This window comes from Balaenoptera acutorostrata, chromosome 9 (genome assembly GCF_949987535.1).
Source record: "Balaenoptera acutorostrata chromosome 9, mBalAcu1.1, whole genome shotgun sequence".
Lineage (NCBI taxonomy): Eukaryota > Metazoa > Chordata > Mammalia > Artiodactyla > Balaenopteridae > Balaenoptera > Balaenoptera acutorostrata.
In genome coordinates, this window is record NC_080072.1 from 99,559,279 (window position 1) to 99,688,501 (window position 129,223).

A 129,223-nucleotide genomic window follows, 5' to 3' on the forward strand; every position below is an offset into this window, starting at 1 on the left:
TTCCTCACCATCTGCACTGCTACTTCCTTTGTTTGGGTCACCATTATCTCTCACCAAGACTCTGTAACAGCCTCAGAACTATCAGGACTTCTCTGCTTCACTTTGTTTTCTACCCCATGGCCAGAGCACCTTCTTTCTAAAATGCAGACGAAAAATATCACTTCCCAGCTTAAAACCATGGCTTAATGGTTTTTCATGGCTTATTTTTTTTTAAACTGACACATAATTCACATACCAAAAAATTCAATATTTTCAAGTATACAATTCAGTGATTTTTAGTAACTTCGCAGAATTGCTGAGCCATCACCACAATCAATTTTAGAACATTTTTATCACCCCAAAAAGAAGGAAACCTGGTACCCATTGGCAGTCACTCTCTATATCCCCTCAACACCTCTATTCCTAGGCAATCACTAATCAACTTTCCATTTCTGTAGATTTGCCTATTCTGCCTATTTTATTTAAATGGAATCATATAACATGTGGCCTTTTGCATGGCTTCTTTCACTTAGCATCGTGTTTTCAAGGTTCATCTGTGTTGTACCATGTGTCAGTACTTCATTCCTTTTTATGGCTGAATAATATTCCATTGTATGAATAAACCAGATTTGTTTTTTTGGCACAGAGCAGGCATTCAACATTGTTAGTTCCCTTCTCCTTGCATTAGAAAATTCTGTCTCAGACTGACCCTTAATTTGTTTCTCTGTGAATTTCAAATATCCGGTCTTGCAGCCACAGGAAATACATCTTTCTTATCCACGATGTCTGTCTCATATTTGGAGTCTCTGCCCTTAAAAGCCTCTCCTCTGCAAACTCCACATCTTCACTTCCTTCAGCAGCTCTGCTCCAGTCACCCACGCTGATGGGAGCATCACCTAGACTTCCTTGTAAGGCAGATCCACCCCTGGGTACTGGCTGAATTATCTGTGGTTTTAGGTCATTTCTGTCAGCATGGGAGCCCTGTCTGATTCACTATACCTTGTAGAGCCTTTGCACATGGTAAGTACTCAATTAAGATGTGTTGACTAAGCCTGCCTCCCTTGGTCAGAATGGGTCCTCTAGCCCTGAGTCCCTCTTCCCTCCCTTGGCTGCTCCTTGAGACCAGGGAGTGAGGCAGATAGTAGTACTGTAGGATCATTCATTCATTCATTCATTCTTTCAACATTTACTGACCACATACTGGTGAACCAAACACCATGCTAGGGACCTTAATAAGAAATCTGTTATTTCCCTAGGGCCGCAGTAACAAAGTACCACCAACTAGGTGGCTTAAAACAATAGAAATGCACTCTTTCACAGTTCTGGAGGCTAGGAACCCAAAATCGAGGTGATAGCAGGGTCATGTTCCCTCTGAGGTTCAAGAGAAAAATCTGTTCCATGCCTCTCTCCTAGCTTCTGGTGGCTTCTGACAATGCATGGTACTCCTTGGTTTGTAGAGTCGTCACTCCAGTCTGTCTCTGCCTTCACATGGCATTCTCTTGGGTGTCTGTTTCCAAATTTCCCTCTTCTTAAAAGGACACCAGTCACATTGCATTTAGAATCCATCCTACTCCAGTATGACCTCATCTTAACTAATTGCATCTGCAAAGACCCTATTTCCAAATAATGTCGTGTTCACAGGTTCCGGGTGGGCATGAATTTTGGGGGGAGACTATTTAACGTAGTACAAGAAATGATTCCAGCTGTCAAGGAGTTCATTGTCTAGTGGAAGGGGGAGCAGACACACTAACAGGAGTGATGGAGTGAAGGGCATGTTGGAGCAGAGAGCTCATGACAGGGGGAGGGAGAGTAGGAGGAGGGGAAAGGAGGACATTTGAACCAAGTCTCTGAGGGGGATAGGAGTTGGTAAGGGAAAGGATGTAAGATAGGTATTCCAGGCAGAGGAAACATCATGAGTAAAGGCCTGGAGAAATGCCCTGGGATGAGTAGAGAACTACTAGGAGTTCGTGATGCTGGAGCATAAGGTGGGGATCAGGAAGTGATGATGAGAGAGGAGGATGGGGAACTGAGCAGGGCTGTGGAGTGCCTTGAACATCACTGGCCTTATCCTATAGGTGATTGGAAGCCATCAAAAAGTTTTAGGCAGGAAAATGATAAAGCCAAATATATTTAGAAAGTGACTCTGGTGTCTGTGTGAGATGAGCTGGAGGGGTGAGACTGGAGGTCACTGCAATGGACTGAATGTTTGTGTCCCCCTTGAATCCATATTTGAAATTCTAACACCCAATGTGATGGTGTTAGAAGGCTAGGCCTTTGGGAGGTAATTAGGTCATGAGGATGGAGCCCTCATGAATGGGATTAGTGCCTATATAAAGGAGACCCCAAGGGAGTGCTTTCACTCTCTTTTCCACTATTTGAAGATACAATAAGAAGTCTGCAACCTGGAAGAGGGTCTCATCAGAACCCGACCCTGCTAGTACCCTGATCTCTGACTTCTAGCTTCCTGAATAGTAAGAAATAAATTCTGTTGTTTGTAAGCCACCCAGTCTGTGATACACCATTGTAACAGCCTGAGCTGACTAAGCTAACAGCCTGAGCTAACCAGCAAACTGGTTATAGGCTGTTGCTAGTCCAGGCTAGAGATGTAAGGCTGTCAACTGCTGTTGTGGACCTTGTCCAGTTTGCATGGACTATTCTAGTGATAAACACCATGGACTTGCACCACAAATTCCATTTTGCAGATAGAACTTGACCTTTGTAAAAGGAAGGCAGAGAAAGGAATCAGAAATTGTTTTCCCAGAGCAAAGGTTGGATTTCCAGAGGCTCTGAAGCCAAGGCTGAATTTCTCAATGAGCTAGCTGGGCTCCACTTGGCATTTAGACATCCCAGGGTTTGCTTTCCATTGATTTTCCAGCGGAAGCCTTCTCCACATCCCTGGCCTTTTCTTACATTCTCAGTACTCTGTCAGGTGCTGTTTCTGGCAAAGACCTGAAACCTCTCAAAGTGCCCAGCTGGTAAGGGAGCCCTTGGGGCCTGAGTGACCTGGGGATGCCCCTGTCCTGTACGACTGTGTAATGCACCTCTTTCCTGGGCTATGGAGATCTTCCATGGGCCAATGCAAATGTGAGTGGCTAGGAAATCCAAGCATTGCAGGACCCTCATCTCCCCAGCCCACCTGTGCCCTTGATGTTGGCTGTTTGATGTGAGAGGCCCTCTGCCTTTTAGTACATTGTGATGCAACCTACTTTCTCCAGTCTAGACAAAGGAGATATTCCACAGGCAGCTGTAGTTGTGAGTCTGGGATGTTAGTGTCACTGTGAGTGGGAGTTGACTGGCAGTTGAAAGGCTTAGGGGACAGGCTGTGGGACCACCCCTTGTCTGGTGGAAATAGGGTGATAAAAGACGTGTGCAAAAATGCAATCCAAGAGAGACAGAATAAGGGGATGGTTGGGGGAGTGGACAATTCCTGTGGCAGCCCAGACAACTGCTTTTATTGATTCATTCTGCAGGGAAACACTGTGAAAGGCTGAAATGGACCAAAAAGATAATTAGGTGTCCTGACTAACATATTCTTGTTTTTTTTTTTCAACTTTTCATTGTCTTTGAGCTATTTTACAACTCTGCAAGTGGTAGAAAACCAATAATAATGCAAAGGCTTGTTGTCTTTAAAAATGTAATTGAATTGTGTTCAGTGGAATGCAATTGGTTATTGCCTGTGGATAGACCCATTTTACATCTATTTGTAAATTCATGTCAGCATTCCTTATTTGCATGTTGTTATGCACTGAATGTTTGTGGCCCCCCCCACCCCACCCCAAATTCATATGTTGAAGCCCAACCTCCAATGTAGCTGTATTTGGAGATGCAGACTCTAAAGAAGTAATTAAGGCTAAGTAAGGTCATAGGGTGGGGCTCTGATCTATAGGATTAGTGTCCTTATAAGAAGAGATACCAGAGACCTCACTCTCTCTCCCCCTTCCCTGCACAGGCACATACCAAGGAAAGGCCACTTGAAGGCATAGTGAGAAGGCAGCCGCCTACAAGACAGAAAGAGAGCTCTCACCAGAAAGGACCCTGCTGGCATCCTGATTTTGGACTTCCAGCCTCCAAACTACGGGAAATAAATTTCTGTTGTTTAAGCCACCCAGCCTGTGGTATTTTGTTATGACAGCCCGAGGAGACAAAGACATACCTATTTGAGGTTCTTTGAGTTTTCCTTTGAACGAGTGGTAACATCTCAGTGGTTCCCTCATTAATTAATGAGTGAAATAAGATTTTCGATACATTTTATATTTGTATGTGAGAGTCATGATTTTATCTTTAGGACAGAAATTATTCTTTGACCATTAACCATTCAGCTTCCGTGGCCCAGGCAAACTGTGCTGATGGTTGGGAATACGAAGATGAATTTAACACAGTCCGTGTCCTTACAGGGCTGGTTGTCTGGTACAGGGCAGGCAGGGAGGCAAATCAGTGATTGTCCTAGAGTGGCATTGCTGAGGCTGCATTGGAGGAGGTGGCTTCAGCAGGGATTTCAGGCAGGATTGGGTTTTTCTCAGTGGGAAAAGCATGAATTTGGGAATCAGACAGGTCTAGGTCCAAGTCCTAAATCCACCACTTCAAAGCTTTGCAATTTCAGATAAATTAATTTCCTTCTCTGTAAAGTAAAAATAGTATTTTAGTCTTAAGGGGTTGTGAGAAATAAACAAAGGTGCTGTGGACAAAGTGCTTAGCCCAGAGCCTGGCAGGTAATAAATACTTGATACATGTTTGTCTTTTCATCCCTCCTTGGCTGGGATCTCAGAAGTGTAAGGAAGGCCCCCACTTCCTTTTGCTCCCTGTTAGATGACACCTGAAATTCCTTCAGAAGAGGAAAACCCTTTCATTACACAGCTAGCGAAGGGCTTGCAGTGTAAACAGCCTGGGACAGGAAATACAGTGACTGCAATGCACGTTAACAAGTAATTTGCTGATCCCAGGGCTTCCGCTTAGAGAAAGTTTTGATAAGAATAACCCCTTGCCTGTGAGTGCCTTGGAAAGCACTTTCACGTCTCTGACCCCATTTAATCCCCCCAGCGCCTTCTGGAGAGGGTAGGGCCGGGATAATCATGCTCTTTTCGGGGAGGAGGGGATGTGGGCCCCGAGCAGTGAAACTAACAACTTGCTAGCTCCAGGTTCGCCAGCTAGACCTGGGACTCTGGACTCAAACAACTCACCCTTTCCTCCAAAGAGCAAGAGAAGGGAGAGAAGGAAGGAGGGAGGAAATGGAAGGAGGGGAAAGAGTCGCTCTAAAGAAGGGAACTGGGAGACCCCAAACGCAGAGAAGCTTGGGATCAGCTCTGCTTGGAGGAGACAGAGCCTCTGAGGGTGGTAGATCAAGGTTCTTCAATTACGAGCTGCCTGATTTTTAACCACATTGGGCCTCAGTTTCTTCTTCTTTTTTGGTAAAATGGAGGTAGTAATGTCTATTTCACAGGGTTGCTATAAGAATAAATAGGATAAAGGAAGCCAAGTGTCAGGCACAACACTAGGGGAGAGGGCTGCAAGCTGCACAAGGGCAGGGACGAATCTGCCTGCTCGCCGTTGGATCCCCAGCAATCCGTAACGCGCGGGGTACACGGGGGTGCTCCATAAGTGTTCATTAAACGGATGAATAAATGAGTAGCATGTGCTCAATAAAGGGCCACCATTGGAATTGTGCCGGAGAAATGGGGTTGCCTGTGGAACTAACCAAGTCTGGGGACATGGAGGGGAGGCTGGAGGAGCTGGGTCTGCAGGCATCTCCAGGTGGCTGTGAGGAGGACAGGCTCAAGGAAGGACTTGAGTTCTTGGGCACCAAGGCTCTGGGACACCTCAGCTGTGAATCAAGGGGCCAGGAGCCAGCTTACTCTGCACCCAGGCACACAGTAAGCCCCAGAGTGCAGAGGGATACTGAAGCCCAAGTCCATGCAGACAGGCAGGGGCAGCTCAAGTGGGTGGTCCAAGGGCCATGCACACAGCCCCTGGGGGGTGGGCAGAGAGAGCTTTGCTGGGGCCCCTGTGCTCAGGGTTGGGGGCGTTGGTCACCGATGGCCAGAAGGACCCAAAGTGCAACTGCATTTCCTGAACACTGCCTCTCCTCTGCCAGCCTGGCCTCACAAGGGGTTAGAATGTTCCTTCAGGAGCATCTCCGTTCCTCCTATGACCCTCCTGGGACCATGGATTCATGCCCAGATCTCTAGTGGATTTCTGTGGATTCAGATGTTTTTGACAGAGCCTGTCTTTAGGAGAGGCCAGTGGGACCCTCCGTCCCTGAGCCTCAGAAGTCTCTGGTCGGCCTCCATCTGCATCTTCATTTCTGCTGTCTACAGCCTTCTCCACCCACTGTCTGGCTCCTTCCCACCATCATTTACCCTTGCTCAACTCTCCTTACGCAAAACAAAACCAAACCCTCTCTCCCTCACCCCTACCTGTCTCGTCTCATAACATCTTATCCTTTTTCCTCCATATCTTGCTGTCTTATGTTCTCATCTCTCCTTTACTTCTCAGGTGATATTCCTCTGAAGGGAATCGCCAGTGGTCTCTGAAGTCCCCCCTGCCCCACTGCAACACCCCACACCCTGTTTCTAAATCCATCCAATGGTCATTCTCAGGATGTTTCTGGAGCAGCATTGGACAACGTGGACCTCTGCCTCCTGCCCACCCCCCCGCCCCTCCTGCGCCCCCGGATTCCCTGACATGAGTCCTCCCCGCTCCCTCTGACCGCCTGGCCTCTCCTCTCTTGGTTTCCTTGCTGGTTATTCTCCCTGGGCCCCTCCCTTTCCTGGGGATGCTCCTGGGGTTCTGTCCAAGGTCCTCGCCTCCTCTCTCTCACACCTTCTCCCAGCCTGAGCTCATCCTCCCATGGCTTTAATTACCATCTGTAGGCCCATGACCACCTCTCCAGTGTGGGCTTGTCTCAGGAGCAGCAAACCCATACGCAGAGCAGCGTGTGAACATCTCTGCGTGGAAGCCTCAGAGGCACCTCCATCTCCACATGCGCACGCTTGACCGAACGCATTGTAAACGCCCCTCCCTGCCTTCCCACCATGGTCACCCCCTCAGTGAACATCCGTCAGAGATCTGGGCGTGATGCTTGGAGCCATTCTCTCTTTCACCCTCCAAGTTCAGTCCTGTTTGATTTGATCCAGTTTTCCATGAGGTTTTCCCCTCCTAATTAGCTTCCCAATCCACTCCCTTATCTCCTTTCCAGTGGCTCCCACCCTGGCATGGAGGCCTCCTTCTGTTCCAGCCTCCGCCCGGGCTCCCTGCCTCCGGGCTCGCCTCTGCTCACTCCCCTCAGCTCAGCCGGTCTCAGGCTCTGCCTCATGCCTTTTGCTTTCTGTCAGGCACGTTCCCTTCCTTCAAGGTTCCCTCAAGGCTCGCCTCTTTGAAGATTACTGCCAGAGTTAGAAGGAGTGGTTCTGGAGCCGACGGACCTGGTTCAAACCAGAGATCCCCATCATTTGTGACTTTGGACAAATTTCATAACCACTCTAATCTCGGTTTCTCCCTGTGTAACTGTGGTCACTGTATCGCAGACTGTTGCCGATCGAGTGTGTGTCTCTAACTGGTTTGTGTTCTAGAGAAAGGTCCCAGTTGCTGGCAGAGAGACAGGAATCTTTGTTTTGGAAAATGACACACTTTGGAGTGTGACAGGTAAAGCTCTCCAGTGAGCCCTCTCACCCACCCCCGCAGAGTGAAATCCGGGAAGAGGGGGCCTAAGTGGCGCAGGTGAGGGGAGGGTCTAGCAGTGGGACTGGATGGAGGGCAGAGGCTGAAGAGAGGACTCAGAGGATGTGCCCGGGGGAGGTGGAACTTGCAAGAACAGGTCTGGGTTTTAAATTTCCAGCTGTTTGCTGGGCTTAGAGAAGCACCCATCTTTTCCCCAGCTACTCTCAACTTTCGGTAAAGTTTTAAGTCCCTCCTTACGTTAGTAATGTTTGGGGGAAAATTAAGGAAAAAGCAGAGCCACCCCACCTGTCATTTCTTTTAGGAAGCCTTCCTTCCTGGATTCTCCCTGCACCCACCCCACCGCTGGTTAAGTACCCCCCTTCTGTAGATCAACAAGAAGACAAAAAAGGCATGAACTCCAGAACTGAGGCAGAACAGGATTGAGAGAGAAGAGGACATCAGAATGAGAGGGAATCATGAAAATGCCAGGTCCTGGCAATTCTCGGGAATCTTGGAGAGAGCATGGGGAGGGGAACCATATTTATCTGAAGACTAAAGGAAAGGGTGACTCTCAAAGCCTTAAAGGGGCTTCAAGAGAGCATTTGGATCATTGAGAATTAAATTAGATGATGTACTTAAATCTCCTAGCACTGAGCCCAACACCTAGGATACTCTTCAAAATTTGGGAGTTGCTATTTTTCAAACACATGATAATGTCCTATTTTGTATTTGGCAAGGGTACAAAAATCTCATCAGAAGTGAGATGGGCACACATCTGCAGGAGCAGGTGTGGACCTCTCCTGTATCTTCCCTGGCACCCGGTCTCCCTGGTGGGGATGCACGGCCGCTGGTCACGGTCTCCAGGCAAGGGACGGTCTTACCATATTTGGAAATGTCCAATGTTGTTGTTATCGTCAGCTACTATTATTTTTAATAACACTGTTCTTCATCCTCTGTGTTCCCAGAGCATTTACTGTCTGTCTCCATCCTCTGTCGCTGAGTACTAATCTTAGATGACTATTTTTCTCTTTAGATATAAGAAACCTGGCTGGTTTTCACGTGTGGTTTATGAAAATAGAATGACTATTTTTTGGTTGCGTCGTGTATTCTGTCCCCTGCCTCCAATTATACTGCAAGCTCTTTGAGTCAGAAATCGAACGGACAGTTTTCCTTTGGTTCCTTTTGTCTTACACACAATACTGGCTCCACAGATGTGTTGCTACTGTGGGTGTTAATTCCCTCCCTGGCTGGACCCCGAGAGCCCACACCTGGGCGGGAGGCTGGGATCGGCCCCTGTTCTGTTTTTGTCTGTTTCTTTACTCCAGTCTCTTGAGATATTCTGAGGTGCCCAGATGTGGTCATGGAGAGAAGGAGACAAAGAAGGGGGTCTTTGAGAGAGAAGGGTGAGCAGTGAGAAGTGAGGGACACCCCTAGAGCGTGGAGATTGCCTTCAGTCACAAAGTCTACTTCATGAGATCTCAACCAGAGACATGGTCCTTGGCTGAGGAAGTGTGTACACTTGTGAGCCATGTATAATTATTGAATTATAGAAGACTGACATCTTCTAGGCTGGAAAGGACCTCAAGGTCATCACATCCAACTCCGACCCACTACCAGAATCTCCTCTTATATCTCGCTAGGTTTTATTCAGTCTCGAACATTTCTAATGATAGAAAGTTCGCTGCCATCAGAGCAGGAACTTTTGGTTACCTAATCGTATCTCTTCTCTCTGTCACCCCATTTCCCTTCCCAATGAATGATTTTGACAAGGGCATGGGTACGTGACATAATTCTAGCTAATGAGGTGGAGGAGAAGCCTGCTAGAGGCTTCTGGGAAAGGTTTCCTCCCTTTTTAAAAAGACACAAGAAGAGCTGGTCTCTTCTTCTAGTAGAAAATTGAGCCTAGATGTGATGCCTGGAACTGTGGCCGCTATCTTGTGACTGTGAGGGAAGATATGTTGAAGGCAGGTGGAAAGACTGAGGCTAACAGAGCAAAAACATTTAAAAATAAAACAAATAAACAAGCAAGCAAGTGAAAAAACAAACAATGGGGGAATTGGTGTAGTCATTGAACAGCTAAGTTAAACAATATTGGGTTGTATCTACCAATTTAAGCAAACCTCAGAAGGTGCTAACTCATTTTAAACATGTAGTCAATGAAGTTTACATGAACTGCAAATAAACCAGGACTCTCTCAACCTAAATGTATGTGACTGAATTCTGAACCTAAATAAAGGACTTTACATTTGTCTCTGTTAAAAATTTTTTTCATTTCTGTTAAATTTTATTTTTTGGTTTTGATATAATTGATCTAAGCTCTTATCTTTTACAGACCTTTTCAATGACGAATTTAATGATACAGAATATTCCTAATTCCTTTCGACTCTACCTCTTTTACCCATAAGTTTTCAATAAGCACACTTTCTTCATCCAAAGAAATGATGAGAGCTGAAGCAAAGCAAAAGAGAGAGTCTGTAAAACTACACTGGAACCTCAGGGCACCAATGTACAGACATTTTGAACCTACCTTGCTGTACCAGGTAGCCCATATTTCTCTATCTTGTCCACATTTGGAAAAATGCCTTGCTGAAATCAGGGTGTAGTGACTATGATATACGGATTCACCCCGCTTTATAAAAATGGAACTCAAATTAGCAGACCTACGCTGGGTAAGTGTGCTCCCGGGGTTATGACCTTCTCTGTACAAGTTTGTATGTGGTGAGGGGATGGTCAGTCTTCTCTGCAAACATAGCTGGGTCCACAGTCCTGGTTTGGGGATGAGGACTGAGGTCAGGGTGGGGGGGCGGGCGGGGCTAGAGGCTGGGCACCTGGCTGGAAATGTAGAATGATAGCATAAGTTTTTTCTTGTCAAAGTCCAGATAGGTTATCTCAGGCCTCTCAGACAAGCTACACACACTTCGGCTGCCTTCCGCTGGACCTTTCTCCTCCTGAGCTTCCTGACCTGCTGCCAGGGTAGGGCTCAATATGATTGATCCCAGAAATAGATCGCCAGGGGGCTCTTGAGAAGGGAAGACTTGGTGGGGGAGATGGAGGCCCCCTGAAGCCTCTTCAGCCCATGGGGGGCCTAGATGAAACTGGGAATTCTGGGAGAAAAGATTTATCCTATCCAGGAGATAGGGACATTCCTGAGCTGCCCTGGCAGTGACCCGCTCTTGGTCTCCATCCATGACTGTGTACAAGAGCCAGCCTGGTCCCCTCCTTGCATTCTTTGGCCCAGGAGCAAGAAGAGGGCTGACTGAAATGACCACGTCCCGGTCCAGTGATCTGGGGACTGGGACCGCCAGGCCCCGCTGCCCCCTCCCAGCTCTCCAGGGCCTGCTAGCTTGTGGGCAGATGTGAGTATGGGGGGACAGATGGCACCTTTATAAGGCCCAGCCCAGATGCCCCCAGGGCCCTCTCAATCAATGGCACTTGACACTCTGGAGATGCACTCTGCTCCAGGCCCGAGGGTTGGAGGTTGCTGGAAGATGGGAGCCTCTCCATGGCCTCCTGGGTCGGCTCTTTCCCAGTCAGAGGAGAGCCTGGTTGGAACAGAAGCTGTGTAGCTCCTGCAGGAGGAGGATCTCATAATTTGGGGCCCCCCAGGTTTCCTGGATCTCTTCCCCTGATTGTGAGAAGGGGACCTGGCCTGATAGATATCCCAAGCTCTGAGTGGCCAGCAGAGTGCATGGCTTGACCTTTATTGGCGACCCGCCTACAATGCCTGAGCTGGTGGGGAGTGGGAAGAAGGAACTTGCTATTTGAGTTTGGGGGTGATTTGTGGGGTGCTGGAGACCTGGGGGAGCCACCTCATGGGGTCAGCTCTATTGTCCTCTTCCTGTGACCCTAACGGTCAGCTCTGCAGCAGGAGAGGAGAGGCAGCAGTCTCGGGCCTGGCTTCAGGGAGGTGGGGGGTGGAGAGCAGTCAGGGCTGGGGCTCTGTCTGGAAGCATCAGAGAGAGGGTGGGGAGTGTGAGTTTCGGGGGAGAGGTACACACTCAGGGCGTGCCCGCTCACTCTCACCCAGATTCCATGCACTCAACCAACTATCGACTCACAAAAGCAAAGCCCCGTGTGTGCCGGAGGGAAGTGGAGCCTGCGGGTTCTGTAGGTCTGGGTGGAGGGGACTGGCATACAGGATGATGCTCCTGTCCCGGGCTGGCCCAGAGCAGCAGCTGGGAGCTGGGGTGAGCGTGGGAGAGGGGACAGTGTCTTCTACATGGATGGCCATTAGAGGCAGGTACAGAGTCCAGGGAGGTCAGTGAAAAGAGGCTTGGGGAAGTGGTCAGATGGGCGGCCAGCTCCAGGTAGTGGTCTTCCCAGAGGAAAGGGTAGCTCTGGAGGGCCAGGGGCCTGGCAGGTCTCATCCTGGAGCTCCAGGGAAAGACAGGAGGGGAAGAGGGAGGGCAGGGAAAAGAACTGGTGGTAACGGGGTCTGCCGCCCACTGGGCACCTCCCAGTCCGTCCCCTCCTCCCTGCAGTGTGAGAGGGGGTCGTTATTCTCCCTACTCCAGCGTTGGGTGGGGGGGAGTTAACCTGCTCACCCATGGCCACACGAAAATAAGTGGCAGAGCGGGGTCTGAACTCAGGTCTGTCCAGGGCTGACCTCCCCCTGCTGCAGAGGAGGGTTTAGAGGAATGGAGGGGAGGAAGGAGGAGAAGGGGGTTCTCTCTGGGGCGAGAAGTGAGTAGCAATGGGGTGGCTGGGATCCTGAACTGATCTGCACTTGGCTCCCCACGACCCTGAGCCCTGGCCAGTATGTCTCGGGGTCCCCAGTCACTCCATCCTGTTCCCACTCCCACCTGAAGTCCTCCAGTGGCTTCCCTGGGGGAGCTCACCTTGGGGCTGAGGACTCCCTGGCTGCAGGGCCTGGGGGCAGGGGCACGCTTCCAGGGCTGCCCAGCAGGGGGAGCTCTGCCCCACCAGCCCACATCCTAGGGTCTGACTGGGCTGGAGGGGCCGAGGCAGCAGCTTCCATTCTGCCCTCTGAAGACAGCTGAGGCCAATGAGTGGAGGAGCCTGGCCGGCTCTGGGGGAGGCTCCCCGGCCCTCTTCTCCCTGGCCTGCCTGGCCTGCACAACTCCTGGCCTCCCAAGAGGTTGGACATAAGACTTGGGCCGGGCTTCCCTGGTGGCGCAGTGGTTAAGAATCTACCTGCCAATGCAGGGGACACGGGTTCGAGCCCTGGTCAAGGAAGATCCCACGTGCCACGGAGCAACTAAGCCCGTGCGCCACAACTACTGAGCCTGCGCTCTAGAGCCCACAAGCCACAACTACTGAGCCCACGTGCCACAGCTACTGAAGCCCGGGCGCCTAGAGCCTGTGCTCCCCAACAAGAGAAGCCATCGCAATGAGAAGCCTGCGCACCGCAATGAAGAGTGGCCCCCGCTCGCCACAACTAGAGAAAGCCCGCGCGCAGCAGCCAGGACCCAATGCAGCCAATAATAAATAAATAAATTTATAAAAAAAAAAAAAAAAAAAGACTGGCTATTCGGCTCCCAAGCCGCTTCCAGGGGTGAGCCTGGGCCTCCCACCTCCTCCAGGCCTAGAGGGGAGGAAGAACATGTGAGATTGTGAGGGGTCTTGGGAGAAAAGGCCGTCCTCAGGAAGGGGAGGAAAGACCAACCAGGGCCTGGGAGGTTGCTCAGGCTGCACACCCCCTGCAGGGATTTGCGGGGGGGGGTGTGTCTGGGGGTAGCGGGTAAGGTGGCCACTTGCTCCCCGGGCATCGCTCCACCTTCCACCTCCCACCGTGCCCCGTGCCTGGCCGCATCTGGGCCATGGCCACTCGGGGCTCAACCGAGGAGGCTGGCCTGGTGTGGGGAGCCCGGGGGCAGGAACTTCCCTTGCCCACCTCACCACCCCAAACATTCCACAGACACACTTCAAAAGTCTCCACTGCCGAATGTGCCTGCGGAGGAGAGGGGCAGAGGCCAGGCATTTTGGTGGCACCTCTACCTGTGCCGTCCAGTATGGCAGCCCCTAGCCATGTGTGTCTGTTTAAATTAAAATGAAAAATAAGATTACACTGACATCCAAGTCCGTGGCTAGTGGCTGTGTACTGGAGAGCTTAGACACAGAGCACCTGCATCAGCGCGGACAGTCCTATGGGGGCCCTGGGGTGTGTGGGGGGCGCTGAGCCAGGAAGCAGGTAGGAGCAGGTTCCTTTCCTCACAGTGTGTTCAGGGGGGGCAGGTGATCTGGAGGGTGGGGTGCTGCCATCTGAAGCCCTGGGACTAGGGAGTCAGGGACGGGCTTTGTTGGAAGGGGGGCAGACATCCAAGGGAGGGTCCAGTGGGTCCCAGCGGGTGGGGCAGGCCAGCAACGTTGAGCCCGGCCTGTGTACCTAGGCTCTGAGCTCCCATGTGCGCATTTACAACCTGAGAAGAATAATTCCCATCAGATGGTGTAGGGATGGGGGCCTGAGAGAGGCCAGGGCTGGCCGTGTGGCCTGGGGGCAGGTCCCGTCCCCTCCAGAGCCTCAGTCACTCCCTGGAAAAGCAGGACCAGTGGAGGCTCCGGTGAGCTGAGCGCTCAGGGCTGTTGGCTGTGGGAAGCAGTGCAGACGGAAGATCTGTGCTGTGTCTCCCGTCCGGAGGGGCCTCAGAGGGCCTTGAGTTCTACTTCCTAGGTTCTTTAAAATTATAATGCATGCAGAGCCTGCTGCCAAAGGAGGATTTGAGGCCGCTAACCCCTTATTTTACAAATGAGAAAACAAGCTTCGGGAGGTTTAGGGACTTACTCAAGTCACGTCTTCCTGAAGTTCTCTGATGTTTGGAGCCAAGAAAAGTTTCATAAATGCAGCCTCGGCCTTCCAGCTCCACCTCCCACCCCATCTAGACGCCACCATCCCCTTGAGGGATGTGGGGCTGGGCCGAAGCTGAGGGTGAGGACTCGGGCCAGAGGCTTGGCGAGAAGCGGCCGCCGGGGCAGGAGAGCCCAGTCTGGAGACAGAGCTGAGTGTCTGGTGGGGGTGATGGGAGGGGGCTTTCAAGTGGCCACTGCATCCTGGTGAGGATGAGGCCCAGAGGTCTGGGTCCAGGTGGAGCCTGTGTGCCGAGTGACCCCTTGGGGGTGTTAGGACTCCTGTCCTACAGGGCAGCAGTAGGCCTTACTCCCTGGACACCTCTGCCCTGGTCTCTACACACTTCCAGCCCTGGGAGTGCTACTGTAGTAGCAGTAGTATTAAGAGCAACAACTTACTGACCGCCAGCTGTAAGACAGGCATCGTACTAGGTATTTCACCTGCATTCTCTCCTTTAATCCACTCAACAATCCTATAAAGTAGGTTAGAGTCCCGTTTAACACATAATGTAGCTATGTGTCAGAGAGGTTCAGTGACTCGCCCAAGGTCACACAGCCAGTAAGGGGTTGGCTGTTATAGTTTTCCAGCTTATTGTTTGAATCCCAAGTGCTGGGAGCTTTCCATCAAACACAATGGCCTTACCAGCACCAGGCTCTGGCTGAGAATGTGCTTCCCGGGGTGCTGGGATGCAGGACTTTGGCCTGTCAGGGAGAGTTACAGTCTATGGGGGGGGGTGGTGCGCTCCTGGAGAGTCTGGTCTTTGATGGGGGAGCCCAGCTTTGATCTCCTTTTGAAGTTCCGGCCTCTGGAACCGGCAACTTCAGTGGGGAGGGCCCAGGGAAGGGGGAGATGAAAGGGCAGAGGCAGCCGGGGTGGGAGAGAGAAGGGAGGGCGTGGGGGGCCGTGAAGAGACATGAGAGAGAAACAGATGTGAACCGAGAAAGGGGGCGAGGCAGCTGGTGAAAGGGAGAGTGTGAGGCCGGTGGGGAAGAGGGACTGGGGGCAGGAAATGCTGCGGGCAGACAGAGGGACTGGCCAGGCCCAGGGTGGAGAAAGGAGACAGGGCCGAGTGGGCTGCGTGGGGCAGGAAGGAGGCGTGGGAGGGGGTGGCCTGGGGGCAGAGGCGGATCCCGGGGCCCCAGCTTCCAGCCTCTTCTGCCCGGGAATCTGGGCTGTGGGGTGAGCCTGTGCTATGGGGCCCACCGGTCCCTCACCTGCCAGCCTCCCTCTCCTTCCAGGCGAGGCACCTCTCTCTCAGGCTAGTTCGCCAGTTGTCGGTGTCTAATGGTCTGGAGGTTCCAACAAGTTTCTGGCCAAGGCCTCATTGATGGCATCAGATGGCCCAAGGGATGGGGTGAGGGGGAAGGGAGGAGCTCCCATCCTGGATTTCCCTGGGGTTTATGGCTCAGGCCTGTGCCCAGGCAAGGGGGTGGGGAGAGATTGGGGGGCGGTTTCTGCCCGCGGCCCGTGCACCTGTTCCTGTCTGACATCTTCCTTTCTCCTGCCGGGAGGGGAAGTGAGAACACGTGGTGGGAAGGGGCCAGTGGCGGGAAGCCAGCTAATTCCCGGCTCGGCAGCCTCCTTCCGCTCCACCAAGCCGCCAGCTCGGAGCCCCCTGCCCACCCCGACCCTGTCCCTAGCTCTGTGCTCCCTCCCCTCCACACTGCCCAGCCTCCCTGGAAGCTGTCAATTCGTCACAGCTTCTCCCCTGTCCTGGGCACCCTGGTCCAGCACCTTTCAGACCCTGGACCCAAACAGAGGGCCTCTCCGGGGCCCAGGATGGCACCCTTAGCTCTGCCGACGGTGGGAATGTGGGTGAGGTGGGGTGGGCCGTGGGGGAGGGGAAAGGCAGCAGAACCCCTCCCTTTCCTGGGTTTCCGCCAGCCGCGCCCAGGATTATATCCACCCCAACTCCCTGTACTTCAGAGGGGCCGGGAGGGCTTCCAAATTAGGATTTATGGGATTAATGGCTTTTTTCTGCCTCCCCCTGCCTGTCTCCCTCACTGCAAACCTCACGCTCTCCCCGCCCCGGGCGGTGGTGTGGGCCCTCCCTGGGGCCCAGACCTCACAAGAAGGCTCTGCAATAGCTGAGCTGCTTCCCTTGGTTAGTGGGGGCGGGGGGGGGGGGAGGCCAGAAACCCCGCCTGGCGCCCAGCCCCTTCCTCACGCCAGCCCGCAGCACCCTTTCCTTGGCGAGGGGGAGGACCTGTCAGAGTAGGTAGACAGCCGATCCCAGTGGCAGGTTCTCCGAACGTGGCTGTGCAGGGGCCTGGGGGAGGTCCCTGCATCCCTTTGGGTCTTCACTCCTCCATACCCGCTGCAGGGGTTTGAGGCTCAAGGCAATCGATCTGCAGAGGAGGCTGGGGGATGACGTGTTGCAGGAGCACAGAGCTTGAGAGGCAGTGGGGTGGAGATGGGTGGCATGTGTGGGAGCAGAGTCCTGGCCCTTCTTGGGTCCCAGGACCCAACTGGCTCCTAGTTGGTGGGGAACGGTCTGCAGGGGCCACCAGTGAGTCCCTCCTGGGTCCTCCCCCCATGCCAGCCCTCACAGGTCTTGTGGGACTTTTCTCACACTCAGCACTGCCATGTCGCTCCTGGCTGATCCTTCCCTTCTCCATCCTGCCCCTTTCTTTATCCTCTTCCACCCTGCTCATCCCGAAACCATCTCAAGTACAGGGCCCCGAGGTCAGCTTTCCTCATCTGTAGCTGGAGGGGGGAGGGGGGGCAGGGTGGACCCTTTGACCCAAGTCTCCAGCCCTATGATTCTACTGTCGCAGCTTGAGGGGCCTTCAGCTTACTTTAATCCCTCAAGAAGGCTCACGTGTTTGCTGAAACCCCTCTGACCTCACCATCTCCCCAAGTCAATATCTGAGTTCTCAACCCTGTGGCCTCCAGGTGACTCAGGATCCATGCTGCGGAGGGAAGCCTGCTCACCACACCCTGCAGAGCCCAGCTGGTCCCTTTTCAGCTCAGGGGCCCTCGGTTGTCACTTTGCTGGGAGCCCCTCAGGGGATAGGAACTTTGCCTTGAACTGTTCAGCTGAGCCAAGAGAGGTCAAGGTCAGGAGGAAATGTGGGTGTGCAGCCTTGAGCCATGGTAAGAAAATAAAATGTGGCACCCAGGTGCCCATGATGGCTAAGGGGCGTCAGTGTTGCAGGGAGTGAGGCCACTTCTGGGAGAGGCATGTGCCCATTGGACCCATAGAAGGATAAATGGGGGCCGCTGGAACAAGAAGGAGCCCTAGAGATTATTTCCAACCTCTCTGTTTCACAGGTGGAGAAACTGAGGCTCCAAAAGGGGAAATGAAGGTAACACAGTACATTGGTGGCAGAAGGGGACTACATTCCAGACCTCTGGGCTCCTGGTCCAGGTTCCTTCTCCTGCACCTGTCTGGCTCCACCCCCCCAACCCCCCTTTATCCATTGCTGAAGCCCCCAGCTCTGCATCACTCCAGCCCTCTGTGCAGCTGGGCATTTGCACTGCTGGGAAGTGTGGTGGGCAGAGTGTACCTGTGGTCCAGAGGCAGGGTGGGCCGCTAGGGGTCATGTGCTAGGGTGGGCTCAGCTGGACGGTGGCATATTCCACAACCTCTTCAGACCCTAGCATGGTGCTCCGTGGCCCTGGCATGAGTTCCAGGGCTGATGTGTCCAGCTCTGCATAGTGGATGTCAGTGTTCTTTGGACCAGAGCCCTAGGAATGAGGCAGAAGGGAGAGATGGCAGGAGGGGGTGGGGGAGGGGAGTAAGGACCAGATGAAGTGCCCCAGGGCCAGGAGTTGGGATGAGATGGGGAGGTGTGGGAGTGAGGTGGGTGCGTGAGGAGAAAAGGGAACCAGGGAGGATTGTACAGTATGGAGGGAAGGAGAGAGAACCAGAAAAACAATCAATCACCACAAGCATTTGTATGCTCCGCTACGCTGTGTCCCCTTGGACTGATGTGGGGATGGGCAGAGGAGGGTGGGTCCCGCTCCTGGTCCCACTGCACTTGCCTCCCAGAGACTATTTGGGCCACCCCTCTCATTTTGCAGAGGGAAGAGAGTGAGGCCAAGAGAGGGGAAGTGATGTGACCTTCCAAGGTCACATGGAAGTAGCTGGCAGAGCAGTGGTGGCATAAAGTCAAACTTGGAGTCAGAAGACCTGGCTTTGAATTTTAGCTGGACCACTTGCTGTGGCTGGTCAGATTATTCAAGCCACCTGAGCCTAGTTTTTCATCTGTAAAACGGGGGAATAAAACTATTCATTACATGAATCACTGTTAGAACCCAGAGCTCCAACTTCCACCCTGAGCTCTTCAGTGGCTCTGTATTACTTGACTCTTGACTTGGAAATTACTAGATAAGAGGGCTCGGAGGGCAGGGGCTGCCATGAAGTTGAAAGGGCAGAGACCCTCCCGGCCTCGCATGGGCATTAGCTCTACTGATGGCCCCAGGCTGTGCCTGGCCCCTCTCCCTCACAGGGCCTCGGTTTCCCCTTTGGCAAAAGGATCCGTGATCTCCGAGGAGCTTCCAGCTCTTAGCCCTGGACCGTTCCTCACAAGCTCCTCTTCCTCAGCTCACTGCCGACGTTTAGGCAGGCAGATGGATGGACCTGTCTGCAGAGCAGGGGCCGAGGGAGAGAGGGCTCTCCCCAGGTCGGAGGGCAGGGAGGAGGGCTCCCCGTCATGCGAGGCAGGCCCCTGTGACCCAGGCTGGTGCCCACTCTCTGCCTCTTGGTGGAGCTGCCTGCATGGCAGGAAGGACGAGTGTCCTGATTTCAGCAGCGCCTGTCTGGTGCCCATCAGTGACTGCAGTCAGGAACACGTGGCTGGGCTAAGATTAGAGCAATTAGCTCCTGATTTCTCAGAAGTGAAAGTCTCGCCCTGATGCCTTTCCTTCCTCAGCCCCCTGTGCTTCCAGAGCCTGCCTGGAGGTGAGGGTGGAGGAAACACCTCTTTTCCAGGAGGAAGGGGTCTGGGGGAGGAGGCTGGAGGTACAAGAGGCCAGAGGTAGAAGGAGGGGGAAGGGGGCTGAACAGATGGGAGGTCTGGCTCCCAAGCCATGAATTGGAGGGCCGGTGAGGGTGGCCCAGGGCTGGGAACGTGGGCTCAAGGCAAGCAGGGCGGCATGTGAGTAGGAGTTGCTGAGGGCAAAAGCCCTGACCCCCTTTGTCCCCGCGGGGTCCTGGAGGCAGGCGGAGCGTGGACACCACAAGTCGGGACTCCCATAAGGTGGGAGGGTGGTTGGCACTCTGGATTGTGTGAAGACCATCCTGCGGAGGCTGGGGACGGATGCACTAACTCTGTCCTCGTTCCACACACCCAAGGTGTGGCAGGATGAACGGACCCCACCTCTTGACCTTCCCATCATCATGAGGATGCCTGCGGACAGGTGCTTCAGGGGGATGTGAGGCCGGGGGTGTCCTGGGGCTGCCAGACTCAGGCAGGGACCCCTCAGTGGGATTCCCACTGAGGCTGTCTGCTGAGGGACCACCAGCAGTGGGCCCAGTAACTTCTCTACGTGGGCCCTTCCCAACGGAGGGCCATCTGTATGGCGCAGGCTTGGCTCTGATCCCCACAGAGGCCTGGGAGATTATGGGGGTGATGGCAAAGGTGGTTTGGGACCATCTCATGCAGGTGGGTGGAGGGGAGTTCTCCAAGGCAGGTGGGGCTGCCCTGGAAGCCCTGGCACTTTGCCTTCTGCCTTAACAGAATCCATCTCCAAGAGGCAAGGGAGGAGTGCCCTGAGACTTCTGCTTGGACTGGGGGAAACTTTGGCGACAGGTCAGGGAGTCAGCACCCTGTAGGCCAGGCGTGTCCCTGGCCCCAGGCACCAGCCTTTCTCAGGCTCCGCTCCCCATCTCATCCCAGAAGGTACACACCTCTTGGTAGAAGTTTGGGGAACTGGTAGAAGTCTCACCCTGAGTTGGCCCCTGGAAAACTCAACCATCAGTTCCATCCAAAGGTCATTCCTGCCCTGGAGTTCCCACACTCCCTGCTTGGTCGTTGGAGCAGCCGTGGAAATGCAACGCTCGGATCTGCTGCGGGGAGCGTGGCTGAACGACAACCCAGCCGCCGCCTGGCTGGATCTACCACGGCATTTGCAGAGGCCACATGTCCCCTGGCTGCCCCCTCCAGTGACTGAGCACGGCCGGTACTAGTGGAGACCCATTCCTGAGGGGCAGGACTACTCTAAGGCTGGCCTGAACGCTCCCCTTTGGCCCCGGGCAAGCTTCCCAGAGCTGAGCTGAAAACTGAGGCTCCTCCTTCCTTCCCCTCTCCTTTCTCAGGGCCAGACCTGTGTGGAGGTCAGAAGCCTGCCCCGCCTTCTCCTGTCCCCTCCCCTTTATCTGTCACAGGCGTTTCCCCCAATGAAGCTCTTGTACATCAAATCTTGTCTTGCTGTCTCTTCTTGGAGGCCTGGGATGATCAAAAGTGGTACCAGGAGTGGTCTGAGAAAATAGATGCAAAAGGGAAAGTGGAGATTTGGTTCTGGCTCACTCACTGCCTGGCAGCAAGGAGGCCCCACCTTGAGTGGACCCAGAGAGTGCCTGGCACAGTGTGGCAGCCCAGGGGTGAAGCTTCCACCAGCGGGGGCCTGGGAGGACATCATGGTGGAGGGGAATGCTCTCTCAGGCACAGTGATTCAGGCTTTGAGATGCGCGGGAAGCGACGCCAAAGGGGCAGCAGAGTTGGCTGGTTATTATTTAGTGATGTTGGCACTTACAGAGGGTTCATGAGAAACTGAGGGCCATTGACAGTTAAAGACTCAATGTGAGAGCTAGATACCCTCTCAGGGAGCTTACACAGAGGCCCCATCTCCTCCAGCCGTGGGCAGTGGACACAGCAGAGAAGCAGATGTAGGACGTGAGAGCGGGAATCACGGGGTTCCAGAGATGCTCAGCCAGGCCAGCTTTGTTATGCCAAGTGCGAGCTCAGGCTGGAAAAATCTGCAACTCTGAAACTGTGTTGAGGATAAATGGATAGAAGCCCCCCACCCTGCCGGAGGATGTGTCCCTCAGAGCACATGGAGGTGCCCAGCCTTCCCCTATAAGAGCTAACACCATTCCAGGCTTGCCCTGCAAGGCGAGAGGTGCCCCCCACCCCGAGAGCTGCCTCCACCTGTGTTCCTGGCTGCCAGGCTAATAACTAAGCTGGGGGACAGCGGGACCTGGTGAGGGAGGAGAGATGACACCCAAGGAGCAAGGACTGGCACACACTTCTAGCACGTTCCAGCAGAAGCCAGGCGAGCATTCCTGGGTGGGATTTGGGGGGATAAGCAAGACTGCGTTGACCTGCAGGGCCCTTTCTCAGGACATGGGATTCAACAGCCTGGCAAGGACCGCTGAGAACAGGGCAAATTCACTGCTAGGGGATATGGCATTCCCCAGTGCAGAACTGGAATTGACATGCTGACACCACAATAAGCCCATGGTCTGCGGGACAAGGGCCAAGTGGAGACGTCTGAGACTGCCCCCACCAGCCAAGAGAGTAAATCAAAAGTGATAGGGTACCCGAGGTCGGGGAGAGATTGGTGTCGTCGTAGAGCCCTAAAGGACGCAGGGATGGGGGTCCCTGTCTTATGTCCATTTAATTGCTCATTCTGGCCGCACAGGATGCTAGAGGATCACTGTCGACCACCAAAGGCTCCATCAAGCGGCAGCCCCACTGTAGCTCCCAATGCCAGCTGAAATGCCAGCTCGGTGGCAATACTCTGAAAGGCCTCTACATGGCGCTGTGGCCCGAGCAGGAAGAATACAAGGGATGAAAACAGGTGTGACCCCACTCACTATCACTCCCAGTGACCCAGTGTGGGGACCGTGTGCTTCCCATCCCTGCCCCTCTGGGCTCTGCTGGGCACCCTTGGACTCCTCGTGTTCCAGGCCAGCAGGCAAGGAGTCACATCTTGGCAGGTGTAACTGGCCCTGACCGGCAGGAGGAGGTCAGGCTGCTGTCACACATGAGGCGGGGAGGGCTATGTGACAGGCACGGGTGACGACTTGGGCCTCTTCTGCTTTAGCTGTGAACGGACACATGCAACAGCCCTGGCCTGCAAAGGGTGTCATTACCAAGGGCTCAGATGCCTCAGGAAAGAAGGCAGGTGACAGCTGAGCGAGGGGAATTTAGAACGGTTTTGGGACGGAGAGGATGTGCACAGTTGTGGCCCTGAGATCTCCTGGAGCAATAGGGGCTACACCCTCAGGAAGAGAGGCCCCCGAATCATGGAGGTGGAGATCCCTGGGGTGCCAGGGTGACCCGTGGCAGCTGTGGACACACACGACTTACATTTCTGCTGTGGGCAGCGAGCTGCCACCCCTCGGGATCCACCTCAGCGTTTCTGCCGCACCCACACTTCCCCAGGCTGCTCCCGCCGATGACCGAATGTGATGGGGACCTTGTGCAGCTCACCCCTGCACGATGCGGGGCTCCTCTAATGGCAGCTGTGGCTCGAGGGCTCTCTGTGGCCTGCCCAGAGCTTTTGTAGAGTGTGTGGCCGTTCGAGACTCTTCCTACTCAACCTTCCTTCCTTCCCCCTCTCCCCATCTACTTCTCCTCCCTCCTTGATCCTTCACCGGTGTCCCCTCCCCAATGACTCTGTGTGTCTGATTCCATCTTGGCGTCTCCTTCTTCGGGGACCTGAACCAACACAAAAGCTTCAGAACTCCATCCCTCCAAATGTCGTTGCATCCAGTCTTCCGCTTCTAGCCTGGGCTGTCCATCCTCACAGGACTGAGGAGACGGAAGCCCCTCTCCTTAAAGGTAAGGCAGTGCTTCTTCCTCCCACCTCTTCGAGGCATCTACTTTGGAGCCTCTGGAAGTCCTCCCTGAGATCTAGTCCTGAGCCAGCCAGCTCTTCAAATGGTACCTGCCACCTGAGTGGACTCTTAGCCCAGAAATCTCGACAGAAATTGAGGGGAGGGTCACGCCTTGCTTAGTGCCGTGGAGTGTGTAGGAAGCATGGGGCCTGGGCCACCCAGGCTGGGGCCACTGGGCTTGGACGAGCCTCTAGTTGCCGGCCCCCCAGACCCCTGCAGCCTCCCCTCTGGAGCCCTGCCTCGGTGAATGGTGCATGCTCTCTGCCCAGCTCCCTCTCACTGTTTGTTGGGAAGGAGAATTGATGACAACATCAATAATGCGACTTGTATACAAGCTGCACTGCCAACAAACCTGAGCGCTGGGGATAAATCCTCTCCTGGCCCAGTGATTGCTCTGTAAGCCAAAAGGAATTACACTTCTCTTGGCAGCAACACCAGCGCCTCCCCAGGATGCCGGCGTTGACCTCCGTACACCACCCCACAGGCCATTCTCCCAAGCGTCCATCCACCTTGATGCCCTAATCCCGTGGCCTCTGGGTTCAGGACACAGAGTGCGCCCATCCCCCAGCCCCTCCTGCCCGTGGCGAGGTGGGTGGACATTAGCTTACTCTGCCCTTCGTCCCAAGTAGTCACCTTGTGTCCTGAATGCTTCAACTCATTTGGGGTTTCTGTCAATCCAATATGGCAGAATCTGGGGAGGCAAGGCTATCAGGGAGGGGACAGGGTCAGAGCCGTGTGCTGGGGTCTGGGGCTTGTATGAAAGAGAAGAGGGGGAGGAGGGGTCATGGTGCTGGGTGGGGGCTGTCCTGGAGCTGGAGCTGCCAGGCTTGGCCTGGTTCCTGCCGTGCCCCCAGGGAGGGCTGTGCCTGCCAGGCTGAGAGGGCAGCAGTCAGAGAGCAGGGCCGAGAAGTCGTTAGTGGGGATTAGGGCCAGCTGCAGCTGCCCCATTACATCACAGCGATTTTTATGCCGAGCCTGGGCCCACTCCTCAGGAGATCCCGCTGGAGTCTTCCATGACTTTCCAAATCACTCCCTTCCATCATCTTCCCTCTCCCCCAGGCCTCAGGCCCCCTGCCTGCCCTTTCCTGTTTCTTTCTCCTCTCCCCCGCTTTCTCCTTTCACCCAGGCCTCTGACAAGGTTACTGACCCCGAACTCGGGGCTGAGCTGAGGAAGGGGAAGGCTGATTTGGAGAGTCCTGAGGGGGAATGGCTTTCTCTTTTCTGGAAACACTGGGGTCTCCGCACTCCCTCCTACCTTACCCACTTTCAGGCCTGGGGATAATGTGCTTTCTCACTGTCCTGAGGCAGGGGTGGGTAAGATGAGGCTCTCCAGGTGGGAGATTCCACCCTGCCAGGTGCTGGTTGTGTGGCCCAAAGTGACACCTGATCTCCCACTCAGGACTCTAAACCCAAGCTCTCAGGGCTGCCTTGCGGCTCTCAAGGCCCCTAGAGCTGAGGGGCAACCAGGCAGCAGAGCTGGGTGTTCTGCTGTGCGCAGGAAGCCTGGGGCCTTGGAGGGCCCTGCATGAGCTGGCGCCCACTCTGAGGCTCTTCAAGCCTCTCCAGGTAAACTCCCCACAGGTCTGGCCATCACCATGACTGCTGTGTGGTAGGGCCTGGACTTGGGAGCCAGAGGACCAGGGGTTTGAATGATGCTTTCCCCAATTACTTGCTGGATGATCTTGGGCAAACCTCTTCACTTCACTGAGCCTCAGTTTCCTCATCTATAAAATGGGGGCAATAATAGGATTTATCACACTGATTGCTGTGAGGGCTAAACAGAGTCGTGTTTGAAAAGTCTCAGCAAAGTGTCTGGCACGCAGTCCGTGCTCAGAACTGTCACTAGACTCCCTTTGCTGGAACTGGCAGGACCAGGCAGTACAGGCGGGGACACAGGGGTGTGGGCACCCTCACAGGGGAAGGGGTTGTCCAGCCGCTGTCTGAGGAATGGACTTTGTGTCCACTGTGAGTTCTAACTCACTTCCCAGCCTCGAGGTTGATTGAGGAATAACAAACGGCTGGTAGTCTTCTTACCCCCTGCGTAGAATCATAAGGGGGGGCTGAGTTGGTCCTCTGGGCTTGGCACCCTGGGATAGGAATGCTACCTCCCTGGAGGCACGATTTGGCATCTCAAGACGGGCTCACTTTGGCACCTCCAACAGAGGGGGGAGGATGGCTAAGCTGTGGAGACCATGACCTGGCTCTCCCCCTAGTGCCAGGAGAGAATGTGTTATCTTCGGGCCCAGGCGGTCTGGCCTGGGTCTCTGGGCTGGCACCGTATGTATGGGTACTGCCCTGGCCCCAAGTCTGCTGAAAGGAGTGGGCTCTGGGTGGAGGTGGCAGCCATTCAAGTGGACGCCGGCCCTCCGAGCGGCTGGGAGTGGGACCAGGAGGAGGGGCTGGGGCTGGCTTTCTGGTGGTCATTGGCAGGTCCAGGGACTGGGGTGCAGGGTACAGAGCCAGGGGGCGGGGCTGGGGGAGGGAGAGCTGGGCATCAGGTTGGGGCTCTGCCCTCACTGGAAACCCCACCCTCCTGCCCTGGTCATCACGGTGCCTGTGGTGGTGCAACAAGGAGGGGCCTCCCCCTCCCTGGGGGCGCTGTCCTGTGCCCTCCCTGCCCAGTCTCCTCAGCTTCCTCTGTCCCCCTTCTCTCTCAGGCAGCTGGGCTTGTGGCCAGGCCGGGTGGAGCTGGGTTGGGGACAACATCCTCAAGGTTCAGGGGTCCTTACCAAGGGGCAGTAGGGAGGGGAGGCCCCCAGATCATAGTAGGGGGGCTGGGCGGGCAGCTTCTGCAGTTCTTCCTCTTCCTGCTGTGGATGCTGCTTCCCAGGCTCCAGGCGAAGGATCTGGAAGAGAAGGGGCTGAGCGGCTGCACGGACTCTTGCACGGGCCTGCTCCAGGCGGCCCTCTTGGAGGGACGTGGATTCCCCTCCTAGGTTCCCATGCGCCCCCATCCTGCATTCACCACTTTGGCGGCATCTGGGAGGCACAGGGCAGCCTGAGCTTTTGGCTTTGCAGGCTCTCTCTGACCAGCCCGGGGCCACACATCAATGGTTATTTTTAAACGAATGATCTGAGAGGTGGAGAAAGAGGTTCCCCTCGGGGGGCCCTGGGTAGGAAGGGTCCTAGTTTGTCATTTCTCAGGGTAGAGGAGGGGAAAGCCCCGACCACGGTCTCTAGCCTGGACTTGGCCTTGTTGGAACTGGCCAGGGCTAGTGGTGCGCTGGGGACTGTCCAGGAGTTCATGGAGTTGGGAGCGCTCTGCCTTCAGGTTGGGCCCCCGCCCTGAGCCCATCTCCCATTTTTTCGACCCCCTCCCTCACTCGAGCGACCCAGGCCCACCTGGATGTCCTCAGGTGCAAGGTGGCTCTGCCTGTTGGGAGAAGGTTCCAGCTTCTGGGCGAAGGGCGGGGTAGTCCTGGGGGAACAGAATGAGGCTCACATGGGGGTCTCTGCCCCAGTCAGGCCACCTGACAGTTACTGGTCCCGGAGGCCCCCTTGCAAGGATGGCCCCGGGCTCAGGAGGCCCAGGTGGCCTCCTGAGTGGCCAGAGCTTGGGAGATGGTTACTCAGCATAGTGGGATGGAGGCTGAGAGAGCCTCTGCCATCTTCCCAGCCTGTCCCTCCCTCCAGCCTGGGCCCAGGAACCAAGTAAGTCAGGTGTCCTAGCTTGAAGGACAGTGGGAAATCCACATGGGCCCTCAGCGGGGGCCAGGACCAAGGCGGGAGGACTGAGGCCTCAGGTGCAAAGCCTATGGGGGCACTGTAAGTCTCAGTCATCGCGATAAAGAATGTTTTAGTGCAATATTTAAAAAACCACAATGAATGCAAAAATCCGTGATGAACAAAATATCAAAATTTTAAGTAAAGACAAGGTAAGTAATAGGGCCATGCCAAGCCATATCAGAGCCTGAGGCAAAAAGAAAGATCAGTATTACTGATCCTGTCTTTATTTAAAGTGTTGATATTTTGTTCATTGTGTATTTTGGGCATTCATTTTGATTTTTTAAAAATATTGCATTAGAGTATTATTTCTCGCAATGATGGAGGTTTTTGGTGCCCCATTGAACTTGGTGTCAGAGGCGAGTGCGCCACTCAGCTCACCCTGGTCCAGCTGGGAGAAGGTGAGCTTGTGTGAGGCATCTCACCTCTATGCCTCAGTTTCCTCACCATAAACCGTGGATTATAATCACGCACGTACTTCTCAGAGTTGCTGAGAGGATAGAATGCATCTTCGTAAGCCAGCGTAAACGCTGGGAGGTGCCTGCGCACAGTGAGCTCTCTGAAGGCTTTAGCTCTACTGCAGGAGGGGTAGGGTCCCCCTCCCGCCTCGCAGGTGGCAGGAGGAGGAGACGGGGCCTTGGTGGGCAGGGTAGCCCTGAGCCCCTCACAAGTCCGGGTGCTTCAGCAGGAGCCCATGGGGGTGGGCAGTGGGGGTGGTGGGGGAGGTTTGGGGGGGACAGAGGATGGGCTGGTTCGCACTCACCCGCCCCCGTCGACCTCCAGCCTGCTCTTCTGCTGCCGGTGATACAGAAAGAAGACGGTAAGAGCCACACCAAGGATGAAGACCACGGCCACGGTGCACCCCAGGAACCCGGCCATACTCCCTGGGCCCCCCTGGGGGAGGGGCTTTTCTGGAACCAAGAGGCCAAGGCAGAGAATGAGAGAGTAGGACAGAGGGAGACATAGACAGAAGAGAGGGAGAGAAAGCAAACTTTTGGAGTCAGAGAGGTGGGCAAAAAGTAAGAATCAGAGCCTGAGGCAGTGTCCTGCCCTAACCCCTTCACCTGCAGCTCCCCTCCCCCATCATGCTCCAGTTCTCGGGGGGGGGGGGCTGTCCCAGTTAGGGCAGGACAGACCTCATATGCTGGCTCCCCAGGGCCCTGTAATCCCAGCCTCTGCTCTGATCTTGGGATCTGGGGCATGGAGGTGGGAAAGGGGGATGGGGAGCACAGGCCAGGCTCAGGGGTGCTCAGGGGTGGGGGTCCCCACGCCTTCATTCCATCTCTAGCCCTGCAGGGAAGATCTCTATTGAGGAATTTAATTTCCTTCCCCTTCCTACCCAATTAAACAGGCAAATGAACTAACTGGTGCTTTGCCCTCCCAGCTCTGGAGAAAGTGTGAGGATCTGGAGAGGGGAAGATGGGAGCTTGAGGATGAAAGGGGATCCTTGGGGGGAAACCTAGTCTGTCCAACGCCCGAGAAGCTGAAAAACCCACAGGGCCGGAGTCTAAGGGGAGGCGACTAAGCCTCCCGCCCGCTGTCTGGACCCGCCCGGCCGTTGCCCCGGGAGTCCTGGCCCCATGGGTGGGAAGTGGGGCTGGGGTAGGTGGCAGCCCCTCTCAGCTTGCTCTCTGATGACCTGGGCAAGTCACCCAGTCTCTCTGGGCCTTGGAAAGAAAAGGGCCTGGGAAGTTGTGAAGTTTTGTCGAATGATTTCTCAGCCTGAGGGGCGGCCACTGTGGGGGTGGTCCCTGAAGACAAGGACACCAGAGCTGTTGGAACTGAATCTGTGGCCAGGGGAACGTGCTGTTTTCTGGCCAGCCCTGCCGGCCCAGGCTTGGTGTGGGAAGCTGTGGATGTCGCCAGGCCTTTCCCTTCCCTCCCTCTGCTGGGCTCCATTTCTCACCTCTGACCTTCCCAACACCCAGGGAGGAAGGGACTGAGGAGAAAATCATATACACTCCCTTCCCTCCTTCCTCCCCACACCGTATACGTAATTAAACAGGAGAGCACCCGAATAGAGATGCTAAATTGCAGTTTGCAATAAACATCATGGAGCCAATTTCCTAAAGCGGGGTTGACAAGCACCTGCCTCTCTCTGTCTCTGTCTCTCCGCTCCATTCCAATGCCCTGAAGGCGGGGGTGTCTGGCAGAGTCCTCCGTAACAGATTGGTTCCCAGTGAATCTGCCGCCCCCCTGGCCGGGCTCCTGACCTTGACCGGAAGGAGGACTCTTTGCAAAGGCTCTGGGCCCAGCATCTATCCATCCACAGCTGGTGGGCTGTGGTCCCGCTGGGAGGGCGGTGTCTGCGGGTGTGTATCACAGGGACTTAGGAACCTCAGACTCCTCCATGGACTCTTACCCTCCCCCATCTCTCCTCTCCTTTCACAGACCTCTTGGGCTGGGATACTGCAGTCAATTGAACAAACCTCGTCCTCTTTTCTCTGAACCTTAGCTTCTTAGCACCCACCATCATCTCCTTCCTGGTCCCTCTTCTTTATCCTCAAGCCTTCCTGCTTCCACTCCTGCAGCCACTGACTCTGCCTCTCCTTTGGTTTAGTGAGCATTTACTGAGGATCTACTGTATTCCAAGGCACTATTCTGACCCTGAGCAGCAGAGATGCATAAGTGCACATACCCTGCCTGGCTCATGAAGTTCAGGTTTTTCTCCTGCCATAGCCAGCTCAGCTGGGTGGGCCAGCCCTGTGTGGGATCCAGGCGGGAGGGAGAGACTGCTTCATGTCAGCCCTTGCCCTCAGCTCCCTGCTTCCGGGTGCCCTCTCCCACGCCCTCTCACCTATCGCCCCCTCAGTGACTCTGGGGCCACTTCAGCAAGACAGGGAGGCAGCCGTCCTTCTAAGGGGCCTTAGAGCATGCTTACAGTGCAAACAATAATATACGCTAATGAGTTTGTAAAGGTACTAACGTGGTCATTAAAGAACTCAAGGGCCAGAAAGGGTGGGATGCTGCGGGCAGGGCCTCAAAGGTACCAGGGCCAGAGTGGATAACTCTGATTTTGTTCCCTCAAATTGCCCTCTCTCCATGTCCCACCCTCTCAAAATATAAGTGCAAATTCCCTTGGAGCCCCAGGGCCCTGCCTGCTCCACACGGAAGGCCCCACCCTGGTGGAAGAAATATTAGTGGAGGGAAAATGAGAGATGGGGAAGAGAAAAGGGGAAGGCAAAGAGGAGAATCAGTCTGAAGTCTCCAACGTGTCAGGCACTGCCCGGCGCCTTGGCTGATTTGGGGTTAGATGCTCACATCAAGCCTGCAAAATTAGATAATGCTATTCCCAGTGAGCAAAATGAGGTTTAGAGAGGTTAAGCGCTTCGCCCGAGGTCACCCAGCTGGTCAGTGGCTGAGCGGCCCTGGAACCTGCATCTGCGTAACATTCCCCAATCAGGCCATGGGGTCCCTCACACGCATGGAGCTGCCACTCCCCTCTCCCTTACCAGACACAGCCCTACCTATCCCCTCACCCCCAGTTGCTTTGTCTCCAGGCCTCCTCCCCTTGACAGCTGTGAGGTGCGGGCCTGGCACTGACCCCAGCTGGAGCCCTGGCACTGAGCCCCCAGACGCTCTCTGGTTACACCGGGACAAATCCGTTCCCCTAGCCCCAGCTCCACAGGCTTTAGGGCAGGACCAGTCACCTGCAGGCAGCCGGGCTGGCCAGGGCTGGAGCATAGGGCCTGGGAGAGCTGGGAATCAGGGTGTGAGGGAGAGGGGGGCAAGGGGCCTCACGGGAGCATCTCCTGTGAGCCAGGCTGGGTGCTGGGCTGAGGTTGGTCACATTGGCTTTATTCTACTAAAAAGGCTCAGAGGGCTTCCCTGGTGGCGCAGTGGTTGAGAATCTGCCTGCCAATGCGGGGAACACAGGTTCGAGCCCTGGTCTGGGAAGATCCCACGTGCTGCGGAGCAACTGGGCCTGTGAGCCATAATTACTGAGCCTGCGCGTCTGGAACTTGTGCTCCACAACAAGAGAGGCCGCGATAGTGAGAGGCCCATGCACCACGATGAAGAGTGGCCCCCACTTGCTGCAACTAGAGAAAGCCCTCGCACAGAAACGAAGACCCAACACAGCCATAAATAAATAAATAAATAATAATAATAATAAAAAAAAAAGGCTCAGAGAGGTTAAGTTAGTTGTCTGGAGTCCCACAGCCAGGAACTTCACAGCTGGAATTGGATCCAGGTCGACTTCTGAAGTCCCTTTTTTCCCTACTCTGTCAGCAGGGGCTTGTCGCTTTGCATCCCAGATGCAGAGTCTGCATCTGTCCTGGCTCAGGCTTCAAGGATGGCCCCCAACCAATTCCTTCTTACCTGTCTCTGGGGTCACACCAGTGATATCCCCTATGCCTCAGTGCTCTCGCCTGTCACTTGGGGACAGCGTGCCTGGTTTTTGGGTCCCTCAGACTGAGAAACTGAAATCCCCAGTTGGGAAGTAAACACAGACCTGGGTTTTGTCAAGGAGGCTGCAGGCCAGTGGCAGTCAGGAGCTTCTTGGCTCTTCCTGGAACCAGACTGGCCCGCTGCACTGAGGCCCCATGGTGGGGGGTAGGAGGAGCTTTAGATCCCACACAGGGGTCCAACAATCTCAGTCTGCTTCTCCCTACCACCCCCCTTCTCAGCCATACCTCGTTGGTCCTGAGTCCCAGCCTTTGCTCAGTGATGGAAAGCGGACCCAGACATCCTGCTTCACAGCCTGCTCACTTGCCTACCTGTTGCCCCCCTCTCAGTTCCATAAACACATCCCAACACCTTCCATTTGCCGCGCACTGTGCCAGCTGCTGGGGGTTCTACCCCCTGGCTAATGGGGGAATCTGACATGTATACAAGTAAACACTCTATTTTATGATTCATGCCTCAAGAGAAGTCTGTCCAAGGTCCAGCACAGGTGTAGGGAAGAGAGTGATTAGTTTTGGGAGTTCTTGGCTTCACAGATGAGGGGCCTTCTGAACAGGGTTTTGAAAGCATAATAGGAGTTCTCCAGGAGAATAAATGGAGAAGAACATTGTAGGCAGGATAAGGAGTGTTGCAGGGACACGTGTGTGAGATGTGGGGTGTATAAGGGAAATTCCAAGCATTGGCTATGTCTTGGAAATTGGGTTCAAAAGAGGATAGACAGGGCATGAATCTGGGGAGAGGTATGTAGGGAGTGGACCTGGCCCAGAGGTTAGGTTTTATCCATAGGTAATGTAACCCCTCTCTCCTGCTGCCCCTGCCTGGGGACAGAGATGCTGCTTTCTCAGGAGCTGGACTGACCCAGGCTCTCCTGTGGGCTGACCTTCCAGGGCTCCTTGGGGAGCACTTGGCCCTCCTGCCCACGAAGCTGTCCTGGGTCGGTCCGCCGTCTGCTTGCCTTCTGTGGCACAGGCCGAAGAGGTGTTTCTGGGGGACCAGGAGCTCAGAGGAAGCTGGGTGTCTGGACTTGGCGGGATGCTGGTAGGGAGGGTTGGCTGGGGGTGGGGCTGATTTCACTGCCAAGGGCCCGCCCACCCCTCGGGTCAGAGTCCCTCTGGCTGTTTCTCCAGCCCAGGGGTGCAGGAGTGGCTCCTTCCTGCTGGCCAGGGGTGGGCAGCCAGGACTCGAGTCCTTGTGTTCAGCTTGCTCCAGCTCCCTGTCTCCCTGTCTCTCTCTCATTTCAACGTTTTCTTCCCATGACTCCAAGTGGGGCGGCTGCTGCACCCTCACACTGGGGGATTGTGGGAGTATCCTCTCTCCTTGCCCAGGAGGAGATATATCCCTCTCCTCCCCTGCTCAGTCCATACAGAAGAGCACCCTTTCACGTGCTTTCTTGTGACCCAGGTGGTGAGGGATCCCACTCAGAGGCCTGGAACTGAGTGAGTCACAGAGCCCTTTCCTCAGCCCGATGCAACCAGCGCAACTACCTGGCCAGCACGACTCAGATTCAGCCAGGCCTCTGCCTTCTCCTTGTCTTGGGCTACAGGCCAAAGAGGCTGACCTTAGTTGCTGCTGGGAGACCCTGCCTCCCTCTTCCCTGAGGTGGGCTCCTGGTCATTCCCCCTGCCCTGGGCTGGGGTGCCCTTCGGCTTTGCATCTGCCCTGGTGGGTTAGTATTAGTGCAGAAAGCCTTTGGCCACAGAATTTTCTCTGGTTCTGCACTCAGGTGGAGGTCAGTTTGTAATCCCCTTCTTCGGCCCCTCTGGATGGAGGCTGAGGGCTCTGGGCTCTGCAGCCCCGCCCTCGTTTCTCCCTCACCTCTGACTTCCATGTCATCTGTCTGGAGCACACATGAATTACGGAAAGTGTTTAGCACTGTGCCTGGCACATAGTCAATATGTAATAAATGGCTGCTATTTTTGTTGATAGCTACTCCATAAATGCATATTGACAGTGGTGATGATGTTGGTGATGGTGATGTTGATGGTGGTGATGATGGTGGTGCTGGTGATGGTGATGTTGATGGCGGTGATGATGTTGGTGGTGCTGGTGATGACGAGGATGGTGGTGGTGATGATGTTGGTGGTGCTGGTGATGACGAGGATGGTGGTGATGATGTTGGTGGTGCTGGTGATGACGAGGATGGTGGTGATGATGTTGGTGGTGGTGCTTCTCCCCTCCCTGGAGTCCTGGCTTCTCCCCTAAGCTAGCCTGCTGGGCCAAATTACACCTGTGGCCACCTTAGCTTACTATCATATATAATATGATACCATACATGTATTCCATGTGCTTTTACTTAAATTACCTCATTTGATGCCCCCCACCCCATTGCCTCTGTTGACAGATGGCTAACTGGAGGCTCAGAGAAATTTAATAAAATGCTCAAGGTCACGCGTCTCACTGATGATGGAAGTGAGATAGGGACCCAGGTGTCCAGGTCCTCAGTGCAGAGCTCCGAGCGGCCTTGATGAGGATCTTCTCCCTGTTCATCTGCAGGGGAAGACAGGCCAGCTCCTTCTTGAGTTTGCCACTTACTTAGCTGCAGAATCTTGGGCAAGTCACTCAAATTCTCTGAGCCTCAGTATCCTCACCTGTAAAATGGGAATCACAACAGGGTTGCTGTCGGATGTAAATGAGCTAGTGCATGTCAGAGCCCTCAGCACAGTGCCTGCGCCCACTCAGTGCTTAATGAGCATTGGTTCAAGGAAGGCAGGGGACGTGTCTGCTCCTTGGGCAACTTCCAGGCAGCTGGGGCTGGGACCCCTGCTCTAATCTCGCCTGTGGCCCTCTCTCATCCCTGCCCTCAGCTTTCCCTAGTCCCTTGCTGGTCACAATCTGCAAAGCCAACTTGTCTAGGTCTGTGCGGGCCTTAGGACATCCAAGCGTGTGTGAGTGTATGTGTGTGTGAGTCTATGTGAGTATGGGTGTATGTGTGTATATGTGTATGGGTGTATACGTGTGTGTGTGGGTGTATGTGTATGTGTACATGTGCGTGTGTGTGACACAGAGAGAGAGACTGTGACACTCCTTGGGGAGGGCTGAGGGCAGTCACTTCCCACTCTGCACGCAGCATTCCCGCCATCTGGAATGCTCTACCCAGTGTCACCAGGGTCCCAGCCCCTCCCACCCAGCCCTTCACACCTTGAGTTGTCATTAGGAGGAAAAATGAACATGAGGAAGGCTAACTTTCCCAGAAGCCCGCCCCTCGCCACAGGGTTTGCTCCCAGAGCCCTCTGCAAAGTTGGGCCCAGCTGGAGAGAGTTACTGGGATTTCACGCACATTCCTGGGGGGAGAGGGACTATCTCCCTGTTGGGGACCCTGCCAGGCAGGACCCTGAGCCCCAGCCCTCTCAGAGGGAGGAAGATGAGCGAGGCTATTGCCCAGCCAGCTGGGGAGGGCCGGGGGTCACAGGGAAGCCATTTGTCTGTCATGCACCCTGTGGGCTGGGCTGGGCACTCCCTCCCGCCCCCCCCGGGTGCCCTCTCCCCTCACCTGCCAGCTCCTAACTCCTTCCTCCCTCTCTCACAAAGGGCTGTTTTGAAGGGGAAAGAAGGACCAAATCTGAGAAGGCGCACAGAGCAGTGGGGAAAATAATGGCCTGGACGCTCCAGTATTTCTAGTGCTGTGACCTTAGCTGTTCTGAGCCTCAGTTTTCTCCTCTGTAAAGTGGAGAAATGGCAGAAATAAGTGAGATAACGCACACGGAGCTCCTGGGGTATAGCGGCCTCTATGAATCGTAGCAGCAGCGATAGCAGTGTTCTAACATCAGTGGTGTTCTCGGCGATTCCGACATTGAAGCACAATGTTGGTTCCCTCCTTTGCCTGGATTGCGGGGGAGGGACTGAGCACCTCTGGTGAGCTCCAGATTCTTCCAGCCCCAGCAGGTGTTCCTTCATTACCCCTCACTGCTGCCCTTGGGAGCCACGGTCCAGCACCCAGCAGTAGGAAGCCTGGGCAGAGCAAGGGGCCCCGGGCTCTGTCCTCACAGAAACCAAACCTCACTGGGCTGGGGTCGGTGTCACCTGACGTCTCAGGCAGGCTCCCCAGCCCCCTTCCCACTCTCAGCTGCTGGGCACTGCACAGCGACTTCCTGCACTGTTGGAGCCTCCACTGTCCCCTGCGGAGGGGGAGAGACCAGGGGGTCAGGGTGGCCCTGCGGGAGCCTCCTCTCTCTTCTAGTCTGGTTGGAGCTCTTACAGCCGTGGACTGCCTCCCTGGGGCTGGGATGAGACGTCGTGAGTGACAGCATTAAAGCAGTCACGTCTGACCCTGCCCCACTGTGGCGTGATGGTATCAGCTCTGTGTGCGGAGCAGGAAGATGTGAGGTCCAGGGCAGCTGAGACGATTCCTAGGCATGGTCTGGGGGTTGGACTGAAGGCTACGATAGCCGGTGGTTTCCAGAGCAGGCTCAGCCACAGGGCACGGTCTGGAGCTGGTTCAGGGTGCCAGTGGTGGGTGGGAGGAGGGGGCAGCAGACTGATTGCCCCTCCCCTGCCCCGACAGGCACGCTGCCTGGGGTCTCGGAGACAGCCTGTCGTCCAAGCCCCTGCTCCCTGCTTTGGGGACCCATCACTCGTCCCAGTCTTGGTGGGTGCCCAGGGGGACCCTCACCACCCACAAAGCCCAGGACTTCCCCTGCACGGTTTGAGGGCTGGCCGGGGAAGGGGCTGCATCTCCCGCTCTTTCAGGCTCTTCCCCCCCTGCTTCCCCTCTGAACAGGCTCTGGCTTTTGGGGAGGGGTCCCATGGGTCCCATTATGGACCCATAATGGTCCCCACACCCCCCCCCCTCACCCACTGCCTAAACTTCCTGCTACAACAGTCACTGCCTATGAGGATAAACTTCTTCCATTTTATTTTATCTGGGACAAGATGAGCCATTTCCAAAAGGAGTGTTACTAGGAAAATAAGAAGAATAGGAAATAAAAACATACAGGGGTGGTCAAGTTCATGGAGGACCTACTTCTTCTCCTAAGGTAATTTACCATCTAGCCACAGACTCACTAGAAATCTCTGAAGGTCAGTGCTGCTGGCAGAAAGCTTGGGCAGAAAGCCCTGGGAGGAAGTGAGGTCTGTCATTGGAGGTATTCTAGCAGGGCCTTGATGCTTCCTTGGTGGGGAATGACCTTGACAGCTCACTACATAATGATGGTCCTTCACTTCCGCATAGAACTTCACGGTTTACTAAAGGGCTTTCGCTGGCGTTCTCGAGTCTTTGGTGCAATCCTAGGAATTAGGCAGAGCAAGGATTAACATCCCTGTTTTGCAGACGAGAAAACTGAGGGACAAGAGAGAAGTGACTTTTCCCAAAGTCACAGGGAGGTGGTGGCCACACTTGCTGGGATCCACATGTTGAGCCACCAAGGCAAAGCGGCTCCACCCTCAGGGCGCCCGTGGTTCTTTCCTGACCCAGTCTCTCGTGGACGCCCATCCCACCTACCTGCCCCTTCCTCCAGGGTTGGACCACATTTGCAGGGTACTTAGCAGGTGGCTGGAGGTGATTCTGGAGTTAATGGGGCCTCAGCAAGGAGAGTGGAAACATCTCTACAGGGACACATTAGCCAGATAAACTGGGGGTCTTGAGGCTTCTGGGAGGGGCTGGGTGGGGAAGGGGACCTGAAAAGGCTAGAATTCTGGAAGCAAAGAGCCAGAAGCTGAGGGGCTATGTCTGTCTCCCTGTGAGTCATGGGTGTTGATGTTTTAGCTGTCTGTCCATCCTGGGCAGGGGTCCTCTGCAGGACCCCTCTCCTTGTAGCCTCTCCTTGTGGCAAATCTCCCAAATCAAGTGTATATTGAGAGTAGTACTCGAAATGAGGGGATTTAGATACGGAAATTCTACGTTAAAATGCTGTGAAATTCAATGGTGCTTCTCTGGGCCTTGCCAAGGTGGGGAATGCATGACACACAGGAAGAGCTCTGGTTCTTAGAGGGGGTGCGTTGGGCTTGGGGTGGGATGAGCTCCAGTGCCCTGGGGTGGCTGGGGGCCAGGGGTTCGGAAGACTCAGGAAATCTGGAGGACTTCAGGATCTGGACACGTCTGGGGAGGTGAGGAGGAGAGGAGCAGCTTAGTTCTGGCAAGCCTGAGAGATTTGATTACATTTGTTCACCCCTCTCAAGTTGAGGGGAAAACAACCTCAAGAAAAGAAACAGGGGACACCTGGACTCTGGGTCCTTCTTGGGAAAAACACTGGAAGAGGTCAGACTTGGATTGGGGGTGGGCGTCTGGGTGGGGGAGGTGTGGGATGGTATTGCTGGTGCGCAGGCCACGTGCATCATAACACCTGCCCCTCACTGCAGCCCGTGAAGTAGGCCTTATTGTCTCCATTTTAGACCACTTGCCCCAAATCACCAAGCTAATAAGAGACAGATTTGGTGACTGAACCTAGGTCTGTATGACTCCCAAACTGGGCCCGCCCACCAATGTTTGCATGCGCCTAGGCTGTGCTTCAGGATTCCGGATACTACCTCAAAGGGGCCTGTGTATGTTCCACACATTTCGTAAGTTATAAGCTGGTGTAAAACTGTGACCATGGTGGCATTTTGTTTCTTTTTAATGGGAGGTTCAGTACGGAGCAAAGAGCACTTGGCTTGGAGTCAGAAGGCCTGGGTCCAAGTTATGAGTCTACCACCCACCACCTGTGTGACTTTGGGCCAGACGTTTAACATCCCTGAGCCTCGGGTTAATCATCAGCTAAGTGGGGTTCCTTGCTGACCTCCCCAGCTGGCTGTGAGGATCCTGGGGTGCCGAGTGCCCTCCGGCTACCCAAAGCTCCTGGTCTAGTCTAGTTGATTCCTGATGCAAACATTTACCTGGAGGTCCTCCCCACGCTGGGTATTCTATATCTTCTCCAGATCATTTCCGTTTTCCAAAGTCATCTCTGATACCATCTCTTCCAGGAAGCTTTTCCTATGAGCCCCACCTGCCCCTGATGACTCCATCTGATACCAAACGTGGTTCCCACAAGCTCAGTCAATCCCCGCCTGGGATACTTGCTGCTTTGTGTACTGAAACTTGTGTCAGGCCCAGGATCCCCCCAGGAGTTAGGCTGGTGTGGCCCCCTCTCCTGGCTCTTCTCCCACTCTGTTGTCAGGACATGACTGCCCTTTAGGAGCGCTGCAGGCAGTGGTCAGGGTAGTACAGTGGTTAGAGCATGGCCTCTGAGGCCAGACTGCCTGGGTTCGAAGCCCAGCTCCCCACCAGCAAACTCTGTGACTTTGGACAACTCTCTTCATTTCTCTGGTAATGATGGTAATAGTAATTCTAAGTCTGAGGTAAGGATTTAATATCATAGAGTAATTTGAACAGTGCCTGACACTTAGTGAGTGATATTATAAGTCTTAGCTATTATTAAAAGCTCTTGATTCACTGTGTAATTTCCAAATGTCATATAAATGTAAGGAATTCTTACTGTTGTTAGCCTTCTGGGACTCGATTTCCCCATTTGTGGGTTGGGGCAAATGATCTTTGAGGTTGCTCTGGTTCTAATGGTCTATAATTCTAAAATAGGTAGATAGATGTCTTGCTTGGGATCTGCATGTGTTGTGCTGTAGGGGCAAAAGGATAGGGCAAAGGGCGGGGCACCCCAGGACCCAGGCTCAGGAAGAGAGAGGATGATCGCTGGGAGGTGATGGCAGAAAACACCTAAAAGGAGGCAGCAGATGTTGGAGGGTGAGTCTTCCCAATCAGGGGGGGTCCTGTGTGCTGTTTTCACCCAGAGCCTGCAGGAAGGCCAGTACCAACCAGCTTTGGGCCCCAGTTCCCTTGTGAGCCTGTGATGTCTCCTGAAAGAGCTGCCTGTAAGGGACCTACACTTTTCATTGATCGAAACCCCAAGTCTTTCTAGGGTGAACTCCGGAGGAAAACCCTGGAGACACACAGCAGCTGGCACCCCCGTAAGTACGCTGTCAGAGGAGACATGGGGAGCCCACTCCCACTGTGGTTTTCCCAGTGGGGACCGCTTCTCTGCTCAGCCCTTGTAAAGGCTTGGATCTAGCAGGGCAGATCGTCACTTCTCTGCAGAGGAGCGTGGCATGGGGTGTTCTCACTGGTGAGGGGGCTGCTGCCCACCTGCCCCCATACTCCCCCTGCTGCAGCAAGCCAGACTCTTCTGGAAGCTGCCCCTGCTCACTATCACCCCAGACACCTGGCCTCAGGATCAATTACAGTAGATAGAGGCAATGGAATGGGGCGTGGTGATTCATCACTGTCAGGGCTGTGGGGGACCTGTCACCCCAGCCCCTTTTTGTCTCCAGGGGTAGCCCAGGAGAGGCCACCAAGCTCCCATCTCCCCGGTTCTTTGTTCCATACGTAGAAAGTCATGAAATCAGAGAGGCGAAGGGTTTTGCTCAAAGTCACTGGGTGAGACATGGCAGAGAGGAAGCAGAGCTCAGCCTCCTGATTCCCAGTCCAGACATCTTTCCAGCACATTACCTGCCTCCTGCCTTCGGTCCAGCCCTGACCACCTGCACTTCCCTGCCAACCCATTATCATCATCAGCGAAAAGCCCATCTGGGTGTGGCTTACCGTCCCCTGCCCTTTTTTTGGTGAAACTCCCGGAAAACTGCATTGCTTAGGAATCGATCATGGGGAGCAGAGGATGGTTCCCCAGCTAATTCCACCCAGTGTCATCATCGTGACACTTCGACAGCTCATTTCAGCCATAGGGCATTGCTTTGTGTCTTGTGTCAGAATTCCTGATTGCCGATGGCTGGCCCTTCCTTCCTGCTACTCTGGGACTCTTCCAGAACACACACCACCCTCCCTCCTCCTCTGGCTCTACCTGTCCTGTCCCCGCCTCCCCAGGACCTCCTAGGCACCTAGAACAGGGACCTGTCCCCAGATGACCACAGAGTGGCTGGCTAACCCATCCTCCAGGGAATGCATGACAATGGATTTCCCAAAAAAATTTTTTTTAAATCTAGGACCCTTTCAGAACTCCAAATCTCTGATAGTCATATGAAAGTGTTGACATCCTTAGTCATCAGGGAAATGCAAATTAAACCACGAGATACCTCTATGCCCTTGCCAGATGGCTAAACCTAGAAGGATAGATGATACCAAGTGTGGGCAAGGAAGTGGAGGCATCAGAACCCTCTTACACTGGGGCATAAACTGGAAAACTGTTTGGCTGTATCTATCAATCCTAATTCCGTTCTAAACAGAAATGAGTGTTAAGTGCTCCAAAGTTACATACAAGACTGTTTGCAGCAACTTTATTCATAATTGCCCCAAGCTGGAAACCACATACATATTCACTAATGACAGAATAGAGGACTACATTGTGGCACATTCACACGATAGAATATTACACAGCGAGGAGAAGCACGGATACATCTCATAGACATCGTATTGCGTGAAAGAAGCCAGACACACAAGTAAGTGCGCACTTTGCATGATTCCATTTATGTGAAGTTCCAGAATGGGGGTGTTTGCCTGAGAGGGAGCTTGAGCGAGCCTCCGTGACTTGATCTGGGGCTGATGACGTGGGTGTATACATATAACATGGTTATAAAAATATGGAGCTGTTCCCTTAAGATTTGACACTTTACTGTCGGTATTCCTCAATACAATTTTCTTTTAAGTTAAAAATAACAAAGGGTTAAAACCTGACACAGAATCCTGGAAAGTAAAACAATGGAAAGTTGAGACCCATCCTCTTGCCTCCCACCTCAGGAGGCTCTGGGGCATTCCTGAAGATGAAACTTTGGAGGGCTTGCTGGAAGCCTTCGCTCTGGAGTAAGTGTGGCCTCAGGTTCCCACAGCTGGCCCCAGTCCCCCATCCCCCGGGCGGTGGCCTAGCATAGGAATCCCCACCAAGGCCACGCCCTTGAGGGACACGTCGCAGCCCCTCAATGCCTTGTCCTTCCCACTAGCTGGTGGGTCTTTGCGTGGGATGATGCAAGTCAGGGAGAAAGGAACTAAGGGGATGGTCACCCCATAGCCAGGAAGGCGCAGAGCTGGGATTCTACTTGGACTTGGCAAGAGTCCTAGTGCCTGATGTCGTTTCTATGACAGGTTCTGTTTCCATGCTGCAATTTGCTGCTGCTAAGGGCAGTTGCACAGTGGTGAAAATAATAGTAAGAGCTAATATTATCCTAGCTTAACCGAGCACTTACTCTGTTCCAGGCATTGTGTTAAGTACTTTATAAAGGGATGATTCTCCTTTAATCCCCACAGCAACCCTCTGTGGTAGGTGCCACTGTTATCTGCTTTACAACTAACTTTCTCTCTCTATAACTATCTTTATTCATCCCAGCAGTCTGTTCACATGGATTGAGAAATAAAGCTCAGGGAAAGCAAGCAACTTGCCTAAGGTTCACACAGCTGACAAGTGGTAGGACTAGGGATTGAATGGAGATCAATGGACCCTAAGGCCCTGCCTCTTTCCTTTTACCAGGTTTTCAATAGATGTCGAGTGTGAACTCAACTGATGATAGAACCAGCATCTGAAAGGATCCCAACAGGCTGAAATGCTGACTTTGTCATTAAGATAAAACAGAGCAGAGATACATGAAAAGCGCCACATTTCGGAGAAAAATAGACAGCCCAGGTACAGGGTGAGAGAGATCTGCTCAGAGGCAGCACACATGAAAAAGACTCAAAGGTTTATTCATCCGCCCATCCATCCACCCATGCATCCAGAAATTTAACCGCCACGACTGAGCCCCTCTGTGTTCCATACCATCACCATGAGGTCAGCTGGGTTGGCCGTGCCACAGAGCAAGAGAGAGTACGCCAGGTTCAGGGAGGACATGCAGATAGTCTCCCACCCCTCCACCCCCATCGCCTGCTGGTCAGATCAGTTCCTGGAAACAGCATTTATTCCCTGGCCCTCAGAATGGGAGGGAGCTGGTAATGGGTTTTCTTCAGGAACAGCTGGAGTAATGGGATTTTTTTTAAAGGCTCTTTTTTTCTTAGAGCAGTTTTAGGTTCACAGCAAAATTGAAAGACACAGAGATTTCCCATATACCCCCCTGCCCCCGTATATTCACAGCCACCACTACCAAAATCGCTCACCAAAGTTGTACATTTGTTACAATCAGTGAACCTCCAGAGATACATTATGACCACCCAAAGTCCAAAGATAACTGGGATTTTTGATGTGAGTCAAGTCACATCAAGTCAACGCCGCCAAGGCTTGAACCCAGGTTTGCCTGACTCCTAGGTCCAGGTTCCTAACAGATGTGTTGCTAAGTGGCCTGATGACTAGAGCAGAGGGAGAATCATATGAAAAAGAGGTTGGGCCAGGAGTAATCATCTCCAAATACCTGAAGGACTGTCCTAGGAAGGCCAGATCACGTAGCTTCTCCGGGAAATACGTAGACCAATGGGTGAAACTTAGGGGAGGGAAATTTTGTCTGAATAGGGAAGTTGCCCTTTGATGCTAGGGCTTAGCTCTAGAGGTAGTGCGGTGCCCCTCTCCAGAGGCACCTGGGATGCTTGGAGGACAGCCCTGCCTCGGGGAGGTTGGGCCATGCCACCTGCAAGATCTCTTGACTCTCACTTGGATGACTTCAGTTTTGTTCAGCCTTTATTGATCACCCACTCTGTCCACCCTGGGCTGGGTGCTGAGGATGAATAAGATGGGATCCCAGCCCTCCAGGGCTTACAGCCTGGTAGGAAGGCAGCTTGTGTGGTCCTATCACTTGCTGACTCTTTTCTCACCCATGGAGGCTCTCTCGAGGCTGAGGGTCCCATGGAGATGTGCTGGCCACTAACTGAGGGGACAGTGGGTGTGAGGAGTTCAGGCTGAGGGCACCCCAGCCTGCCAGTCTGTGAGTCAGTTATTCCCCTAAAGGTCTTTGCTCCCTGTGGAATGGAATACCTTCCTCAGAGAAGGCTCTGGAGGGGCCCTCTGGCTAGTCCTTGGGCAAGGAGGAAAGGGCTTACGGGGCCCGGGTGTGCCACCTTCCCTCTCTGTCTTTCTCCGAGGGTCCCCCCTCATCTGCCTAACTGGACTCTAAGGAGACTATCACTGTCCTTCATAAACCCCATTTGCTTCTCCTAAGGTGGTAACACTATGGAGCAACAACCCCATTCGGGGCGGGCCTGCGAGACTGCCTGCCCGAGCTTTTAACTCAGGATCCCACTTTCCCTCTGACAGGTGCCCAGAGGCCAAGCGCTCAGGAATGTTCTAAACCCAGAAAACCTGCTCCATTAGCGTTACAAGCACGGTTCCATCCTGGCTCCCTACTTGCCTCCAGGGACTGGCCTCCATTGCAGTCACTGTCATCCAGGATCCCGTCTCAGAGGGGATGAGGATGGCGATGATGAAGATGACTGACGATGGTGACAGTACAGAGCATATTTGGCACCCAAACTCTTATGTGCATTAACTCACCGAATCACCTAACTACCCACCCGCAGTCCCAGTCTCCCATCTCATGACGTGCCTCTTCCTCACGATTGACACCTTGGATGGCCTCTGCCTCCACACCGGGGGCTCTGACTCTGGCTGTTCATTGGAACCTCCTGGGTAGCTTGTTGAAAATATAGCTGTCTGGGTCCCAACCCTAGAGCTCTGACCCTATTGGCCTGGGGGTGGGGCCTGGATATTTGATTTTTTAAGTCCCCAGGTGATTTGGGTTGTGTGTCCAGGGTTTAGTTCCCTGGCTCAGTGGAGCCTGCGGTGTGTGTTGATGATGCCCTGGGGCTGGTTCTTGAGCCAAGCAAGGCCATTCCTATACCTTTCCTAGCTCAGGATGAGTTTGGATGCAGCAGGGCCAGAAGGGCCAGCTTAGATGTCGCCCAAGGCAATGAAGCGAGGGTGCCCTCCAGCTAGGGAAGGCGTGGCTGGCAGAAAGGAGGGAGGCAAGAGGGCAGTGCTTGCAGCTTCTCATCTGGGAGCTGATGCTGGGGTTGGGGAGTGGGATTTGGCCTGGCTCTGCCATCCGGCCTGTAAGCCAAGGCAGAAAATAGGGTTTGGGGGCCCTATACGCCAGTACCAAGCTGGAGCCCAAGCATTGCTCCCCAGAAGTGTCTGGCTGTGGGGAGAGGACAGAGGGGGTCTAGGAGCAGGGTCTGGTTGCTGCTTTCCTCAAGCTTTCACAGAGCCCTTTCCTCTTCCATTTTCCCACCAACCTATGTGCCTCTCATTCCTCAAAACCACTGCAGATACCATCTGTGATATTATGACTTATAACAGGAAGTGTATATTTGGCCTTCGTCTTGTTCCTGGCACAAATCCTAAAATCCTTGGAATTTCCTAAGGAATAAGAGTGAGAGAGGTGTCTTGTCATTCTTAGGACATCCTTTTCAACCACGCCTGAGTTTATGTTAATGAGCTGGCTTTTGGAAAGCACCTAAGGATGGGGGTTGGGTGCCAGGCGAACAACCAAGTTTGGAACTTTCGACCCCACCCCTGACCTCTGCAGAGGGGAGAGGGGCTGGAAATTGAGTTCAGTCACCAATGGCCAATAATTTAATGGATCATGCCCATGTGAGGAAGCCTCCATAAAACCCCGGAAGGACAGGTTTGGAGAGCTTCCAGGTTGGTGCTGGGAGAGGCTAGTTCCCTGAGGCATGGAAGCCCCACGCCCCTTTCCCATATACCTTGCCCTCTGCATCTCTTCCTTTTAACTGTTCCTGAGTGGGATCCTTTTACACTAAACCAGTAATCTAGCGAGTAAACCGGTTTCCTAAGTTCTATGAGCTGCTCTAGTAAATTAATCGAACGCAGGGAGGGGGTCGTGGGGACCTCTGATTTATAGCCAGTCAGTCAGAAGCACAGGTAACAACCTGGACTTGTGATTAGCACCTGAAGTGGGAGGAGTCTTGTGCGACTGAGCCCTTAACTGTGAGATCTGATGCTGCCTCCAGGTAAATACGGTTAGAATTGAGTTGATTGCTCAGTGGTGTGGGAAAAAACTACATCAGAACTGGGACCAGAATCACACCGCCTTTTCCAGGAAGTCTTCTCCACGGGCCCTGTCTGACCGATGGCTCCACTCAACACCAAGTGTGGCTCCCGAAAGCCCAGTTTACACCCCAGGGGTGTTTGTCCTATTCTGGGGCCGGGGTGGGGGACCGAGCCTTGGGTCACATCTAGTATACCCCCAAGGGAGTTAGGCTGGTACCACCCCTTCCCCTGGACTCCTCCTACTCCTACTGCTCTCAGGACGTGGCCTTGTCCTTGAGCATGTTTAGCACATGCTTTCTGATGGTCTGGTTACCAAACCTTAGTTTTCTTTCTAGGCTCCAGTTCTCCACGTGCTGAACAAGTGTGTTGGACTAGAACGATCTCTTTTATTAGAAGAATTAATATAAGATGCTAAATTCCAAGCCGTCCTGAAATACTCTTAACACACCTTTGGTCTGGGGAACTTCTACACATCCTTCAGGGCTCAGGGGAAAATTCACCTCTTCTATCAAGCCTTTCAGACCTTCCCAGACAAAATTAGTCACTCCCGTTCTGTGCTACCATGGCACTTTACACATAGCTCTGCTTCAGTCCATGGCCAGCATGGCACTGTTTTGGGGTTTAGGACCCTGGAGGCTCTGAATTCTTTGAGACCAGGGACTCTGGGTGGGACTATCACAGGGTCGCACAGTGCCTGGCCCAGCGTGGCCAAATGAATGAATGCATGAGTGGATAAATGAATCCCTCAATTCATCAAGTTCATTCCCTTAACCATCTGCAGAGGTTAAGGTAAGGAGGATGGGAGAGAGGACTCCTTGGTATGCAGAGAGGAGCTTTGGCTGCCCAGCTATCTCAGTTCTGGGCCCACAGTCAAGGTAAGGCAATGGTGGGCACACCCCAGGGGGACCTTGACCTCTCAGGTGGATCCTGTCTCCAAGCCATTCAGCGTTTTGTCCTCTGCTCTGCTGAGGGTGGGGATGGAGCACAGGGGCAAGGGTTGAAGTTTGGGCAGAAGTAGCCTAACTAGCAGAAGGTTCTTCCAAAGCCTAGCTCAACTAGAAAGCTACGTTTGTCCTGGCCTCCTGGTATCTCGGGGGATGGGGCTGGGTCTGGCTTCTCCAGCCCGGAGAGGCTGTGCCTGGGACTAATTGGCTTGCCCGCCTTCGGCTGCTGGAGAAAGTCTTGGCTAATTTGCCGGAACGCTCTAGTTAAATGCCAATTAGGACATTCTGTCCATTGCTCTCTTCCAATATATTAATAATGTAATTAAGCATTTATTGCCTGTGCAAATTAAAAATTAACTTAAACGGACAGCCTGGAAAACTGAGGAAGTGACCGCTTAAACAACCAATTTGCATCTCACTCGAGTATCAACATCCAAACACAGTCTAAGGTGCTGGGTTTGACCTTCCAGTGAGGGACCCAGCCAGCTGCCAACAGCTGCTGGCTTCTCCTGCTCCCGCCAATTCCGCCCGCCCCAAGCCCATGTTCGGAGGGCGTGGTCCTGCCCCAGACGGGCGGGAGGGCTTGCTGCTGGGCAGCCACCTAGGCTTCCAGCGTCCCCACCCCCTTTTCTCAGGGGTGTATGGTGTGGATTTCAGTGAAAGGAGATGCTGCTGGGGGTGGCTGGGAGGGGGCAGTCTCTGAAGCCCCTGCCACTGCCACCCCTGGATCGATTTGTCCTGCATTCCAGCCCAGGAGATGGGAAGCAGATGGTGCTGGAGCGGGGAGGGGCGAGGTAACCAAGGAACTAGGAGACCTTCCTTCCAACCAGCCCCCTGGGGGGGCGGGGCGGGGTCTCTGAGAGCTTGCAGGGGATGCAGTCGGCAGTATCCTCCAAAAAGATGAGAGGATAAAGCTCCTGTCTCTGCCCTGTCCCCAGGGATCTGTTTAACACGACAGGTGTGACATTGCTGGTTTTCTTCTCCAAACCACCACGGGAGGGGACTTGGCAGGAAGCAGGACAGTGGGGGGGGGGGCGGGGGGGTGAGGAGGGGAATTGGAGGGGCCTGAGTAGGCGCTCTGGGGCAGGAGGGCAGGGGACTCTAGCCAGCACAGGGCCCTCCCTCTGCACCATCGGTCCCCAGACTCTCAGGCCGCGTGTTGAAGGGCTCCCTGCTTGTGTCTGAGCAGCCAACGCCTCCCCATGCTGCTGTCCTCGGCGGTCCCACGTGTGTGCAAGGCGGTTCAGTGGCAGCCCGGGAGCTGTGCTGAGGACTCAGGCAGGACCCTCACGTTTGCCCTTGGGGCTCCCGCAAGAGGGAGGGTTGGGGCTCCTTTGGCCTGGGCAGGGGGCTCCTTCGGGGTCCGAGTCAGGGTTCCAGAGCCAGGGTTCCAGAGCCATGGGAATGGGGCCCGGGGTGGAGGCCGCCTTCCTTGCACTGGGGCGCTGGCTCATCCCCGCTGTACCCTGTCCTGCCCCCAGGTCCGTGGGGAAGGGCCCAGCTCCCGAGGGACACGAAGCAACCGCGGTTGTTTTGAAGACTTTATTTATAAAAAAGTACATTTTTTTTCCTCAGTACATTTTTCAACCCATCATTTTTTTTTTTATACAAGTAAAAGGGGGTGATGCAAACACCCCCTGGGTTAGAACCAGGAGAATCTGCTGGGCCATCCCTGGGACCAAAGACAAAAACAGTGACTAAGAAATTGAAGCAAAGGTAGTGCATCACACTCAGGGGGGAGGGGAGGGGGCAGCTTCTCCTGGATTTTGTTTCCATTTATATAAAAAAAGAAAACAAAAAAAAAAGAAAACCATTTGTTTTGTTTGTTTGTTTCCGGCCAACAATCCCATTCCTCACAGCAGGAGTCAGAAGAGCAGCAGCACCTGTGGGGCAGGGGCTCCTCTGGCCTTACAATCGGGCGGCAGCAGCGAGGTCCCAGAAGCCCTCACCACCTGGGCCACGGCGCAGGGGCCTGGGCACGTCTCCCCGTAGGCCTGGGGCCTGGTGGCAGTCAGGCCTAGAAGGTCTCCGTCTGGCCCCCGGGAGGCCTGGCAGCCCTCCCCTCCTCCCACGTGAGCTGCCCACACCACCTAACACAATCCCCGACTCCTCTGCTTGGAGGATGGCAGAAAAATTATTGCACCAGTGACTCGGGCACGCGGGAGGGGGTTGGCATGGGGGCACATGCCTGGGAAACAGGGCCCCCGTGAGTCTCTCTTATGGCCCGAGTGCTGGGAAATCAGTTTTTCCTGAAGGGCTTTCAGCAGGACCAGCCCAGCCCCTTGGCATGTCTGTGGGGCCGGGGCACCTGTGCTTGGGTCTGTCGGGGGGCGTGCACCAGGCCTGACGCATGGCTGCACGTGCGTGCCTGTGTTCCCTGATTCCATGCTGCCGCTCTTCAGATCCTTCTGGTCAAAGGGGACTCAGGGTTTTTACACATTAGAACAGTATCAAAATTGTAAGGAAAGAGGGGTATTGGTGGAGTGGGGGGCGGGCAAGGACGGGGAGGGCAACAAGAGGCAGGATGACCAGTGGGGAGGCCTTGGCACGATGCAGACCAAGTTTATTTCATTTCCAGCAAAGGCAGAAGCTCAGCTCATGTTGGGGGCACGGAGGAGAAGCAAGACTTCTTCGTCTCTCTGCTGGGCCAGACCTCCACTGTGCCAGCGGCTGTGGCTATGGGCCCAGCAGCAGTACCCACCGCCCCACAAACTCGGGGCACAGAAAACCCCGTCACCCCAGGCCCAGGGGCCGACCCCGGCCTCGTGCCGACTCTTGGCCCCGGGTAGCAGCTGCCCTGCTGGGCATGCTGCTGATGGGTCCCTGCCAAGGCAGGAGCCTCCTACGTGGCCCACACATGTGGCATGGACCCCACAATTTGTGCTTTGCTGGAGGGGAGGGCTTGGAGGTGTCTTAAGGGGGACTCAGTGCTTTGGCTGGGCCCGGGGGCCTCCTAAGTCCATCATATAAGGAGGAAGAGGGGGTGGCAGTGCAGATAAGGGAGACACAAGAGGAAGAGTCCTTTCAGTCTTGTGATTTCAAGGGGACAGAGAATGCCTCTATCAGGCAGGCCCCTGGGATTTCCTCCTGCCTGGGGGCAAGGGGACCAAGCAGAGGGGCCAGGGTGGTGTGAGGTGGGATGGGGCAGTGATGTAACATGGAAAAGGTCCTCTGCCCTGGGGGGGACACTAATACTGCTGGGAGATGCAGCCCAGCTCCTCCACCCCCTCTGCCCTGTGGCTAGAAAGACCCCAGAAGTTTCTCCCAACTCCACCCCATCCAGTACCCCCAATGCCAAGAGAGGGGAGTGCCGCCCCAGGGCTGGCATGGCTTCAGACTTCTGCTACGTGGCTACTGGGTGGTCTGGGCTGGGGCTAGGGCAGTGGGGGATGGGGGAGGAGCGTGACCCAGCTGGTGGGTCCAGGGTTGCCAGGGCAGAGATGGAGCTGGCTGGGGGTTCCATAGCAGCACCAGGGAGGGGAGGAGTAGGGCGGGAGGCTGGGCGCTCCCTTGGGAAGCCTATGGCAGGGTAGGTTGGTGCCCGTGGGGCACAGAGTGGTCTGCCTTCCTCCCCCCAACACTTGCCATCCCACAGAGCCCCTGCACCCTGGGCTAAGTTCACTGGAATCCTCATGGGCAGGCATGAACCTGCCTCTCCCATCCCAGGGTCTTTCCCATCTAGAGTGCTAGGGGGATGGGGTAGGCAAATGGAGGAACTGAGGCACTTTGAGCTGGGGGAGCAAAGAAGGGGCTGGGAGGGGCCTTCCTCCATGGTATCCTGGAGAAGACCATCAGTCTCAGGTGATTGACAGGAACCCAGAACCCCATTCAAGAAGGGAATCTACAACTCAAAGGGAAAGCTTCTCCGTGGTTCCCCACCTCATCCAGAATGGAGACCAGGGATAGCTGAAGCAGGACGGGGAGGGTGGCGAGCAGGAGCTTCGGACTCAGGATCCCTGGCTCCCCGTGCCCCTCGCACTTTCTGGCAGGCCCGGAGCAGCTACATTGGCCTTTGTGGGCCAGGAGCTACCTGCGCTCTGCAGGGTCTTATCAGCCTGTGTTTGCAGAGCTCCTATCGTGCGGGCTTCCTTCTCCGGTGCCCTCTGCATTGATCCTCCTTCACCTGTAGCTCCTGGAGGTAATTCCCTTCCGGGATCCCAGCTCTGACTCCCCAAGAAAATCAAGAGTTGCTAGCACTTGATGGATAGGGAGAAATTCAAGAAATTTCCATGCTATGAGAAGCGGTTAAGAGCCAGCCTGAGATGCTAGGGTGGAGGCACCGAAGGGCCTAGTCTCAGCTCCCCCTGGAAGCTTCTGAAGGCTGGCCCCATCCTCAGCTGGAAGGAAGGGGGAGAGGTGGAGCAGAGAGGCGGGCCTTGGGCAGTGTCCAGCCTGGGTAAGGCATGTGACCCCAGGGGGAGCACAGGGGTAGACACGAGCGGCACGTGTGTGTGTGTAAGTGTGCATATGTGTTGGTAGAAGTGTATGGGAAGTTTGGGCCAGAGTCTACCTGGAGTCCCGCTATGTGGGGAGCAGACTGGGGTAAAGAGGAGGGACACACCAGAGCTGGGCCACCTTAACTCTCTGGAAGCCAATGAGGAAAAAAAATGTAAAACTAACCTTGCCAGGAAAACACACTGCCCAAGGCCTCAGGTGGCGACCTCAGCTTGATTCACTTAACAAAGACAACCCTGGGTGCTTTGGAAAAGCCACCCCCCCTCCCCTACCCCTTGGGTGCAATGGCTGCCTAGACCGGGGGTCCGAACTCCAGCTGGTCAGCTCACGGTGGGATGGGGGAGGGGGTGCTGGGTTCCCTCTCCCAGGGAAAAAGGAGCAGCATCTGGGGTCGGCGGCAGGGGGCTTTTCCTCTTGGAGCCCCTTCAGCCCTCCACCCGCAGAGACAGGACACAGACAAATTCCAGTGTTGGGGGCAGGGGAGGGCTGACTCCCCAAACCCCGGAGGGACGTCTAGGTACACAAGACGGGACTAGGGCTCCCTGTGGAGGGCGGCAGGTGGGGTCAGGGGAGGAAAGGTACCAGCAACACCGAAGCCACAGTGAACACACACCATGGGGGAGGATGGGGGGGAGGCAATCAAAACAAAGCCAGGCCGCGTGCCCTGGGCTCCCAGGTACCCCAGCAGCTGGGTGAGTCTCTGCCGAGCTCCTGGAGCAGTGGACGGTGGGGGGCGGGCAGGGGGCGTGCGGGTGTGGGCTTGGGGCAGGGTCTCTGCAGACAGGGCTACACGTACCACTCCTTCTTGGAAATGAAAGACCCGTCGTTCTGAGAAACCATGTTTTCGGCCAAGTCCAGCTGCTCAGGGTCGTACTGGTAGCCCAGAGTCCGGTCCCCGTAGCAGCCGTCCTGACGGGCCTCCGCCTCATCCACCGTGAAGTAGGGTCGCTTGGCGTCCTCGTCGTATTTGGGGTGAGGGCCGCCCACCTTGCGCTCGCCGCCTCCGCCCTCCTCCTCCTCTTCCTCCTCGTAGCTGCTGCCGCCCAGGGGGCCGGCTTTCTTCTCGTCGTCCGAGTCCTCAGGGTACTGAAGGTTCTGGGCCATGGGCGGGTGGTGCTGGGGGATGCCGGCCTTGCTGTAGCCATTGCCGTACACGTGCTTCTTGGTGCTGTAGTCGCCCTTGAAGGTGTGCCGGCGCCGGCGCAGGGCCACCACGATCCCGCCGACCACGGCCAGCACCAGCAGAATGCTCCCCACCGCGCCCCCGATGATGGCCGTGGGTACCGGCCCGGCGCGCCGCCCGGGTTCGCGAGGAGACGGGGTGTAGGGGAACTCTGGGTGAGGAAGAGAGATGGAGGGGGGACAGTGTCAGTGTCTGCTCCTGGGGAGTCAGCAGGGGTGGCAGGGGAGGGAAAGCCAGGAAGTGGGCCCGAGGTCCCCCCAGCACCCCACCCATCCAGGAGCCCAACACACTGCAGCGTGGGTAGCTGGGGCCAGAGAGAGGCAGAGACAGCCTCGTAGCCCCAGAGCCCCCAGGCTGACTTTCTCCTTGGATGTGGAGCCAGCCCACCCATGACCCCGTGTCCAAGTAGACGCCAGTCGCCGCCGTGACACACCGTGAAGTAAGTATGCTGTTAATTTCCCTCCAGCACACGAAGAGACGGGGCTTAGAGAGGTCAAATAACTTGTCCGAGGGCATCAGCCAATGACGCGTCGTTGATTCTCTTGCACCGAAAGCCTGTGCAAGTGTCACCACTGCCCCTCTGCCCGACACCTGCTGGTCACTGCGCCCCAGCACCACACCTTGGCTTCTGAGACTCGGAGCCTGGAGCAGACCGGGTGCCCCACGCCTGATTTCATCTGCTCCGAGGTGCTGGCCCCGTAGATGCCCCGTGAGTGCCAGAGACCCGGGCTGTGGTTCTTGGCTGCAGTTTGGCCCTGCAGGGCAGGGTGGGGGCCAGGGTGCAGCCAAGCTGGGCTATGAGCATAAGACGCTCAGCATGGCTGTGCAGAAAGGGGGCGTGAGAGTACGTGAGTAGCAAAGATGACAAGTATACACAAGCGAGCACGCGTGCCGGCATACACCCTTGTTGTCACCACCGGCCCACACACATGTGCTGATGTGATGAACGTGTGTGTACGAATATGTACACACTGAGGGCAGAGCAGAAACGAGAAGGCAGAAAAGGTGAAAAGAGAAAGGAAGTGGGTGGGCAGGGCGAGAAGGCTGGGCGGGTGACTGTCGGCCAGTGGGGCCGGGCCAGAGGGCGAAGGGGTGCCCAGGTGATGCTGAGGGAGGCGGTTCCCAGCACCACCACAGGGTGGCACCGGAGACCACGGCTGGCCTTGGACAGGAGGAGCCGGTGGGCAGGTCCAGGGCAGGCCTGGAGGGCTGACCTCGGCTGCTCCCAGCCCTCCTCTCTTCAGGCCAAGGGAGGCGGTCAATCTGGGCATATGTTCTGGCCTTTGGGAATCTGTTTCTGCCAGTTCACTCCCCGATTCACCATCACTCCCTCCGTGGGAATCCTGTTCCTCCTATGAGACCAGTCCCTCCTCCCAGAGGTGGAGCCGGTCTGGTGTGTGAGCCTGCGGGGTGCTGTCTGCAGCGGGAGCAGGGCAAGGATTCTAGAAGAGAAGAGGAAGCGCCTTCCACGAGTTCGGGCTGGAAGGGCTAATGAAAACACGGGGGCCGAAGAAGGGAGGCGATTTGCCTGTGTCACGTGGCTGAGCTGGGACCACCCAGAGGCTCCTGCTCCGGGCCTCTCCACGGGGCGGGAGTTGGCAGAGAGAAGCACAACCACTGAGGACGCAGCTTCCCACTTGTCACCACTGCGTCCTCGGTGCAGGTCACCGAGTGGCTGCCCGATAAATATTTATTGAATATTTGTCCTCACCGCCCACTTCCAGAACAGTCTCCCTGAACCTCAAGCGTCTTCTCCTGGTTCACCAGGTCCCATCTGTTCACCGCCCTGAAAAGGGCTGCACACTTGCTCCCCGCGAGGTGGGAGGTGTTGCCACAAGAAACACCCAAGAGGCAGCTGGCAGGAACCTAGCCACCTGTGTACTTTCAACCTGCCGGCTCCCTCTTCAGTTCTTACCCTGTACCTGCGTGCTCTCTCCTCTCGCCACCTGCCGCATCATCGCTCCATCCACCCACCCACCCATCCACTCAGCAAACATGTACCAGGCATCTGTTTCGCTAGTCATAGGATACCAGGAACTCACAGCCCAGCTGAGGAACCAAATGACACTCTTAAGCAAAGCAGCATGCGGACATCAAGGGCGCTGGCAGATAAGGGCTTCAGGAGTGCAGTGCAGGAAAGTCCTGTGGCCTGGAGTTTGAAAAGGCTTCTTGGAGGAGAGAAGACTTAGGCCAAGCCTTGAAGGATGACTAGGACTTGGAGAGGTCAGCAGAATAAGAAAGGCATCAGGTGGAGGAACTTGCCCTTCCTCTCTGACATGTTTCCTTTGCCTTCCAATAAACACAAGGAGTCCTTGACCCTCGGCTTTCTTTTTGGAGCCTTCTGTCTGCAGACTGCACTGCTGGGCCTTCTCTCTGCTCCAGCCGCCTGGCTGGGGGCTCCATCCTTGGACCTTACCCTCTGCTTTCTGTCCTAGGGACAGACCTGGCCTCAGTGTCATGAGTTACCTTGATCCTGCTGGCTCTCCAAACCATCTTGGGTAGCTAGCTCTCCCCCAACTCTGGGGCTTTATCTCCAAAGGCCTCTGGGACAGCAGTTCCCAAGCTGTGGCCATGGAACCTCAAGCCATTGGCTCAGAGGGCTGGCAAAAATACTGGTGTCAAACGCTTCGGGAAATGTCGGTAGAGACAAAGCATCAGAGCCCTTTCATCTTCTCAGGCACACTGAACTGTAAGGGGAACACACAGTGTTTCCCAGCCTACTGGAACACAAACCCCACCCTCCTGACTCAAGGACCATTCACAGGAGAAGTATTTGGGGACACACTTTGAACACTCTTCTATCTAGCACAACCTCACTTGGAATTCTCTCCACCCACTCAAGGCCCATCCCTCCCAACATGGTTCACCGTCTTCCCTCCAAACCCACTCCATTCAACACCACAACTCCACCACCATTTGTCTACTCTTCCAGTTTAGAATCTTACTTATCTTTGACTCTTCCTTCTCCATCTCTTGGGTCAAAATCTGCCACCAAATCTTGTTGATTCTTCCTATTCAATAGCTTCTCACTTGACACCAGGTTTTACTTTTATAGTAGATCTGTGAATCTCCCACCTTCATTTGGTCTCTGCCCCCCCTTTAGTCACTCCAGCCACAGTCACCAGGTTAATTTTCACTGTGTAGACACTACCATTCCCTTTCTCAAAAGACTAGCAATGACTTCCCCATTGCCTGTTGGACCACGTCAGTCTGGTCTTCAAAGCTTCCATCACGCAACTTGATCTTGGGTCTGGCCAACTCACCGTTCTTGCTGTCCAAATAGATTCTTTTTTTTTTTTTTAATTAATTAATTAATTAATTAATTTTTGGCTCTGTTGGGTCTTCGTTTCTGTGCAAGGGCTTTCTCTAGTTGCGACGAGCGGGGGCCACTCTTCATCGTGGTGCCCGGGCCGCTCACTATCGCGGCCTCTCTTGTTGCGGAGCACAGGCTCCAGACGCGCAGGCTCAGTAGTTGTGGCTCATGGGCCCAGTTGCTCCGCAGCATGTGGTATCTTCCCAGACCAGGGCTGGAACCCCTGTCCCCTGCATTGGCAGGCGGATTCTTAACCACTGCGCCACCAGGGAAGCCCCCAAGTAGATTCTTTACTGCAGACCTTTGTTCATGCTGTTTCCCCTGCCAGGAATGCCCTTCCTCATCTCCTTCTGCCTATTTCAGTGCTTCGGTCCCTTCTTTGTGCAGCCTTCTCTTCTCCAGCTCACACTTCTCTTTCTCTTTAGAATGTTTACATACCAGTGGTCTGCAGCTTTCATTCTGGTATAAACAATAGCTTACTCCATTTCGTTAATCATATACTGACATATTACAGTAAGGCCTGATAGAACAACCTGCAGTAAATGCAAATTAGGATCTACCATGACTGGCTCTGGTCCTTCTGCCAGTTTTCAAGTGGCTAAAGTTCTTTTCTTCTGCAGGAACAGGGAGAGGGGTTGAGGAAGTGGCAGTGTCATAGTAATTTGGGACCGACTCAATTCAGTGTGTTCCAGTTGTGTACAATATTAGTTCAACTATATTTACTTTTAGGCTTTCTGTAGCAACAGAGACCCAAGGAGAAGTAAATACCTCCTACATTTCACTTGACTAGACTGAATTTTTTGGGCCCCACTTATCACAGTATGGTAGAGTTTACTGTATTGCCTGTTTCACGAGAGTGGCTGCTGTCCCAACTAGTCTGTAAATTCGAATTCAAAGTAAATCTCGAACCTGACCTCTTCTTACCATCTCCATCACTACTACCTGATCCCAGCCACTATCATCTCTCAACTGGATTATTGCAATAGCCGCCTAACTGGCTTCCCCAATTCCACTCCTTTCCCGTACAGGCTGTTCTCAACACGGCAGCCACAAAGATCCTGTCAAATCTGAGAGCTGAAAATGCTCTACACGATCTGTGCCTCTGCCTTCATCTCTTGCTTTCCTCCCAGCTCGCTCCACTCCCAGCTTCCTCAGGGCCTTTGCATTGGCGGCTCTGCGCCCTGGAAAGCTCCTCCCCCAGGTGTCCCATGCTCACTGCCTCAACGCCTTCAGGGCTTGGCTCCAACTTCTCATGGAGGTCACCTTCTCACCAAGGCCTCCCCTGACTACCTTATCGAAAATCACAGCTCATGAACTCCCACCCCCAGCACTGTGAACCCCTCACCCTGCTTTTCTTTTTTCCTTATCACCTTCAAAATGACCACATAATTTTTCAAACGTATTTTATCTGTTATTTGTTGTCTGTCCTCCTGTGCTAAAGCGTAAGCTCCACGGGGACAGGGACTTTGGCTCACTGACGTACCCCCTGCCACCTAGACAGCCTGGCACGTGGCCGGAGTTCAAGAACATTTGGTGAATGAATTCTACAAAGGCAAGGCCATGTCTCAGAGGTGAGCCTCTGGGTCTCTTTCCTCTCTAGGGCCTTCTGTTTACCTTTTCCCCAACTGAGTCCTAAGTATGTTTACTCTTCCCTGGAGATTTTTGGGACCAAAGGGAACCCTGGTTATTTTGCCTACTTTAGGGCCAGCCTGCCTAGAGGCAGAAGACTGGTTAAGATGACCTTCCAGCAACGCAGACTTGTGTGGAGATGCCAAGTGAGGGTGCAGAAGGAGTGCACGTGGGGACCTAGCTCATTTGTAAGCAGAGGTGGCTGTCTGGTGTGGAACGGAGCGCCCTCCCCTTCCACCCCTCCAGCTGTCACATTCAGCCAGTAGCTCCCGTCTTTGTGCCAGTAGCAGAGCCTCAAAGGCCGCAGCTGGCGGGAGAGAAGAGCTGGGCCGTGGGGGTCATCTGCGCTTCCTGGTGGGGGACCAGCCGGCTCCCCTCACTTCCTCTTACGAAGGGGGCAGCCCAGCCCCACTGCTGAAGGCTTGCAGCCTCCCCTCGGGGATGGCAGGCTGTCTGGGGCCCTGGGGCAGTGGAGGCTCCGCATTCCTTTGGGGCTGGGGGGGGGTCTCCTGACTGAGGTGGGTGGGCTGGTACGGGGGCTTTGGATGGATCGGAGGTGGAGCGAGGGTTAGGGTTTAGTCTGGTTCTAGGATCCAGAGGAGGTTTGGGGTCAAAGAGAATGTTCGGGCTTCTCAAACCAACGCCTGCTGCTTCCGCAGGCAGGCAGGCAGGCAGCCAGCGCTCTGGCACCAGAAGCCTAGGCCCGGAAGCTGTGAGAACTACACCTCCCAGTGTGCAGTGCTGCGGGCCCAGGGAGGGGGGAAGGCCTGAGGTCAAGCTCTGGGAAGCCCTTCTCCTGCTCCTGCAGCTGCAGCAGCTGTACACTGCGCAGACCAGCGGGCAGGGCCTCATGGCGGTGGAGGGGAACTGAATCCTCCCAGGGGTGTGGACGCAGCTGCCTCCCCACAGGCTCCCAAGTGCTGCCACGGGCGGCCGGAGGCGGCCACATTTGCCCACAGCACAGCTGCGGGCCCCGTCTGCACACTCAGCATGCAGACATTGCTCGCCTGCTTGCCTGTGCACGTTTACACGCTCAGGGGCACACGCCCACACTCACGCCCGGGCACGCACACTCGCAGGCTCACACAGCCCTCCCTTCCAGATGGACCTCCAAGCCCCGCCAACCCTTGGCCTGAAGGACTCCCGGCCTAATGCGCAGACCCTGTTGCCTTCACCCCTGATGGCTGAGCCCGCTCAGCGCTGGAAATGGAAACTGGGGACGCCCTGCATCCCGGTGGCCTTCCTGCCTGGCTCTTGGGAGTGCCCTGGACACTCTTCTCTGGACAAACCCAGTCCCAGGGACGGATGCTGCCTTCTTTGGCCTCTTTAGTCTGGTCGAGGCCATACCCTCGCAGCCCTCCCCGCCCTCAGCGTTGCCCCCAGAGGGAGGACGGAGGGGAGCTCACAGGTTTGTTTTGTGACTAGGGGCCCACTCCATGAAACCGCCCCTGGGAAATGGGCTTCTCTGAGGGCCCGGGCCCCGCGAAGTGTATCCGCAAATTCCGGTGGGTTTGTCTCTTCTGCTGTCAGTCGCACGGCCACAGCCTGGATGTGTCGTTTCCCTCTAGAAAAACCCTCCTTGTACATACGGCCCCTAACTGGTCCCCCAGATGCCATCCACACAGCCTCCCAGGCGCTCAGTCTCGACCGCCCTCCTTGCCACGCTGCTGCTTTCGGAGGCCGCCCGTGGCCGAGAGAGAGGAAGCTCTGCTCCCCCTGTTCCTGCCCGCTCGGCCCCAGCCATTCTCCTCCCACACGCTTCCTCCATCGCCGCTCACCCACCACTCATCCTTGAGGGAACAACTCAAAGGCCACCTCCTCTGGGATCTGCGAGCCCAAGAAGCCTGTGCCAAAGTGTGTCTGTGCAGGTGGTGCAGCGGCCCTGTGCACGCGTGCCCTGCACACACGTGTGTCTCTGGCACACACCCTGCTGCACACCTTCCTCTGCCCTGCTCTTCATTTCCCTCGCCAGATGCGCCCAGGGCAAAGCTATTACCTGTACGATGGCCAGAATGAAAAATTAAATTTCCACTTATCCATCTCGTTCATGCATTCCTTCCAGACCAGCGGGGCTTGGAGCACAGGGCATGGCTGTGCCCCCCGGAGACCAGCCGATGCGGGAGGAAGGCTGGCGGGGTCGGCGGCTGCGCGGAAATTGCCCGTGAGTACGAGAGCGAACAGCTCTGAAAAGGCTCAGGCCGCCTGGCTGAGTCTTCCTGAGGGGGCTGAGAGACCTTCCCTCGGGACGGCCAGTGAAACAGCCCCTGGGCCCATCAGTGATTCAGGGAGCATCACGCTTCCCTGACTCCTGCCTCACTGGGCTGCCAATGACAGAGTCCCCTCATGCAAGGCCCTTCTCACCACCCATGTGTGTGGCTTTGGTGACCACCCCCATCCCGCTCTGTATTTGGGGAGCATGCGAGGACACGCTGCGTGCCTCTTCCAGCTGGAGCCCTGGGCGGCCCCGGCCCACCTTCCCCTCAAGGCGACTTAGGCCTGACCACAGATCCCACGGAGGGCACCATTGGAGCAAACACACCCAAGGAGTGGCTCACCTCCACGCTGGTTTCCCTTTCTTCCTTTCCTCTCTTTTCCCAGCCCTGCTCCTGGACCTGCTGCGTCTGCCTGATGAGCAGTCCTGCATTCACGGTGGTCCTGCATTCTCCTGGGCTTTGGGAGAAGGGAGGCCCTGACTTTCCTGTCCCGGCCCTGCCTCTGGGGTAGGGCAGTACCACTTAGCACCGTAAGCTTAGTGGGCCTCTGGCCGGTCCACTCATGCTGGGCAGTAGGATCAATGGGAGGTCATTGCTCCCGGGTTTCTTGGCCTCCGCCCCTGATTTCCCAATCAGCAGTTTCCCCAGAGAGCCTGAGTGGTGGCGGGGGAGGCAGTGGTGGCGTTGGTGCTCCAGGGCTGGGTGAAGGTATTCCCATGCAGGAAGTCCAGGCTGTGTGCTAGGCCGTGGTATACGGATTTGGCGTGATCAAAAGAAGCCTGAGATAAGTATGATGATCTCTGTATTACAGACTAGGAAGCTGAGGCTCAGAGGGGTGAAGGCCACACAGCCAGGAAGAGCCAGTATGTGAACACACTCGGGCCAAGTCTGTGCTGTCCCTCACAGGACCTGCATCCCCTCAGCTGGTCATGCTCCCTTATGACATTGTTCACCCTTATCTGCCACATGGCCAGAGCTCACGCACCTAGGAGGCTGTTATTGAGCTTTGCTCAGACTTTCTCCAGGGGGCGAGAAGTGTGTGACACTGGCCTTCCCATCCTTGCCAACTTATGGGAACCCCCAAACCCTAGAGTGGGGGAGGGGCTGTCTCAGCTTTCCCCAGCCTCCACCTCTGACACTTCTTTTTTTTGCGGGGAGGGGGGGTTAAGTAGAAAAGAATAGCTCTATCGCTTTGCCAGGCAAAGGGGGACACAGCGGGCTCATGCCCTGAAAACTGTGTTCCCTCTGACATTTCTACCACCTTAACCAGTCCGAGAGCCAAGAGCAGGGAGTTGAAGAAAAGAGCAAGTGACAAGTGACTCCACCCTCCTCCCAACCCCGGCGAGAGAGGTGACAGAGCAGCCCCGAGGACAGGTAGATGCAGCCCTTGGACAGCTTTGGGCTGTTTTATCAGCAGCTGTGCCTTGAATGTACCCACAGGTGAGGTCTCCCACTTCTGGGAAACAGGCTCAGAGCTAATGAATCCTCAGGACTTGCCCAAGCTCTGTGCCTGGAGCCAGGAACTGCCGCCCAACTTCCAGTATCCCTGAACCTAGCTCAACATCTCCCTGAGGTCACTTCCTATCCAGCTCAGTAGCAGCATGATGTCACTTCCTGTCCTAGGAGGGTCTTTCTGTCACTTTCTCATCCTGGAACTAGCTCAGATACAGGGTTAAAGACACCCTGGTTGCGAAGTTGTGATGGTAGTTTACCCCTCTATTGGCTTGTTTTGATCTTTCCGTTAATAATGATAATGACAGAGACAAGATAATAACCATAGAACACGAGCCATTTATTGACAGACTGGTCTGTGCTAGGTACTTGGCCTACGTTATATAAATTCTGACAACAAGCCTTCAAGGCATGTCATATTGTGCCCATTTTACAGATGGGGGCTTGTCCAGCTGTCTGACACGGAAGCCCATGCTCCTTTCACGTTCCATGTGATGTCTCCCCCAGAACATCCCAGCCCCTGTGTTCCCTTTGCTCTAAGAGGTCAAGAGGCTGAGTCTCCCTCCCATCTGCCCTGAGAGAGAAAAATGCAGGGAAAATAGCAATTCAGTTGCAGGGCACACAAACCACCATGGCTTTGGGCTCTATCCTGGCTTTCCCTCTGTATCTTTGCTTGAGGTAAGCCTCGTCCTCCAGCCCATGCAGGTTTCCTGAACTGCAGGAACAAGCTCGGAGGAGATGAGCTCCTCCCACAAGCCCACCCCACCAAGGCAGCAACACAGGTGTGTTGTCGGCAGACCCATGGGCAGGCTCTAACCACGCCCACCCCCAAAACAGCATTGCTGTAAACAGCACTTCCTCTCTCCTGCAGCCTCCCTCCTGCCCCTCTCTGACTGCGGGGGGAGTCACCCTGTCTCACACGCAACCTTCACAGAGTAAAGAGAAAAGCAAAGCAAGACCAATGGCCAGAGCTCAAGGCAGAACCAGAGAAGCAGGGAGAGGAGACGCAAATTTCCTACAGTGACACAGCCCATAGGTGGCGGATGCTGGCAGTGGAGGAGGCAGTGGGCGCGGAGAGGCGGGGAGTGGCAGGGAAGGGTGCAGCTTCCTACCTGTGATATTGACCTCCACCTGGCCTGAGCGGGTGCCGATGGGGTTGGTGGCCTCACAGACGTAGGTTCCTGCCAGGCTGTAGTTGATAGGTCCCCTGAAGAAGAGAGTTCTGTTCTGGGCCTCCACACCCTTGGGGAGGGAGCCATTCAGCCTGCAGGGATTGGGAGACAAGGCAGAGGGTTATGACTCTCCAGCCCCAAGAAGCTGCCCCTGTGTCACCCACCTGACTTCAACACCATCAGCCCTTTGGCTGAGTTAACAGGCAGCATCTGTCTCGGAAGGGGTAAAAACAATAAAAAACAACAATCATCTCTTGCATTTGGCAGTTTTGTATCATTCAGTGTTTCACATTTGCTCATGACAGCACTGACATGCAGACAGGACAGGTAGATACTGGTCCCACTTAACAGAAGAGAAACAAGGTTCAAGGCCAAGGAAACATAGCTAGAAAGTGACAACTGGAGTTCTAGCCAGAGCTTTGGACCCTTGGCACAGGGCTCTTTCCACCACACTGGTTCCTGGTAGTTGGTCCTTGGTTTCCTGGGTAGCTGGTTAATAGTCTGGGGTCCTAACCCCAAATCTACTAAAGCTGCACCACTGGGGTCATGGCCTAGAATTTTAACAAGCTACTCGGGTAACGAGATGTGACCCATGTTTAGGAATTACGTTCCATTTCACCATCTCATTTTCTGGCTGGGCATGTCACAGGTCTTTTTCACGTGGGGAGAGTCCTAGAAGGTTCCTGAACACAGGAGACCTTTTCCTTCCTCCTGATCCTCCATGCCACAAAACTATTATTCTGTTGGACCCGGAGCTGAAATTGGCAAGCAGGCCCTGCCCACTCGCACCTTCAGAACTACTTCTGGTTCCAGGAAGTGGATGGTAACAAACAGCTAACGTGTGTCAGTGCCTTCTACTCCCTAGAAAAAGAACGTAGACACGATCTGGGCGGCCGTCTTCTGGCCACCCATGTCAACCTGCTTCTTAGTTTCCCCACGCCCCTGTCTTTCTGCTTTCTGTGTGTTCCATCCAGCTCTTCTCTGGGAAGAACCTTGGTTCAGGACATCAGAGCTGGCGGGGGGGTGGGGGGTGAGACTAGACACTTTGAGGTCCAGGCCCAAAGTCCACGAAGCCAAGAACGGGAGGATGGGCCTTGGGGCGAGCACTCTGTGAACACAGGCATTCTGGGCTGACTGCTGCCTCTTCCCTGAGAATCTGGGGGTGCTGGAGAGAAGGAAAAGGAACAAAGAAAGATCTGGGATGCTCCAGAAAGCCAGCTCTCCTGGGGACACCTCGATAAAAATAAATACTGGGGGCTGGGGTGGGAGTGACTCAAACTGAATCACCAAAGGGGAATGACAACATTCTTTATTAGGGGGCAGAAGGAAGGCAGATCACGAGGGAAGCCCCCCTGGCAGAATGGTTTGTCCCAAGGACCCTGAGGCTGTCATACAAGGGTGTGTGTGTGTGTGTGTGTGTGTGTGTGTGTGTGTGTGTGTGTGTGTGTGTGTGTGTGTGTGTGTGTGTGTGTCTCTCATGGCCCCTCTCCCCTTCTCACCGAGCAACCTGAGCCTAGACCTTCATTTCCTCCCTGCCCAAGGTTTCTGGAGGTGGGGTGGGTGGGCCTCCCTGTGACCAGCAAGGTTCCGGCAAGGCGACCAGCCAGCCCCGCAGCACTTACGTGGTCCAGTGGTACTCGGTGGCTGGGGGGTTGGCATCAGCTTTGCACTTGAGCTTCACATCCATCCGCTGCAGGTACCAGTTCCCATCAAACCCCTCGATGGTCACCTCGGGCTCGTCTGTGGGACAAGAGGTGATGTTTGAAAAGGGTGAGGTCCGGAGAGCAGGACTTGGGTGAGGGAGGCTCTGATGGGGAAGGGATGGAAGGGGAAGTGACATGGAAACAGCAGGAAGAGGGGGAAGAATGACAGGGAGGGTGGAGGTCACGGACCCTCGGAGCAGAAATAGCAGGGGAATGAGGAGAGGGTGGGCAAAGGGAGAAGAGGCGGGGAGGACAAAGAACCCCCAGAAAGAGAGAGGGAGGAGGAAGGAAAAGAGGAAAGATAAGGGGTGAGGGAAGGCGGGGTGGGGAGAGTGATGAGAGGTGAGAAGCAAAGGAGGGAGGGCTGGCGAGGGTGGGGGTGGTGTGAGGGGACCACGGCGCCTGCCCCACCCCGGGAGACCCAGCCCTCCGACACTCTGCCCCGCTCACACTGCACATTGAGGGTGAGGCTTTCCCGGAAGCGGTCCATGTGGTAGTTGACGATGCAGGCCAGGGATTGCTGGTGGGTTTCCCGGCTGGGCACCAGGCGGTAGCGGCTGATGACGGTCACCGTGCCGTTGGGGTTCCGGATCTCCTGGTACTCCGCCTCACCCTTCAGCCGCGTTTCCCAGGATACCACACTGGGAGGCTTCCCATTGGCCGAGGTGCAGGTGGCCACCAGGACCTTGTCATCCTGCCCCTTCCTGGCTCGAAGCACTGCCTGGGTGCCCTCTATCCAGTTGGTGGGTTTGGCTGCGGGGAACCAGAGAGAGCCATGAGTCTGGCTCTGTTGCCTCATCAAGGACACACAGGCCAGGAGGGCAGGTACCTGCCAGGCCTTGCTTCAGGTCACCCTGGCCATCCATGCCTCTCAGCTATGCTTCACCAAAGCCCCTCCCAGCACTTCTCACAGGGACCCCTTCGGGTCTAACCCACAGCCTTCCTGCTCTAGTCTTTGTATCCCCTTTTGTCAAGTGGAAGTCTTCTTGGAGTCCTGCTGTGCTCAAGCGGCTCTCTCCTTTACCACGGCGTCTGCCTGCTTCCTGGCCGCCTGGAAAGTGCCCCACGGTGGGGCTCCAACCTGAATACTGATCTTCAGCTCTGTCCACAGCGAAGCCCCAGCCCCCATCCCTAGTGAACTGAGACAGCCTGGTTAGAAGGGACCAGAAGCGCCACGTCCAGAGCACGGGAGCATGCCGACCCAAGGAGAGCATCTGGGGCCACTGACGATGGCCAAGCGCCCAGGCCGCAGGCCCCACCCAAGCAGAGAGGAGTGGTCAGGTCAGCTTACCCATCACAGTGAGATTGAGCTGGCTCTCTCGATTGCCGGCAGGGAAGGTGGCAAACTCGCAGATGTAGACGCCCTCATCCTCCAGCTCCAGGCGGGAGAGGCGAATGGTGCCATCCGTGAAGGAGGGCCGCAGGAACTCCACGCGCTCGCGGTAGGGCGCCAGCACCGAGACGCCCATGGCCGGGTTGTAGATGGCCACGTTCTGCTTGGAGCCATTGGTGGCCTTCTGCCACGTGACCTGGGTGATCTTCACGCCGGGCAGCGGGTTGGCGAAGCTGCAGTGCAGCACCACGTCCGTGCCGATGAAACCGTACATGGAGTCGTTCACCTGGACCACCTGGGTGTGGGCGCCTGGTCGAGGGAGATGGCAGAGGGTGGTCAGGGACAGCCACAGCCCCCGCCCCAACTCCCTGTGCGCTGGTCTTCTATTTTCCAGTAGTCATTATTTAAAAAAATTCTGACTCTAAAATAATAATTGCTTGTTATAGGAAACACTGTTGTGGGCAATACTAAAAAATACTGAGAAGAAAATGACAACAACCCATGATCCCACCACTCGGACATATCACTGATCATCTGATAGGAAGTGTTCTCTTTTACAGCCTTCTCTATACATCCAGGTAACCATCTGTTTTTTTAAACAAAATCAGAACCGTACCGTAATCTGTTCCATAAACTGTCCTTTCACTTAGTGATATAGCATCAGTGTTGCTCCATGGCAGTAAATATCCGTCCACACCCTTATTTTTGATGAGGGTTGAATGTGCTGCTTTTTGAGCAGAGGCTCAGCAGAGGAGCCACCAGCTGCTTCACCTTCCTGGGCCTCGGTTCCCTCGTCTGATAAATGGGGCGGATAATCCAGTCCTCTCTAGCTCACAGGTTGCTAGGAGAACCAAATGGTATGACGGATGAGAAAGTGTCAGGAGGCAGGAAGCGCTGGGGGAGCACCGGGGCCCACAGTGGCCATCATTATGGACACCTCCACTGCCTTCTCCCTCTGGAAGGGCTGAGGGCCCGGGCCCTGGGGTGCACTGGCTTGGCCCCTCTTACCCAGCAAGGCAGCCGCACAAGGCTCAGCCTCTCTGGCTCTAACTCGCCTTCACAATCAAGTCGGGATGTCTTAACTTGGCATTTGACGTCCTTATCACCTGGATCCTGCCTTTCTGTCCACGTCTCTCCATACATGAGGCCTTCCAACCAGGTCAGACTGGACCCCTCCTCAGAACGTGCTATATTTCTGTGTTTCCTTCTCCCTCTTCCCATTTATGCATCAATTTCTGAGTCTATTATCAGCACTGGAGTCACGTCAATGAGCGATTCAGTCCCAGCCTCCAAGGAGCACAGAGCCGTCGATGCTACATGTCTAGGCTCCTGTTCCTCTGGTTCCCTGGAAGGCCCTGCCCCTTTTCCACCTGTGGATATCCCACTCAGGCCGCCTCCTTTGGGAAGCTTCCCTGATCCTCCCAACCTTATTACAGCTCTTTTCTGCCTGGGAATGTGGTTGTTCACACCTCTGGCTTCTCCTCTGCCAGACGGTGAGCTCCTCCAGAGCAGCGTCTGTGTCTTTTCCATCCCTGTAGCCCCAGCGCCTAGCCCAGTATCCAGCACACAGTAGGTGCTCAGTAAATATTTGTGGCCAGACAAATGGCACTGGAAGCCGTGAGAGGAGAGATTTGCAAGAGGGAGGGAGTGATCAGTGGCATCGAATGAATGAATAAATTCCCTCTACTCTCCCTACCGATTTTGCTTTATTCCATCTCAAGTGGCTTCTGTTTGGGCTTTTCCTTAACCCTGAACTTGGCTCAGTCCTTCCCTCCAGCGGGCTCACTCCTGAGCTCTGTCATCAGCCGTCCTTCCATTCTTATTTCAGTTACTTTATTGAGTGCCATCAATAACATCAGTGTCAGGCCCTGGACTGACCCAGAGCCCGAGGGGTGGCCTAAACGCACCCCCCACTACGGGAATCTGCTGCTCCAGCCTGGGAACTCGGGGCTTACGCTCGCCTCTGCACGATGGAGGTGTGAGCAGGCCACACTCCTCTGAAGGGTCCCGAGACCACGGTCAGTGAAGTATGCTGGCCCCCACACCTCCCCTCAAGAAGGTACAGGCCAGGTCTCTCCAGGCACTGCGGTATCCCCTGTGTTTGGCACACAGTAGGCACTCAAGACACGCCTGCTGAATAAGTATATCATTGGCCCTCCAAGCTAGGCCCTCGCCACGCTCTGAAAGCTTCCCTGACAGTCCCCTTCTCTATGCCCGCTCACGTCCACACAGCCCTTCAAGGTCCACCTGGGGTACCACCACCCCACCCCTCCAGCTGTCCCCTTGGCCGGTCTGGGCGGTTCTGACATGTCCCCGGCAGAGAACACTGTGGGCTGGTGGGAGAATCATGCGGGAGACACCCAGCAGGGGGTCAGGAGGGCTGGCTTCTAGCCCGGCTCCGTCTTGAGCTCGGCTTGGCACCTTGGCGGGTCACTTCCCCTTCCCGAGCCCTCTTTTCCTCCCCTGTAAGGGAGCAGGCTGGACTCCACGATGTCAGTGGTCCCTTCTGGCCTTAACAGTCTGATTCCCTGAACTGCAGCCCAGCCCAGCTGTGGCCTCACCCCTGACACAGTCCCACAGTGAAGTCAGTGGGCCAGTAAGCCCAGTACTCCTGCTGACTGGCCAGTTGGCAAGCACCTAAGCCCTAGCCCTTCCAGCAGGGTAAGTGGGTGCTCCCTCCCACACGCCCCAGCCTCTACTCGCCAAGCCTGCTGGCGGCTGCCCAGCGGCTGAGATAATGTGGGTATAATTGGGGAACTTTCACCACACAAAGCTGGGAACAGGAAAAGCCAGTTGGGAAGGCTCGGGCCACGGTGGGGGGGGTGGGTAGGGGTGTAGGCACCAGGATCCACCTTGGGATTGGTGCCAGGGCACAGTGGGGCCTGCAGCGGGACACAGCCCACCAAGCCCGCCGCCACCCCATCTCTTTTCACCCGCTGGGGATGTAGGGACAGGCAGGGTTCAGTGCCTGGAGCACAGGCTGACATTCATTCGCCACGTCCTCAGCAGTGACGTCACCCTGCAGAGCTGTGAGCGTCAGGAGGGGAGACGGCTGACTGCGGCCTGGGCGTGGGGAGGAGACGCTTCTGCAAGGGGCTCAGGTGCCCCAGAAGCCCCCTCTCACCCATCAGCGCCTCACCAGGCTGAGGTGGCCCTCCCCATCCCATGTCTGTTTTGGGGTTGAGGCTGCTGTCTCCTCTCCTGTGTGACTCTCCCAGAAGCAACCCCATGGCAGGCGGGGCAGCGAGGAAGGTGCCTGGGTGCCCGCTCACTGCGCACTAAGTGGGTTCCCTGGGTTCCTGCCCCTCTGCCCCCGTGATGAGCGGGCAGGCGGGCGGGAGGACCTCTAAGGAGCAGGCAGGTGCATCCTGACACGGGCCTCTCTGCCTACAGCTTACTGTTAGCCTTGTCTGCTCTTTCCACTGTAAGCATCTTTGCCGCAGATGCCTTTGCCACATTTCTTGCCGCATAACTAATTGTCCGTAAGGCAATTTTGCCGAAAAAGATAAAATAATAAAACATAAATGAGGGACATTAAAAAGGCCATAATGAAACAGGAGAAATGAGTAACAAAATTAAAAAGACCTTATTGCAAAATACGAAATATTTGAATTTAAAATGTGTGTAGGGACTTCCCTGGTGGTACAGTGGTTAAGAATCTGCCTGCCGATGCTGGAGACAGGGGTTCGATCCCTGGTCCGGGAAGATCCCACATGCCGCGGAGCAACTAAGCCCGTGTGCCACAACTACTGAGCCCACGCGCCACAACTACTAAAGACCGTGTGCCCTAGGGCCCACGTGCCACAACTACTGAGCCTGTGTGCTGCAACTACTGAAGCCTGTGCGCCTAGAGCTCGTGCTCTGCAACAAGAGAAGCCACCGCAGTGAGAAGCCCACGCACTGCAATGAAAAGTAGCCCCTACTCACTGCAACCAGATAAAGCTCGCGCACAGCAATGAAGACCCAATGCAGCCAAAAATAAAAAATAAATAAATAAATAAATAAATAAAATGTGTGTAGATGCATGGCAATACGGTGCAAAGAACTGATTTTCTTTTGTGGGTTGTACTTGTCTAAGCAGTAAGCACTTGTCTTCCAAGTCTTTCGTTCATATTATTTTATACATTTGTTGATTCGTCTCCTCTTTTGGTATCGAACTTTTTCTTTTCTGCTAAAATTTCTTCCTTCATTAAGAGAGGTATCAGTTTCCAAACACTAGGGTGCATGATTGTAACTGAACTTTGTGTTGCGTTGGGAAAGCCTCTGCACTGCTGTGTGTTCTCGGCACATTGTCTTATGTCCATTGATAGACTTTCCAAAAAGTTCTATGGGAAATGTAGGCTCAACTCTGTGCCTTCGAGGCCCTTGGCCTCTTTCTCCTCCAACGTAGTGTGTTTCAAAATACAAAACCAACTCTTGGGGCAAACCATCATCTTCTGTCAGCTTGATAAAGCCATCAGTAATGTCACTAACTGGAAGAAACGCTAGCACATCTCAACTACTTGAAACCAAACTGTCAAACCAAACTGTCAACCAGTTATTTTCTCTTTCATGGCAAAATCGCCTCATGGCCAATTAGTTATGTGGCAAAATGTTTGCAGCAAAAATGTTTTTGGTGAAAGCACCTAGAACTGCTGCTGTTAGCAGGGCCGGTGAGGGGACCCTGGCGGGTGGGCATAAGGGAACGCTTGGAGTATGGGGTTTGGGGTCACTGAGGGCGGGGATCCTAGAGTTGTGGAACTGGGAGGGGCTGGGAAGACTGGTAAGGGCTGAAGGCTCTCCTTTACCTTTCCCCCCACTTTAGGCTTAGGGACCCGGAACCCAATCCACGTGTCTTGGTCGGGGGATGCGGGGGTGAGGGGACTATGGCCCTCATTGTTTAGATTGGGCAGATTGGGAGGCTTTCAGAGAGGGGGGCACACTCTACCCCAGTGACTCTGACAGCCAGGGTCAGAATGCTGCAGGCACCACCGAAAAGTGAGAAAGGGCTAGTTGAGGGTGGGGACCCAGGAGAAGGGCCCTCCTCTGTGCAGGATGAGGTGGATTGCAAGCCTTCTCTGGAAGGCCTGAGAGAAGGGGTGCACTGCAGGGGAGTCCCCTTGGGGACCACACAGCCCCTCTCCTCTGCTGGTCCATGCCTCTCCACCAAGCACTCCAGCCCTGACAGCCCGAAAACTGATGCCTATGTCTCCCCTACCTTGCCCAAGCTCCTCCCACCCTCTGAAGAGAAGGTCATCATCCCCATCAGGCAGTATGGTGGGTTGTGAAGAGCCAGACAATGTGGGTTTGCATGCCCCCCCTGTCACCTATGAGCTGTGAAAATTTGGGCAAATGACTTAACCTCTCTGTGCCTCAGTTTGCACTGAGGATGCACATCTGTAAAATGGGGATTATAATAATACCTATTATAAAAGTTGTTGTAATGATTAAACGAGTAAATGTGAGACTCGAGGACAGCACTTAGCACAAAATTAAATGCTCAGTAAATGTTAGTTGCTATCATCCTCCTCACCACCATCAACATCACCACCACCATCATCACCATCATCATCATCATCATCATCACAATCACCATCATCATTTCTCATTTATGAAGCAGGAGGCCTCCCTTCCTGGCACTTCATTCAACAAATATTTATCGAGCACCTTCCCAGTACTAGGCACTGTACTGTGTGCTTCTAGTCCCCCTCTTCCAGGAAGTCCTTCTGGACTCCTCCTACTTAGCTGACACCTCTATTCATTGCCCAACTGCATATAACATGAATCTGTACCCTTTTTTGTTTCCTCCATGTGTGTTTAGCATGTTTTCTACTGTAACCCCCCGTCTCCAAATAGACTGCAAGTCCCTGTGGGAGAGGGAAGGAGCAGGTTTGACCTTGGGTTGAGCTGATCATGTCACGGCTGATGCTGGCAGGGTCCAGGGCTTGGAGAGTACTCTACAGACTCTCTCTGGTTCCCCAAGCAGCTAGGGCTGGTCCACAGAAGGTACCATCTCTTCTTCCCCACAGGCTCCCTCTTACATGAGAAGCAGAGGCTGTCCCTGATGTGGGAACCAGGACCACCAAAATGGTAGCACAGTGGAGCTCAATGGACCATGCAACCCATCATTTTACAAAGGAGGAGACAAGGGTCCAGAGCAGTTGGGTCACTTGCTCAGGAACACAGAACAGCAGTACCCAGCCCAGTGCTCTTCCCAACCTGCCATAAAAATAGACTCAGGTTCTCCATCTAACGCTCCAGGGCCTCATTCTGGGTGGTGTCCCTCCTGTGTAATCTCAGTGCCTCCATTGCTCCTTTGGAGAAATGGCACAAAAATGCCAGTTACAGTACTGCAGCCACAGTGCCTGCGGGCTACCTGCGCTGGGCTTGGCGGGCAGGTGGGTCAAGGGGCTGGGGGCCAGGGATGGAGCCCCCATCGGAGTCCAGTGACTACGTGTCAGGTGCAAGGTCAGAAACAGGGACTTTTGGGAGCCCAGGTGGGGGGTACCTGCAGGAGGCTGCTATGCACAGAGCAGGAAAAAGCCAGGGAGGGGGGGAGTGAGGGTGAAGAGATCCACTGGGACCTGTGTCCTTGGCAGAGGGGTTCTTTTTTTTTTTTTCTTCAGTTTTCTTATTCTTTTTAAAAAATACTATTCTATTTTATTAATTAATTAATTAATTAATTATTTCTGTCTGTGTCTGGTCTTAGTTGCGGCATGCGGGATCTTCACTCAGGCTCTTCATTGCGGCATGCAGGCTTCTCTCTAGTTGTGGCGCGTGGGCTCCAGAGTGTGTGGGCTCTGTAGTTTGCGGCACGTGGGCTCTCTAGTTGAGGCACGTGAGCTCAGTAGTTGTGGCATGCGGGCCACATGCCCCATGGCATGTGGGATCTTAGTTCCCCGACCAGGGATTGAACCTGCATCCCCTGCACTGGAAGGCAGATTCTTTACCACTGGACCACCAGGGAAGTCCCAGAAGAGGGGTTCTTGCATCCTAAGGATACCATAGAATGAGTCTGTTTCTTTTCCTGACCTCATGCCCTGCCTATTTTCTCCCTGGCCACCCTATGAGCTCCAGGGTCTGGGACCCAGTTCCCGGGGACCTGTGCATACGTGCCTCAGTTTCCCCACTGGCGCTGGGGTCGGGCAGTTTGGACTGCCTTCGTGGCTTCTCAGAAGTGCTGAGCCAACAAGGCAGGCATCAGGCTGGCCCCCGAGACGTCACGGACCTGCAAAAGCCCCAGCTCAGCAACAAAACACAAAGGCTCCTCAGCTGTGGCCGACAAACCTGCTCCCCAGGGCCCTGCCCGCCTGCCCTGCCTGCCATCGAGCTAATCCGAGGCTGGGGCCACGGGTTCCCACGCAGCGGGGTGTGGCCCAGAGCGGGGGCTGCTCTCCTCCCCGTACCCACCTCGACCAGTTTGTCCCCACCTTTGAAACCTCAGACCCCTCTCTCCCTAGCCGAACAGGCTGGGACTGGGCCCATGTGGAGGGTGAAGGGGAGGGCCGGGGCCGGGGCCGGGGGATTCAGAGATTCTGGCACGGGCTACCTCTTCTTCTGTGTCCCACTCCTTTCCTGAGACTCTGCCTGGGTGCCCTCAGTTGGGTGGGCAGAAGTGGCAGGCCTGGCCTGGGTGGGAGGCACTGGGCCCTGCAGAAGGGGCCTCTCTGAAATCGGCATCCTTTGGGATCCATCTCTAGGGCTTTCCAGGGATGCTCCCCTGCTCCCTGCCCTGGAACTGGCAGAAAGGAACAGGACATCCGGTGAGAAACCAGCTAAGTGGTAAGGCGGAATGACTCACCCATTGGAGGGGGGAGAGCCTCCAGACGAAACCCTGCTGAGTCAGCACAGTGACCTAAAGGTTATAGGTCCCCTCCTCCCAGTGCAGCTACTTCTCCAAATGTCAACTCCCAGGGCTGCCTAGCTCCTCACTTTCTGGTGTCACGGCCTAACCTCATGGGGGAGAGGCTAGTGAGGTAGAGGGTGAGATTCGGAAGGATTCCCCTTCCTAGGGTTCCCTCCTCTGGGAAGATTTTGCCAATCAGTGTCGCCTGGACCCAATCGTTCTGCCAGCAAGAACCCACATGAGCAGGGCTCTCACTGAAGTCCTTTGAACTTGTCCTGTCTCGTATCTATGCCCTGGGCATGTTTCCCTATTAGTTCTGGAGCTCCCCAAGTGCCCAGGCTACATCTCCAGCCTCCAGCCTCTCCTCTACATCCAGGATGGGGTCCGGGGTGAGCCAGGGCAGAGGGCTCAGTGAGGAAACAGAGAAGTGGCAGCTGGCCCAGCTCCCGTCCCTGCACCCCTAGCCCCCCGTCACTGGGTCTGGACACGGCAAGAAGGCGTGAGGGCCGAGTCTAGGCTGAGCAGCCCGGGCCGGTGCCACTGTTAGCTCAGCACTAATGCTCCCCCTGCCTTCTGCAGAGCAGGGGCTTTGCCTGGAGGGATTCTCTCTGGGAGCAGTGCCTACTGGGACGGCCCCAGGTGTCCTGGAGCCTTGCGTCCCCTCCACATCCACCTTACCAGCAGAGGTGATGACATGCCGTGATCCCACAGCCAGGGGCTAACTGCTACTGTCCGAACCCAGGCGCCTCCACCCCTCATTTGGGGTCACAGAAACCGCCAATGCTTTCCTCTGGGCTGATGCACACCCTCCTCTACTCCCCACGCGGAGCTGGTTAATGAGGGGCTGTGGGGCTGGCGCCCGGCGCCTGGGGCGCGTGAGCACAGTGTGTGGGAGAGGAGGGGGCGCGGCAGCCTGGGCAAAGCCCCAGAAGGAGCCGGAGTGGAAGCCCGGGATCTTCCAGACGGGCTGGGCCGGCCCTGCTCTCTGGCAGCGCGGAAGCCTCCGGGGAGCGGTGGCGGTGGGGCCTGCTCCGGTCCCATCTCTCCCCGAACCCTAGGAGGAGAGGTTGGGGGATGGGGATGAATCAGGGAGCTGGGTTTTGCCTTCTCCCACTGAGGAGCAAGTGGCCAGAGACACCTGGACGGCTCTCCTCTAGGCCTGTTTTCACGCTGGCTGCCCATCCCCAAAGCCCAGGGTAGGCTGGTCTTGAGCAGCTCCTGACTCCACTCCTGGCATCCCAGCAACAGGGAGCCTCTCTCGGCTCTGCCCCCTCCATCTCTAGCCTTCAGGCTTCGCCTCTCGGTCCTCTCTGTACTGCTCACCTGTCACCTTTCCTCTGGCCGGATGGTGGGAAGGGAGGGTACTTACTGGAAATTGGGAGAGGCGGGCTCTGGCCCCCATTACTTGGTCACTTTTTTCTGTATGGCCTTAGGTAGGGCAGTTTGCTTCTCTGACCTTAGTTTCCTTTTCTGTAAAACAAGAGTGCTGGACCCCATGTCCCTGGAGGACTTGACTTTGGATGTCACCTGTCCAGCTCTCTCTCTGCCCCTGCTCTGCACCTTCCCTGGATCAGCCTCTGGAACTTCTCTACCAAGCGGGTGCTCTACCTCTGTATACTGCCCAGCTCCTCCAAGAAGACCTCCCAGATTAAGTGGAATGCCAGGAAAATCCAGGCTGCATGACGGCAGAGCCGGGGCCCACAGGGCTCTTCCACGGCCATGTAATCACCAAGCGCAGCTGGTGCTAGCTCCTAAATGCTTTTGAATTCACCTTTGTTCTCCATCCCCACTGGCTCCAATCCAGACTCCTCCTAAGTCCCCTCCCTCCAGCTCAGCCCCTTTCCTACCCACCCGCACCTCCAGCAGAGTCTCACTTCCTTATTTTCTCAACATTCCTGGGCTGGGAACCCCCAGTGAAGTAAATCCCACCCCCTTTCCTTTGAACCCAGCACCTACCATCTCATCCCTGCTGCCCTGTGCCCTTCTTCTCCCCACGCCTTGCCCCTGGTGCAGGCCACCATCATCTCTCGCCCAGTCTACTGTATTATAATGCCAAGGATACATACCTGCCTCCAGGCTTCCCCCTCTAATCCATTTTCTGCTCTCTAAAATACAAATCATTCTCGATTTAAAATCCTTCCATGGCTTCCTACAGCCCTCAGGATCAAGTCCAATGTCCTTTTGAGCTCTGGACCTCATCTCGGGCATCTGAGACTCCAGCTGCCTCTCCCCTGCCTGCTCTCTCTCTCCCGCCGCATGGGACAAGACCACCAGTTCCCTGCCACGTTCTTCCTTCCATTAAAAACACATGCCCCGGGGCTTCCCTGGTGGCGCAGTGGTTGAGAATCTGCCTGCTAATGCAGGGGACATGGGTTCGAGCCCTGGTCCGGGAAGATCCCACATGCCACAGAGCAACAAGGCCCATGAGCCACAACTACTGAGCCTGCGCGTCTGGAGCTTGTGCTCCGCAACGAGAGGCCGCGACAGTGAGAGGCCCGTGCACCGCGGTGAAGAGTGGCCCCTGCTTGCTGCAACGAGAGAAAGCCCTCGCACAGAAACGAAGACCCAACACAGCCAAAAAAATAAAAATAAATAAATAAATAAATTAATTTAAAAAAACAACAACAAAAAACCCCACATACTCTGCTGCTTGCCCACACCTCTTCATCCTTCCTGAATGACCTTAGCCTTGACTTTTGGGGATGCTTTCCCCCCTTCCCCCATGAGTGAGGTGTTCCTACACCCCGAGGGTCCCAGGACCTCAGCATACACCTGTCATAGCATTTCCCCTACTGAGCGGAAAGATCAGGGCTTCAGCCCAGTGCCTGGCATCTAGTAAGCATAAGGGGGCCTCAAGTGGTTGGTGGAGAAGGCTGTGAGCCGGCTGGGGTCCCAGGCCAGGGTTAGCCATTTCTCAGGTCCGACTGCAGCTTCCTGGAAATTGCACATTAGCCAAGGAGGGGGCCCTGTACAGGAGGACACAGCATGGTGTGGCCAGGTAGGGCCGGAGGACAGAGACAGAAGGTGAGGCCTCACATCTGCACGGAAGGCAAGCAGGTCAGGGCCTGAATCTCCTCCTTCCTGATGGAAACCAGGAAGCTACACCCCCAAAAGGTGTAGGTCTGCCTGACCTCTTGTCTGCCCCCCAACCCCATATCCTCCGCTTGCTTCCCACTTGCCACCTCCCGATTCTTTCCTCTGTCCTCTGCCCCAGTTCCTAGCATCCGGCCCCACTTCCTTCCTCACTCCAGACCATAAGGTGAAAAATATTCTTCTCACCCAAGCGAGCTGTGGCCCTGAGGCCCTGAGGCCCTGCTCCTGAGGTCTCAGCCCTGCAAAGCCTGCACGCTCCCCAGCTCCACGCCCCTCACTACACAGCCTGGATTTCTCCCGGCCTGGCCAGGCTTTTAAGGCTTCAAAGACCTGGAACCACCTGGCTCTCAGGCCAGGATTCAGACAGGTCCCCTCTCTGCGGCCGATGCCAGCCGTCTCCACCCCGGCTGCAGCAGACGACATATCTCGCAGCAGACACACGGCAGCCCGGATTCCCCTCAGCAAATGTGCGTTTGTAATGACACATTTTGGGGAGTGTAGGCAGCAGCCTCCTCGGAAGGCTAGTGTGGGCTGGGAGAGGTGGGGGGGCTGCCGGGAAAACAGAGGGAGAATTCCCCAAGCCTCCCAAGGCTCAGGGGTGACAGATGCATTGTCTCAGCCCTGTGGGTTCCATGCCGACGGTCACCACCTGTTTAGAAGTGGAGGTCTCTTGATCTGCCTCTTACCAGGAGGGGCCTGTCGGACTACCCCAGTGCCCAGCTCCAGACGCCCAGGCGGCTGCCTGCCCCAGTGGCAGGGGGCTGGGCCCGTACAGGGAAGGGAAGGCAGTCAGGCGGGTATATGGTGCCAGCCTCAGGGAAGGCTCAACCTAAAAGGGCAGGGTTGGGGTGGGAGACTGATGGGGAAGGGGTTAAGAGGACTATGGCGGGGCGGGGGGATGTAAGTAATTCATTCATCCATGAGCACTGACTTTGGATTCAGATAGACCCAGGCTTGCATCAGCTCCTTATTCGCTGGGTGACTGAGCAGGTTGCATCAACCTCTCTGTGCTTCAGTTTTCTCATGTATAAAAGGGGAACACTTATAGGACTGTCTCCTGGGGTGGATTTGAAAATTAAATAATTCACATCAGTCCTTAGCGCAGTGCTTGGCACAGTTACGCTACACAAGTGGTTGTATTATTGCCACTATTATAGTCTTGGGGAAAGGAGCTACCTAGGAGTCAGGTAAGCTGGTTTCCATCCCAGCTCTGCCGACCCGCCATGTGATCTTGAGCAAGTCCCTGCTGTGATAAGGCCACTCTCCCAGAGCAGGGGCCCTCAACCTCAGCACTGCTGACACTTGGGGTCTGATAACCCCTCGTCGTGGGGACCGTTCCGTGCACGTGGGGCATTTAGCAGCATCGCTGGCCTCTACCCGCTCCACGCAGTAGCAGCCCCCCTCAGGTGTGACAGCCAAAAACACCTCTAGACATTGCCAAGTGTTCCCCGGGAGGCAAAACTGCCTCCAGTTAAGAGCACTGGCCTAGACGAAAGGGCATGAAGCTCAGGCAGGGGTGTTGGAGTGCGGGATGGAGGCGCAGGGCAGACCGGAGCCAGCTGGGTGAGGAGGGGAGTGGGGAAGAGGGGTGGGGGCACTCCGGAGGGGAAGTGTCCTGATCTCTCTTGGGGCAGAGGAGCTGCAGGCTCCTGTCTGGAGAGCCTGCTCCCGACCCGGTAGGAGCAGGTGCGTGTTTGGGGGGAACAGGCAGAGAGAACAGGAGGCCTAGGGCGTTTGCACCTGACTGCTGTTTGCTGTCAGAACATGGGTGACAGAGTGGCGTGCAGTCCTCAGAGGACAGAAGAGCATGGGGGAGGGGGAGTCGGGGACAGAGGCGCAGACAGGGAGACGCTCAGTGCCAAGAGGCCGCAAAGACAAGAGGGCTGTGTTTCTAAGAGCAGAAACGAGGTCGGCAGCATCTTCCTTCGGCTGGTAAACTGCTATCATTTCGGAAGGATTGTCACCTCATTTGGTTCCTGCTTAAGTGAAATCCACAACATGTGTTCTCTGCATTAGTGGAGTGCTTGTGCTTAATTAGTGGCAAATTCTTTCATATTAAAGTCATTAAGTTTTGCCGTTTGCTCTTCTCACCCCCGGCCTGGCTCGCCTCAGTCTTTCCTTTTAAGGCAGGTGGCCTGATTGCTGCCGTGCAGGTTGTTCAGCCTCGAGGCCTCAGGAGATGAGTGGGCATGCGCACGCGCGCGCGCGCGCGCGCACACACACACACACACACACACACACACACACACACACACAAACACCACCCCTCCCTGTGGCATCTACAGCACCAGCCCTTGTGCCCATCCCACCCTGGGCTGGCATTTGCGGCTCCCAGCACCTCCGTCCACTCCCCAGCCTCCTCCACGTGGGCTGGCAGCTCTGCGTCCTGTCGCCCCCGCCCACCCCGCCTCTGGGGGCTCCTCCTGGGCACGGCTTTAGGGTCAGAATTCTTCCTGCCGGGAGGGACTCTAGGGCTGGAGTGGGAGGGATCGTCCAGGCTGCAGGGTGTGGGCGGGGCCGCTGCTGCTCACAGGACAATGACGGGGTGGCAGGACTACACTGGATTTGCCCCGCTGGTGCAGCAGTGAGGGTCTCAGGAGGAATGCTGGGGTGCGGGGGGGCGGGGTTCGGGGGGAGACGGGCTCTTGACCCCGCCGCACAGGAGGGCCTCGGTCTCACTGGTCCCTGGTGCTGAAATGCAGCGGCCTCTGCGAAGATGCTTTGTAGCCATAGCACAGTGGCAACCCTGGTCCCTTGGACACGGCGTGGGGGTCAGTGATTAGGGCCCAGGACAACCTCTTCCCCTCTACCTGCTTCTGAACAGGCTTAAGAAGGAGAAGGGGCCTGAGAGGGAGAAGGTGGCCGCTGCAGGCACCAAACTTGCGATTTCATCTCTGGGCAGGACGCATGGGTCCGTCCGGACCAAATGAGCAATACTGTAGCCACACTGCAGCCCAAGGCTTAGCTCAGACGGAATGTTCCCAGGCAGGGCAGGAGGGGCCGGGTCTCTGCTGGGCCCCCTCACTGTACAGATGGTACAAGGACGGAGCCAGGCCTTGGGCGTTGGCTCCCGGGACGCTTTCTGTTGACTGTGGGGATGGGGGATGGGAAGAGGGTGCTCCCGGGCCTGCAGACGGGGCCTCCTCTGAATCTGGACTCGGGTGCAGGGGAAGTGTCTCGGGTGCAGCAGAAGGGCCCTTCCCTGCACAGCCCCTCCTTGGTGAAGCCCCTCCTGAATGTCTGGGTTGCCACAACCTGGCCCCAGACGTCAGCAGGTCAGCCTCCCTCTCCACATGTCCCAGTTCAGGACTGTCTCTATCCCCCCCAAAGCCTTCCCTGCCACCCCATGAGCTCCGCTCCCAGGCTTCAGGCGGGCGGGGAGCAGTCTTGACCTGACCCACTCTGGGCAGCATTAAACCTCCGTACTGGGCAGGGTCTAGGGTGCAGACAAGAGGCAAGGGCAGGAAGCAGGGAACCGGCAAATGCTCGGGTCACAGTTTCTCTCTGATTGACCTTCTTCAGCTAGTGTTGCCCCAGGGGCCTCCCCTAAAGGGTCTCCAGCGGGGGGCTGGAGGTGGGCCAGGAAGGCAGGCCCCTAGGGCCCCTCAGGTCAGGGCCGAGGGCCTGCTGGGGTAGAGAGGAGGAGGCAAACCCCAGTCCTTATGCTCCCTTGGCGGAGAGGAGAACCCAAACCCCACAGAGGAGACACTGCCCGATGCCTCAGAAATTCAGGCTTAGGTCTGGGTAGCATCTGAATGAGGCCTGGGGTGGCCTGGGTCACGGGATGCAACAGGTGAAAAGAACTTTGGGAAAAGGGAAGAGAGAGTCTTTGAACGGTCCTTCCGTCACATCCAGAACACCCTCCCCTTTCACACCCCCGCGCTCAACCCACCCTGGCTCAGCCGCCACCCCCAGCCCCGCTCCTCTCCCCAGTCCACGGCTCAAGTGAAAATGACCATTTCTCCTCCAAACATAAGCAGGAGGTGCTGGATCCCCAACCTCTCCAACACCCCTTAGCTGTGACACCCCCACCTCACTGTTACCCCAACGGTAACCCAGAAGAGCATCCTCCTCAAGCCGCAGTATGAACCCCCAAACCAGCCCCAGCCAAGTCGCCATGTCAGCGCCAACCTAGACCACAGACCGGGGTCACGACCCTAACACTTGCGCTAACCTCTTCCTGCTTTTAACCACAGAATGAAGCACAATCCTACATGTGGTTCTAACCTCAACTCACTCCAGATCTGAACTCAGCCTCAGCTCTGTGGTACCCCGGAAGGAAGGCAGTCACAGCTCACAGTTTTTTTCCTACCCAGTAATCCCCGACTGTGGTGGCCAGAGAACGCGGGGTCTTCAAAGGGTCCTGACATCAAGTTGCAGGGATAGGCTGGCTGAGCTTGAAGGCCTCCCTCTGTGGGTGGATCTGCCTGACGGGGGGCTCATCCTGCTCTCTCCTCACGACACCCCATGGCCCAGGACCTTGTAGACATGTCTAGTCCCTGGGCTGTCCCTTCCCCAGCGCCCAGGAGGCTGAAAGGGGTGGTGATGGGGTACCCGCTACCCAGTTTGTCCTGCTGTGATTTCAGCATCAGCGATCGCTAGCAGTGGGACCCACGATCACGTCCCACACCTTCCCCGAAGCCCAGCCTGTTCCACCTGTAAAACGGGCCTAAGCACGTCCACCTCTTTGGCTGGGGAAAGGATGGAGTGAGGGCATCTGTGTCAAATGACCCCTCCTGCCTGGCCCCACGGGGCTGCCATCTTCCCTCCCCCTCGTTTCTCCTCCACTTCCTTTCTCAGCGACGCTGAAATCATCACCCACTTCTTGGCAAAATGCTGAGAGGAGAAGGTCCCTGCCGTTGTCACAGCCTGTCCTCTTTCCACCCTGTTGGGCCAGGGCAGGTGGGGTGAGAGGGAACCCAAGAGGCAGGAGGAGAAAACCCCAAGCCCTGGTCACTTCCCCCCAGCCCTGCCCACTCTCCCCCGACACGGGCAGTGCTGTTGTTTCGAGTGGGGGGGTCTTTCCCATTCTCCCCACCCTCTCTTCTCCGCCATCCCTCTGCCCAACATGAATCTATCAGGAACCTCGCCCAGTCCCACTTCCAGCTCAGACTTGTTAGGGTTTCAGGAGTCACTGGGTAGGGGCCCGGCATGCCAGGACCTGCTTCTCGTCCTGCCTTGCAGAGAGAGCTAGCACGTAGTCAGCAGGGCACAATACCCAGCGGTGGGGATGCAGCCCAGCCTCTGAGGCCACCTGCTTCCCTTCCCTTCCCCGCCCTCCCTCTCCTTCCCATTCCCATGCCCTCCTCGCCCTGCCCACCGCATTGCCGGGAGCGGCCCCCGAAAGCCAGGAGTGGCCCCTGGCGGGAATGCGTATGCGTGTGGTGGGGAGCAGACCCACATGTTCTACTAAGTCTGGGAAGGGTGTTGCCTGCTACCCACAAGTGCCCCAAGACTGAGCCCATCCCCTTAGCAGCAGAATCCAGGGGTCTCACATGCTCCCCTCCCTCCCTAGCACAGAAAGTACAAAAGGATGACGTTCCCTGCCAGGTCCCTGCCAGCCCCCTGCCAGTGGACGGTAAGAACAGTTAACACATGTATATTACCTGTCTGTGCCAGGCCGAGGTCTGAATGTTTATAGATATTAACTCACTTAATCCTCACAACAACTCCGGGAGCTACGTACCATTATTGTCTCTATCTTAGAGATGAGGAAACAGAGAGGTCAAGTAACCTGCCCAAAGTCACACAGTCGGTGAAGCCTATTTGACATGGCAGGCTGGCTCCAGAGGCTAAGCTCCTCAACACAACACCGGCTGCCCGCGGCCTCCCTCTCTCCACTCCATGAGGAGACGAGTGGCCAGCACACACCTACCGAGCCCCAGAATCGTGGGTGAGGGTGCACGTGACACCTGGGACCCTTGTCTGTTGGCAGCCATGCTGATGGGGCTGGGAAGGGCTCTTCGTTGGGAAGGGAGACACCATCCCCCTCTCATCCAGGCTCTGGGTGAGGCTGAGCCCCCCAACCCCACTCCTATTGGGACTACTGGGCCGGCTGGGCCCAGGGCCGCCCTGGCCAAAGGGATAATTCTGGGCGCTCCAAATGCATTCTTCCCCTGCTCTCTTTTCCTCCCAGTCCAGGAGCTAAGCAACTTGACTTCCAGTCCGATCTCTGGCTGTGGATCTTCCTCTTTCTGTCCCTGGGATGCCCCACCTGTGAAGGCTGGTGTTCACATCTTCCCCCAGGGCCTCCGGGGATGTGCGGCTCGGAGGACCAGGCGTGCAAAGGGTTAACGCTGGCCACCGTCAATTAAGCACCTATGATGTGTCAGGCACTGACATATATAACCTCACTTCCTCTTCATCGCCATCCCCGGCGGGGCAGTCCCCTCAGCCTCGGGCCCAGACAGGAGAGTGACTGTCAACCTCTGCCTTTCCCAAGGCCCCAGAAATGTTGGGTTTTTCTTTTCCTTCTCATTTCTCAACCCTGCTCCTCCCACCTGGCCTGTACCACACTTCCACCACCACGTCATCCCCCTCACAAGCCCCACCCCGTCCACTCTGGGTTACTAGCTACCCTGAAGCCCCCGGAAGTGGGCAGCGGATGCTAATGAAAAATGGGCAGACTCTTCATGTCCCTCCCGGAGCAGGGGGCTGGAGGGGGTACTTGGGGGCCCAGCTCAGCCCACAAGGTGAGCAGGAAGCTTGGACACATCTCCCAGCCAGCTCCACCAGCGGGCTTCCCATCAGAGGCTGCTGGGTGGGATGGCATGTCAAATTAGCTTAACGAGTGAGGCCCCAGTTTTAATTGGGGCCCTCTGCTTTGCAGTGCTGTCTCGGGCTTTCAGTTTTAATGCTGGGAAAGGGTGGGTTTTCTTTCTCTCTCATTCCCATGCATTTTCACCCTGGCTAATGGCTCCTCACTCAGAAAGGCCCCTACAACTGCTAATTGGGTTTAATTACTGGGGTAATTAATGATGCTATTGGAAAACTGAAATGTTGTGGGTGAATTCTGTGTATAAACAGATAGGAAAGTCAAAGGGACAGAGCACTCAGACAGACCCAGGGAGGAAGGACCAGGCTGAGAATCCTTCAGCTGTGGTGCATTCCCTTAGATGGGGACCATCTGGCCTAAGCTCCCACTTATAGGGGAGGAAACAGAGGTGCGGAGAAAAGCAACTCATCCAAAGTTGCCAAGAAGTTGGTGGGAATGGGGAAAGGAGGAGCTGGAAAAGCTGGGCCCTGGAAGAAGAGCAGTGGGAAGGTGTGACTTTAGCCACCTGGGCTCAATACTGTGAGAGTGGATGTGACAGTACCTGGGGACGGTTATCAGCCAGACACCAGCCCATAGCAGTATACTGTGGTTGTTTCTCTTGTTGTGGTTACAAAGGCCCTGCCTCTGGGTCATTGGATAAGCAAATAGCTCATCAAGCCCGGAGGCAGTCAGGTGTAGAAAGAAAGAGCGGTGGGTGGGCCGGTAGTGGAAGACTACCGGCCCACCCACCAAGACACCTCCTCTAGCTGCGATTCTCTCTCCCTCTGGTCTGTATGGAAAGGGCTGGATGGGCGTCTCTTAAGGCATCTCCTGTATCTTTCTTGCTTGGCTCACACTCACCAGCCTCATCCTGAAGTGATGAAGACATTTAGCCCTGGAACCTCATGGTGACCTAGAGATTTTGAACTCTTCTGGGTAGGGAGGAGACTGGAGGAAGGAACATGAGATGAAGGGAGGGGAGAGGACCGGCTGCCTGGCTGTGGATGTTTGGTCAACTCTAGGTGGGTCCACGCGCCCCTAAGGCCTTGATGATGTCTCCATGCTGAGGGCCCCCAGCATGCACCTGCCAACTGGGCAGCTCCGCACTGAACTCTTCTCTCCAGCGGCTCCCTCACCACCCCCGTCCCTCCCAGGGCCCCATCACGTCAGTCACCTCATTATATCCATTTGACTCTTCTTCCTCTGAATTTCTAGAATACAGCCCTTGACCTTCTGATCCTTACTGCAGCTCAACTGGGAATTTAGGCCTCCACCATTTCTAATCTGGAATCCTGGCACAGATTACACTAAAAACAGCGAATCTTTAGTAAGTGCTCACTATCTAAGAGGTATTGTTAGGCGCGGAATCTCATTTCCCCCTCACAAAATTCCTCCCAGTGAAGTCTTCCTGTGCATGTTGGGAAGCTGAGGCTCAGGCTGGTGAAGTGGCCTGTCTAAGCCACAAGTGGATTTGAACACAAAGCAGACCTTGTCACACCAGTGCCCTCCCCACCCCCACTTTCCACTGCCCCGGGCGAAATCTAAGGCAAATCTGAGCTGCTTAGCAGCCTTCACAATCTGTCCCTGCCTGTATTCCCAGCTCCTTCTCTGGGCCCTCCCATGTCCCCATCCGCCACGCCAGCCCCTGTAGAAAGCTCCCACCCGATTCAACACTCAGGTCCCCTGGCCACTAGCTCTGTGCTCAAGCGCCCACAGCACAAACTTTCCCCGGGTGCCCAGTGTGGCTTATCTCTTACTCTGAAGTGCCAGTGCCCACACAAGGCAGGACCCCGATCTGTGTTTGCTCAATGAACTGTGAGCCCAGCTACAGTCACATCTCAGAGGACAGACTCAGGGACGGGGTGCTCTGTTGACTGCTCCGGTCATTAAGATCTTTTAATCAAGACTTCTTAGAAAGCTCACGATCAAAGACTCCCTGGAGAATGCCATGATTATGTATAAAAAGGAAGGATTCTCTATAAGAGAAAGACTGAGAGGCCCCATATGTGAGAGATGCATCCAATTCCAGGCCCCAGTGGGAGGTGGGAAGACCCCCCCAAACCTTCCTTTGCAGTCCAGTCCAGGGTGCCAGGGCTAATGCCATCAGTCTGCTCTTCCAGCCCCATTTACCCTGATGACCCTGGGACGATCGTTTACCTCTGGAACGATCCAGAGGAAGGTGCCGCCCATGTGGTAGATGTTGAAATTGAGACCCAGAAGGGTGAGGTGATTACTAGAGGCTATATAATAAATTAACTGAGAGCAGAGAGTGAATCCAAGTCTCTTGACGCTTCTTTTACTCTTCTGGTCCCAAAGGGATGCGGAAGAGGAATGGTGTAGACACAGCGCCTGGCTGAGTGAAGGCCTCTGGATAGGAGTCATTGGTGGGCAGGCTGGCGTCCCACGTCCTGTTTTCAGAGACCCAAGCTGGCCCAGATCAAGGTGAAGATGGCCAGCACCCCTCTCCTCTACTCCCCTCAGTGGCCCCAGGCTGGGGCCCTTAAGGGTGAATCAGGAGGTGCTCTGGAGTTCATCACCAGCCTGCCCCCTCGGGGTTGGGGGTGGAGGAGGAAGAAAGCCTGAAGAAGCAGGTCAAAGCAGATCCTCCCCACGTGCCCCACCCCCACTGCGAGTGGGCAGAGCCAGAGCCTGGAGGACCAGAACCCAGGCGCCCTGTCCTGACACGTCCCAGAGAACAGCTTGGGTGGGAAGTGAGGGAATGAGTCAGGGCTCGGGGGCCAGGGGTGGGTGGGGAGAATCAAGGGGAGAACAGAGAGCGACAGGCAGGTGGCTGGGAGGTCTGTCCCACCTCAGAGGACATGGGGACCAGGGCTGGCGGGGACCAGGGCTGGCGGGAACCAGGGAAAGGGTGGGTTTCCAGGGTGGGAAGGAAGCAGAGTTGGCTCAGCGGGCTTTGGCCCAAGGCCCGGGCTTCCCAGGTTACAGGCTCAGACACGCCCCAGGAGCAGGACTGCTGGCTGTAGATAGGGCAAGGTAGGAAGCAGCACCTAGCCTCCATTGTCTGGGGAAAAATCCTGCGAGGCCTAATAATAGTGACCTAGCTGTGCCATTTCACCCTGACAGTTAGCAGGAGGCCCGGCAGGCAGAGGCTGGGGGAGCTGCCTTTAACTCCTATCTCCCACACCCCCCCCATCTCCCCATCTCCCATCAGGCCTGACAACTCTAGGTGCTGCCCACCACAGCGGGCAGGGGCTGGCCCGGGGAGGGGCAGAGCCCCTGTTGCTCAGGGGAAGGCCCCTCACCCACAGTGGATGTAGGGGGTGGGCGGGTCGGGGTGAGGACTAGGGCAGGGAGACACTTTGAACCCAAGATAGGCCAGTGGGAACCGGTTCTTGGCTCATGGCAGAGAAAGGGGGGGATGGCCAAGGCTTGTGCTTTAGTTTTTTTCCTTTTATGAGATGTGAACTCAAGCAATTAAAAATATGCACTTTATTTTACACAATCTGCCCTGTTGTGTCTCTTCATCTTTGCTCCAGCCCTGTTCCCATCAGACAGGTTGGCATTTCCCAGCAACTTTTCATTTTCAAAGTGATTAGACAGATTGTGTGTGTCCCTGTTTTATATGATGCTCAGTCCTCCCTCCTTTGTGGGCTCCCTCACCCCTAAAAGTAAGTACTGGTATTTGTGCTTCCTGCCTCCCAGAATTCTAACAGCAAGCTGTTTTATTTCCTCCAATACTGATTGAACCACTCCTACGTTCCAGGCACTGGGACGTGCTTCCCGTTTAGGATCTCACATCATTCTTACTTCCATCTTTTGGAGCAAGTACTGACGTTCCCATTTTACAGAGGAGGAAACTGAGGCCCAGTGGTTGAGAAATTTGCCAACTTGCAATGCTAAAAAGTGGTGAGTCTGGCTTCTGTGCACTTTCAGAATGAGACTGCCCTCTGTTTTTCTGTCTGTTCAGTTAGAACCTCTCCTAAGACCAGATTTCAGCTTTCTAGGCAGGCAGTGCCCAACTCATTGGCTGACATTCGTAGGTTCTCTGCGGATTTGCTGAAGTGAATAAGATGGACTTCCCCAAAGGACAGGGCGGCCATCAGAGGCTGAAGCCCTCGGTGATCTGCCCAGTCTGGGTCTCCTCTCCCAGCCCAGTTCTGGGAGCAAGGGAGGGAAAAGGAGCAGAGTCTGGGGCTTTGGAGTGGCTGAGCTCTCCCCATAGAGCCAACTGGTGCCCGGACAGGTAGCTGGGCACCACACCTACCCAGGCCCTGCCTTGCCCCACATGCCGCCCCAGGCACCAGTTGGCAAGGGCTCCAAGTGGACTTGGGCAAGAAAGCATGTCCTTAGAAAGGCGACATCCATACCTGACCCTCTGGGCCAGGTGGCAGCAGCAGAGGGCAGTCATGTACAGCCAGAGGTTGAGCCTCTGAACTGCCCAACCAGAGGTTAGAGAGAGGGGCTGTCATATACTACCCTCTGCCTCTGAGAAGGCTTCACCCCCCAGAACTCTACCTAGGTGACTAAATAAATCTCTTCCCCTTCTTTCAAGGTCTTCATAGTAGGAGATCCTACCATTTTTCCTGGGAAACTGCTAAAATGTTCTAGACACTTCACTGACAGAGAAGTCCTTCCTAAAGTCTGTCCTCAATTCCTCTTACTGCAGTGGAAGCACACTCTATCCTGTGGTGTGCTGGGGCCTGTTGGATCAGGTGCCAGAGCTGGAGATCAGGCAGGTCCTCCTCTTAAGGAGAGAACGGGAGAGGTAGGGAGGGGATGTGGGTGGTAGCAGACAGACCTGGGCTGAGCTCTTCCACTCACTGGCAGTGAGTGCTCATGAGATAAGTTTCCTTACCTGTAAAATGGACTTAATGTGTGATCCCTATATGGCTATAAGGATTCAATAAAATAATGTATGTTCATGGATAGTGTGACATAGAGTAATTGCTCAGGAGGTGGCAGCTGGTATGTAGGTACTTTGGGGTCATGGACAGAGCCAGTAAGCTGAGACCATCCCTCAGGGCTGGAGTAGGCCCTTTCTAGCATCCCAAAGTAGGCTCCAGACCCTCCCCAAAGACCAAGGCTACCCCCATTTGTCTGGATTCTAGAAGCTGCCCTGTGCCCTCCTGCAGAAGAATGGACAGCCCCAAAGCTCCGTGATAGATCTCAGATAGCTCGATTGTTTTTCCCCCAAATCAGCATCCTCAGTCTGGTGCGTGGCCTGGTCCTGGAGTCCTATAGCAAGTGGCTGGGGACCCAGGAGAGCTTGGAGTGTGCTCCCCGCAGAGGGTAAGGGGCCTCCGGGGTGGGTGCCAGCACAGACCTGTATTCACACTGTGGGCCCTGAAGATGCAGAAGAAAGAAGGACCAGAGGGGCCGGAGGTGTGACGAGGGCTGAGGGGCTTCTCCCGACCTCCTTTCCCAGTGCCTCTAAGAAAGTTCTGAGTGTCCTCGCGGGAACTCTGGGACTCTATCCCACATCCAGCCAGCCGACGCCAACTCTGCCAGCTCCACTCTCTCCCTGGGCCCTTCTCCCACCACCCCGGCCGGCCACATCCAGCGCTGTCAGGGCCCGGCCCCGAGTCCTGGAGAGCAGAGGCCCCCGTCCCAGCTGCCTGCCACACCCCTGCGCTCTGGCACCTCGGGCCTCTGGGCCTGGCAGGAGTCACAGGATGGCTGGGAGGGCTCCTTTCTGACATCTCTCCCGGCTCCCTCATTGCTCACAGACGTGTGAGGGACGGCGGCAGGAGCCTGGGGTGTTGCCTTTTGAAAGACACTGGTGGACTCGCTGGGCATGGGCACTGCCTTCCAGAGCAGGCGTTAGGAGACAGCTGAGGAAACCGTGGCTCAGAGGTGCTCGGACCACCACAGTCTGTGCGCAGAGGGGCATGGACGAAAACCCCCTCCCCTCTAAGGCCTCCCGAACGAGCACACTGCTTTTCAGGCCCACGAAGATGGGGAAACTCAGAGCCTCTCCGGGTCTCCGTTCCCCATCTGTACAATGGGAATTCTAACCTCCACCCCGCCGGCACTAGTGGGTCTGCTGAGGGCATCAAATGAGACAAGCTCTGCAGAGAACGGTGCTGCCGCGATGACGTGCCTGGCTACTACGGGTCCATGATTTGAGGGCATGGAGCAGGGCCGTGTGCCCTGCAGGGGTGAGGCCCCTCCTGAGAGCTCTGCCAGGAGGCCCGGAGGGCACGGGGGCAGCGATCTTGCCCCCGGACCTGGGCCCTGTGGTCTGGCCCCGCTAGGCAGACGTCCCGCCTCCCCTCCCCCAGGGACGCTGCCCTGTCCGGCTGCCACCAGCCCTCAGCCTGTTCTTGGCTCTGCGGGTCCATTCATCTTGTCGTGATGCCATTCACCAAGCGCTAACACCTAGTTCATGAAAGGGCCGGGGCTGGGAGTCAGGAGGCCCAGGTGCTGACCCTGGTGGTGCCATGAGCCAGTGAAACACGTGGGTTTCTCTTTTGAGGCCTCAGTTTCCTCATTTCAAATACAGGAGCTGGACAGTCCACGCTTCCTTCAGGTTCCCCCCGGCCTGGCCAGCCAGGGAGTCTCTGCTCTGTGGCCAGCCCGCAACCAGCTCCGCGCACAGAAGGCAACGAGCTCTCGGGCTGCAGGGCGATGCTACCGGCTGGGCAGTGCTCACGTCCACGTGTTCCCAGGGCCCCCCGGGAGCAGCCGGTCGGCAGGAATGGAGCCTCTAGGATGCCACCACCGCACGGCAGGCAAGAGAACAGACTGGATTTTGCAACCAAGGCGTGGCTGGTTCTTGAGGGCTTCTCCTCTGCCTGGCGTGGACAGGCGTTTCTCAGAGCTGGTTATTCTCCGAAATGGCCGGGGCTAGGCCCGGTTCTGGGATGGGGGCGGGTGGTGAGGGAAGGCACCCACTCTGCAAGACGAATCCCCACTCTCGCCCACATCAAGGGCCAGCCTGAAGGAGTGCCCGGGCAGGCTCCTGGGCTGGAGACCTTGAGCTCAAACCCAGGAAGTGAGGCATCTGGTAGTAGGTGAGGCTCTGGCCATGAGTCAGGTCTCTGCAGAGCCCAGGGGTTGGGGGGGATGGGCCGGGCCGGGGAGCAGAGCACTTGCCCAGCTGAGTTCTGGTCTTGCCTCTACAGCAATTTGCTGTGTGCTTTCCATAAGGTCCTTCACCACTCTGTGCTCCCTTTGGGTCATCTGTGAAATGGGAACACCAATGACTGTTTCTTAATACCTCCTGAGGTTACTGTTAGGGTCAAAACCAAAATGACCTTGTGAATACGAAGGAACTGTGAGATCTTTCCAGTGCTTTACTTATGTTCCATCTCCCAGAGTAACATCGAGAGCTGAGTTTGCACCCAGAAGGTATCAATACTTGCTGCTTCACATTCTCCCAACACCCCTGGTGGAGAGGCAGGCCCTGACTCGGTTTCTCAGTAGAAGCTCAGAGAGGTGAAGTAGCTGAGACCTGGTGCTGGGGTTTTCTGGGGCTTTACCCCCGAGCTGTGTCACCCACAATGGGACTCAGCACCCCAGGTAAGTGGACAAGAGAACTTGGTGGGGTCCCTCTCAGCCTGCAGTCCCTAGAATGGGACCCCGAAGCCCAGATCCGGCCTCTTCCAGACTCCTCCCTTCCTCCTGCTCAGGGGGGCAGCTGGAGAGGAGATGAATCTGGTAGAGATGTTAATTAGTTCTGACAAATTAATAAAGAAAGCCTCATTTATTCTCCAGATCTAATTTCCTTCCCCATGTTTATTTTCCTGCCCAAACAAGCTGCTGATAAGGAAATGGAGGGAATGGTGCTGGCGGTGGGGTCAATCTGGATGGACGCCGCCCCCATCACCCTGCCTCCTCCATGCTGGCTGCCTGCGTCCACCCTGCCCCACCCCTCCACTGCTCTGGGAAGCCAACCCCAGACATTAAGCTGTCAAACCACTCCCAATTATCTCCCTCCGTGCCCGCCGGCTCCAGGGGCGACAGTTGTAGCAAGCTGGCGTTGACTCATTCTGTCACTGGTCTGCCCTGCTCTGGGAAAATGCAATTTAATGAAGTCCGATGGCAGGGCTGGGGCAGACAGGGTCCCAGGAAAAGGGGGGCACCAGCTTGGGGACAGCGGATGTCTCTTTCTGTGGGACAGTGCCCTGCGATGTGTCTGACTGTATCTCACCTTCAGAGCTGAGCCGAGGGGTCGTCCCATACCTCCCCAGCCTCCACTCCCCTCTTCTGCAGCTCTGAGCAACCAAGACATTGACCTTCTCCATGAGGGGCCTCCACCTCCCTCGGCTGCCTGTTTTAATAGCGTATGGTCATGACAGCTGGGAAATTCTTCCTGCTGTTTCATCTTGATCCCTTCACTGAAAAGCAAGTGCATTTCCCCGTGCCTTTTGATACAGAGCCCGGGAGAGGGTCGGCCACCACCAGATGCCATCCAGGCCAGTCCCAGGTTGGGGAAAGAGGCTGTCTGTATACTGCCAAGCCAGCTCTGTGCCGCAAGAAAGCGTGTCTTCCCTTTTGATTTTGCCTGGGATGGGCCTGGCCCTGCCACTTGCTCCTGTCCTGGTCCTACCTCATCAGGGGCGTCTGCTGGAGATCCCAGTTCTCTCGAATTGTACAGCAGAGAGGCTCTGGCATCAGGCTCCTGGGTTCAAATCCCAGCTCTGCCACTGGCTAGCTGTGTGACTATACGCTTTCTGTATTGTACTTGTTTCCTCATCTATAAAAATGGAGAAAATGCCAGTAAACTCCTTATAGGTTGTTGGGAAGCTTAAGTGAATTTCTACAAGCGAAGCACTGAGAGCGGCGCCTGGCGCAGTAAACGTTAGCTCGAGGTGCTGCTGCCCATCACGCCTACCAGCACCCAGGAGTACCACGCCTTCTGCAGATGCAGGGCCCCCACGTGTGCTCTTCCCTTTTCTTTCTCCCCTTTCTCCAGTGTCCCTTCATCCTTTAGGTCCCTCCAGACTGGGTTAAGCCTCCTTGCTGTGTGCTCCCACCAGGCCATCTCTTTGGCTACTGCCACACCTGTAGTAACCTGTTCACTGTTCCCTGCTAGACCACAAGCTCCATGAGAACACAGATGGCGCCCACCTGCTCAAGGCTAGATCCCAGCACCCTGCCAGGGCCTGCACGCAGGCCTTAGTGATCAGTCACCGAGAATTGACTGAGGCCTGGCACAACTGGAGGGGCCAAGGTGCTGAGCTTCCCCCACCCCAGTGGAAAGGGTCTGGGACCCTGGCGGGCTTGAGAATCGCTCCTGGCAGAGACAGAGGGGGCCAGGTCCTGCCTGGCTCCGCTCTGAGGCCCAAAGGTAGTCAGGAAGGGCCTTCACGCTGGCTGCCAAAGGGACAGAGAGATGTCTGACAGCAAAGGCATTTGGACATCCCCAGGGCTCAGGGACCAGCTGGCCCCTGGGAAGTCCCAGCACCACATTCTCCTGTGCCCTTCTTGGTCTCTGCGTGCCTTGGACTTCCCCAAGTGGTGAAGTTTAGTCACTGGTCCCACGCACGTCACTGTACAGCGAGGATGGGTCAGCAGGGACCGCACAGGGACAGCTAGTCTAATGGTCTTGCTGTACAGATGGGAAAACTGGGGCCAGAGAGTGCCCAGGGTAACTTGGCAACAAGTGGCTGAGCAGGACTCCTAACTCCGAGGCTGGTGCTCTTTCCCCGAAAGGACACTTGGCCCACGTCAGCAATCCCGCTTCCTGTGTGACTTCCACATTTGATTCCTGTCACCCTGCATTATTGCTAAGGTAACTCCCTCCAACTTCAACGCTCCAAGTGAGATCCCCAAAGGGTCAATCACGTACGACGCAAGGTAGCTAGCTCACTGCCAGGTTAATTGAACGCGTGCTCGGCCCTTCCAGATTATCTACTCCATCGCATCACGCCTCTTCTCCAGGACCAGTCACCGCTCTTCCCAACCCTCTGGGTTCAGCTCCTTCAGAAACCTGCTCCCGTGAGCCCCTCCAGCTCCAGGCTTGGGCACCCCACCTTAGCACCAGGGATGTGGACCTGGGGTGGAAGGAGCGCCTCACCCAAGGCCACATAGCTGGTGTCCCTGGTTGTCATTGTGTTCCTGCTGGTGCACCGAGGGCAGGGCTGTCTTCCTTCTCCCTCTGGATCTTTCCAGGGGCTACCCCAGAGTTTCTTGAGATGGAAAAAGCCCAGAGCTGCGAGAGAAGGGCTTCCGGAGGCAGAGAGCCGACCCAAGCACAGAAGGGGTCCTCCCGGGCCCTCCCAGTGTCCACCTCTCCATCTATAACTTGGAGTACTAAGCGTTGTGAGGGCTCAGAGGGGGTCTGACTCTCCTCGCTGGGGTAAAGACAGGCCACCCTGCCCCCTCCCAGGAGGGTCTCTCCAGCCAGGTGGACAGATGCAGAAAAAGGGCTGAAAGATCAGCTGGGCCTGTATGCGCGCCAGGGAGTGAGGGGAGGAGGTGGGAGGGGACCTAGATGAGCTGGGACACGGGGCAGCAGGTGGTGAGCCGCTCCCAGGACAGGACAGCCTGCATCCCAGGCCACAGTGACAGACCCGAGGCTGGGGGAGGGCTCGGACATTCTTCCACTCAGCCCGGCAGAAGCTTCTAGAAAAAATGTGCATGGCTCCGGCTAAGAGCCTGCTGCTCACATGTGGAATTCTCCAGCAAGGCCTGGACCTCTCGGAACCTTCCTCAAGTGTAAATCAGGGATGCCCACCCTGACCTGCACAGGATGCTAGGAGGATGAGGCGAGAGCACTCTAGATGCTGTAAAACCCTGCAGGAAGCGGGGCACCGTCGGAGGGCTTGGGATGCACAGGTCAGGGAGAGCTCCTGGAGCAGGGTGTGACGAGCAGGACTTTCAAGGGCACTGTGTGGGTGTGTCTGTGTGGGTATGTGCGAGGGCTGCGTAACTTCAGACCAAGGGTCACCAGAGAAGGCCTCACTGAGAGAAGGACATTTGAGGAAAGGACCGAGGAGGCGAGCCCGCCGGCCGTGTGGCCGCCTGGGACAAGGGCATGGCAGGCAGAAGGAGTAGAGATGCGAAGGCCCTGAGGTGGGCGTGTGCCTGGTAAGTTTGGTGGCTGTGGCTGGAGGGGAGAGGTGCAGGGGCCAGATGATGGAGGGCCCAGGCTTCTCCCCTGAGCGAGACGGGAGCCGCTGGGGAGTGTGAGTAGGGGGGGAACACAGGTTAGCTTTGGACAAGATTGCTGACACAGTAGGGAGTGGAGGCAGAGGCACTGGTCAAGAGGCTCTTGTAATCACCTGGGACATCTCAGCAGCCTCTGCAAAGATGGGGAGGGAGAGCCAAGGCCAGAGGCAGAGCAGGGCGGGGGAGGGGTGCGTTCAGGTCTTGGGAGCCCACCTCTCCCACCTCTCCAGGTAAGACAGCTGGCAGCCCACTCCCTCCCCCTGCAGACAATCTGTCTTCCCCATCCTGGGCCTGAAAGGGAGGTTGGGAGGGGACGGGTGAGGAGGAAGCCTGCACCAAACAATGGCCTTGAGCCAAGACAAGCGCGATGCTTGTTCCCCTTTATTTATGATTGTTATGGGGAGAAATAAAGCCTCAGCTCAGCCAGGAGCCAGGCCCTCTCTCCTCTCTCTCCTTCCACCTTTCCTTCCGTCCCACCTCTTCCCTGGGCACAGGGCTTCCTCTGACACACAGAGATCAAATAACTTTTCACTCAAAGGGAAAGATATTATCTCCCCTTACAATTCAGCACCAACACCATCAGACTGACATCCCCAGATTAAAAGGCAATTAGGCAGCTTTGTTTCTGCAGGGGCAGGAGGTCTGCCAGGCACCCTCCTTGGGAACCGGATCGCACCGTGGGGAGGGCCAGCGGCTCCAGTGGCTCCCCGTGGAGAAGGCTGCCGGCCTCACTTGGTCCCGCCCCACCCTGGCCACCAGCCCCTCACTGCTCTGCCGGCAGCAGGAAGGACCCGATTCCCTCTGCTCCAGAACTGCTGGTATCTGTGAAGAGGGAGGGACCTCCCGACGCCCCCAACCCAGCACCACTCTGTTTTTTCCACATCCCCAGCCCTCGGAGTAGGCGTGGAGGCTTAATTTGTCCCCCTCATCACCGTCCTCCCAAGAAAATACAATTCTGTTTGCTTTCCAGCCTATTTCAAATAAACAGTATGGAATTGCCCCATCAGGGTTTCTAATCTCTTGGAAATGACATAAAAGACAAGAAAAGACAAGGGGTGATTCCTTCAAGCCAGAGACCCCAGGCCTCCACTTCCTTCCCTCAGTTAATCTGTGCTGATAGCACATGTGAGAATAAGTGCTCTCCCGGCCCTTTCAGAGCATTTGTATGCCCCCTCTCATTCACTCCTCAAGGAAATCCTCAAAGTACGTGTTATTATCAACCCGCTTTTATACTCAGTCGGGCAATGTCTATAGGAGGAGACAGGGTCACAGAGGACCCTCAATTCTTCCCCATGGGGCTGGGTGAAGAGGGAGAGGGTTTTAGAATCCATCGTTTGCCTTCTAGTAGTTTCCATCTGGCAAGGACACTAGGACCACTGATATCCCTGCAGGCTGGGGTGGTCAGGGAGAGTCCATTCATCCTGAAGGGACCCTTGAAGGATGGGGAGGTTTTCATCAGACACAGGTGTAAAGGCCACAACCCTTACCTTGTCATAAAGCTCCCTGGGCAACTGGGTTCCTGCTTACCTCACCGGCCTAAGCCTCACGCTGCCCTCCCCGTCTCCCGCACTGGGCTCTCTCCTCCAGGATATTTTGGACACTGGCTCTTTCAAGTCTGTAAGGCGTTACTGAACACATACTGTGTGCCAAGCACAGCGCTAGTTCATTTGGGTAGAGGCGATGGTGGAAGCGGCAAGAGGTAGGAAGGTAGAGGAATAAGAGAGAATAAGACATTTTCTTTCTCTGTGCAAGCTCAGTCTAGCAGAGGACCAGACATGAAAACAAATAATTACTGAGTGATAAGTGCTGTGTTTTGTTTGTTTGTTTTTTAAAGTATGAACCAAAATCCATGGGAGTTCAGATGAGGAGTGGTTCTGAGGGTGATGGAGGAGCACAGAAGAGGTGAGATTTTTAGCTGGGTCTTGCAGGATAAGCGGGAGTCCCTCAGAGGCAGAAGAGGGAACAGGAAGAGGGAAGACGGTCTTTAAAAGCCTGGCTGTGGCTAACGTGCTGGCTGTGTGGTGCGGAGGTGACACGAAAGGGAACTGGCCACCAGTTTAAAGAGGGCTCTGTACCAGACAAGGGTCTGCACTTCACCCCCTTCACCCTGCTGGCAACTGGGAGCCACTGGTGCTGTTGAATCAGGGTGGTGACATGGAAAGAGGCACATGGGATGCTCAGTGAAAGACACCAGCCACAAAAGGCCACTCCGGGTATGATTCCACTTACATGAACTGTGCAGAACCAGCAAATCCAGAGACACAGAAGTAGGTAGTGACTGCCAGAGGTTGGAGGGGGTGGGATAATGGGGAATGATGGCAAATGGGTACAGGGTTTCTTTTCGGGGTGATGAAAATGTTCTATATGAGGGAGTGGTGATGGCTGCACAACTTTGTGAATATACTAAACCCCACTGCATTGTACACTTTAAGAGGGTGAATTTTATGGTAGGTGAATTATGTCTCAATAATAAAAGAAGAGGCACACGAAGAAGGATGGGTGGCAGGGAGCTAGATCCCACCCCGACAGAGGCAGGCCGGCCACTAGGAGACTTCTGCAAGGTTGCGGAGCCCCCAGATGTGGTGTCCCCTGCTCAGCACAGCTGCTCTGAGCATTGACGTTCTGAGGTCTTCTTCCCTCCTCTGCCCCGGACTGATTCTCCTGGGGTGGGGGGGCACTGGGGAGATTCTGGGACCCCCACCTCTGGGCAAGCTCCCTGCCCCACATCCAGGAGGTGTGGCGGCACCTTATGCCTGGGACCAGAGCGACAGACGGGTCACCTGACAAGCCACACCACTTATTTTTGAAGACAGGTGGGTCCCCTGGTAATAGAGCAGGCACGGAAGAGGCTTTGCCATAGATGGGGAAATTAGGGCAGAAAATAACACTATGAAAACAGAACTGTCTGTCCAGAAATAGGAGAGAAAAAGCCTCACCCTCATCCCAGTGTGTCTGAGTCTGTCTGAACCCCCGGGAATCCAGGGACCATCCAGCTGCAGAGCTGCCCACCACCCCCCAGGCTCAGAGTTCTTCTATCTGCCACGCACTTGCTGGGGCCACCCTGCTCACTAGGGCCAGGGGGTGGGGTGGGTGGGAGAGCCCTGGGTACAGGGGGCTCTGACAGAGTCCTTTGTGCGGGGCCCTGAGTGTCTCTAAGGCGGCTGAGGGAGCACTCACTCCCTTGGGAGGGAAGCAAGGGACCCCACTCTCAAAGTCCTGTCATGTGGAAGGTCCGTGGGGACTGAGGTTCCCTGGACACTGGCCAGGGAGGGGAAATGCACCAACCATCAAAGTGGGTTGAAAGTTCTGATGCTTGTAAAGTGAGGAGTGTGCATGTGTGTCATCCCTGGCTGAAGGAGATCTTAAGATGCCTGGATGGGGCGAGGAAGTGGTTTGGAGGCAGGGGTGGCTGAGGCTCAAAAGTGCAGGCAGAAACTGCAGGGCTTTGTGCCCCCAGATTTCCCTTCTAGTCCCAGGTGTGGGTAGAAGGACAGGGCTAGCTCCCCAGTCTGCTGGTGGCAAGAGCTTATGAATGGAAGCCGGAGGGAGCCGCGTATAGGAAACCCAAAGGAGCCTGGGAGAGAGCAGGGCTGGGCTGGGCTGGGAGAGGGGATGCTGGGGGACTTCACGCCCTGGCAGGCAATAGCTTTATTTTGGCTCTGGGCTTGGGGATGAGGGCAGAGCAGAAAGGAAAAGGTGAGGCAGAGCCGGTCTGAGGGGGAGGACATCACTGATTTTTCCCAGCATCCCCCAGGCCACTTCTCTCACCACAAACCTCAGTCTCAAGCCACTTGGTTGTCATGGAAACAGGACGGAATGGAACAGATGGTCTCCACTAGACAAATTCCAATTAAACAGGGCAGAGATGGATCGGGAAGGGGGTATGATGTGACTAGGCCACAGAAGGCTCTGCCCTCCAACCTAACCTGCCTACCCTAGGCTGCCCCAGGATGGACAGCAAGCCCCTGGTCACTTCCAACAGACCATGGGCTGGGGTCAGAAGGAAATTCTGCGAGGAAGATCTCAGGTGGCTGGAGAAAGCTGCCTGGGGGGACTCACCACCCAGCCCCCTCACCCTCACTCCTTCAATTCTCAAAGGTGAGGGGCTTGGAGAGGGGCTGCACTGGGGGGGACCCACATTTAAATCTACAGAAACACTGAGACAGAGACCCATGCACGCATGCATGTCCAACCAAGCACACGTGTGCAGTTAAATAGTGCTGTATACATATAGACGTGTATATATGTGCACGGTTGCAGGCACAGAAACACATGGGGGCACATGCTGAACGATTAAGCAAAGTCATTCATAAGAGACACATTCTTAGAACAGTACAAAGAAAATGCTTTAGGAAAATAAGCAATTTACTTCAATTTACTTAATAAACATGTATTAAGAATCTATCAAGTGCCTGAAAGTAGGGATTATACACACACACACACTCATACACACACATGAGTGATATCGTCCCGGGCTTAAGGACACGGGATCCATGAACTAATACCGTGATTATGTGCTATGGTAGGAATGTTCACAAGTGCCATGACGGTACTGGGGAGAAAATGATGAACTTGGGGAGAGGAGTTAGAGAAGAAAGGGCCTTGCAGGATGACTGGGACTTTACCAGGCAGTGAAATCGGGCCCACCAAGCAGAGGGGACAGCGTGAGCAAAGGAATGAAAAGTGAGGGAGGGCGTGTAGAGGGGACAAGCCCAGGGTGTCTGGCCAGTGGAGTAGCTAGTGGAGGAGCAGACCCCCAACAAACCCTGGCGTGGATGGCACAAGTTCTAAGTCAGACACAAACACCTGCACCTAGCAATGCACCAACACACACCCTGGGAAACCACACATCCACACACACCTTCACACATGTGCGTCTACAGAGCCCCCTACTCCCTAGGGGTCGATGCATGGGAGGTAAATACTTAGTAAATGTTGACTAAATGGCAAAAAGATGCTTTTGTTTGCCACAAACAACACGACATGAGTATGGGAGGTGTCAGGAGAGAGGGAAGCAGAGCAGTTTTCGCATCTTGGCTGTGGGGTTAAACAAAGTGCCAGGAAAACAGCGAGGTGCGCGGGGGAAGGAAACCTCAGAGCTTACTGGGCTTGAGAAGGAGGGCAAGCCAGCAGCTCCCATGGGTGTACTGTACATTTACGGGGCACCTACTGTGTACAGGGCACTGAGCTAGAGCCTGCAGAGATTGTAAGGCTGAGATCTCTCCTGCAAAGACCTCAGCGTCTAGGGTGAGGGGAGGAAAGAAAGACAATACCGGACAACACAGTACCAGGAGACTGGGGAAGGGGCCATTTGGGAACCAGGTATTTCACAGGTATTTTCACATGTTGGGGCTTTGGGCTCAGCCAGCAGCAGGAGCCAAGGCCCAGGGGCAGGAGTGGAGGAGCCAGGAGCAGTTAACTCTGGCTGCAAACTTGAATGTGCCCAAGTCAGGCAGGGGGAGATATCTTTGGAAAAGTAGGTTCTGGCTACAGCAAGAGCCTAGACCAGTGGTTCCCAACTGGGGGTAACTTTGCCCCCAGGGGATGTTCAGCAATGTCTAAAGACATTTTTTCCTGTCACGTGGGGGGTGGTGGGAGTATGCTACTGGCATCCACCTGGTAGAGGCCAGGGATGGTGCTAAACACCCTACAATGCACAGAATTCCTTGGCCCAGGACGTCAGCAGTGCCAGTTGGGGGGTGAGAGCCCTGGCCTCGATCACGGAGTCTGTGTTTAAGACAGCAGCACTGGGGAGCCCAGGAGGGCTTCAGGCAGAGCAGGAGCATGCCATGCCCCAACTTCTCCTCGCTCTCAGTGTGTGCAGGCCACACAGGAATGGGGAGAGGCCCCCGGATGTCTCAGAGGGTGATGGTGTCGGGACTGGCACGGGGGTGGGGGTCTGACAGAAATGGGACCAATAAGAACTGGCAACAAATCAGATGCAGAGGATGGAGGAGAATTGGTCAGAGCTCCACTGAATGCAAAATTGGGGTTCCAAGCACAGAAATGGGGAGAGTCCAGCGAGGGCTGTGTCCTGGGAAGAGGAGGATTGCATGCGGGGCCTGAAGTGGGACTGTCCAGCTGGCAGTCAGACCAGCTGGTCTGGGGTGCAGGTCAGGCTGAAACTGGACAGAGCAGATAGAGGGGATTGTTCTCTGAAGGCCAAAATCCTCCACACGGCCTTCCCAGTGCCCTCCATGGCCACAAGCTGCCGGCTCCCCCATCCTGAAGACATTCCAGACGAGTCTAGTCTTCTTTCATGTGTGTCTGCATCTGGCCTCCCTCAGACTGCCCTGGTCATTCTCCTCTGCCGCTTCCCCCAGCCACTCCTACTCAGACTCCAGGTCTCAGCATCAAGGTCACTTCCCCGCGGGAAGCCTCCCCCAGGTTAGGGCCCAGGTGTCTCCTTGGCAGCCCAATGCAGCCCTGTGCAGACTTTAATCACTCGAGTAATTTCCTAGACCCGCTCTGCGTGCCATCCCAGAGCCCAGAGCGGGAGGACACCTGTTTTCAGACCGTACATCACAACTGGGCTCAGCCCCAGCTCTTGCCAAGGACTGAAACAGGCAGGAGAGGCTCCCAGTGCCCTCGCTTCAGCCCTTGTCTCCTTTCCCTTTTCCCTTTTCTGCCCTTCCTTTGCCATCTCCCCGTCCCCTGACCACACAGCTTACAAAAACAGTTCTAGAAAGAACTGTTCTGATAGCCACCGGGACGGGATTGCACCAAGGAGCCAGGAGAAGGCATGGAAACCCGGACAACTGCCAATGGGAAGTGTTCCAGCAGTTACAGATGAAAAATGCCACCCAAAGGCCAAACCTCAAGGACACGTGCCCTGCCACCCCCCAAGCGCCGTTGAATAAAGCCTTTAATGTCAATTTGAATGGCTTAAAGTACTTTTTCTTGACATATGGTTCTGGCACTTAATAGATGCTCAAAGAACATCTGTTGACTAACTGACCTCACCTAAAGGATTAGGGAAGAGTTACCCACAGGATCACCCCAGGACCCCATCTGGCCAGCAGAAAGGGCCCAACCAAGTCAGTCAATGGGGGCCAAGGAGAGAGAGTACTGAGATGCTCTCTGGGGTGGTCGAAGGGCCTGCCCTCCCAGCAGGCAATATCTAGGTGCATCCAAAGAGCCTGTGGGAAGGCCGGCAGGTCACTAATTACTCTTGGAGATTAAACACCATGCTGGCTCTAGAGACCAGAAAGCAGCTGGGAGAGGGGGAGGGCAGAGCCTAGAAGGATCTCCAGGGTTGGAGGTGGGGGAGCTGAAATTGGGGAGAAAACACTAATGATTTACTAACCAGAGTTACTAATTATTAACCAGCTAGACTCCTGGACTTGAGGGCCCACTTTGCGCCTTCACCCCTACACCAGTGTTGAATCCCGAGCCCCTCTGGAACTCCCCAGCCCGGCTCTGGAGGCTGCCCCACCTCCGCCCCACCCACCACAGACTGTCCCCAGCCCGGCCTCGCTCTTCATCTTCCCCCGCCCTTCCCGGTGGGTGGCTGCTACTATTGAATATCGACTCCTACTCCCCACCCTGGTGGGGTGTCAGGAGAGAGAGGGATGACAGCGATAGAAAATATTATTTGGGGGCGTGTCTGGGTGACCCAGAGGCGGCCAAAAGAGGAGTCATCCCATCCCCTCTTCACTTCTCACCTCCCCGCCCCCTCCCTCCGAGGGTAGCCCAGCTCCTTATCTCTCCCTGCTCAGCCTCAGGGTTTGGCAGGTTTGGCAAGCGGACCACCATCTGAGGCGGGGTGGGGTGGGGAGTTGGCCAGGAGCAGCGAGCCTGCGGGACAGGGAAGAAGGGGCTCCAAGCCACGCCTCCTGGGTTTTGGGGGCGGGGCGCTGGGGCTCAGGCGGGTGGACACGTGTTGGGGGGTGGAGCCTGGCTAACCTCCTCTCGGGTTCAGGATGGAGGCTTCTGGTTTACCCTTAGGATAAAGAGAAGCCCAGACTCTCCAGGGGCCAAAGACTCATCTCACCAATGGGCACGGGAATCCACGGCTAAGAAGCCCGCAAGGGTCTTCTGGGGCGGGGAGGGGACGCGCTTTTAGTGCCTGGACGGTACTGATGAACTGCCTGCAGCGGTGGGGGGTGGGGGGACGGACTTGCGGCTGCAGAATCTGTATCACAGTCTGTGTATCACAAGGTCAGATGGTGAGGTGCCTCACCCCGCCACATGCCGTGGCTCGCTCTCCCAGCGCCGTGACATGCCACAGAGCCGCTGCACCATGGCATGAGGCACCAACGGGCGACAGGAGAGGCTGCCAGGAGACCACCCCACCGGAGGCATCCCTGTGGGCACCGCCTCCCACCGGTGACCACACCCATTCCAACCGGTCCCCACCCGTGCCAATTAGGGCACAGGCTGCTGGGAGAATTAGGGGGCTGCCCTCACCGCCTCACAGTGAGGTGACTGCAGGCAGAGGGTCCCCCCCCCCAACTGTCCTCTTTATACCCTGAATCTCTGCAATATGCTCCCTCTCTCAGGCCCCTCACCAGCTTAATTCCTTAATTCCCACTGGAGATAAACGGATCTTTCACTGCAATTTATTGTTAATCCAAAGGAAAACAGGGGTTGGGAAGGGGTGAGGTGGAGGTGGGGAAGAGTGAAGGCAGCTAACCCACTCCCTCCTCCTGGCCCCTGGGACAGTGGTTGCAGCTGGGGACGGCTAGGCTGAAATCCCTGGGCCAGTCAGCCGGCGTTTGGAGCATCACACCTGTTACCGGGGATCTAGACAACTTGGTTCCCAGGAAAGCATCTGAGACGGAGGGGGTGTCAGACTTGGCTGGCTGAGCTCATGGGAGAGAAGACTCCGGGTGCCAGAGGCCATCTTTAAATACCTGAAGGACCCCCATGTGCAGAATCAGATGTGTCCTACAGGATTCCAAGGGGGCAGAAACAGGACTAAGAGGTGGGAGCTTCAGGGATACAGGCTTCAGCTCAGTAAAAGGAAGAATTTGGGGCAGTCAGAGCTGTATGGGCTTCCATGTAGGGTGGTGAGTTCCCCATCACTGCAGGTATTCATGCTGAAGCTGGATGGTCAACCAACAGGTAGGGATGTGGTTGGGGGGTTTTAAGAAGTGAATGGGTGTTACATTATTTGACTCCCCTTCCAACCCTGAGACTCTAGGGTTCTGTGACTTACTCTTCTGGTCCTCCCCACCTTCACCTGCAGGGCAGGAGGCACCCTCAGCTGCGGGCCCAGCTGGGAGGCTCTTCCCAGACCTGGGGCTGGGAGGGGCCAGGTGGGCTCAGATGTATAACCCGCCTTTAAGGATGAAGGAGCACGCAGCCCCTGCCTAGTCGCCCCCGCCCCTTCATGTCCCAGCAGGGAGGGTTTAGGGAGAGTGACGGGCTTAGGTAAATACCTCATGAGGCCCCAGCTCCTCCTCTCCATCTCCCAGCCAGGCCACTGTCTTACAGGCATGCAGAGGTGGCACTCTGAGGTGTCACCTGCTGCGTGTGAGGTCAGAGGGCTGGTGCTGTCCCATGCTGTACTGGAGGCATCAGTGCACACGGGGTTGAGTGGGTGCAGGAATGGGCCTGCCACCCCTCTCCCACCACACACCCAGGGCAGTGGGAGTCCCATAAGTGCTGGCATCGGGCTCTGGGGGCGGCCGGACTCCTGCACCTGGGGTACCTTGGTCGAGGGCGTGTAACTCTTGCTTCTGACTACCCTTTAAGAAGGGAGCACAGAATGGCTCCAAGGGTCACCAGGCACCTTTCCAGGTGACCATCTAGGAAGGGGGTGGTTTTCCAGGAGCCCAGGGGCCTGAGCGCCTGACTCTTCCTGAGTTGATCACCATGGAGAGGTCACAGGAGCCCTGCTGAGGGACACCCCACCCAGCGGGTCATGAACTGCCGGGAGGGCTCCTGGGCCTGGCTTCCCAGGCCCTGGGAAGTGACCTTCCTCTAGACCCAGGGTCCCTAGGCGGGCAGTAGCTAATAACAGCCAAGTGGTGTGAAGACTCGCTCTGTACCAGGCACCGTGCTAATCACACCACATGGCCACATGCATTCTTTACCACTTCTAAACCTCCCGGTATCACATCCCCATTTTCCAGTGATGGGAACTCACGTCTGGAGAAGACAAGACATAGATATATACACGGCCACATGTAAGTAATAAAAGGCAGAGACTGCTTGGCTCCAAAACAACCAGTGGGTTCAGTCAATTTGCTGGGAAAAAAATAGTCAAACCAGTTGTTTGTGATCCTATAGACAAAACAGTTATCTAAGATTGACCTTCTGCATTCTCTAACTGGTGGCTGGGGGACAGTGCAGACCCTGCCTCGACAGCCATCGTCTTTGACTGCCTGCCTCTCCTTACTCTTCCCCTCACCCCCCAGGATCCAGACTCTGTCCTCCCCGCAGGGAGCTGGGTGACAGCCCCCCACCTCCGTGGGGGAGAAGATGGCAATCAGAGTCTGATCAGGAGCAGACACACACACACAGAGCACGTGACCTCATGCGTGGGCACACACATACACACACAAACCATAAACCTCTCTCATACACACACAGAGGACATAAAAACACTTGTAAAGAAACACATAAACCGGCACAAATTATCATTACAGTGCAAACTGTGTACACAAGTGCGGAGGGGGTAGGAGTAATGGAGTGATGGGAGATGGGAGAGGATAATGGAGCTGTTTCCTGGGACGGGTGCTTCTGAGCAGAGCTGGGCTGTGTGTGTGGGGGGGGGGTGACTTGCAGAGAAGCTAGCTGGTGGCACTGTCTGCCCGCTGTCCCAGGCTCCCTGGAGGGAAGGAGGAGCCACAGAGACCCTTTCCAGTTATCCCACAGCAGTGCTGAGAGGTGGGGGCCAAAGACTGTCACCTCTCCTCCTCCACGACTACCCCCTCCTTCGGTTCCAGCCCAGAGGCCCATTATCTGACTCCTGGGAGGCGTCGAAGGTTGGGAAGGGTGCTGAGGCCCAGGCAGGGGTGGTCACAGGGGAGCAGGGGCAGGGGGTTGTCATCTAAGTTCCCCAAAGGCTCATCCATCAACCGAGCGGAGATAATCAGACTGCGCAGCCGGCCCAGGACACTGATTACTCTCTGGGCACCGTAAACACAGGGAATAAATCTGGGAAGGGGCTGGGGAGGAGGTGTCTCGGTAGCAGGGCCGGCCACCCTGCCTGGGAAGGGGGAGGCAGCCCATCCATCATTCTGAGAGATGCAGCAATCTAGGCCAATGAGATCAGGATGGTTTGGGGATGGGGGAGGTGGGCAATCATAAGAAAATAATCCAGTGCAGTGTGGCTGCTCTGCTCCGATCTTACTCACACTCACGGAGAAGCCTGTCCCTGCCTCTGCTCCAATTTTTACCCAGGGGCCGCTGTAGAAGCTTCTGCCACTGACTTAAAACCCTCAAAGGAGGCCTGGCCCAGAGGGCACACGAGAGGGGCAAGAAAGTGGCTCGACTCAAAAGCACCTGTGGGTATCGCAGGCCCTGGGGCAGGCAGGCTCTGGGCAGAGCTGGCTCCTTTGTGCTGACAAGGCAATCCTTAGGTTTGCATGGAGGTCAGATGGGTCTTAAGCCCTCCTTCCTCCTATTGCTTCCAAGTACTTCCCGGGTGCCGGGCGGATTCCAGCTCCAGGAACCGATCGCATAGCTCTGGCCTGTGTCTGGGCCACAGAAGTTGCACCGTAATTCAAACTAACGGAGCATGGATAATCTAGAACAGCAGAGGGTCTAGGAGGAATTTCTCTTTGGCGTCGAAACATATCAGATGACTGTTTTGCAGCTGAATTACCTTCCTAATTAAGCAAGGGAGTTTGTGAGGCCTGAGCGCACGTGGTAATCTGCAGGGTCAGTGTGTGCCAGAGGAGCACTGGCCCCAGGTGACCCTCGAGAGGACAATCCACACGTGGACCATCTGGAGTCCACTCCTGGTCCTTGACCACAACACTGGGAAAGGGTTTTGATTTTTCTGCTCCCACGATCCTCCTTCTTGGGACAGTTTCATACCTCAGCTGCAAGGCGGCCAATGCCTCTGGCTCCCTGTCTTGAACCTGCCTGTGGTACAGGAAGCACCAGGCCCTTTCATCCCAGGAGATCAAAGCAGCCGGCACAGGTGAACACCCTAAATCCTCTCCCTGCCCCTCTCCCCAGGTAGGGGCCACCTCCCTTGCCATCTTTTGGGATCTCTGGGTGAGGGCAAGAGGGACGGGAACCTTCCAGAAGCTTAGGACAGGCCCTGGCATAGGAGCAGTTTGCTGAGCTGTGGACCCACCCAGGATCTGGGGCCAGCCTGGGAACACCTGCTGGGGGCAGTTCCAGGCAGATTCTCTGAGAGGAGCTATTACACCTGCCTCTAGTCTCACAGTGAAACATGGTGGGAGGCCCCCAAACGGCATCAGTGATGCTCAAAGGCTCAGGGGATGAAACAGCAATAATGTCAAGACATTTCCCTCCAGCACAGGCACATTAATACTCCCAAGACACAACGGTGATGGTGGCAGGATATACCAGGAATGTAACAACTGTACTTTTAGTACTTGTAATGTATCCAAAGGATAAGTAGTAACAACCGCCGAAACTCCCTGATGATAAGCACTAATAACTCCCCAATGCTCCAGGGAGGCCCCAGGTCATTCCTGCACCATCAAAGGGGGCAGGAGGGTAGGCTATAAGATGCTATGCAGGGGGGATGGGCATTCTTGAGGCAAGGTCCTGTGTTACTCCAGGCTTAGTAAGCTGTCTTCTTCCATCACCCAGAAGAGAGGTAGCTTAGCCAAATCGTAGGATCATGGACACTGGACCTGATTTCCTGGATCTGAATCCTGCCTCTGCCACTTACTAGCTATGTGACCAGAGGCAAGTTACCTAGCCTCTGCTCAGGTCTCCTTTGTTCATATGTTAAAGACGGGGGGAAGGATCCTCCACAAGAAGGAGGTATTGTTATGAAGACCGAATAAGTGATTACACCTGAGATGTTTACAACAGTGTCTGAGTGTCTAAAGACTCTTGATAACAGTTCGCTGTTATTGTTATCATCATACTGTCCAAACAAGCAACGACGTATCCACTTAGCATGTACTATGCAATGATGTATCCACCTACTACAGTGCTGTCAGCCCATGGTGTGGCCAACCCTGTGCAAGGCCCTAGGGATTCCAAGCTCTGTCAACAATGAGCCCTGTCCTTTTGGAGCTCTCAGCCTTATGAAGATAAATCCCAGGCCCAAATAACTATAGCAAGATGCAGAGTGGTTATTGCCATGGGTGGCATGGATGAGGTGCTGGGGACGGGGGGTGGGGGCTTTGAGCGAGAGAGGTTATCTCCAGCTGGGGGCTTCATGATAAAAGTAGCTCTCGACCTCAGTTTTTGGATATGGGAAATAAGGGCGATTTGGGGGGAATAGCACGTGCAAAGGCACTGAGGTGGGAAAGCATGGGGAGTGTGGCTGGCTGAGCCAGCCATGCAGGGAGGGGTGGTGGGAGCTGAGCCAGGGAGGGGGCAGCCATCAAATGCTTCCGGGCTTGTGAGTATCCTTCTCAGGCACGCTTTAGGTATATTCATCCAAGAAGCAGTGTAGGCAGTTTGGAGCCAGAGAGCCAGGAGTTGGGGACGGAGGTGAGCCAGGGGCTGCTGCAGGAGTCCCTGAATGAGGACGCAGCTACCAGCCCCTCCTGCAGTGGGATCCACGTCAAGTGGGTCAAGTGGCAGCAAGGCTGGCTCTGCTCTGAGGCACCTCGTCTACTTCCTTTGTCCCAGCAGCTGACAGCATTTGCCCAGGAGAGACCAGGAGTGACGGAGGGGATACCTGGGGTGCTGCTCAGGGGTCAGGGAATGGAGCCCATGGGGTCAGCCCACCAATCCCACTTGGGGCTCGAATTCCAGACAAGCTGCAGGGCCTTACAGGGGAGCATCAGGGGCTGGCATAGATCTCCAGCCCCCGTTTCTCCAGAGCAGGGCTGACTTGCCGATGTCTTCCCAAACAGCTTGGCGCTCCCACCTCCGCTGACTGATTTGGCGGGCGCTCACGTGCTGAAGTGTGGGCTGGCCTGTGTGACCCCCGTGTGCGCTAAGAACCAATTACTCCGGCCTGGCACCCTCTTTCCTCTACAAGACTGAGGCTCCAAGAAGGGGCAAGGTTTTCTTTGCCCTCGTCTTGTTTTTCATGGCTACATCCACTGAGCCCTGGTGGTATTGTGGTGACTGGCTGGTCTGCGGGGGAAGAGAGATAAAGCAGAGGGGGAGGGCACGGACAGAGGGGCTGGCTGTCAACAGACACCAGAATCTGCTGAGAAAGAAATAATCCCATCTTTGGTGGGAAGAACCCCAAGATGGAACCAGGGCTCCATCACAGCGACTGTGGGCAAGTCACTCCACGTTGGGGAGAGGGGAGGGGCCAGGAAGCCCCTGCGGAGGCTGCCAGCTGGTGAAACTGCATCTATAGGGAATGAAAAATGCTTCTCACATGGGGTCCCCAGGTCTCTACCCCCACCTTTTGGACAGAAAGTTGGGCTAAGATTCAGGCCAAGGCCACGTGGAAGGCTCCAGACTCCACCTGTGCTGCTAGGATGTGTCTCTCAGATCTGTGGGGGTGGGGGTGGGGTGGGCGTGCTATCCCCTGTGCCCTCTTCTATGGAATGACAATGATCTGCTGAACTTCTCAGAGAAGGCAGACTCCTATGCGTAGCCCTGGAGGGAGCTGTGTCCTTGTCTCCTTAAGGTGGGGAGCAGAACTGAGGGTCCAAGTGGGCAGGAGGGACTCCATGTTTCCAGCTTTGGGGAACATGCATTCCAGGAATGGGCGGGTGCGGGTGGGGAAGGAGGACCCTGCTTAGGCCCACAGATCAAACTCGGACTCCCAATGGGACATGCTTGTGCCCATGGCCATTGGCCTGTTTTGCTGCCTGGGCCACACCTGCAGCTGTGTCCCAGTGGAGCCACCAAGCCAGCGGAACTAATGTCCTCTAATGAGATCCGGGCCAGAGTGGCCAGGCGGGTTTTATTGTCTGTGGCTTGGTAATGAGACTCCTCATAAACTGGGAATGAAATTGGGGTCTGCGTGGACCAGAGAGGGGTGGGGGATAGCCCAGGAGAGGGAATCGACTCTGCCTACCAAATCCCACACCCCCCCTCCCCCTCTCCACTGTTCCAGTCAAGTCCACAATGCTGTCTGAGCACCGTTCTGCCCCGGGCCAGGCCCACACGCTGGCTGTGTGCCTGCCTGTGCCCTGAGGCTCTGTGCTCACACCTCAGGGGCCAAGCCCACGTCTCAGGTCAGATCCCCGGGAGTGGTGCTCTAGCATCTGAAAGGACATGCTCCCCTTGACACGCTCCTCCCCAAGCTGTTCTGTTGTTGGGCATCTTGTGCTCTGTGCCAACCTGGGCTCTGTGGTCAGCTCCAGCTGGGCCACCCTCCAACCTATATCCTTAACTTATCCCTCGCTTCTTCAGGGAGCCGCCATGCTCTGCTTGTTTTGGGGCAGAGTGTAAGCTGGCAGTTGCTGGCAAAGTGAATGACCACCTCACCGGACACATTCTCTCGTGGCCTGGCTCAGCCTCTTCCGCATCTGTCCAGCCCAGCCCATCTCATCTTCCTCATCTACTGAATTTGGAGTCAGAAGACCTGAAATCTAACTTGGCTACACTGGCATGAGATGGTCAGCAAGGTACTAAACCTACATCTCACTTTTCTCATCTGTAAAATGGGAGAACTACTGATACCCTTCACATGGGGTCACTGAGAGGATCAACTGAAACTATGAACTGAAAAGACTGTCACAAACATCTTTATTATTATTGGTGAAAGGACTGAACCTTCAGCTGGAGAAACCAAAAGGACTTTCTGCCAGTGAGAAGGGTGTGACCCCAGGACAGATTCTCTACCTCCCTGACTGTACCATCTCGCCTGAAGAGCCGGTATCGTGTACTGCTGGGAAAGGGTCCTGTGGCCCACCTTTCTCCCAAGTGTGGAAGTTTGCAGGGGCCGAATCCCAGGCCCTCCATGCCAGCCTCAGGCTGCTGCCCCAGCCAGCACTCCAGATGGGCCACGGTGCCCAGCTGGGCCCCAGCCAGGGAGTGAGGCAGGTGGGGGGGAGAGCCCTCGGTGACAGGCTGCAGAGCAAAGGTGCACAGCACCTGCTGCTCGTGCCATACATGACTACCAGGGCTGGGTTCAGGTAGGTGCCTGCAGCCAACCAGGCCACCTGAGTCCCCCAGGGCTGCTGCAGCCTTTGCCATCATTTCCAGGTGGGGATGAGAGGTCAGCAGTGGGCAGGCAGCTGTGTGGTTCTTTCTCAAGGGATTGTGAAATTGGCACTGCCCAGGTGGCAGACACAGTGGGGGCCAGGACCACTCAGAGGAAAGGTGTAGGGAATAAGAGCAGCTACCACTACTGCACATTTATCACATGCCTGGCAATGCACTAAGTGCTTTTCATACATTACTGTCAATCTAATCTTCACAAACCTCCTTTGAAAGCTGTATTAGCAGAAACCCATTTTACAGATGGGAAAACCGAGGCCTACAAAGCAACTTAACCAAGTCCACTCAGCTGGCAAATGGTAGAGATGGGATTCAAATCCAGTCCAGCTGGCCTTGCTTTGCTCTCTCACTCTGCTGGGTGGCCAAGATGGGGTGATCTCCAGGTTGTGGGAAGAGGAACTGAGCTATCTGCTGCTCCCTCTTGACTGGGGCCTGGGACCACTGCTACTCTGCCCCAGAAGACTGTGAAAGGCACAGATCCCATGAGTCCCTGAGAATATATAAGCATTGCCCCTCCCCTACCCCAGAATAAACCTTGGGATTATCCATTGCCCTGAAGAGCCTACAGTCTGCTGTCAGGAAGACTTTCTTTGTGTCCTTCTTGGGTCCCTCCTGTTGCACTGAGTTCATCTCTCCTTGTCAGTGTTCAGATATTAGGTTTGATGTGTTTTCTCCTATCTTTTCCCTCTCCCCATTTCCCAGTTCCAAACAGCGCAAGAGAATCCAGAGCTTAAAGGGTTAACCGGACTAAGGGGTGTTATCTCCAGCTCAGGGCTTTCCCTGTGCAAGGTGATCCCTGCTCAGATCTTAAGTTACCTCCTGCCCCAGCCAGCACATCTGCTGCTGGCTCTGCAGACCTGGTCTCTATGGAGAGGGGTGGGCATCATGGGGCAGAAACATTTGCCAGCTGGACTCGGGCACCGGGTCCTGGGATCCCAGGACTGCCCTCTTCTCCACTCCTTGCCCCTCATCCCCACTTGTCTTTTCAACAAGGGGGCTCCTGCTTTCTGCTGAATGAACTGGGATGCTTCCAGGTACATGTATGTTGCCAACCTGGGCACACATATGGTTCAGCAGGGCTTTTCACAGCCCACGACTCAGAGCTCCTTTTTAAATGCCCAGAGTACATCACCTTTCTCCAGCTGATCCTTTCTGCCAAGTATTCATGCAGGAAGCAAAGATGCCAAAATAGTAGCTGAAACTCTATTTCTTGAGGCCCCTCCCAGCCGTTCAGGAATCCTGAGAAGCAGCGGAAAGTCTCTCCAGGTGAGCATCTCCCTGTGAGGATGCAGAGGCCCAGTCTAAGGCCAAGGGCAGAGCAGAAAAATAAGGCAGTGTCCAGGCTTCCCAGCCCCAAAGGATATGGCAGCTCATCTTGGAAGGAGCTGGCTAAGGGCAAATCCTAGGTCTCCTCCAAAGTCACCCTCACTGACACTCTGACATAAACACAGGTGTTACCAAGGCTCACAGCCACTCACAAAATCCTAGTTGGAAAGCCATAAGAAATCAATTGCATGTGAATATACATTTGATGTATATTTATGGCCCCTGCACCATGGTGACCCACAGATCCCAGTGCACACACCTCCTGGTCCTAGCCCCCGTGGGTCTGCATGTGCACAGTAAATTGTAGATGACCAACACATGCACACACAGTCTTGCACACGTGTGTGTGCACCCACTCTATACTGAAGGTGAGGCCATATGCAGATTGTCAAAAATGTTACAGCCTAAGTTCCAGAGCTGGCTAATGTCCATTCTAGCCTGGCCCACTGGCTAACATTCAAAGTTAAAAACAAAAAAAAAAAATCAGCAAAACAGGTGAATATACAGACACCCTCACTCTCTCCCCCAGCAGGTAGGAGCCGTTCAATTTACCAGGTTAACCAGGAAAGATACAATCAGGAAAATCGAAGGTATATTCACACCTCCCTTGGGTATTTCTGTTTGTGCTGAACAATGAACATTAGTCAGCTGCTAAACAATGGCAGTATCATAGGCACAGCAACTGGGGCTGCCCCCCTGCCCCCCACCCTCCCCAGCCTGGCCCACTTGCTCAGCCGTCAGCACTAGGGTTCTGGCCGGAGACCATCCTGGCAGTGTACAACTGGGTCCCGGGTCAGGCCAACGAGGTGGATTCATTGTGCAAAGCTGAGCAGCCGAGAAGGGAACGGATATCAGAGTCGAGGCCAGTATCAAGCGACAAGGGGCGGCCTGTCCCATAAACACAGAGAGTCAGGCTCAGAGACACTTTCTAGACCACTCAGCCCAGGGTGCTGGGCCCAGGCTCTGCCATATCTCCTCCTCCCTTCCAACCTTGACTATTCGGCCTTGAATCTGAGTCTGAGACATTCCACAGCACTGCCTCCGAAATGGGCACTGGGATTCCTGCTTACCCGCGCTGCAAACCCCAGGGCAGCAGGATTGGTTTTGCCATAACATCCTGCCCAGCAAGCCAGAGCACACCACTGTCTGTGAGCGATGGGGAGAGAGGAGAATAACCCAACAGTCCTGACACCCCAGGTTTCGAAGGAAACCACCATGACGGCGAGCTCTGGATAGGCTGCAGAGAAGGGGGTGCTGTGGCCTGACAGGTCTTCCGAGGGTGTGTGTGACACCTGGGGCGTGTGTTCTCTTTCCAGACAAAAGGTTTGGGGAAGCCAATTAGGGAGGGTGTGGTGTAGGTGGGACACCAGCTCAGCGCACCTGCTTCTAAGACAGGTTCTCTGCCTCCTCTCCAGGGCTCCTCCTGTCCCTCTGGGATGCAGCCCCCGTGCCCCACTGGCCCCGGCCTCTGAGTGAACAGATTCATCTCAGAGGCTTGTGGGGCTTCACCACCCTGCCTGGTAGAGTCTGTGTTGTTGAAAACATACTTCTGTGCTTACACATCAATAGCCGGATTTGGAGTGTTTTGAAGTCCGTGGGCCACCACACACAGCCCGGGGGGCTCCCCTCCCCCACCCCACCAGGCTCCTCTCCTCCACCCTCCACGCTCCCTGCCATAGCCTAGGAGAACCCAGAAAGGAGCATCAGGCTGGCAAGTCCCCAGAGAGAAGCAGCAGCGGGCAATCAGGAGGGTGCCTGAAGGTGATGGTAAACGGGGTGTGGGAAGGCGACTTCTGGGCCCACCAGCCTCTGTCCAAGTGTCATGTGGGCACTACCACATCCACCTCCCTCCCTTCACAGAGGCACCAGGGCCACAGGCACCGCGTAGAGGAGGTTGGTGGGTCGGGGAACTCTGCCTGCCCCGCTGACTGACGCTACCCAGCCATGACAATTACGATCAATCAAGGAGGCTCATTAACTGCCTATCTGAGCTGTGTGGTTCCTTCTCTGCGTCCCACCCCCTCAATCTGGGTTTTTGGTGGGGGGCAGTGTCTACACTTGAGCCAGGTGACAGTGTCACCTCCTTGCCCCCACTTCCTGAGTGGGAGGAAGCAGGGCAGGCCTCCGGTCCCCCAAAGAAGGAATGAACTACCAAGCACAGCACCACAAAGCTGGGGAAGAGAGTAACAAAAGGAGGGGAGAATGGGGGGGAGTGAACTTCCCCTCCCCAAACCTTCCCGCTCTTTGTCTGACCCAGGATTAGGTTAACCCCTAGTATGCTGGGCCACGCAGGCCTCAGGAAAGCTGTCCTTTTGCTGGGTTCTGGGTGTGGGCAATATGGGATTGAAGGGTTCCCAGAAGCCCAAACCCTGGTGTCGGACAAGTGCTAGAGCCTGAGCTTCTAGCATCTCCTGCTGGCTTCCCAGGAGGTCCAGGGAAAGATAAAGACCTCTCATTCTCACCAGAACAACCCTGCTGCGCGGGGGGACTCAACCATGCCTCTTTGAAATGGGCAGTGATACCTGTGTGCCCAGGAACTTACCCTCACCCCGCACACCTAGCAGGGCAGCGCCCCCCAGGCTGCAGGGCCGGGGGCACCATGGTGCGGGCTTTCACAAACCACTTTCTCTGCCATCGGCCACTCCGAGGCATTTTCGGAGCCCTGGCAGTGAGCTGGTGGCGGACGGGGTACAAAAGTGAATGCGGCCAGGTTCCTCCCTTCCAGAAGTGCAAGCCAGCCCCGCAAAACACACAACCTGGCTGGCCCTCAGATAACAGACCGCCCTCCGAGTCTTTAACATCGCACGTACCTCCTTCGCGGAGCTGCCGGCACAGCCGAGACCCAACATTCTCGCCCCACGCGGAGCCGGTCTCTCTGTACTTCGGCCCCTTATTTTGCCACCTAAGGTCGGGGCCACGTGCTCCAGCCAAGCCCCCACCCTGCCCAGCCCCCTCCCCAAGCCCCCCATCTAGCTAGCGCGGGAGGTAGACTCAGGTTTCCTTCACGAAGGCTGGAGGAACTCCCCCAAACCCCTCCCCCACCCCACCCGCCAGCCCCGACTGGCGCGCGGTGTCCCCAGCCACCGTGGGAGCCAGGCAGCTTCCCCAGGGACACAAAGGGTTAAATCCAGGCGAGGGGACTCGGTCGGATTTGCCTCCTAAACGCATTTTCCAGTTCATTCCCCAGCACAAAACGCCCGGGCCAGTCCCAGCCTCCGCCCCCACCCCATCCGTCAGAGGGGCCACCGCGGGCCACCCCCGGGGTCGGGCGTCGCGTTAACCCCTCGGCTGCCAGCATCTCAAGGAAGGACACGCGGGGCACCCTCGGGAAAGTGGGTCATGCAGCTACCTGGCTGGCACGAAGCCCGCGGTGCCTCCTGCGGGGAGAGCCCCCCAAACTGCGATTGCAGTTCCGAGGCGAAGCCCAGCCCTGCGCAAGGCGGGGAGGTTGCGATCTCGCGCCGCCGGGGCCTCACCCTCCGGGTAAAGGAACCGCAGGTGAGCCCTGCCGCAGGAGCGGGCTCTCCGCGTCGGTGGTGGGGCGACGCGGTGCGGCAGCGCCCGAAACCATCTGGCAAAGGGGCTGGTAGAAGAAACGAAGCCCCCCTGCTATCCGCCAAGCCCTGCAGCCCACCAGATCCGAGACTGATGCCCTCCCTCTGGGGCTGTTGTCTCGTACCCCGAGACGGTGATTACGGTGATTATTTTGCATTTATGTAACATGAAGTGTTTCCAAACTGCTTCCCGAGCTGAGAGCTGGTTATTAAATAAATAGAACGCTATTACATATTATTATTTTTGTGTGAAAAACTGCGCGGAGAAAGTGCTTTCTTGCTACACAGAGACGTGCATCCTACTGCTTCCCTGCAGGGCAGGCTGTTCGGTTCCTCAACCTCTCTCTCTCCGCCGTGCCACCCGTTACCCCCCTTACCTAAGCCGTGACCCAACTTTTCTGGCTCCTTTCACTCCCTACAACCCAGACGTGCCCGCCATCCAGCTCCCAGTCCCGGGGGAGGCACTGGATTGGGGGGGGCGGGGAAGGCAGAGGCGGAACGCGCTTACCTGGGAGGAAGAAGGCGGTCAAGCCGAGAGCGAGTCCCCACCAGCGTCCAGCGGCGCCCGCAAGCCCCATCCGAGCCATCGGGGTCCGGGGGTCCGGCGAGAGGGGCCGCGAGGAGAGCGCTCCTCGCGCTCCAGAAAGCAGCCCGGAAGACGAAGGCGATCCCTGCAGGCCGGCGGGCGCTCTGAAGATCCAGGTCAACCTCAGCCGTCGGCCGGGGCGGGGTGGGCTGGGTGGGATCGGCGCGGACGCAATCCGGGCCCCGGGCGGCCGCCGGCTCAGAGGCTCGGCAGATGCCCGCCGCAAGTTGCACGAGTCATGCCCCCTTCTCCTCCTCCGCTCTCCTCCCCGCGCCGGTCCCCGCCCTCTTCTTCCACGCAGAGCCGGGCTGGGGAGAGGGACCCACCCCCGGCGCGCCCGGCTGCCCGGCGCGGGCTCCCGGCCCCCGGCGCGCTCACACCCTCCCGCTCGGCTTCAACTTGAAGGCGTCCATGGGCGGCCGTCCTCCGAGGGCGGCGGGACGAGCGAGGGCGGCGGGCGGGCGGCGCGGTGGGCTCGGGGCCCAGGCGGAGGGCGCGCGGCTCGGCGGCCCGGGCGATCGGGCGGTGCGGCTCCAGGCGAGGAGAGCGACCCGGGGCGCCGCGTCCCCGCAGCGCCGCAGCTGCTCGCTCTGCCGGGTCCCGGCGATCCGCAACAATGTGGAGCTGCCCGGGCGCCGAGTCGAGCCGCGCTCGCTCCTCTCCCTCTCTTTCTCTCACTCGCCGAGCTCCAGCCTCTCAGCCGCTCTCCCCGTGATGTCAGCCCGAGGGGGAGGGGTTAGCGTTAACCCCCTCCTGGCTCCCACGCGCGGCCCGCGCTCGGCCCCGGCCTCCGCCCCGCCGCGCAGGCAGAGGCGGATCCCCAGCAAGGGCCGTGGGGTCGCGCTCAGGCCCACTGCTCGGGAGATGCCCCTTCGGTCGCCCTTCCGCCGGGGAGAGGGCCGAAGGGCTAGCCGCCCTCCGCCGTCGCTGACAAAGGGAGGCAGTGACCCCTAGCGGCCGGCGTCAGGGGAGAAGCCGCTCGCTGGGGGTGGAGTTAGGACGGGGTGGAGGCGGGGCTGTGGAGGAGGGGGCGTGCAGTACGGAGAAACCAGGATCCAGCAGTGTCCGAGGCGAAAGGGCTTCTCCAGGCCCTCTCCTCCAACCCTGGCCCCATTTTACAGATGAGGAAACAAAGGCTCAAAGAAGGGCAAGGCGGGTCGCCCAGGGGCATGAGCAGAAAGTGGCAGGGTTCGGACTAGAACCCAGTAGCTCCTGCTTCTCTGCATCACCTGAACGCTAAATGGAGAGGCAGCTATGGGGTTGGCGGGGGGGGGGGGGGGATCCTCTGGAAGCTGCCAGAGAAGTCGGTGGTGGGCATTCGTGGGTGAGATGGGGCCACTGAGGTTTCTGGTCTTTTCTAATACACGCTCCTTTCAGGAGTTCCTTTTCCAATAACTGAAGCCCCCTCCCCTCTCTAAATAGAGCAAGAAATCTTGCTCTGCCCCCTTCGCGGAACCTCTGTTTTGAGCGATTTGCAGGATACCCGCGTAAGGGACCCATCCAGTGTCCGCGGCAAGGCAGGGACTCTCCGCCCCATCCCATTCACCACCCACCACATCCGGGTGTGGTTGGCTTCCTGCCAAGGCGGCTGGGCCCTCTGGGCCCTTGGCAGTCCGGCGCCTGCCCTCTGTTCCTTCCCTCTGGACCCCATCCTCTCCCTCAAGAGGAGACAGACAGAAAGAGTTTCCCACTAAGGAGAAACAAGTTCTTCCCGGACGCCTGACCAGACAATGCTCCCTTTGCCCATTGCTGCCCTTTGCCCAGCAGGCAGGAGCAGAGGGGAAGTGGCCCATTCCTGATAAAATGTAAATTCTAGTTCCTGGGAGTAGGAGGAGAGAAAGAGGATGGGCAAGGAGGACACCACTTTCCCACTATTTGGGATCTGGCCCTGGAGTGTCTCTTGGTTTCCTGCTGAAGCCTGTAGACTAAAGCGCTCACATGAACATTCACACTCATACAACCATCTTTTACATTTAACAAATGTAACCAAACACCATACCAGGCTTGGGGATACAGAGACATCATCATTGCCCTAAGGGCACTCAGTCTAGTTAGGGGACAGAGGGGGAAGACAAACAGAAACAGATGTTATAAACAAGCATTTAATGTGTGTGGTGTGTCCCGGAGATGTGCACACATGACTTGATGGGTCTCAGAGAAAGTGGCCAGTTCAGTCTGGGGTGCGGTGGGGATCAGGGAAGGCTTCTGTGGGGAAGGCACACAGGGGCTGAGTGAGTTATCTATCAGACAGAGGCAAGTGCTGGAGGAGAGAGGCATTAAGCTGTAGCCTGAGCCTAAGACTCGGGGAAAGGAGAGACCTGCAGTGAATGCCAGGTAGCCACCAGGAGGGTTTTACCTGGAGAATGCCTTATCAGTTTGGTTTGTGGTAGTCCAGTCTGGCCCTATACTTTAAGGATCAGGGCTGGATTGAGGTCACTGCAGTGGTCTCAGACTCTGCCTCTGAATACTTGATTCATTCACCATTGGGCTGTCAGCTCCTCCAGGACAGGACCACTTGTAGGAGCTGGACTGGATAGGTTGAAGGGGCAATTCCAGATGCACCAATGCCTGCTAGTTCCCCGCTTATGTTCTCCCATCTCTCCATCCTTGGTAAGGCTTCTTTGATCTTCTGCTATTAAATGGGCTTCCAGAGAGAGTGTTGGCATGGCTGCCTGGGGATGGGTTGGGTGGAGAAGATGGAGGCGGATTAAACCAGTCCCTGAAACACGCAAAGCACCAACATGGGTGCCAGCTTGTATATGTTGTGTGTGTGTGTGTGTGCGCATGTGGGTGCGCGTGTGCGGTGGGTTGCAGTAGACAGAAAATGGAGCCAGGAAGGGACAAAGAGAAATAAGATAGAGCTTGTTTACTCAGACAGATGATTCACTGAACAAATATCTTTTTGAGCATCTACTATGCTATGTACTGAGGTCACCAAAGTGAACAAGAGCCAAGACCCAACTCAAATAACTATATTATAAGATGGAAGTTGTTCGCTGCCAAAGAGAGCCAAAAAAATGCTGGCGTCTAGAGGAGAGACTAAGTGCTTCTCATTGTGGAGAGCAGGGAAGGCTTCTGGAAGAGGTGGCCTTGAAGGGTTGATCAGATTTGGACCAAAGGAGATGGAGGGGACAATTTCAGTGGAGGGAACAACTTGTACAAGGACATGAAAGTTGGAGAGGTTGGGGCTTGTTTGCGAGCAGCAGGTGGTCCAGCTTGTTTTGCATTTTGAAGATCGTAAGAGAAAGGGACAAGTAGGTGCAACTAGATTGTGAAAGGTCTGGAATGTTTCCCTCAGTGAGGGGAAGAAACATAGGACCAAGCATCAGGAGACTAAGTTCTGGTCCCTACTCTTAAGCCGGAAGGAAGCCCAGGAGTCATTCTTGCTTCTTCCCTCTTCTTTGACCATCGTATTCCAATTCAAAAGCAAATGTTGAGTATGCCTCCAATAGATGTCTCAAGTCTAGTGACATGACTCCATTTCTACTGTTATCACCCTAGTCTGTGCACTCATGATTTCTGCCTGATCCTTGCAATATCCTTGCAGTAGAGCCAGTGCACACTGCGGGGAGGGAGTACAATGCAATGCTCAAGCACACAGGACTCTGGAGCTAGACTGCCTAGATTTGAATCCTTAAGCTCCAATTCTGTCACTCAGTAGCTGTGTGTCCTTGGGCCGCTGACTTAACCTCTCTGTCCTCAGCTTCCTCATGTGTAAAATGAGGTGGAATAAAGTACTTACTCATGGACTTGCAAGGATTAAATGAGTTAAACACATTAAGTAATTGAAACAATGCCTGGTGTACAGGAAGAACGGTTTAAGTGTTAGTCATCGTTATTACTGTAATCTCTCTCCCTGCATCCAGTTTTGCTCCTCTCTGCCACGGTGCCAGAGGGATATATGTATTTTTAAAACTTTTTATTTTGAAATAGTTTTGGGCTTACAGAAGAGATGTAAAAATGGTACAGAGTTTTCATGTGTCCTTCATCCAGCTTCCCCTAATATTGTTTTACATGACCATGGTACCTTTCTTAAACCTAAGAAATAAGTATTGGTTTAATACTATTAACTCCACTACAGAATTCATTCAGATGTCTTTTTCTTCTGCTAATGTCTACATTATGTTCCAGGATCCAATACACAATACCCCATTGATTTAGCAGTGGATTGTCTTCCAATGCAAATGATTAGGTCCCAATGCCTGAGAAGCCTTCCTTGGCCAGCCAGCCTCTGAGGCCAGTGTCAGGTTCTCAGTAAGGCCATTGAGGCTGCCTGCTTCTGCAGCCCTTTCTCAGCCTGCTCCAGGGCTTTGAGTAGGAGCCGCTGCGCTTTCCTGAGGTTCCGGCCACCAAACTTGCTTCTTTAGGCTTCACCGAAGCTGTTCCGTCTGCCTCAATGCTCTTCTACTTCTTTTGACCAGCTACTTGTCTATCCTTCAGGGCTCAGTTTACATGTGTCACTTCCCCAGGGTGGCCCACTTTGCCCTTCAGACCAGGCGAGTCCCCTCCTATATACTCCCACAGTTTCCTTCGCATACTTGTGACCACTTTCAGTAGTTGTTTATAATACTTGGTTCACTCCCTGCTGGGCTGTCAGCCCCTCCAGGGCAGGACCACTTCTGTCTTGTCCTCTGCTTTATTGCTGGCACCTAGAATGTGTCTGGCACTCAGTAGGCACTTAATGAAAATGTGTTGATTGACTAACACATCTTGTGCAACTTTCTACCAGTCACTTCTCCTCTCTGGGCCTGTTTTCTCATCCGCAGACTGATGAATTTAATTTTTTCAGTGGTTTTCTAACGGTGGTTTGAAAGCCCTAGAATTTCCTGGGATCCCTATTCCCTGCTTCAATAAGAACCATGTTTAAAGAACATACTGTTTCCATGCTCTTCAAACATGGGGCTTCTGAGAAAGAGTCTTCATAATGGACTCTGCTGCTTAAAAAGTTTGAACCCCCTGACATATTATTACATTGTATATTATGCATTGCCTATAGTTGCATCATTTTATAACTCCATGAGTTTTGTTTTATTTCCTGCAGGCAATGGTGAGCCATTGAAGGTTTCTGAACAGAGAAGTGCTTATTGGGAGCTGTCAGAGCTGGGCTTCCAGGAGATGAATCTGGCAATAACGTGGGTAGGACAGACAGATGAGGACTGGTCAGTGAGGGAGGAGGGGGGTGAGGAGAGAGGGTTGTCATGGAAGCCAAGTGAGGAGAGAATTTAACGGAGGAGGAGTTTTCCAATAGTGTCTGATGCTGCAGAGAGCAGGTGGGAATCAGAGGAGGCCTTTGGTTACAGTGGCAAAAATGCCGGTGACCTCTGAGAGGGTGGTGTTGGGGGCAGAGCAGGGGCAGAACCCAGATCAAAGTGGAAGCGGAAGAATGTGGAAGGTGAAAAAGCAGAGGCAGCTGGTGTCCACCCTGCTCTCGAGGAATTTGGTGGTGAAAAGAATGAGTAAAATGGACCAGAATCTTGAAGAGGATTAGCACAACAGAGACCAAGGGGCTTATTTGCGCCTTTGTGATGGGAAATCAAAAGCTCCTGAGAATCCTGAGGCAGAGGGAAGAGAGCTAGTGGCCGGTGAGGATTGGCAAAACAAGTGTAAGAAGTGAAAGAGGGTGTACTTCATGGGTCAGGCCCTGGAGGAAGCGTGGCCGGTGGGACTAGGGTGGAGGAGGGGTTGGCCTTGGAAAGGAGAGGACTCATTTTTCTCTGAGCCTGGAGGGAAGGTCAAGAGAGCAGTGAAGATGGAAGTTTTGGGGGTGGAAAGCAGGGAAGTTAATAATAAGGTCATTGCAGTAAAGTAGGAGTTGGAGTTAACTGCAGAGAGAGTCTGGAAGGTGGCCTCAGACCTCATAAAGGAGAAGGCCAAAGGAGATGGAAGTGAGGTGTGATTAGCAAGCTCCCAAAACCCTGATGGAAAAAGGAACAAGCCTAGCCTGTGTGATTTCCCAGAGAAGAAACAAGACCAATGGGCATATGCGTTGGGGAAGTAGATTTCAACTTAGCCTAAGGAAGACTGTTCAGGGAACGGACAATGGAATGAACTCCCTGTCCCTTTTCAGACTGAAGCCCCAGGTCCATTTATCAGGGATGCCCTGGATGGGATTCTTGCTCTGACGTGGAGAGTATACCAGATGAATTCCACATTCCCTCCTGGCTCTGAGACTCAGTGACTACAGGAATGATAGTCTGCTCAAAGGACAGGCCCTTGGGCTCGCCTTTCTTACCTTCTCCACAGCTGAGGGCAGTGACTAGACAGAGACCAGCCCTGAGGAAGGTGCCCTACCCAGGAAACTGTCCCCACCGTCCCCCCTCGGCTTCCACAGGCTCTTCCAGAGAGGCAGCTGTTGGGCTTGGGGAAGGCCCAAAGTCAATACAATAAAGACTTCCCCTCCTGGCCATCTCCCAGGCCCCTCTGTGTCATTCACTAATTGGCTAATAAAGCTCACTTTGATGTGAGGGGAGTCCTGTTAAGAAGTCCCCAAGATTCCCCAATCCCCTGAAATCTGTTGATAGGACGAGATGAACTTGAACCTACCTTAGAGTGATATGCTGAATGGGAGTCACCCTCTCCTGTGTCCCCAGTCCCCAGTCTGGGGTCAGTGGAGGCTGAGGGCAAGGCGAGAGAAGAGGAGGAGGAGGAGGAGAAATCTCATGGAGGAAGTGTGGCCAAAGCCCTAGCCAGCCCCAGAGAGGACTGGCTGGCATTGGTCCCCCCTTCATTAACCTGACAGGCCAGCCTCACCCCAGGCAGCGCTCCCGGGGGGTAGTCGGGAAACCACAGCATCTAATTACTGTTGTCATCACCCTGGTAGCTGTGGTGATTATGATGGTGCCTCCGTATCCCGTATCCCACGGTGCTTAGGAACGTTTAATTATTGTTATTCTTACAGAGATCCCTGCAGAGCCTCCCTATTGCCACGGCTGCCATTGATCTTGAAGATGACAGATCAGTGGAACGCAGCTGCCCCCCACGTCCGAGGATCTACTATGTCAAAGTGGTACCTCAGTGGCTAATAGGCAGCTAGCCTCTCCCTTGTGGGCCATAGTTTCCTAGGGATCTCTGTGGCTCTGAGGGCTGGAGCTCTGAGCAATGATTGAAAGGCCCCAGTTCCCTCTTGAACCACCCAATTCTCCAGAGAGAAGGGATTCCAGAAGGTAAATCAGTCTACACCCTGCCTCTGGTTGGAAGACACTCAACACGTTCCTGTGAATCACCACATCCAAAACCCTAGGGAATTCTGGATGTGACGGGCGGGAGCATTCCTCATTTGGGGTGGGAATACTTAAAATTCAACAGTGGTACTAAGAAGAGGGTTTCAGTGAGGATACCCATGGACCAGGGAGCTTAGACCAAGAGACGGGAAGAGGATGGGTCAAATTCCAGCCTGGAGCATACCCAATGAAGAAAGAAGTGAAAGGGAAAAAGACTTAGAGAAAGAAAGAAGACACTCAACCTCCCACCCACACTCTCTCCCCTTCGATGTTGCCTTTAGATTCAGGCTGGAGGGGGGCGTTGTGGTCAGGATAATTATCAGGGTCATAGAGAGGAAACAGATTTTTTTTGAGAGCCATATGGAAGCCAAGAAATGGAATTTATTGTAAGGGAGGAACAGAGTTCCTGGGTCAGCCCAGCCCTGCAGAGAAAGTGCATGGTGGACGCTTGCCCTGGGAGTGGACGTGAGGCTGCGTGTCCTTCTCCAGGGCGCTGATCTTTTCAGGATCTGATGAAAGCTGTGTCCCTCTGCCCTGCAAACAGCACACATGCCCAAGGAAGGTGTTTACATGGCAACCCGCAGGAGCCCAGCTGGGGCCCTGAGTTAGCAATCCCTGCTGAGAAAGGGGTCTTTCAGGAAGGAGGCAGCCCTGAGCCCAAACTCCCTGTGATCTAAGCTAATGGGTGTTAGTGACATGGAGGATCCAGAATGAGGCAAATCTAAGCGAGAGTTCTGTAATGCGAAGTGAGAAAGAGAACAAGCATGATACTTACACTTCATTGAGGTTCTGTAAAAAATCCGCACTTAGAAAGAGAAAAATGCAAAGGCAACATGGAGAAATGAAAATGTTTTGTGAGTGAAGTTTTTTTTTTATTTTAAAAGTTTGCTTTAATATCATTATGAAGTTATTTTAATAGTAGACTTAGTTTTCTTCTATATTATGTAAAGTGCTTTCCATCCAGAAATGAGCCTCTCTCTGAATTCTATTTGCTTGAGGTTAATATTAATGCCCTATACTCCTTGGCGCATGCTTCTGGAGACAGTTGCTCCAGGGCAGTGCCAAGTGGTCTGGGGAGGCCATCCAAAGGGTGGGTCACTGAATTTTGAGAACCCTCAGGAGGCAGTTGGGCAGGGAGCGGACACGTGATTTGGAGTCAGGAGTCCTAGGTTTGCATCCTGGACAGGAAGGGTGGTCAACGGTCCCATTTTGCCTGGGGCTGAGGGGGTTCCCGGGACATGGAACTTTCAGTGTTAAAACTAGGAAAGTTCTGGGCAAAGCAGTGAGCTGGCCCACTATGAACGAGACACTTTAACCTCTCTGTGCCTCAGTTTCCTCATTTGTAAAGGGGTGCTGATGACTTCCAAGACCTTTGTAAAAGCACTTTGTAAACTCTACCATCTTCAGCCCTGTTGGGATGATGATGATGATGGGTGGGGTAGCATGGGGGGACGGGGTGGGGAAAGGGGTGGTTCTCCCCAGCCTTGAGATCTGAGAACCCAAGAGCCTGTTCAAAGCACACTGTGATGTAGATACATGGAGAGCTTGAGACAGCCACTCTCTCTCAACAGGCTTTTAAAAATAATTCATTCAACAAATATTTATGCACCACCTATGACCTGGTACCATGCTAGGCATTGGAATAAAGCCATGTACTACTGAGACGTGCTCCCTTTGTGGCTGGGGCCAAAGTCTAAGGAGGAAGAAAGGTTCTATTAGGAAGTGGGATGATAAGGAAATCAAGGGGCCTATGGGCATGTCAGGTGAGTGGGGACCCCTCCCTAATCTAGGGTCAGGGAAGCTTTCCTGCAGAGGTGAGCTGATCCCCGAGGGGTGAGAACTGGCTAGCCGGGGATGTCGCATGGAGAAATCAGGCAGAAGGAAAGGCAGTGAGAAGGCCCAGGGGGCTGGGTGCATCAAAGGACTGAGAGTTCAGTCTGGTGGGTGCTGTGCAAGAGGAGCGGGAAGCGGGGGGCCTGGGACGTGCATGCCCAGGTTGTGTGGGCCTTGTACACTGGAGTTTGGACTTAATCCTGAGGGCAGTGAGGAGCCGTGGTGGTGTGGCAGAGAGATCAAGGATGTTTCACACCTGGCCACCGGGCAGCCCCAGCCCCTATTAGGCTAAGATGGTGTTCCTGGGCCAGGCACTGGGTTGGGCCTGTTACAAGCCACGTCCTCTGGACCTGAAGGTGCCAGCTGTCTTTTCTGCTCCCAAGGCCCCCGAGCCCGGCCCATCTGCTGAGCACTCCTGCGGCTTCAAGCGTGGAGTAGTCAGTCTGTACCTTCCCCTGGCAGGGGCCCTGCTGCCTGGCACAGACTGGGGCTCCAGAGGGTAGAGTGGCACCTCCCCTCCCAGGCACGCTGCTGTCACCACAATGGGTGTGTGGGCCTGATGGCTGCTTGGCAATGAGCTCAGGGCGTGCCAGGGGCTCCCACAGCCCAGGCAGCTGATAAATAATGAACAATTACACCATCGACCCAGGTACAGGGAGGTGGGTGTGTGCCCACGGGCATGTACGTGCACACACATGCTTGCGTGCACACACTCAGATTCACTGAAACTCAGGTGAGCACATGGAGAGATTCCCTGCTATGTGCATGAGATGAATAGGCACACATCACGTTACATTTGCCCAACATTGACACACAGATGGTACAAATGCTCCACATCTAGCCTCCCATAGATGCCTGTATACCTACACTGGCCCAACCTCCATATCAAGTGTTGAGCAAAATGCCTGGCATATAGGATTATTATATTGCTATATTTTAGTATGATATTATACTAAGACACTTGAATGTGTGCCCATGAACCAATATACCCATAGCCACATACATTGCCTGTATGCGCCTTTAAAGGCAGGTGCCGACACAAGAACTCCGTCCTTCCACAAATCTGGTACATATACCCCCGTGCCCACAAACAAGCTCACTCTCAGAGACACACAGATTGCCATAATCGGCTTTCCCAGTTGCACCTACATACAATCACAACAGCAATAATAATAATAGCAAAACCAGGCTGGGTGATTGCTTTATATTTTTCAAAGGCTTTTCAGGCCTGTAATCTCATTTGATCCTCACAGCAGCCCAGTGAGGTAGGTGGGTGGAGCAGGCATTATTACCCCAGGTTTATGGTTGAAGAAGCAAAAGCCAGAGAGGTTAAATACACCATCTGGGAGGCGGCCTGGAACCCAGATCTGACTTCTCCGTCGTGAGCTTCTCCTGGCCTCCGATGCCTGTTTGACAACTGCTAGCTGTCGCTATGGAAAGCAGGAACCAGGGTGGGGGCCTGGTGCTAGATTCTGGACTCCTGGTCAAAACGTTTCCCGGAGTCAACTGGGCTGAGAAGTGGGAATTGGAGGCTGATAAAGGGAAACCACCATCATTAGAAATCCCATAAAGCCTCATTTACAACTCCTGTCAGATGAAAGGAGCAATTGACTGCGTTGGAGGGAAAAGCAAATACGGATTTCCTTTAGGATTGCCCAGTCTCAGACAGCTGATCCCAGAGGGTCCAGAGGTCCTGAGTTGGGGGGGGGGGTCCTGTCCCATCAGGGCTCTCCCCATCTCTGTGCCCTTCTTCTCCCCTCTGTCTGGGCTGGCCTCTGGGTCCTTCAGCTCTGGTAGTAGAAGAAGGGGAGAGAAAAGGACAAAGAAGGCGCCTCCCCCTTCCCCAGACCCGTCTCTCCTCTCGCACTGCATCTGAAGCCTCCCTATTTTGCTCGGTCCTGAGCCTTCAGGACCCATTCTGTCCCCAACCTGGTTGGGGTGGAAATGGGGAACAGGCTGCCAGCCTGTCAAGTCCACAGAAGCCAGGCCCTGAGGCCTCAGATCCAACAACTTTAAAAGTGATGAGACAGCTTTCTTCCAAGACCTGTGTTCCACAGGGGAGGTGGCCTCCTGGTGAAGGAACAGGCAGAGTGATCATCCCTTCTTTTGCTTCTGATGGTGCTGTTGCTTCACTTTGGTTTCATCATCACTGTGTGCCTTAGTTTCTGCATCTGCAAAATGGGCATCCTAAGAATAGACTTACAGTGTTGCCATGAGGTTGAGGTGAGATGTGTGAGCCCCCAGCACTGTGCCCCGCACACTGTTGGGCTACTGAGGAAGGAGGGCCTCCCCTGCTGGGGCTGGAAGGGTGGAGTGGCAAGAGGTGCTCCCCAGCGTCCTGGGTGTGCCGGCTCTGGCTGGGAGGGAGGGAGGGACAGGGAGGGGACATCTGTTTGACACTCTTGTCAGCATCTGTTACCTAGTGTGTATTTTCCCAAGAGCTGATTACATTACAGCATGTGTTGATAAACTTTTAGAGTCGGAAAGAGTGAAAACTGAGCAGAATGTTAAGTGGGTGGTGGTTTGTTCAGGATGCTGAGAAAAGGCTGGCTATGCCGACAGGAGGTGGAGACAATGGCCCTGACCTGGTGGCTTCCTAGCCTGCCAGGCTCCTTTTGCTTTCTCTCTCTCCCCTCCCCTACGCTCCCTGTGTTGGCCCCCAGCAGGGTATCCAGAGATGGTCCCAGAGGCAGCGTGTTACAGCAGAAGAGGGGTGGGATTAGGACTCAGGCAGTTATGGGTTCCAGTCTAGGGCCAGTTCCTCAACCTCCCTGAGCATCAGTCTCCCCTTCTGTAAAGTGGGCTTAACATCCACTCCACAGAGTGAAGCGAGGGTTAAATGAGAAGGCATCAACCATGCTGGTACATGGAACTAAGCACTCAGTAAACACTGGTTCTTTTCCCAGTTTACCCAGGGGAAAAATGTCGCCCTAGTCTTGATTATGCTTTGGATGTTAGGCAACCGTTTCTTATGTCTACTAAGAGGAAGTGGGCTCATGTTCTGTATAATGCAAACTTCCTCACTTCCAACCCTGGTTGGGCCTGGAGCAGGCAACCCAGGGTGACTGTGAAATCTTCCTCCCTAAGTCTTCATATTAACCTGTTCACATATGACAGTAGCAGTCAGCTAATTATTTGTGTAGTTGTCTGCCTGGTGTCTTTCTCCCTCACTCGTCCACACACTTTCTGAGGACAGGGGCTGTGCTATCTGGTCATAATCAAATGCTCAGGGTCTAGTCCAGCGCCTGGCACCGGCAGGGATGGACGACTCTCACCCATTCTGCTCTGATTGGTCCAGAGCAGAATGGCCAAGATAACCCCTATCAGAGCTCTGTGGTGTCTTATCCCATGGCTGTTTCTGAACTCCGAGCACTGGCTGTACCTCCTACTTGGCCTTTGGCATAGATTACCTCGGATTAACTTTTCCTGGATCTCTTGTCTCTCAGAGGTTGTGGGCTTCTGGAGGACTGGGGTATTTAGACCTTCAAGAGAAGGACATGCAACGTCGACAGATGAATGGATAAAGAAGATGTGGGAGATTATCTATCTATCTATCTATCTATCTATCTCACACACAAACACACACACACACACACAATGGAGTATTACTCAGCCATAAAAAATAATGAAATGATGCTATTTGCAGCAACATGGATGGACCTAGAGATGATCATACTAAGTGACATAAGTCAGACAAAGACAAATATCACATGATATCACTTATATGTGTAATCTGAAAAAATGATACAAAGGAACTTATTTACAAAACAGAAACAGACTCACAGACATAGAAAACAAACTTATGGTTACCAAAAGGGAAAGAGGGGGTAGGGATAAATTAGGAGCTTGGGGTTAACAGATACACACTGCTATGTACAAAATAGATAAACAACAAGGGCCTACTGTATAGCACAGTGAACTATATTCAGTACCTTGTAATAACCTATAAGGGAAAAGAATCTGAAAAAGAGTATATATATGTATAACTGAATCACTTGGTTGTACACCTGAAGCTAACACTTCTAACAGCATTGTAAATCAACTATACTTCAATAAAAAGAGAGGGAATGGCGCCATCGATGCAAGGACAAAAGTAAAACGGATTCTCCAGCTTCCCTGGTCCTTGGCTTCCTTTAATGCAGCTGAGGGCTGAGGCCTTAGAAATTCCATGGACATGAATAAATGAAGGAGGGAATGCTGCTCCTATCTCCCTCCCCCACCTCGGTGCACCTGCCACCCCCCGCCCACCTGCAAGCGGGCGTCCAGGGGCCTCTGAGGCCGCTGGGACGCCGGGGTGGGAGGAGCATGACTGCCGAGCGCCACCTAGCGGGCGTGGGCCGCGGGAGAGCGCTTCTTCCCGGGACTGTGGGACGGGCGACTGCCTCACGGAGTCGGAGAGGCTCCAGCCACTGCCCCTGGCAGCCCCATGCTACCAGAGGTGTGGAGACCCTTTTCGGGAGCCCTGGGCCCGACGGCAGCAAGTTGGGATCGTGCGCGCCTGGGTGCTTAGGAAGTGGACTCCCCCCAACCCCCAGTTCTTGTAGTGGTTCCCGTACCTTCTCAGCCACAAAGAGGCCATTGATGGGGAAGAGTAGCCGGGCTGTGGCAGGGAAGCTGGAGGGGGCGTGCGGCGGCTACACACACACACACACACACACACACACACACACACACACACACGCCCTGCCTCCTGCAGAGTGGGGCTGGGTGTACTGGTCCTCGGGAAAGCTCTGCCTCCTGGGCAGGCTTGTCCCCCCCGTCCTGTTCTGTCTTCCTCCTCCTCCTCCCCTTCCCCCACCTCATTTTTGCATCCACCTTTGGACTAATCCGCAGCAAAATGTTCATCCCAGGGTGGTCCACCTCCCCATTCTCCCCAGTGTGTGGTCTCCTCTCCTAGCCAAGGTGGTCGTGGCACTCAGGGGCCCTTTTTAATACCAGGCGAAGCCAATATTGTTAGGAAGGAAGAACCGCTGTCACAGCTGCTGCAGACAAATAATATGCAGTAATGCATCCCGGGCTGATAGGAAGGTTTGAATATGCTGCTGCTCTGGTTTATCAGCACTTTGCCGTCTCCACAGAATGGCTAATGGATGGCACACTGCACCCAGG

The 129,223-nt window shown here is 55.2% G+C and overlaps 1 protein-coding gene across 2 annotated transcripts; it reads right to left on the minus strand.

Annotated features, from left to right (window-relative positions):
- Window positions 1–25,933: 25,933 nt before the first annotated feature.
- Window positions 25,934–115,849, minus strand: NECTIN1 (nectin cell adhesion molecule 1). Of its 2 annotated transcripts, XM_028162488.2 has the most exons (8): window positions 114,984–115,849; window positions 64,564–64,914; window positions 63,723–64,025; window positions 63,192–63,309; window positions 61,510–61,661; window positions 27,712–27,859; window positions 26,568–26,643; window positions 25,934–26,071 (listed from the first exon to the last, which is right to left on the minus strand). In XM_028162488.2, exons 1-8 carry the CDS (start codon window positions 115,060–115,062, stop codon window positions 25,934–25,936), a joined length of 1,365 nt encoding a protein of 454 aa, XP_028018289.1. In that variant the 5' UTR covers window positions 115,063–115,849. The 2 variants fall into 2 exon arrangements, with proteins under 2 accessions (XP_028018289.1, XP_007196741.1); XM_007196679.2 differs by lacking the exons at window positions 25,934–26,071; window positions 26,568–26,643; window positions 27,712–27,859 and adding an exon at window positions 47,680–51,941.
- Window positions 115,850–129,223: the final 13,374 nt, after the last annotated feature.

Excerpts from the sequence above, each read along its gene's own strand:
- NECTIN1 (XM_007196679.2), bottom strand. The coding sequence starts at position 115,062 with ATGGCTCGGATGGGGCTTGCGGGCGCCGCTGGACGCTGGTGGGGACTC. Across the intron at positions 64,915-114,983 it reads GACCGCCTTCTTCCTCCCAG|GCGCCCACACCCAGGTGGTC; the intron begins GTAAGCGCGTTC and ends TCCCTCGACCAG. Across the intron at positions 64,026-64,563 it reads GCTCAATCTCACTGTGATGG|CCAAACCCACCAACTGGATA; the intron begins GTAAGCTGACCT and ends GGTTCCCCGCAG.